Source organism: Anopheles marshallii, chromosome 2 (assembly GCF_943734725.1).
Source record: "Anopheles marshallii chromosome 2, idAnoMarsDA_429_01, whole genome shotgun sequence".
In the NCBI taxonomy this organism is placed as follows: domain Eukaryota; kingdom Metazoa; phylum Arthropoda; class Insecta; order Diptera; family Culicidae; genus Anopheles; species Anopheles marshallii.
In genome coordinates, this window is record NC_071326.1 from 65,713,191 (window position 1) to 65,850,984 (window position 137,794).

At 43.2% G+C, this 137,794-nt stretch overlaps 8 protein-coding genes across 8 annotated transcripts; 4 read left to right on the forward strand and 4 right to left on the reverse strand.

Moving 5' to 3' along the window:
- Positions 1–27,356: 27,356 nt before the first annotated feature.
- On the reverse strand, positions 27,357–33,017 carry LOC128707764 (signal recognition particle receptor FtsY). Its single transcript, XM_053802722.1, has 5 exons — positions 32,999–33,017; positions 32,108–32,119; positions 27,841–28,082; positions 27,529–27,738; positions 27,357–27,443 (listed from the first exon to the last, which is right to left on the reverse strand). The coding sequence occupies exons 1-5, from the start codon at positions 33,015–33,017 to the stop codon at positions 27,357–27,359; spliced, it is 570 nt and encodes a 189-aa protein (XP_053658697.1).
- Positions 33,018–36,868: 3,851 nt separating this feature from the next.
- On the forward strand, positions 36,869–41,309 carry LOC128707036 (centrosomal protein of 131 kDa). Its single transcript, XM_053801982.1, has 6 exons — positions 36,869–36,895; positions 37,010–39,260; positions 39,319–39,595; positions 39,662–40,738; positions 40,810–41,103; positions 41,177–41,309. Exons 1-6 carry the CDS (start codon positions 36,869–36,871, stop codon positions 41,307–41,309), a joined length of 4,059 nt encoding a protein of 1,352 aa, XP_053657957.1.
- Positions 41,310–41,525: 216 nt separating this feature from the next.
- Positions 41,526–47,410, reverse strand: LOC128708948 (mucin-12-like). Its single transcript, XM_053803928.1, has 2 exons — positions 47,171–47,410; positions 41,526–43,433 (listed from the first exon to the last, which is right to left on the reverse strand). The coding sequence occupies exons 1-2, from the start codon at positions 47,408–47,410 to the stop codon at positions 41,526–41,528; spliced, it is 2,148 nt and encodes a 715-aa protein (XP_053659903.1).
- A 7,940-nt stretch (positions 47,411–55,350) lies between these two features.
- Positions 55,351–59,668, forward strand: LOC128719029 (sister chromatid cohesion protein PDS5 homolog B). Its single transcript, XM_053812649.1, has 7 exons — positions 55,351–55,820; positions 55,901–58,217; positions 58,296–58,432; positions 58,629–58,705; positions 58,773–59,035; positions 59,109–59,447; positions 59,528–59,668. Exons 1-7 carry the CDS (start codon positions 55,351–55,353, stop codon positions 59,666–59,668), a joined length of 3,744 nt encoding a protein of 1,247 aa, XP_053668624.1.
- A 1,447-nt stretch (positions 59,669–61,115) lies between these two features.
- Positions 61,116–62,371, forward strand: LOC128719031 (39S ribosomal protein L39, mitochondrial). Its single transcript, XM_053812651.1, has 5 exons — positions 61,116–61,176; positions 61,247–61,429; positions 61,497–61,739; positions 61,806–62,251; positions 62,312–62,371. The coding sequence occupies exons 1-5, from the start codon at positions 61,116–61,118 to the stop codon at positions 62,369–62,371; spliced, it is 993 nt and encodes a 330-aa protein (XP_053668626.1).
- Positions 62,372–63,193: 822 nt separating this feature from the next.
- Positions 63,194–65,429, forward strand: LOC128719030 (digestive cysteine proteinase 1). The gene is made up of 4 exons (XM_053812650.1): positions 63,194–63,236; positions 63,661–63,981; positions 64,077–64,334; positions 64,408–65,429. Exons 1-4 carry the CDS (start codon positions 63,194–63,196, stop codon positions 65,427–65,429), a joined length of 1,644 nt encoding a protein of 547 aa, XP_053668625.1.
- Positions 65,430–66,433: 1,004 nt separating this feature from the next.
- Positions 66,434–103,694, reverse strand: LOC128710194 (reversion-inducing cysteine-rich protein with Kazal motifs). Its single transcript, XM_053805238.1, has 6 exons — positions 103,487–103,694; positions 81,449–81,504; positions 71,269–71,749; positions 70,776–71,192; positions 67,312–68,421; positions 66,434–67,230 (listed from the first exon to the last, which is right to left on the reverse strand). Exons 1-6 carry the CDS (start codon positions 103,692–103,694, stop codon positions 66,434–66,436), a joined length of 3,069 nt encoding a protein of 1,022 aa, XP_053661213.1.
- An 8,779-nt stretch (positions 103,695–112,473) lies between these two features.
- On the reverse strand, positions 112,474–116,310 carry LOC128707382 (synaptotagmin-12). The gene is made up of 6 exons (XM_053802334.1): positions 115,870–116,310; positions 115,669–115,752; positions 115,039–115,432; positions 114,752–114,942; positions 112,833–113,069; positions 112,474–112,758 (listed from the first exon to the last, which is right to left on the reverse strand). Exons 1-6 carry the CDS (start codon positions 116,308–116,310, stop codon positions 112,474–112,476), a joined length of 1,632 nt encoding a protein of 543 aa, XP_053658309.1.
- Positions 116,311–137,794: the final 21,484 nt, after the last annotated feature.

A 137,794-nucleotide genomic window follows, 5' to 3' on the forward strand; every position in this document is an offset into this window, starting at 1 on the left:
AATGTGTCAGGTTCCACCAATGCTATATTTATTCCAACACCGATTATCCCAAACAACGTCATCGCCCCCCGCCGAACCGAACTTCACCAGCAATTGGAAAAAAAGCGAGGTGGAAAGCATTATTATATAATTTTGCAATCGCGATGTTATTTTTCCATCCCTTTGCTCCAAATGGATCCTCGGCTCGCTCAATAATGGAAATCCTTCTGATCGACCAACAGGGTCGTTTGACGCACAAAAGGGATCGGTAGCGGGTGAAGGCATTATGGTATCGTTTTCAACCGTTTGTTGCTACATTAATACGTCTTTGCTTTTACATCGCCGATTCACTGTACACGAAGAAAGTTAAGCTCAAGTGTGGCTGGTGCAGGCTGTAATTTGAGACGGGAATAAATCGTTAAGCACCATTAATGGATCGCGAATTCGCATGCCCACCCTACGGCAAGGGGGGTTTTGCATTGAGATTCATTGACCTCGGTTGAGCTGAAAGCGAGTTTTCACATACCACGTTGGTGGTTTTATGATAACCATGCAGCACAAGTTGCTTAACTTGCTTATTTGTTAAAGCAATACCCATGAACTCTTCTCATCAGCATGTTACACTTCCAGTGCTGAGAGTACCGTGTGACTCATGCCGTGATTTGTTTGCAAACATGGACCGAAGGCGCAAGTGTGGTTGCAGTGCCCTGATAACGACGAACCTGGGAACTGGGTCCATATGACGGTGAATGTGTACATCATTACCGTCACAGCAGCAATGGGAACTCTTCGTGACGTATTGTCCGGGCAGGGGTTTTGCAATCCTCATGACCTCAATGGCAGTTTTGTGCGGTGATGGGTGCAAATTAATTGATGACGTTCATCCGAGGCTCAGTAACACCGTATCGTTAAGTAGAGCAGTCACCACCACCCTAACATTGCGAATGACGTCACAACTTCTTCGCCCTAGCCGCTTACTTGGAAGAGCACACTTTCGACACGAGTCATCGACATATGCTGAGGGGCCAGTCATGCGCGACTGACAGTCGTAGTTAGGCACCGGACCGGAAGCAGTTCTCTGTTTCGCTACTCCCAGTGCTACTGCTTAGTTCTTTTTGTTTCTGGTGCCGACAGTGTTCCTAGTCATCCCCATGCTCCCCACGCGCGGCACAAACGCTTTTAGCCGTCTTTGCTAAATGGGCGATAAACGATCAAGCAAGCATTGTTCAACGCAGTCGCAAGTTATCGATGTTTCGCACCAAGATCGGTGCGTCAGTAGACGATTGGTATTACGTCTGCGAGCATGGACAACACTTGGCGTGGCAAAGAAGTTGATAATTAGTTATCAAGTCTGATACTTTCATCCGGGAGGAGAATGCCTTCAACCGTGTACGACCCGGGGAAGGGGCGGGTACGAAATGTTTACAATCCATTTTTTCTTGAAAGCAAACACAATTTTTGAAAATCGTACCAACTACGACCGTACGTACCCGACGTCACGTTCGGCAGGAATGTGTGACAATAAAAAGCGTTAAGGTGGATTTTAGCAGCATGTTAATTGACACAACAAACACGAGATTTGAATGAGACAGGGCAAAGATTATGTTGATGGTTTTTTTTACCTTTGTTTAGTCTGTTTAGTGTTTAGTCTGAAGACACTGGGGCTTCAATCACACCACTTATCATATAAATCATTAAAAATAATTAAAACCTTTAGTAAAAACTAAAAAACATACAAAACTCTCCAAATATTGCTGGATTTATCAAGAACTTTTCGAAATTAGATGAAACACTACTGATTTATAGTTTATACAAAGCCGACGAATAAACAATAGTGCGGTTCAAATCAATGAATGGTTGGTTTTGTAACAAATACAAATACATTATTTTAATTATTTAGACTTAGTTTATCAATGTAACAAAACTTTAAACAACATTCCCATGAATTCTAATCAGCAGATATATTAACCCATTACATTCACCCTTATGAAATTTCATACATAAAAAATATTCTTTTTTAAAAAGCTGCTCTTTATTAAACTAAATTTAAGAGTGCTTTTAGTGCCACGAACACTTTTTGGGATAATTTTGGCCATTTATCTATTTTTTTCTATTAAGATTTCGTACCCTCATGATGTAATTGGTTAACGTTCTGAGGTCATCGTTTTCTAATTTTCCTAACTCTTACTGTATTTTTTTTTCGATTGTCCACCATCACGGAATGAACTGGTAGCAAAAAGGTAAAGCGTAACCCAAATAATGCAAAACTACAAACACCCTTAGCGTGACAAAGCACACTAATCAAAAACGTTGACCACAGAATAGAAGCAAAAGCGTCGTGTTTCGTGCGTTTATGTTTGTTTGGTTTTTTGGACGAAACGTCCAGAAATAGGACTCATTTCTCAACACCTGCCCCGTTGGCTCTTAGAAATGTAACAGTAGCACCTTTTTCTGTATTCTTACACGTGAAAGCTATCCGAACAGTTTTGCCTCGGACGGTCACGCTTGGGGAATTGTGGAAATTTGGGACCACATAGTACCGGCTAAAAACATTCCGCACAGAAAACGTAATTAGAATGTCTAGAAAGCGAATTAACTCTACACACACAACCAACTCGTAGAGATGAAAGACTTTCGATTGGAAAAAATTTGATTAGTTATCTATGAAAAATTCAGAACAATTTTGTAAAGCGAATGTCATAGAACAATTTAGATTTTAGTCTTTTCATCTCAGCTTCACAAAAATCAAAATATTAAAAGGGATTCAATAAGATTCATGTTTTAATTTAAAAAAAAACACACACACTATGCTATTCTTACGTTAGAAGTAGTTATGTGCATAATGATTCAGAAATAATGAATGATTGAAATCTCTCTACCGAGAGAGTTACCTCAACACCTCAAATCTCCAAGAAGAATATTTATAATTCTTTTGCTATTTAACTCATTCACAGAGAATTAAATAATTCAACAATTTTGAATTAATTCTTCGCGGTGACCTGTAACTCATGATTTAAATCACGAATAAAAGGTCACCTTCAGGAGTTAATGGGTTAAATTATTGTTGACATTTTCAATTCACTGTGAATGAGTTGCTTGCCTAGAAAAGTGGAATGGAAAGCTTTGTATTTGTTCCCTTGCTCCTTCCTCCTCCCCATTCTACCCTCCGCTTGTTTGCTTAATATTGTTTATACATTCAGGAGTGCGTTAAATAGTTAAATTTTTATTCCTATTCTTTGAATTAGATTTCAATCCTTCAAATGATTTAGATTTCCCATCCCTAGTTGGAAGAAGTTTTTTTTTTCTTACTAAAACTCATTTTACTTTAGCAGCAAGGTTTTCTGGCGTTCCATGAAGTCGTCATGTGCTTTTTCGTTTTAAAAATAGCCCAATAATTAGCTCCATGCACAAGGGTTAGGCAAACCACGGCATCAAATTGCTTCTCGTCTATAAGTCCAATTAAAATACGCTACATAGGAAATTTCTGAAAATATGTTGCGTATAATGTTAAACTAATTCCTTTGCTCAAATCGAGCCAAAACAAATGGATACCCCTTTGCTTTAGACGTAATGAAATCGCTACCGTGTAGCGCTATTTCGCTACGATCAATAAAACAAACCGTTATCGATCCATGTCATGGCCACGTTCATGCTATCTGGAAACTATTACGTCAACCCCGCGAGCACCGAGCGTGGTTTATTCTGCGACATTTCCAAACACATGCCACATGGTCGTGCGGAAACATGTGCTCAGATCAAACCAGCACAAGCATAAACAAAGAATATAAACAACTGCATTGTGCGATATGTTTCAACTCTCCTACTCTCTCTCTCTCTCTCTCTCTCTCTCTCTCTCCGTTGCTTCACACTCAGCCACATACATCACTGAAAAGACACATTTTTGTTGCCCCCCAAAACCGATATAAGCGTAACACGATCGGGCCCAGATGTTTTCCAACCAACACACACCACAAGTGTATCTCTCACACATGCACGTGCTAAAAGATGCATCCATGCGGAAATCCGTTTCATCTCTCGATCATCGAACGTCCGGTGAATTTGATTTTGAAGTGGGAAAACCATGACGAGTAACAAAACACGTTTAGCGAAATTCGACTAAAGCGAATGGAACGTTCCATTTGTAAAGGTGTAACGCATTGCACCTTTAAAATGGCGGTGAAATCTGATAGTCAACTGCGCTAAACCCTCCCAAGTGAAAGTCCTTACCCTTCGCAGGAAGATAACACACTTGTGGCACACTTATTACGCACGGTTAATGCGCTAGAATCTAGCGAACTAGACGCAATAATTAGCCTTTAGATAGAAACGACGAGCTAAAATCATTTGAAGGTTAATGGCGTTTTAAGTAATGATTGTTAAATTGCAATCTTTCAAACCATTATCAATGGTCGCCTTTTATTAAAGGACGATTTTTGTCATTACCAGCTTGATTAATGGTTAAACCAGACGCTAATCTGTTTTCCATTGGCAAAAGTAAGAACATATTATAGTGTGACTTGAAAAATGTTACATGAGTATGAAAAATAAGAGTCAATATATTTGTGACTCCATTTATGACTAAATCTCTACCAGGTGAGAGTGACACAAGTGGAACATCTCTACCAGTGCGAGTGGAATTGTTATATGAGGCTAGTGTTGTCCCTAATGAATCCTTTGAGAAGAGTCATTCATATAAATCATTAGCTAGGAATCATTCAAATCAGAAATCTCTCAAAAGATTCATGAATCCTCAGAGCTGTTGCGAATCACGCCCTGTGGAGGGCCTAAGCGAAATGGTAGTGGGACATTAGTGGACAAGCTGCTAGAATGGTATTAATGTTGGATGGAATAGAGCTACAGATTAATTCATTCAGATTCATGAATCTGAAACAGATTTTCCCAACGCTAAACGTGGCCATTTCGTTCAACCGATTTTTACGACTAAGCCAGGGGTCGACCCCACGGGTCAAATCCGGCCCGATAGAAAATTTTGAAAGACCTTTTCAAACAACACAAGACAACGACACTAAACAATGTATATATGTGATTTATTAACGTCATCAACCGTGTCATATTTGTCTACCTTTTTCAATAAAATTTCCTTGCTGAGCTTTTCCCAAGCCAATTAATTATTGGAAAAAAATCCGTCTGAAAGCCTATTAAAATTGCTTCTACGTGAAGTCCAGAACTCATGTTATGAAGGCAATTGTGCTTAAGAGTTTTTGGAAGCACAAATCGATACCTGATGTCCATCATATAACGATTTTCGCTAGCATGTGACAGGACTCGAAAATGGCAGAATTTACAATCATATCTTGCTCAATTGTTTTTCCGTGAAAGGTGTGCCGATCCCTGATCTAAACAATCGATCGATATCAGATTTAAGTAACAAATTGATTAATATTGCCTCGTATATCGATGTAAAGCAATTGAATTAAATCGTGGTTGGTGCTTTAATTTAAATGTGTTTTCTAAAAAGGTATATTATCGTTGGAAGTGTTCTATTTATATTTCAACTAAGGCTTATTATCTGCGTTCGTATGCCATAGATATGAAATTGATATTTATAAACTTGCAATTAGCAATAGTAACAACAACAAAAAATCTAAATTGTCTACAGGATAAATAAAAGTAATTCTTAACTTAAACAATAAGATAAAGACTAAAAAAGATAAAAAAGGAACAAACAGGTCGAAAAAGTATAAAATAAACAAAAGAAATTAAATCATTGAAAAAAATACTATTTATATGATCAAACACACCAACAATATACTCAAAAAAGTAATAAAAAACGTAAGAGCGATTAAAAAAAAAACCTGTAAGTGTATGGACACATGTTCACATACGGTCAACAAATGAAAAAAACCATGCAAAGAAAAGTTGACCATTTGGCTCATCACATTTTGTGTCGCACAATGTCAAAGCATTGGTGGAAATGAGTCAACCAAATTATAATTTATGACTCTCTGGTGATTCCTGCACAAATTCAACTCGTTCGCAACGGAGTTAATTTCCAACCATTGGCACATTTTGACACCTCGCGGTAGAAATCTCTGTCGTGCTGTATTGTACGGGAGTTCGGCTCACCCAGAGTGTTTAGCGTACCTCACCCACACAACATTGTTACTCATTTTTTCCACCAGCTCACCACGCATAAGCCGTGGGAAGCAGCGTATACCGGCTTTCGGCGAAAAGCGACACAAAGAGGCAGGGCCATCAAAATGCCTCGAACGCGAACTGTGGCCCATATGTCAAACGAGGAGGCAGCGACAAAGCGTGTTGTACCTTAGCAGAAGTAGAGACCGCGCAAACACATCGAGAGCGTTGCTGCGGGGACAACAAGACACGAACTAATGTTGAATTATAAATAATGATGAGCAAGCAAATGAGCCGCCCGCGTTTGTGTTTTCGCGGCGGTTTTTTCTGCTTCTAACTTCCCATCCGTCCGATCCGGTCTGCCCACCCACCCACTCACGACTGCACGCAAATCGTGCAAAAAGGGCACTCTGATGACAAGAACTGAACGCGCGCTCGGTTTCTAGCGATAAAATGTAACTAACTTACTAACACTACCATGGGGTTCCCTATATTTTGTCGTTTTCAGCTCTTTCCCTGGCTTCTGTCTTTAAATCATTGACGTTTGTTTCATTTCCACCGGCAGCCACAGCCCATCATCACGCAGTGTAGCTTCGCTGCTTAATCCTGTTTGTTCTACAGATGTACGAGGAGCTTCCTCTTTGGCAATCCCTGCCGGTCACACCGATCGATTCGATGTCGTTTACGAGCTTCCTAAAGAGCCGCCGAGCACACATCGTGCTGAATCTTGCGGTCATAAAACCAACTTTTTCCCCGGGGCAGCAAACGATGGGCAATGGAAACAATGCTGACATTTGCTTCGATAAGGACGACAAACACACGCACGCCTTCACGCCCTGAGACTCATAATCCTTTCGAAACAATCCATTCGCTAATGGAGGAATACACTCTCCTTCAGAATCGTTTGCCCTGCTTTTATACTTTCTAGCAGCATAGATCAAGAGAAATTCCGCTCCCCGTCGTTGTGTATCTAGGACGTTTGGAGAACGCGCTTTGGGGAGAAGTTGGAAAAAAGTCATCTGCCTCCCTTGGAGATTTGGGATACATACACACAGCGAGGAGGAGGCGGGTTGGCACGCGCAACGGAAGGTGCGACGAAATCTCATCATCTCATCTCATGACGTCATTCGATCCCCTTGACCGAAAAACTGTCATTCGCCAAGAGTTCGTGCTCAAAGTGCTCCATCAACAGAGCTCACCCTCGCATGTGTGCGTTGGGCAACGTTCCAAACAGCTCGCTTATCAAACGTGCGAGCGTACACAATCTAGGACGAACAAGAATTCTCTCATGCAAGATGAAGGAGAAAATATAGTATCGTAGAGAAAAGCGGCGAGACGAGAAACATCGGTGAGAATATGTTGAGAACGACCGTATTTGCTCACCTCACTGCGATGAGTTCTAGCGACAGAGCGGCATCTGTTCAGCATCCATCTCAAGTGGAAAACTCGGTGAGCGCAGATAAGATTGAACAGCGGGTGAGAAGATCGATTTGATATCTGCTGGCTACAGTTTTTTTTTTCTTTTCTCGAAACATTCACCGTGATACTGAGTGAGCTGATTCACTCACTGCACTATGAGCCGCTGACTAGCATCGTGCTGGTGAGAACATCAACAAACGAACAAACACGGGGAGCAAAGAAATGTGTGACAGACATTTCCTCATCGCTCTCTGGAATGCTTATTTTTGGGGAGGCTCAGGGGGCCAATTATGAGACTAACGCTATCTGAAAAGACCACCCAAAACTAGGGCAATTTTTATCTTTTTTTTTATTTTTGAAATTGCATTGCAACGCAAACGAGCTACAGAATGTCTCATACTTCGAAGATAAATGTTCTATATTTTAAAGCTTTTTAGTCAGAATTTTAATATATTTTTATTAGTAAATCTACAAAAAAAAAACAGCGACAAGCATGATGTTACTAACACTCTTAAAAAATGGCGCAATATTGCTAGAAACAATCAAAAAACAAGACAATATAGACACCGCAAAAATGCCTACGCACAATTACCGTGCGGCACGGTCAATGTGGATGTGAATGACGGTTACTGGCCATATTTGGACCCGTTCAACCCTCTTCATCATTATTCCATTTTGGCAGTTTCAATGTCAACTGCTTTTGCGTGTGCAGAACTGTGCCTGCCATCCACTTTGATCGATTGAAACGCGTACACCGCACACGCACACTGTGCTGACTCCACAAGCGCTACTAGTAATGTAATTACGTTGCATAAGGTGAAACAAAACAAATATATGATAAGAAAGGTTACCACAACACATTAACAGCGTCATCAAAACGATGTTCCAAGTAACAAAACATTACAGGGTTTTACATTGTTCAAGCTAATGTAACATTTGGGTTATGGAAATGGACACTTTATCGTTAACGGGCAAACTTGAGTTCAAATGTAATAATATATAATAATGTAATAATATAGATAATATTCAAGCACATATCTTTAGACCAAGTTATTTAGTATTGTTTTGATAACATTTGCGACAGTTGTGATATCATTTGCTTCAGTGGTGTGAAATGGAGCAGATCATACCATAAGTTAGAAAGCTTAAACTTTCAGCCTAAATCTTTCGAATAATTCATGTATCGGGATGTATCATTCTGAACCGATTCTTAAAGGACATTGCTTTTTGACATAAATAATCACATACGGTATCAATTTTAAGGACCTACAATTTGAAAAAAAAATCGATTATAGTTTATAAATTTAACATTAAATTCAATTCATTTGAAAAAATAAAAAAGTCTGTTTAATAAAATAAACCTTTTCAGTAGTTTTCGTAAAAAAATGTTTACATTTTTAGTGTTCAGACCTGCTAGCAAAATTCTTTGTTTTGACATTTGTCGAGCAGCTGACCGAAGCATTCATTAGGAACAAACTAATCCTTTTTTCCTAGGCTTAACTTGGCTTGCCACTTGTATCAGAAGGTAAAAGCGGATAAGCCTGGTAACGTCAAAATGCATACAAAAAAACTGCCTTAGAGTGTGATTCCGGCCAATAACATGCATTACCTAGTATGCGTACGTCAAGAAGAGAGAAGAGTCAATAAAAATCTTCAATAATTACCGATAATTTTAAGATAAATTTTTACAAATTCATTAAAAATAATCAACCATTCATTTTACGAAGTAAACCTATCATCACTATATAACCATGTGGTATAATAGTTGTGAAGCTGCCATATAGCGTTACTGCTAGTATAACCACACAAGATCAGGAGCATTATAGTAGCAGCTAAAGTTATCGACGTAATCAACGAAGGCTTAATACCTTTTCCTCAATTCATACGTCGTTAAGATGTGACACGTAGGTTTTTCTCTTGAAAATAATTATTAAATTAGGTTAGTTAGGTTAGTTCATATAAGTTGTTAGATTTATAAGAAAATATTATAGCAAATAACATAATTATATGTTATGATGTCAACCGAGCATGCCCGGGATAAGGCACTAGACAAGCAGGACATGTCTTGAGGAATTTGTACCCTCTGCAGTCATTATAGGACTGATAATACGGCTAACAGCCGTTATAATTATAATAAATATTTAATACATAATATATGTTATGATTATATATGTGATTCACGCGGTCTTTTATATTTTAATTCTTAGAAGTACCCACCACTTCTTGGAAAACTGATAGCGCAGTAAATTAAAATTAATTAGTTATTGTACTACGCTCACAAAAAGTCTTCCCACTTGTTAGGCCTATCTGCAAAACCAGCTGATCAATTTCGACCAAAACATTGCCTAACTTTGTTGTGACTTAATGAATAGTTTAATAGAACTGTGTATATTGTATTACCTAAGTGATAGCTAACGTTTGTGTGTATGAGTATTAGCGACTTTTAACTGTTGAAAAAAATATATTCGAGCGAAAATCAAAATTGTTCTAGAGTGGCACAAATGTTGATAGTGGCACAAACAATACTAAATCCCAAAGACCACCATTCCACCAGAATGACGGTAGAAAGAGTGTTTCTAATGTGTTACAAACGCATCCATCACCGCTTTCGCTAATCGCAATCAGTCGGCTAATTAAAAATTAATCTCAATTAGCTACGGACTCACCTTCTTGCAGTAGCATGCGATTTTTTGCCCACCTCCCAGCACTCTCTTCCATATCGAACACTTTTCCACAAGCACAGCAAAATTGTGGTTGCACCTCACTGTTCCCTCACTTGCCCACAAACATTCACAACAAACAGCACGAACCGCAGGGTTTTTACAACTCACATCTAATTAATCCATTTTCAGGTCAACGATGAAATGGTCCAACGGTCGGGAACGCAAGCTGTTGGAAAAACTACAGACACACCCTGTACCATGCGATCTCGCACACCCGCTAGTGCGTCCAGTGAATCTTTGACCATCGCTCGCCTGTCGTACAACCCTTTCTTCCGTGCGCAGTAGAAGAAGCGGCACACGGCAGGCGTGACCGCCGAGTCCTCTTGCGTCAGTCCCGGGATTGGAGGGGCTTTTACTGCCGGAACATGCCCGTGGAGCTAGTGCGCTTTTGTACGGGCAACGGCAGAGACTTACGAGTTAATTTTATGATCCACTTGCAGCGTGTGCAGCTGATACTGGGCACTGCCGCATTCGAGCCGCACTACCCGGTCCGGTCGGTGCCACTGGCGGCATTAAAACCCAAGAGTACGCTGCTTGAAAAGCACATGCTGTTGTAGAGATTAAAACGGTTACACTAATGCTACTGACTGCTCCATTTTACTGCTACAAAAATAGTATCAAGGCAAGAACGCTATCGATCGGCGCGGATTGGACGCGACGGCACGTATTGGCGAGTAATGCGCTTTCAACCAACTTTTATCCTCGGGAATAAATTCAACAAAATCATGAAGAATGTTTATCATTCAGCTGCAAGAATATTTGTTCCCTTCTTATTACAGCAATATTGCACATAAGTAGAGATTCGATTGTACAAAAATAGGAACGAAATAGAGCGTATACTATTGCGCTCAATGCAAGTGAGCAATGTAAGTATACTCTACGTTTGGTTGGCATGCCCAAAAAAGAACAAGATAAATACTTAACAAGATTATTTTTCTTCCCGGTCCGACCAAAAAAGCCAAACCAAACCTTTACATTTTGGTGAATAAGAAAACAGCACAACCCTTTGGGTTGGTCGAAATTGAGCTAAATGGATTGCAACAGAGGAACATTCAACACTCATATACTGGGATGCCGGATGGAATGTTGCCGCCTCCGCATGCGAGATGTTAAAAAAAAATACAGCAGCACACCCATGGCTAATGCGGCACACAGACACAGGAAAACCCCCATTTTGAAGCGAGGCTATAATGGTCACATCTGCGCTGCGCTACAGTGCGGTGAGAAAAAACATGTAAAACCTCAAAAACAAAAAGCAAAAAAATAAGAAAGGTCTCTCACTCTTCCCCCGGAAAAAAACCCACAAAATGGTCATCTATCCTTAGCCGCGCAACTGCCACTGCCTTCCCGTCCGCACTCGAAACACAGCACGGCTTTATCTGTTACCACCTGCTGCTACTGTTAGTGCTGCTACAACTAACACCGTTACTCTCGCTCTACCCACACGCATACTAGCCAGCCGTCCATTATCTTGAACACTAACCGACAGGCAGCATCAGTGACAGCGTGTCTTTCGGCTATGCCACAATAGCCAAGGATGGAACCGAGAAACAATCGATTCGTCACCATTTTCCCTAACTCGCCTGATCGAAAGGAGGCAGCTAAAAAAAAAAAAGAAATGCCACCAACGGAGTCCCTGCTGCTGGTCATTTCAGTAAAGAAATACTTCTTCGCTTCCCTGCTGGGTGGATGCAAAAATCGTACACGTGCAAAAAAAAGAAGCTAAAGTTTGCTTCTGCTGTGAACCTTTACGCATTTCTCCGCTTTGCGCGTAGGAGCAACAAAAAAAAAACACACACGATGAAGTAAACAAAATTTCAAACCAGGTCCTCCAGGACCATCATCGGTTCCGTCCCATTCGACAACCATCGTTACTGTCTCTTTCTCTCTCTTCTCTCTATTTTTGCAACATCAGTACAGTGTCTTGTCTTTGTGAGAATAGGATGAGACATTTCTCTAAAAGCAGTACATTAAAGAAAGGCAAACATACCTACAACCGTACACTTACGACACGCACTGTAGCATTCTACCAGTAGCAGCGGGTCTGCAAAACGCCAATCCAATTGCGAAGAGTCTGGCAAAAAATCAATTTTTCAATCCCCAGCAGCACCTGTCAAACCGTGGCGTTGAGAGACAAGTGAAAATCTAAACAACGTAATCGAAACATCATTTCGCACAGAAGCTAGACGCTAACCAGCACCTTTGACCAGGGCGGGAATGTTGTTTCCACGGCTACATCTTCCCACGGCCACATCGCCCAAACAATATGGTTCCCCCCCTGATACGAGCGACCCTGATGGACATGATTATGGTTAAGCTTCGTTTCCTAGACGCCATTCCTTCACCCTTTCCCTACTTAAATCGTCAATCAAATGTGTTATTGTAGCGGCGTGCAATTAAGCGGTCCGAAGCATTAAGAATTTGATTTGGTTCATGACCTCATCGCATCTATAACGATCGACCTCGATCGATTGAGAACAAATGGCTTCATTTTGGAATCTTCTTTCAAAGCACAAGATCTTTCTGGAGCAACAATGTCCCACGAACCTGTCCAATCTACTATCAATTCTCTGACAATAGCCATCAGATATAGCTGGTTTTGCTGCTTATCTAACTTACCTATCCAAGAACCGAGTACGTTTGATCAGCTCGTAATTTCTTCATCCTGCGGATGCGATGTGTGTTCGACGAGGAAATGGCAAAAAGATGCTTGAACTCGGATGGAATCTTCCCCAGAGGAAAGAAGGTCATCAACTCATTGGATGGGTCGCTAGTGGCATTCACTTAACGGGTGACTGCCACTCTCTTGTATGTTATCAGCCGTATTTTCCGAACCCTTAGTTCCCCATTCACCCCAGTCTCCCCGCCCCCCACCAAAACCACCCTTTTCATATCGCGTTCTCGCTTATCTGTACCGCTTTCTCTCCTCCGTTCGATTCCCCCCAATGACCGAGAGAACTCCAACAACGGCCTGTTTCAATAGCCGAACTTATCAAGCGAACCATTCACTTTGAATATGTGCCGTACCGCTTATCTTCCTAGCTACAAACTGTGACACAAGTGTGCAATAACCATGAAGAGTGGCAAAAGTTTTGTTGAGACAAGAGAACAACAATGAAATAGGGTTTGCAGCATAACACAACAGAATCCGCTCGAACAATATCGTAGCTATCGTTGTAATGCACTACCGGGGAACAATGGAAACCAAACCTTTCCCATGAAGATGGTAATGCTCATGTTTCGTTAGACAATCGAAACACGCAACGCTAAAGCAGAGAGGGAATTGAGTACTTGTAAGAGAAGAACGTCCAATGCAAAGCACTGCCAAGGTAAAACATCGTAAGTAATATATGAGTTAAATCACTCATATCAATATCACTACACACAAACCTAATTCGTTCCCTATCCTTGCTCGTATGTCAAATTGCTCTTATCTTAAGCAATTTTACCCATTGAAATTCATTGAAATGACATTAATCGGTTAAGGCTTCGAAAAAAAAACCTTACAGGGTTTTACAATCGATATGGCGAGCCTAACTTACTGGATCGCGTAAGCTAATAATATAAACGGGGAGATTGATGGTGAAACAAAAAAAACCTTACTGATTCACAAAAAAACTGGATATGGATTCTAGTGCACAATCTAGAGAATGCCCAAAATTCGGACTGGCTTTTTCCGTATAGGTGGATTCAAGAGTTGAGATATAAAATACAAAATATTACGAAAGTTTAAACAGATGATGTACAGATTAGGAAATAAAAAATTATGTTGAATTTTGTTAATAAATATTTTAATTTAGTTTCTAACTCATTTCATTCTATAAAATTTCATTTCATATCTTAACTCTTGAATCCGCCTGAACGTAAACAGGCGGATCGATTTTGACATTCACTAAATTGTGCACGCGATTCCATATCCAGTTTTGGAGATTCAATGAAGTTTATTTTTCACTATCAATCTCCCCATTTGTCTAATTCGTAAAACCCGTAAAACATAATAATAAAGTGTTCTTAATTAAAAATGACGCGCTTATTTGAAAAGAAGAGCTATACGGATTTTTTGAGCCGAAAAGTGAATTAAATTCAATTAAATTAAATAATTGTAAAGCTTACGCGTTAACACGTACGATTTGGAGCTCGGATTACCCGTATCACAAAGCAAAACAGCTCTCGTATCTCGAGGTACTACTGTACTATAAAGTTCAACCTGGATGATGTTAGAACTGGACTATTTCTATTTAGACACGATTTTCCGCCTATCAGGGTAATTCTATGCTATGTAGGGTGTTTATATATACACTGTAGTAAATAATAATCAAAGTGGTTCTACGAAAGGTCCTCTTTATCTCTTTATGCCACTACGTACTAGGTAGTCTTGGGTTTTGTAGGCTTTTATAAACTTTTTTTTACCCCTTACTGGGGATCAGTTCTGCGTCTACCAGGTGCTCGCCATGCTCGCTTTGCAGATACAGACGAGGCCCATCTTCTGGACAAAAATCCTAAGCAGTTTTTTCCGCTCCCAACTATTTATAGACCACGAATGACAGCTGACAAACCTTTCTTTTTTAAGACTTTCAATTAGAGAAATTAATTAAAATGCTGCCCACATTGCCATCGAGCAACTTTTTTTTGCACACTACCATCCCTCAGAACTGTGTCGCCTTAGTTCAATTGCATCTGCTGTATTGTGAAAGAACACTTCTACCCATCCCTAGACCAAGCTCCAGCTGCTGAATCAACGAATAATCGTGAAGCCCTGATGGACGTGGACGATATTCTGCTACTCGACCCTAAAATCGATACTCACTGGCACACTTCTGGCTCGTGGAACAATTATGAAAGTGTGCTCTCGTAACAGAGAATAGCTCTTTGGGGCAAACCCTTAAACCACCGGACAACTTTTGCATGTAGTGGTATAAAAGCGATCCGAGATGATAGTTAACATGCCAGTTATTCTATTCTGTCACTATACTAAATCTGTACTATACTTAGAATAGATTATTAGAAAAAACTATATTAATACTTCAGGTAATGGCACGTTCAAAATGGTTGTCTAAATACACAATTCGCACTAGCTGCATTTAAAATTAGCTAGGAATAATAAAACTCGCCCAAAACCGCGGCCACACAAAAGTGAAACTTTCACCCCGGTGAGAAAATGAGTTACTCGCATGCAAACACCTCAAAATTGAAGTGGTACAAGCTTTTTCACTGCGTGAGTTGCGTCAGCTCACGGTTGAGCTCTCGCGAGAGTCTCCCACATGCCCACAGCACGGGAAATGGTAGTGAGCAACGGACGAGATCTTCGTGAAGCTCACCCACCAATGCGCTGCTGGGCGCTGCTGCTCATCATTCCCTCCAAGTGACGTTTGATTTCGCGTTCCGCTCACTGTCGGAAAATCGATTTTTCACATATAATTATGTAAAACGAGCCGTATTTTTTTTGTTCAATAAATCGTACGTAAGATGTATAAGTTTTGTGGGGAAATGCCCCGTCAGATATTAGAGACAACTTAGATAACGAAGGGAGTGTTTAGAGCTTAGTAAAAGCTGTTGCCTTCCTACTGCTACTTGATATATTTCCCACACACATACACAAACTTACCTCGATTTTTCTTTCGACGTTTACGAAATAAATTCCCGCAGTGCACAGCCGCTTCTTCGCTGGGTTTCACACCCGCCACCAGCACACTTAACAATTCTGCTTCCACACAACGCGCTTGAACACGGCACACACCGGTACACAAACACACGGGCAATCTGCCGCCGCCTAGTGGTCACTTTTGCTGGTATGAGATATTTCTGCCACCACCACTTTTCCTTTTTTTTTTTTTGGATGGTATATTTTATATAATTTATATACTATCTATGTTTGGCTACCCGCGTACGTTGTTCGTAAGCGGAACACGAATGGCCGCACACCATCCAGTCGGAAAATCAATCGGCGGAAGCGCTTCACGGGCGAAACACAACACAATCTAGACACATAGACACACACGCACACACGCACACACTACACAGACACACGAGGCACGTGCACGCACACCATTCCCCTTGCGTGGCGGTGAACCGCTTGGCAGGCCGCACCAAGTACCACGCGTGTGCGCGAACGGATGTTGTGTGCTCCAGCTGTGCACGGCGCCCGTACGTCCTCCAGGTGCTCGGTTCGGCACAAATTCAACACGAGATGGTGTTTCTGCGGCTGGCTGAAATAGAGATAGAACAAACCAAATGGAATTTTTTACACAACGCGATCGGACGCACAATAAGGATGCTCCCCATTAAAACACACGAACACCGTGGCCTACTGCAATGTACATCATGCATCATCAGCAGCAAACATCTCACCACGAAGGTATTTTTGGTTCCCTTTGCTAGAGGAGAGATCGAATTATCCGAGTACACTTTTGCTTGTTTTTTCCAGGGTTTTTCCTCCCATCGCGACAGCTTTCAGCTGAGTTATTCAAATAACCATCGTTTTCGTAAGCCCTTCCGTCCAACCTGTCATATAATCCGTGCAGAAGTTACATTGAAGGTTACGAAACAATTTTGAATTGCACTTGGTCCTGGACAGGGGTCTGCTGCTCCCATTTGGGGGGGGGGGACCAAAACAGAGGACAACAGTTTCACGCATAAAGCCACTGCAATTTTCCCCCCTTGTCGTGTTTTCCACAACACCACCCACTACTCCATTTGCTTCCCACACATTTCCACACACAGCATTCAAATCTTCTCTATCGACCTCACTTCCAGCACTTTTTTCCACCACCCCCCCACCCCCCCTCCTCTTTCCAGTGGGTAGTGCATTTTCCATGCAAAATCTTCAAACTGTTTTGCGAACACTATCGGGCACGATACAGAATCACCATCATTGAGCACGAAGTATTCCGATGCCTTGCGGTAATGGATTGTGTAATGCATGGGGAGGGATCAATGGACGGAAGTTGACGGGCGCACAGAAATCACCAACAAAAAAAAAAGCCCAACAGCCACCTGCTCCAGAAAGGGATAAAGAAGACAACAGCAGCCACAACAACAAAACTGTTCACCTTCACATCGAACGAACGAACGACTCCGGCCGCCCCAACGTCGTGAGGAAAACTGTGAGCAAGTGTCCCCCAATATAGCTCGCCAACCCGTCTGTACGGTGCGCTGTCACTTTACTCGTTGGGAAAATTCTTGCTCCGCACACACACACGCGCACGCACACCTTCACTCCGGCACTCCGGTGAGAGGTTTCTCTCCCTCGCCGGTGGTGAATGTCGATTTTTGGCTTCGAAGAATTGTTGTCTGATTTTTCCATGCCGAGCTGAGATGTCACAGTCTCAGCTCCGGGTATGGAAGGATGTTCCGATGCGTGTCTCACCTCCGAGGTATCGCTCTCAAGGGGACGAGATTTTCCCATTTTACAACACCGCTCACTTGCTCATTTTGCTCCCCGGCCGGATGCGGGGAGAGGGCCCAACAGCAAAAAAAAAACCAATCTCGCTTTCGGGGCCGACTTTTCTTCTCTGGCAGATTTTCACCTCACTCACACATACCTGAACAAACCGTTCATTCCGCTCACGTTGTAGAACTATTGCGGAGCTTGTTTAGCCGCACAAATGGGAGAGTGTTTTTCGCGCATCCACACAAATTTTCCCACTTTTCCACACGGACCACCCTCCACTCCCTCACCCCCCCTCAGGAAAGGACAAGTTTTTCTCTCCTCAGTGGTGGACAGTGAAAAACTCGAGCTACCCCAACCGCACAAATCTCATCTCACTGGATGGGTGAGAAAAATCGACCCGCGCACTCGGTGTTCGGTGTTTGGCGAGTTTCCTGTGCTCACCACCAACCACAGTGCGATGAGGGAAATTGTAATGAGCGAGAGTTGGAAAATGCTACACACGACACACACACATACACACAAACTTATTACATAATTTCTTCCTATGGTGATGGTCTTTTGGGGGTGCAAATCCAACGGAACCCCAAAAATTGGAAACCCACATACAAATGGATTTTCCACCGCACGGGTATCATACGCGGATTCGTTTGCACGTACGCATCAAACACACACACATACAGACACGCACACATTCTCGCGCGTATACATTTTTCCTTCTTGCTTAACTAGAACTATTTGTGTCTAAATTTTGAGACCTGCTTAATCTTGTTTCTTCTAAAGCTAGACGAACTTTAGATTAATAAAGCTTGATTCCCTGTAAGGGAAAAGCACCACCAAATAGGTTCTCGCAAACAAAAAGAAAATTCTCTATCTACCCTACCAAACCCCAAATCCCCCATCCCTCCTTTCCTCTCCCCTTCCCCCTCCCTTTCTCCTCCCTCTACACACACATAAACACTAAAAAGTGATTCTAAATTAAAATTCACAACATGGTTTTTGTGTTCATGGCGGGCCGAGTGACCGAGTGAAAAACAAAATGGGAAAAAATGTTCCACTTTCCACACACGACGAACGGCTGCCGCTCTCACGGGGTGTCGCGGTGTCTAATGCGAACCAGGCATATATAGAAATCTATATGTGTGTGCGCTTAATATAGTGCCCTAATCATCGCTGTCCGCCTGCACTCCGCCGCGATCTCGGCCCACTGGGTGGTAGGGGGCGGCCAAACACACACACACACGGGGCGACTATTTGTTCGCTTTTCTTGCACGATGGCGAACGCGATGTGCCCACATATATCCGTATCTCCACACACCTTGACATGAAATGCGCACACACACGCACACACCACCACCACCAAGCACTAGCCACTAACCACCGCGATAGGCGATCGATATGATCGATTATAGTCGAAAATGTTCCAACCACTGCCAACACATCATCATCATCATCCATCTATTAGCAACTATTGGGTTTTCCACCATTCTTTTTCCCACCTGTCAGCCCTGTGTTCACTCTTCTCACACACGGTCGTGCTGTGTGCCGCTCGTACATTTCAGGGTCACAGAAATTATAGGATATCGAGCGGATTTGTTTCCTTTTTTTTCCACTACTACTCGCCCCTTTCGTAAGGGGGACGGGTCATCGAATCGATTGCTGGCAAAAACGATCAACCGCTGGGGCAACACCTGTGCTTCAACTGCACACGAATATGCTTGCAGGTGTATGTGTGCGATCCTTTCTTTTTTTTTTTTGGTTTTTCCAACACCCATTTTCCCTCATTCACAAACGGTATGCATTTCGCTTTCTGTCAATTAAGCACTGCAAACGGGTTTAGGATAACCACTCTACGCTATATTATCACCTCAGAACAAAATTCCACAAGCAGACAGCACAGCACCACGACTAGCGACTAGCGCGCGACCACTTGCGGCGAACTTGCAGCGTGTGTGCTCTCGCACTGAAAATGTGCTCCCAGCGTTCGCTCCCATCGAGGGGCATCCCCCAATTTCAGACGGGGTCCTATACACACCACCTCCCACTCGCGCTCAAGCCGTTTGGGTACGGCGTGGAGAGAACCACCGAAAGAGCGGCAAACAACAACTCTTATCTCCTGTTTCTCATGCGAGCCACAGGGAAACAGTGAGAAAAATCGTGCCTAAGAGCTGGAAAATGGTGAAGTTTCTTTTTCCTTCCCTACCCCCGTTTAGCTTTTCCGAGCGGCGAGAGAAACGGCACAGCTCACCCGCTCAAGTTGACGAGCGGATGATGGTGAGAAATGAGGGAAAATCTTTGAGTCCGTGTGTTTATCGCATAGCTCACTGTGCGACGGCACGCACGCACGCAATTAAGTTGTGAACATCGAACAGTACACGTTAGAAATGTTGTATAATTATAGGCTATTTAATAGGCTATTTAAAATAGCATTCAACAATTACTGCTATTATTTTCTAGTATAGTATAGTATTATCAGTAGAATTCCTTTCTAGAATTTCCTCTCTGAACACTGATCTTTACACTAGCCCGTAACGCTGAACGCTGAACACGCTGAACGTTTTGAAACGTTTTAAAAACATGATTTATGGTGCCTACACTATCGTAAACCTAGCCCAATGTTCGCGAAACACTTCGTTGCAGACCAAAAAGTGAAACCTTGTCGGAAGCGCCCCGAGCTGGGAACTCAAAACTTCTAACGCGATTTTCTCGAAACAACTGTTTTCTAAGCGGGTGGACAACATTACTTAAAAAGCGTAGCTACATTATAAATAGCTATTCGTTGCACGTTTTTATAGCCATTTCTACGCCCGTAAATATGTGTTTTTTGTTAGCCAACGCAATGAAGAAATCCGTACGCATGATGGCAAGAAGTTTAGTGGATATTAAAGTAAAAGATCGATTGTATTCTAGCACCAACGTTGCGTTCTATGTGATCTCCGACGATATCACAGGTTGGAGGTGCAACGATGCCCCTGGCCAAAACAAAAATTGATTTCACACGATTTTTGTCACATATTTTCAAATACATTTAAACAATAATAAAATACAGAGTTTACACGATCGTTTTACTTTTCTCATAATATATAATTAAGTCGAAGGCGAGGGAGAGCCGGTGGTGTATTGACAGCGATGCAGGTCTTCACACGACAGGACCGGTACGAAATCCCATCCGGAGCAATCCCCCGTACGCAGGACTGACTATACAGCTATGGGTAAATAAAGATTAAGAATAGCTGGAATCATACTCTAAGTCAGTTTTTTTTTTGTATGCGTTTTGACGATTCCAGGCTTATCCGCTTACAGCTCGCGATATAAATAACAAGTCGAGTTAAGCCTAGGAAACAAGGATTGGATTGGTTTCCTAATGAAAGTTATTACCAAGGGTTACCAAGCTAGGCAAATGCCAAAACAAAGAATTTTGATTGCTGGTGTGAGCCAGGTTAGGCCATGCTTCCCGTGTGCAAAATCTGGAAACAATTTTTTTTTAAGGAAAACAACTGCAAAAGGATTATTTTTATAATCAGACTTATATATTGTTTCATATGAATTGAATTTAAAATCATATTTCAAAACTTTCATCGATTTTTCTCAAATTGTAATTCCGCATAAATGATCCCTTGTGTCATTCTTTATGTCAAAATGCGATGTCCTTTACGTCCTTCATTATGCTAAATAGTGCCTACCAACCAACTATGCTAAATAGTGCTGTACTTATTGTACACTTTAATTTATTGTATTGTACACTTTTAAGAAAAGTCATTTGAAATGAATCTTTTGCGAGGAGTCATTTAAATCAAGAATCAACTCTTAATTTCACGACTCACGAATCCTGAGAGCAGTGGAGGACTAAGCTCTTTGGAGCAAAGCCAAAATAGGATTTAACAGGGGGAGGAGGGGATCCATAGCGGACAAGCTATTAGAAAGGTCATTAATCTTGCACGATTCTTAAATCTTAAAGCAAAATAGAGGACAAAGAGGAAATAGTGATTCATATTCATTCGCTCAGTTCAAAGATTCATTCAGATTCTTAAATCTCAATCAGATTCACCCAACACTAACGCGAGATAACATTCGAAAAAAGAATATTGTTAATAAAAAACTTGAGTGAGCTCCATTTCAAGAGATATCGATAAGCGTAACGCTGATTACCACACATCGAGTGAAATACGTATTATCAAACATTTCAGTACTGTATAGTACTTAATATATAACACAGATAAGATACCACGTTTGTGAATCCTTATCATATAACGCCGGAATTTAATTTTTTCACATAATTACATAAAACAATTGCCGATTACAATATCTGGTAAAGTCTGATATCGATAATAGGTCTATTGTTTTTCATAATACATCATAAATACTATTCTTCCTTCTTTTATCGGCACAACAACCTCAATAAATCTATTCGAATCTAAATCAAATCTAATTCAAATCTAAAATCGAGCCATTTCTGGCGTTCTTTGACTTGAATTTCCCGTAGTCGGATAGTCAGCCCTTCGTACGAAAATGCGTTTCTATCATTTTTCTTTTCTACTATTTATTATAGCGGACCGTTAAAATGAAGAACAAAATCCACGGATCCCAAATATTCGCGTTGCGCGTATCCTGGTGCAATATCGTTTATGCTTCAAAGTTACAGAGTTGATTTCCTTTTTGCCCATTTTTTATTTAGCTATTTTTTCACACAATCATTTTACTATTTCATTATTTGCTTCAAATTTTGTCAAAAAATATATTTTAAAGCTTTTATCACAAATTTAATCAATTTAGAATACTCTAAATAATATTTTAAAACAAATTTAGATCATCATTTTTTCGACTAAAGTTGTCCTTACACACTATCAAACCTTACACACTATCTTACCTTACGACACTACAAAACACTACATAAAAAATCAAAATTGCCACGAAGTGTACATGTCACTAACGGCACCCTTAAATTATCATCGGATACCATTAAAAACAAGCTGAGCCATTAAGTTCAATAAACAAACCCTTCATAAAAGAGTATTTATGCGTACGAAATTCCAAAAGCTGGAACACATTTGGTAAAGAAAAATTGAAAAACAAAATTTTTATATGACAAAGGAACGCATTTTCAATAAATTTTTCACCTTATTGCCTAGACTGTGTGCTATAAACTAACTCCGCTGTCGAGTTTCCAAAAACTGAATTTCTTCGAATCCGCATATAAGAGGAACCGTGTATCTCGTGGACTGCCCGTACTCGAATAATTTATATCGGTGTGTGCGAACCATTGATAGTATCATCTACGGATAAACAACATAAAATAGTGCAAAACCCCCGTAGGAATATTCGATTGATTAATATTGCAAACCGTTTTAAAAAAAAAACATCACAGAAACCATCATCATAAGGTTTGGGCCGGTTTTCTCCCTATGCCCAAAAGACGGCCGATTGTTCCAAGCGTTCCACACACGCACGCGAAACAGCGCAAGTCGTGACCGCTCGGAAACATTCTTATCCTACCCGTAAACGCATCGGTGAGATGTGTTTTTTTTGGCGAAAAAACCACTGCTCAACGTTTGACCACGCTCACATATGCCCGAATCCCAAAGGAGAACCGGCAATTTCAAGCACGCAGCAGTTCGATGTTTATATTTAGAAACGTTCACACACAGCATGCCAGGCAAACCACAGTACCAGCCCGAGACGCCAGATGCATCAGAACATTGGTGCGCAAGGTGTAGAATGGAAACTGTACGGCCAGGTTGTTCACCAGCGGAATATGGCGCGGTGTGCAGAGAGACAACACACGACTCTGCTTGAACGTGCCGGTGTGTGATCCACATCCCACCACCAGTCGATTTATGCTGATGTGTCGAGAAAACGAGAACTAAGCGTACCACACCATTCGATCGATCGATTTTCATGTCTCGAAAAGGTGGAAAATTCAATTCCGAACCAGGCTGTTATGCAATGTGTGGAGTGGCCGTTTTTGCATGATGTTTCGGAACATACACTGTGCCGGCATGTGCCGACGCAGACCAGAGTGGTCTCCCAACGTATAAAAATGAAAATGGAAATTGATTTTTGCTGTTTTTTTTGCAAATCAAACCAACGCTTTCCTTATTGGACATTGTCCCCGGTGAAATTGCTAATCAATTTTCATAATTTATCACGCGAGAAGAAGGACCAGTTTTTGTTCTATTTCTCCATTCGCTAAAAATAACCAGTACTAGAAAAGGGAAACTCATCAGCTTATTTCCTTGCGCCAACCCTATCTTCCATGGCACGCGTTCTTTGCAAATGTTCAATCAATGCTGGTGAAGGCAGGCAGTTGCTTAATTAGCACTGGTTTCGTATTCTTTTGCAGTTTGTTTCGTTCGTTTGAATGTTCGAGTGACTGTTTTTAAGTAAAAACACTGTGACACAGTACAACAAACGTGATTCATTGCGTGACGTGATTGGAATCGTTTTCAAGAGCGAGGAAAGCTTCCTGTTTCAACTTTTCAATAATGTTATGCTACCTAGCGGACGACCTTCGGGACAAACATGTTACCGGTGGGTAGACCAGCATAGTCAAAGCACAGGAACCAGCACCATCAGTTACCACTTCAAAGTGGATATTTCTCTAAAAGAAAAACAAAATAAAAACATGTCGCTCATTCACTCCGGTAAGAGATGGTCACATTACCCGGCACACATGCGTTAGTCATTCCGCTTCAGGGCACACGACATTTTTCCCTTCACTAATTGAGGCTACCCACCCGGATGTCGATAGGCAAGAATGAGCCCCGACGGCCATCCTCGAATGCCTGGTGTGCAAAAGCGGCAAAGCCGTTGGTCGAGGACAAAACGCGACGATGTATAGCAGCTCACTTATGTTTACCTGTCATACCTGGGACGATTTGTTTCGTTCGCTCTTTCTCGCTCTCGCTCACCTTTACGGTTCTATCTCACTGCGTTCTTATCACGCAGATGCATTTAGGTCGCTGATGCACCATAAATCAACGACGGCTTGCCAACGTCCCGATGCACTACAGCGACAACACGGATGAGGATGTTAAAGCCTTCAACCTTGCGGATGTAAACAAACCAGCGCTTCCCGCCCTGGGTAATCGCCTTCGCCTCCAGCGGCCGACGCGAAACAAGATCTTGCGATCCCGCAGAAAACGAGCACAGTAGGCCGCGGGTAGGTGGATTCTCTGTGTGTACGCATAGCAAACAAAACCAATCGCATCACTTTTCCCGTTTCGTGCCACCTTGCTTCAAAGCGCAACCTTTCGCATCGCATTAAGGCTCATCGTTAGAAGTAGTTTAATGGCCACCTGGACGATTAAAATCGATCGATAGCGCCGTGCTTTCACACGTAGTCCCGGTCGCGAGTGTGCGTTTTTTTCACCACGTTCGCTACACACACTTCCATCTACAAACGCGAAAAAGAAGAACACCCGGTGCACAGACACACGCGTATACACCACGTATGAACACAGCTTTCACCTTTGATGAAACGATCGTCCCTATTGGGATCTATGCACCTGAATGTTTGACTTCGCAGTTTGTCGAAACTTTTTAGCGTTGGGCACCATTTGAAGACAGTCCACTTCAGTTATGCTTTTACGCACGTTTTGGTAAGCTTATAAAATACGCTTCTAGTTCCACACTACACCTACAACCGGAAAAAATCAATGATCACACGCGAAACGGGGTGTAGGAGGGTTTGAAACGTGTACATCAAACACAAACTGCCCATAGGAAGCATGTTTAACTTACCGATTTTGGCCAATTTCTGTTCCGAGACGCTCCGTTAACTCGTGGGCAGCTGTTTACAGCCCGATAATGACGAACCCATTAATGACTCACTAAGTATGGAACTCTTTGAATCCAAAATGGTCCGAAAACCGGACGGCGCTTTGCGGCACGACTGTATTTTCATCGAATATTGTCATTGAATATTTAGCCCGTCAAGCTACGGCCTCATGTAGTTTAATGTTTGACAGCTTGCACACTGGGCAAATAAAGTTTTTTGATATCGTCAAACTAAAGGGAAAAAAATAACTACTGTAAATGAATCATACGAACGTTGGTATTCGTATGAGTAAATTTGAAACCGACGTTCATTTTTATGAACAAACGTTTACAAAATCCGTCAATACGATGCAAGGTAGTAGCGTAAATTTAAAGTAACATGGTATTGAAATATCCACCATCAAATTGTTCTAGCTGCTGAAACATTCAAAACGAACGAACTTTGCTTATTGTTTTAAGTCAGAAACAACGATCGATTCGTAAAAAAACGTTTGGAGCTCGTTTGGACGAAATTAGCTCCTCGCACGTAAAATTGTTTTTTACAACAAAAATGGTTTTGACGTTCACCCAATTGAATTGTTTTCCTGATTGAATTTATTGCATTAATTCTCTACTGCACATGGCTGAGGCGGCCCAGTGGTGTATTGGTAGCGTTGACGGTCTTCACACAACAGGACCGGTCCAAAATCCTATCCGAACCAACTCTTCGCACGCAGGTCTTACTATTCAGTTACGAGTAAATAAAGTCAAAAAAACCAGGCTTAGACCTGTGGAGGTTGATGTACGGATAAAAAATTAAATAAAAAAATATTACTAATGGTGAAAGCCCACTGTTCCTATTCAAATCTGCTGAGGTGCGTGAAACAAGCCCATTTTCTTTCAGATTATTTCAAAACAAACGTTCATCTTCGTATTATTGAGTACAACAGAAAAATCTCAAAGCAGAAAACATAAATTAAATAAATCACATAATAAGCAATTTAAAGTTTCAATTTCCAATACTGTTTGCCATTGTACCGCAATCAATTCCAGTTTAAAGCCATCGAAGTAGGTTTTACAACACGCTTCGCTAAAAGTTCGTTTGGTTTGGTTTGTATATCATCTATTTATTTGCCATTACAGTATAAAAGCATTATTCATCGATCTTTGGAGGTTAAACGAAATATAAAAAGTTTTGAACCAAGTGTAAACCGTCGAAATTTTTGCACACGGAAAGTTTGTTTGCTAGCCCGAGCGAGCTTGCACATTATTCGTGTAAATGAATTTAGTTATCGTAAAACATTATGATCAGCCGTTATGTTAAAACAACTCTCGAACCTACAAAACGAATGCATCAATGCTTGGACGCAATTATGCTGTGTAATAAGGTGCTTTTCTGACTACGCCACTATATTTATCTTGTAAATGAACTGTTGGACATTACGATGTCTTGTACGGATTAAACGACATTCAAAACTACGCGGTTGTGATAAGGCTGGTAACGATTAGGTAGCTGTGTGTTGTGCTATTTTGCTCATTAGGCAAATATTAGGCAGGTAGTCTGTTTCTATTGTTTTCCATCACCCTAATGGGAAGCACACCATTTCCGGATCTCCGGATAATAATTCCCTCCGGTCGGTGTAAGGCAATATTTTCATCGTTTGGTTGTTTTTTTCTGTATGCGGCAGCAATATTAACCACCAGCCACAGCTTAGCCGATCAGTGTATGAGTGTTTTGTGTAACTATTCCTCGAGTTCTGTGCTAAACATGCTAATAGTACATTAATTATAGTTGTATTAGAAAATTCATCCAAAAAGCTTAATATCATCACGTTGAACGAGCACATCTCGAATGTGCGCGGATTTGCGAAACGAAGCGCATGGTGAACACCGACGACAGCAACGATATCTGGTTCTCAGATCTGTGCAGCAGCAGCTAGCATCTTCATTGGTGCTGAATGCGAGATTCTTCTCAACGCCTCCCCCGTTTAAGCTATTTACTTTCCGAGGTTCAGCTTGCCCAGCAATCCAGTCGCACTGGCCGTGGCCGACTCTTGTGCCTTCGCTGCGACATCGTTTACTTTCTGCAAATATAAAGCAAAATGAATCGGTTCCAATCTTTTCCCTCTTCTGTTGGTTGCGGAACTGGTCGCACAGCACCGATCTTACCTGCTCCAGCTCACCACGCTTCTCATCGGCCACCCGGTTCGCTTCCTGCAGTTTCCGATCCACCTCTTCGCTTGCCCGTTTCATACCCTCATCCACCTTCTGTTCCGCCACCTTCATTTGCTCTTCGACCGCTTGCTCCACCACGACCGCACTCTGCTGTATGGCATTTTCGGCTGCCTGCTTGGCATGGTCCATCAGCGTACCAGCGGCCTGTATAAAGGAGCACAAGACGACGAATTAACGAAAATACATTAATATAAATTCTAATTCCAATCTCCCGCAGGTAATCTCCAGATAGATAAGAAACTTCACCTGCGACGTTGTTTCAGCGACCGCTGACGCTTGCTCCTTTGTGGCATTAACTTCACCGGCGGCCGACGATGCCAAAGCTTCCGCGTCGGATTTGGTTTTGCTGAAGGATTCCTGCGTTTTCTTCGCCTGCTCCTCGGCCAGGCTGGACGCTGCCTGGACCTTCTCGTTGGCCAGATCCTGCGCTTCCTTCTTCTTCTTATCGAACAGCCCTTCCGCTTTGCTGCCGATGTTCTTCAGTGAGGCTGGTTAGGTTCGTCCATTTAATGAGAAAAGATTTCAACGATTAGACTGTTTTCACAACACTGCGGCCAACTAAATAGCCCTAGCGTTCACGTCGGAATGCAACTGTTTTTGTTTACAAATTGATCACTTATTTCCTATTCGAACGGTGATCGGGTAAGTCAGGGATCAGCACACCTTACACTAACGGGGCCAACTAGTAGAAACAATTCGGTTCTGTTTATACACGTATTTTTGTCAAAATTATGATTGCAAATTGTCCGCATTGCTTTTTTTATACTACAGACATTGGGGACTTCGTCAATCAGTCAGTCTCTGCACTTTTCAACAACTCAAACTATATTTATTAAAAATAATTTTGTTTTTTTTTTAATTACAACATTAACAAAACGTAGAAAATGAATGTTTTACATCGCAAAGTAAGGCACTTGCAACCAAATCTTCACCTTTTTGCCTACATTTTAGGGTATAAGCTAACCCAGCCGCGTAAAACTAGAATCCGACACAAATATGACACATTTGACTAGCTGATGATCATTCACATCTAGACATTGTTAGTGCCGTGGTGAAGAGATCTTGTGTTGTTTGAAAAGGTCTTTCCTTTTTAATCTTTTTCCTTTTCAAAATTTACTATCCGACCGAATAAAATCTATTGGCGATCCTTACTTTGCCAACCCCTGGTTTACATGATCGAGATTCCGAGTGCTGTGCTTTTGAATGTGCCGTTTTTTTTTTCAAACAACGATTTATTTCGAACCACGTCTGTAACGTTAACCTGATGCCAAGCACGCACACACGGTTAGTGCTACTCTCCCCTGCCCAGGCCCATATGATGTCATCTCAGTGAGAGACTGCCGAGCAGCCAAGGTCAGAGCTGCCGCGAATGTTCAACACGCTGCTGCTGCTTTGGCCACAGGCGAGATCACTCAAACGTATCATAATGCTCGAGAGTGTGTTATTTTTTTTTCGTGCAGATGGGATGGGTTTGTTGTGGGAGGTCTAAACATGTTCCCTCACCCCGACTCTAGACGAACTGCTGGGAAATCAACAGCAAAATTCACAGCCGGGAGTTCTTTGGAGCTATAAAATTTTAACATATCGAACGAAACACGTCCCTAGCGCGTGTCATCTTGCCAACTGAAGAGAAGTGAGGGCGATACTTGTAAACCATCACGCTAGGGTGAGAGACCACAAACATTGAAGAAGAAACGGGATTCTTCTTTCTTACTGATCTTTGGCGTATTTTGATTTGCACCATGTACTCTCCACTATCTAATACATTTTTTCACCAAAAAGTACAATAAATCTTTTATACCATTCAAACGTTACAAAGTGTGCCTTGAATAAGGCACTGGAACTAATGCTCCAAAGTGCCATTATCAAAATTATCGATCGTCTGCACTTCCCGCAAGCAGAGAACAATTTCCGTTTTTAGACGACACCGGTCTGACACGACCCATGATGGTGTTGATGATGATGTCATCCGTAAGGCCAACCAGCGGCCATTGCTACATTGTGGTTAAGGCGTCAGGTTTGATACTCACTGCACGTTTTATTGTAGCTTTTTGAAGGCGTACCCACTCGTACTGTACCATTTTCTATGACAAAAACACCGGCCGAGAGTGAGAGGTTTAGCGCTTCGATCCGATCGATTTTCTCCAACGTCGTCCTTGCTTGATGTCCTTGCGGTTTGGAGCGTCGGTAAATGTTTAATGTAGTTCCATGTCTTCTAAATGTTTTATCATATTTTTATGAATCACGCACAAGGTTCGAACAACCGTACTGGCGAAGTTAGTTCGGAAGTGATTTTACTCGATTCCGCAACCAGATCATGCCAGATGAGCTATTTTTAAACGTCTTATTTGCCCAACCGTTCCGTTCCACACTTGCACTCGCGTGTATATATCGGATGAACGATTCTGCAACTAAATAAGCGCAGAATATACGTAAGCACACGTTGCGGCTGCTTATATTTGCTTTAAAAGTGCATACCACTGGCCTATCACATCCCGCCACACGATCACGATAACGGGGGAGGGGGTGTGCATCATCATCACCAGGCTATTGCTATATCAACCGCAAACTAGAGCAACGCCCTGCGGATTAAATGCCAGCCGGTGAAACATTGTACACGTACTGCAACGGATTGTTTCAACGCCAAAGAGTGTAAGTTTTCAACAGCCAAAGAGTCACTTTTAATCATACAATCGTCAACACCGGTGTCCTTTATCGGTCGAACGAGACGTCCGGCTGCTAAGGAATGTCGCGATGTCTCACACTGCTTCCGTTTTTTTTTTTGACACAGACGATTTAATTAGTAATGGGCGACCTCCATCAACAGCTCCATCACACACGACACAATTATAATGATGTGTGACACGAGCAGTGATTGTTTTCAATTCAATTCTACTCTGTTCTGTAGCTTAATTTGTGAAACGTGCTAGAGATTTCTGATGCAGTTTATTGTTTGTGGGATGTGTTTTCCACCGACATTTAAGAATAACTCATAATATATTATTGCGATTGGGTCCCACCGAGTCCCACCATGTTGTTTATGGTACGGTTATTGTCTTATAAAGGGTGTTCCGCAGCAAATTTGCATTACGGTTGAAACGCTGTAGAAAATTAACTATAATAGACCAATCCTTTTCAAACTTTTAGGAAATAAAATATAACCCTTAAGTAAGCTTATGGCAAAACTATTTCATTTATTTTCTATGCCATGACGACACGATCGCCACGATGTCAACCTTGCGTTTAACATCAATTGTCAGATTCTGTACGACATCTGGCTGCAGATTATTTTGTACTTTAACTCACTTTTTCCTCATGTCTGCTGAAGATTAGGATGCTTCCGTTACCTTCTTCGTGTTCTTTTTGTTTACAACAATCTCAAGAGGCGAAAGCCTACCATTTCTGGCTTACTAGACCTACTAGAGTCAGTCCCTGCGTACGGGGGATTGGTCCGGATGGGATTTTGTACCGGTACTGTCGAGTGATGATTGGCAACGCTACCAATACACTGACCGGACCAGAATTGAAGTCTACCCTTCATAATAGTGTAGTTTTTTATTCGTTAGGTCTTAGTTCCGGTGCGGGTTGAGGGGTTCATATCCTTAAGTAAGAAAGTAAGCAACCTGGCATCCTATCAGGAAAAAATGGAATAATGGCATGGAAATGGATCGTGTCAGAGGATCGTTGATTCTACAGCGGGAACAGACGGAACTGTAGACATTCCTTGCAGTAGATCTTCCCGTTTACAGCTCCGGTAGCAAATCATACTACTTGCCAAATCTTGTACTTCTTGGCAAACTTTGGAGAATAGCTGTTATCTTAAATCCTGCGGACATTAAATTTGTCTTTGACGGTGAAAAACAGTAGCTCCGGATCCATTATAAGACAATGAGGCATCGTAAGCATCTGGTGCTGAACGCGCTTTTCCATGCTCAAAATCTTATCGCAACGTTATTTTTAATGGAAACGACATTTTTACAATTTTCTACCAATTCGACATCGGTCAGAAAACATTGTAAACAACACTCTAAACTATTTCCACTCAAAATTTCAAGAGAAAACATTCAATAGGTAATATTCTAGAGTATTACAGCCGTGATGCAATTTGTTGTGGGACACCCTTTACTAGCTTGTAATATTTCAGAACCGAACAAAGATTAAATCATGTATATTACATGAAGTCATTCAGGTTACAGCAGCTTCGACACAGACGCAATGTCTGCAACCTTTTACCATTCCACCAACACATTATCATTAGTCATCGCATACCGCCACATTCCGATGCAGACATTCCTTTATCGATCAGACTGCACACGTTCTCCTTCAAGCCCCAGTTAGGTCAAACATCAGCTGGAACGATTTCGACGAGTCTGACCGTGGCAACGCAGTAGATTGCCAGCTCCGATTGCTCATTGCAACGTAATTAAATTGTCCTTTAGATTTGCTTCCCGATTGTGTTACCCAGTGTTTCACGCTCTAACAACAAACAACATTATCAAAATTTAAAACTTACATTTGGCTCCTCCTGCAAGCGTCCAAGTGTTAGGGAGAAGGGAAAATTTAAATATTCTATTAAAATTCAGCTTATTTCTAAAATGTTAGCGCTTAGCATCTCAAATCTCGCACCGCGTTGATAATGCGTTACCAGCAAATCGAAACAAATTACGGTAAGATTCAATCGAATTACGACCGAAAGACCTTCACCAATTACTTCATTACCGGTGGCAACCAAAGGCCAAAACCAGCTGGTACCGTTGCGGCCGGCCATCACCATAGCAAAGGGCCACGGTACTAGTTGACCCTTTTGGACGGAGGAGGAGAGAGGGGAGGGACCAACATCTTTTCCTCCCAACCCACCCCGACCGACCGCGCATGATTGGAATTCCGATCGGACGCCACCCTGGCGCATCGTCATGAACAAATAAAAACAACAACGCACAAAACCCACCATGGGAGTCATAAAAAAACGAGACAAATGAGGGAAGCACACACACACACAAAAAATGTATAATCAAAACCGATTAAAATTCAAATGGTACGGGGGGTTTTTGGAAGTTTTCGATAATGAAACAGGCTGGTGCGGATCGAACATGCAAATTTAAAGTTTTCGGAAGAACGTAGCTAACGAAGTCTTTCGATACGTTCTGCTTCCACCCAACAGCACGAAGGTGTGGACCAACAACATTTGCTGCGCGCTGCAGTAGCACGTGTATGGGGCGCATGAAAATTGATGCGTAATAGTCTGCTGAACCGGAGAGGTGGCTTCCCTCGTACGCTTGCACTGCAAAGCGTTTCACGCTGCGGCGTGCAGTACGATTTTCCACTGGAAAATTCTTTGTGTAGAATACTTTCACTGTTAATCTCATCTTGTACCGGAATACCACTTTCACTTGCCAACACTTACCAGTAATTCCGCTAAACATCTTGGCTGTGTGGCTGTGTTGTTCGGGAAGGAAAATCAGATGGAAAACCGTTGGCCTTGAACTGGACGGACGCACTGCACAGTTACAGCTGCTGGTGCTCACTCACTCTCGCGTGCAATGCACTGGCAGAATACGTGCTGCAGTCGTATCAGTATTCTACCGTAACTGGTTTTACTTTCCGAGCGTGGCGATCGGATCGGAGTGGTACACAGGGTGCGGGCACGAATGCGGGACCAACACGGGAACTTGGCTCACTGACGCGGGACGACTGACGAACGGACGACTGCACGTCTTCACTACGCGAGCTATGTCAACGAAATAATATGCGTACAGTGTTGTTTCCTCTCGGCGTTTTGTGAGCGAAACGGCGCACACGCGCTCCGCAACATGTCCGTCCCATGCTCGACCGGGTTGAGAAGCTGCGGGAGAGAAGATGGTTGGCGACGTTGGTTTGAAAACTGTTTGTGTACGGTTTAATACTTCACTTTTTTTGTATTTTAAAAATACCTCCCGATTTAAAATCAAATTGATTAGACCTTCAAAATGGGGTCTCTAATGTGGTGTGATGTGATTTTTGTTGTTTGTATTTGAATATTAGATGCAATTTTCCGATTCCCGACTTTTTATTGTTCACATTTGCTAATTTACACAAATTTGGAACGAAATAAAACAGGAAGAATATAAAATTTCCTTCCAAAACTGATTTTTTTAATTTCGCTATTTCTCAATAGATGGCGCTGCTCCGTTCCTGCTTTTTTTCTTTGCAATAAATCGTATTGAAATTTGTGTTGTTCGTTATCGCATTGCAACTGATTTTCATTCGATTTTGATTGCTTATAAATGGAGCGTTTTTTTTAAAGAAAACTTCTGTAAACTGTTTAGCTATTACGCATTTACTTTGAAGCAACAGGAAGCATGCTAGCGGCTGTATTTTTCCATCAAGATGAAGCTACTCTCTCAGTGTTGATTATAGAGAGGAGAAAAACATTCTCTCTCGCGCTCATTCGCTCTGTTTATAATTCTCGCGTACGCTTAGCTAGCGCTCTTATAACCTCCATTCAAAGCAACACCAAATACATGACGATGTTATGTGGGACACAGTGCTTGATGGTATACAACATTTTAAAATGTTTCATACTAACGCATTGAAGTGAAAACGGGCTTTGACAAACTGTGTCGGCCATCTAGTGCAACTATTATGTGCATGTTTGATATCCTATCCGTAAATTTATACCGCTAACTTTACTTAAAAAGATCTATAACACCCGCCTGTAGTCTTGGCCTGTTGCAGGAATCCTATAAACTGCTCACGGTCGAGCGCCTTCGTCTGCCAATCCATTATCCCGGCCTTTACGGCGGACGCATCAACAACATCACTCCATCTCAATTTTGGCCTAACACGACTCTTCTGTCCATGACGACCTAAAAGGACTTTACAGGCTGGGTTGTCCGGAGTCATTCCCATAACGTGATCAACCCACCGGAACCTGGCGAGTCTAATCCGCTGTACAGTCAGTTCACCGTACACCTCATAGAGCTTGTCATTGTAGCGACTCCTCCATTGTCGTTGCACACATTCGGGGCCAAAAATCCTTCCAACCATTTTCCTCTTGAACGCGGCTAAGAGAGTTTCCTCAGTTTTGGACAAAGTCCATGTTTTATAGGCGTATGTAAATACTAAGTTCTATATAGTCCCAGCTTCGTTCGTCGCGACAGGTGTTTTGAGTAGAGAAGTTTCTTCAGACTGTAGAAAGACCGGTTGGCAGCCAACACCCTATCGCGTATCTCAACATCAACGTTATTATCGGTGCTGACTTTTGACCACCAGATAGGTGAAATTTTGGACTATTTCGAAAGTGCGATCATTTATCTGTACGTCACTCCTTCATAAGTTAGGACTAGTTACTAGCGCAACTGGTGGTGCCACCATCAACTTGGTTTTTACCTCGTTAATCACCAACCCGAGCTTTTCTACCGCCTGCTCAATCCTTTGGTAAGCATCCGCTACGTACGAGAGCCGTTAACCAATGATGTCTATGTCATCAGCGTATACCAGGATCTGGATTGACTTGTAGAAGATGGTCCCCGAAGTTTCCACCTCCAAATCGCGGAAGGCCTTCTCTAGCTCATCTCCTTGGCGCAGGCTCTTGGTGGTAGCGAAAGATCCTGAGAGTTTTCTATCCTCCATCACCTGGCATGTGACGTTGGTCATTGTCATTCGTACTTGTCTGGTAAATTTGGTCGGAATTCCAAAAGATCTCATTACGTTGTACAATTTTACCCTGGCTATGCTATCTTGCGATCTTAAAGTCAATGAACAGATGGAAACAGTGGAGCTGTTGCTTCGCCATTTTCTTCAATATCTGCCCGAATGGTGGAGATCAGATCAGTGGTTGATTTTCCATTTCACAATCCCCGCTGATGGTATCCTATTCTCTCTTCTAGGAATGGGACAAGACGATCTTATAGTATAAGGGAGAATATCTTGTAGGAGATCTTCAACACCTACGCAATCAATTTTGATAACTTAGTCCAGAGAAACAGATGCAACTGGAATCAAAATGAGGTTGACATTACTGGACTTCAGACATTCTCAAGAAAATATTGAACTTGAACAATGTATTATTTAAGTATTGTTGGGAACACTACAACAGCGGGAGAAATGTCCCAACGACCTGTCAGGTAGCTAGGAAAAAAGAATAATCTGCAACATATCATGTGCAGGATTGCGCCCTACACTGTTTTGTTTATAGAATTCCTGATGAATTCTCTAGGGGCCAAAAATAACAGCCTTGATTTTAACACACTGGAGAGCGCTGCCAGGTGTCTATTGTTTGCTACCCGGTTCCAGGACTCGCAATAGATGTGACAGCTGGGTGGTTAAAGGATCAACTCCGATATCTTGCTGTTGACTGACTGGTTTATTGAACACTATGGATAGTCATCATCCATGGTGTTGCTGCATTAGCGATGCTTAGATTTTGCATGGTGGAATCTCCTGTGTTACTTAGATTCCAAAACCTCCATTTCCTTTTTCTCCTAACGCGTAGTACTTATTTTCATGCCTAGATGGCGCTAGCTATCTCGGTTTTGTTGCCTACCCTCTAGGCGTTCTATCTATCCTAAACACATCAAACAGAAAGAAGAAAAATTATAAAACCGATCGCAGGATGTGCCTGCGACCTCTTGGAAAAACGACACGTGAAGAATAAAGACCAATATTTTTTGCACACGTTATATCCGTGTTCGGCAGAAAAAGTCTTATTCTCGGCAAATCAGTTTGAAAAGCAGCAGTTTTCCAACAAGTATTTTAAATGCTCATTTAAAGACACAGCAAACCACCCCTCCCAACGCATCTTCTACGACGCCATTCTCAACAAACACGTCACCAATAAAATTGTGCTAACCAATTCGTTTATTTGGGTGTCACAAAAATCTTCCGACACTGTAAATAGCTGAACTCGTGCAAATTCCACTGGATAGTGTCTTTACCCTACAAACGGTGTTGATCCACAATACCATCACAGAGCGCCTCCATCACTCTGGTGCACTTCGAGCACGTGGTTTAGTTGCAACCGGTTTTGTTTGTTTTGCTGCTGCTAGGAGGCTCCATAGCAACGCGTTCTTTGTGGCTTCGTGCTCGTTGCTATGGGTGACATTTTTTTGGTTGTAGCTACCGGTTGCCATATTTACAGTCATTCAACAACAAACGATTTGAAGTTTTTACCAGTCCGTCAGTAAATTGTGTGTTCTGCATTAATGTCCTTCCATTGTTACTTTTATCAGTGAAAACTTCGCTAAAAACCATGCTTTTTTCTGCGAAAGTGTAGTGAAGGTTTCGCTGCAGCAGTATGGAATTGAGTTTGTATGGTTCACAGGTGAGAAATGAGTTGTTGCAAATTCGCGTTTTTTCCGTTCACGCCCCAACCACAAGGTAGGTCATGGCATGGGTTTCGAAAGTGACATTTGACGCGCCTTTCTCTGACTGACAGATTAGCCTGGCAACGCGCGAGAAAACCACCACAAACCAATACCGGGAGCGGCCAGGTTCGGCACTGCAGCACCCGACCCGTCCGTGCTCTGCAGCCGGAGCGCACATCAGGCGTCCCCTGTCGGCGGACAGTACGCAATATCGCTACCGGAAGCGGCCATCTTCTAGCGGAAGTGCGGTGGACGTACCACGCCAAACTACTTCACCATTCCACCAACGGAGTACATCTTCGTCCAGCTTACTGCTGAAAAGTCTTCTAGCGGAACCGATACCACGCTACTGGGAATCGAAGTCGCTGTCACGATCAACTCAGATTGCTTCAACGCGCGGGTCTTCCTGTAGCAGCGCGGAACGCATTCGGCAACATAGACGATATCAAACGCTAGTTACGGAGAGCACTGTACGGCCCGTAGTGAAGACGAAAACTCGAAAGCGATCCGGCTGTGGTTGTGCATCGAAGAGAAGTAAACAGAAATCCAACACCGATCGACGAAGAAGGCGTGACAGTACCGAAGAGGAAGATCCTGATCGAGACGAGGCTGAGAGCACGATGGACGAAATGGACGACACGCAGGAATCCAACAACGAGGCAGAACTGGAAGGTATTTGGAGAGGCAAACCCAACGCGGGTAGTAATCGGGAGGAGAAAAAACGCTCACCTCCACTACCGATGGTTGCGTTGCCGCTCAACAGGAAAGCAATCGAAATCGGTTCCTGCGGTGCTTTGAAAAAGAATAATACATCCCCGGAAAAGCAATCGCGCAAGATGGACCTTCCTGGGAGGGTTTCCTTCAGCTCGAACGAACCGTACGAGATTGATTATAGTGATTTCGAGGAGAATGAGTACGGTTGCTCAAAGGATGCTCAATCGAAGCAGGCGCGGAAAACTAAAGATCCAAGCAACAAGAAACCATCGTTTTCTAGCGCGCTGTACGACGAACGAATGTTCCAAGAGGGTTCCGTATTGGAAGAAGTTTCGGTGCGGTTCGGGAACGTGAAATTTGAAGAAGACGTTACAACGAGCTCGGGTTACGAGACAAAATGTGATGAAAATGCGAAAGCTACCTTGAGAAAGAGGGCGGCAACCGTAACGGTAGCGTCTCCATCGCCGGTTAGTGATGTGCGCGAGTCGAACAAAATCATAGAAGAGTACAAAAAGGAGATCGAGGATCTTAACCGGCGGCACGATATGGAGCTGCGAATGGCCGTGCGAGATGTGAACGACGTACCGATGCCATCCAAACCTTACGATCCCAAATGTTTCACACCCTCCGATACACCAGAAGATCTGTTTGCCAACTCGGTATCGACAAAGGCGATCGAGAGTACCACGGAAGATACGGATGTGGAGCCGGACCGGCCGGCTTGTCGTACGACAAGCCTGCTGGAGAAAAACGTCATTAATGAGTACTACGAGTGTATCAATGAGATAATAACAGAACAGTCCCCAACCAGACGGCCACAGAACCGGCACACACTGCCAGCTTTGGGGGGAGGTTCGGACGAAAAGGAAGACACGATCCAGCATAATTTGAATAATGAATGTACCAAGAGCGCTCCCAAGGAGAAACAATTTGCATCGGGTGTAGTGTCGTCTGGCAAGGGAAAATCCACCAATACGGACAAAAACCGGCTGGACGCTAGCTCCAATCCAGTGATCAAGAATTACTTCAAAGTGAAGGAACAGAACATTGTGAGCGCTAGTGCGAGCAGTTTGGCGAGTGGTAGTGGTAGCAGCACTACCGGCAGTAAGTCAGGACACTCCAAGAACTCATTGGCTTCCAAGAGAAATGGTAAGGAGAAGCCAAAGTCAGCCGATACACACAAGTCTATACTGCGCAACTCCAAGAAACAGAACAACAACGTCAGCACGGTTGGGATGGGTTCGAATGCTAGTGCTGGATCGGGGAAATTTTCGTCCGGTTTGTGTCGAGAAGATAGCAACATATCCGAATTTCACATGGATAAGGTTGTGAGCTGGATGTCTTGCAACGAGGATACGTTTCCGGCAATACCCGATGTACCCGTGCTCGATGATGTGGGTACTGCCGAACAGCAGCGCAAGTGCCCTGTGGGTGAGAATAGTTCTACATTGTCCAGGCAAGACTCGGCAGATAGATCTCCAAGTTACGGTGTCAGCTTCGATAGCGTACCCAGACAAAGAACTGACCAACCTGAAGAGTTGGTTAGTAGCGCACAGTCGAACTACGATGATGAGTCTGTCGTAAGCGGAAGTGCCAAACAAAAGACGGGTAAGCAGTATAAGCATAACTTGTAGACTCCCTGTTATCTTGTTATCCTTCCTTTCAGATTTTCAAGCACTAAAGAATGAGGTCGAATACAGATTGAGCAACATATTGGACTGCACCGATTCGCAGGTCAGCTCAGGTTGCGAAGGTGAACCATCCGACCAACCCGCCAAAGGCAAGGTGAAAGACCTATTCTCGTATCTCGATCAAGTCGAGCTGAAGTGTGAGAAGAGTGCTTTCAAAGGAGCCGCAGGATCCACGGTAGTGTTACCCTCAGAATCTGATCGTTCCGAGCTGGATTTCGCTGCCGAACCGGATTATATTGAAGCTGTACCGAAGTGAGCGTACCATTGTAGAGTTCCGAACAAATAAGCTTATTCGTGTATCTCCTTGTTTCTTCACAGAATGAACGATCTGTTGGAGCTTCCTCCTCATCAGCTTGCCCGGAGAGTGATCAAGCTGTCACTTCGTGCCAACGAGTTGAGCAACGCCATGCAACTGTCCAAAAATCACATCGCCACAGTGAGAGCGGACAAGGCGAAAGCGATCCGCACGGAAAAGTGTGCCCTGCTGGGTAAGCTGAAGGAGCAAAAGAAGCACTATGAAGACATCATTGGACGACATCAAGAATTTATCGACCAATTGATCAAAGATAAGTCGGGTCTGTGCGATAAGGTAACGCAGCTAACACGCCGGCTGGACTCGCAAAACCAAAGCTGGGAGCACCGATTAAAGACGGAACTCGAACGCGCCCGTGATACGGCCCTTGCCGCTGAGAAAATTCGCCGGGAGAAGTGGGTGCGGGAAAATACGAAGAAAATCAAGGAGCTTACCGTGAAGGGGTTGGAGCTGGAGATTAACAAAATGACTGCAACCCATCAGAAAGAAATTGGTGAGTTGAAGCGGCAGCACAAGGATGAGCTGATGTGCGCTCTCGAGGAGCTTAAACTGCAGTACGAGCAGAAGGAAGCGGACGTTCGGCAAGGGTTAACGAAAGAACGGGAGACTACGATCGAACGGGAACGACAAGCGTTGCTGGAACGGTTCGATCGGCAAGTCACGGAGGAGCGGAACATCTTCGAGCAACAGCGCCAGCACCTGTTGAGTGAGTTCGATCTCGAGAAGGAACGCCTTCAAAAGGATGCGGCTCGCAAGGCACAGTACGCCGAGTCTCAGCTGGAAGATCTCAAGCGCGAGAACATCAAAAATCTTGACTTTGCGCAGAAAGAGTACGTACAGATGTTAAAGCAGCGGGAGGGTAAGCATCAGGATGAGCTGGAAAAGCTGCAGAAACAGTTCGAGTCGGATTTTGCCATCTGGAAGCGAGAGCACGAGCGAAAGTCAAAGGTGGAGCTGGAGCAGCGTGAAAATGAGATTCGTGCCCAATGTCGCACGGAGCGTGATCAACAAATCGATCGTATCGTGGCAAAGGTGGACGCCGAAACGCAAAAGTATCAGCAAGAATTCGATGCCAAAATGAGGTAAGAAGTAGATTGTAATTGTACGTGTGCACTGTATTGGTTCTCATGCCTTATTATATCCTCGGTAATAGTCGTTTAAAAGAGAAACATGAAGCCGAACAGAAAGAAGCGGAAGCGTCGGAGGCGTTGATGAAACAAAAGTATCAAGACTCGCGAGTAAAGCTGGCTGAGGCGGAAGCTACGATACAGAACATGAAGGCGACGGCAAAGCAGACCGAAATACAGCTTAACCACGCGAAGAAGCTCTGTGATGATCTGCTACAGGAGAAGGAAACGATGCGGGACGAGGCACGGCGGGAGGTGCAGAAGGATATGACCAATATGCAGCGGGAACGAGAACGTGAAATAGAACGAATTTATTTCAGGTAAAATCGGATATTATCAAGGATTTCATATATTTAAAGTATTTTAATTTACTTCTTGCCTTATTCCCCCCAGAGTGCAACAAGCCATCGAAAAGAAGGATGCGTCTATAGCGACTTTGCAAAAAGAAATTGCAGGGCTAAAGGAACGTTGCTTGAAGCAGGACGCCATCATTCGTCAGCAGCGCATGGATTATTGTACAAAATAGAAATCTATAAATTAGAAAAACCATCGAATGACTGAACACAAACCCATCGGTAGTAGGGCTAAGTGTAGCTTTACATTTGTAATATTTATTTATAAAGATAACATTAGACAAAACATAGTACATTTTACATTAACAACTATCTGATACATGGTGTGTTTCTATGCTACAAGCTCTTGCTTCAGCCGATAATGTAAAGCGAACGTGCTGGTCCTCCACCTATGCATTCTTCGCGTTAACTATCTTCATCTCGCTAATGTCAATCTTAATGTCCTTCAGGTTTGCTAGGAATGGATCCGATGGAACATTGGAGCTGGTGCTCGGTTTAGTCACAGCGACCAAATCTGGATGATTGTTCGGTGCGTTGGAGAGATCTTTCGCAAAGGAAACGTACGTTTGTTGTGGTTGACTTGCCACAACCTGACTTGCCTGCTGCTGCTGCTGCTGACGGCGACTATTGTCATCCTGCTGTTCCATCTTCTCCAAATCAGTTAGAATGCGAAACACGGGTTTAACGTATTCACCCTTCATGTCCGGTTCGTCCACATCGAAACCCTGCCGTGAGTTCGAACGCTTAATCGTGAAGTTCGGTCGACCGTGTGTGAGCAGCAGTTTGCGTGCAGTTCCACCGGAAATTGAACCACTTTCTGCCCATCGGTTCATTGGGCTCTTCGGTGCATCTTTGTTTGCCTTTTCGAAGAGTGGTGTACGCTCTTTAGCGGGCGGCGTTGGAAGTGGTGCAGTATTGACAGATGCCTTCGGAGGTGGTGACACGGCAGCGGCGGCGGTAAGTACTGGTGCAGGTTCAACCAACGTAACCGGTAACTTTGTGACTGGTTTCGATGTTTCCAGGATATCTGTGTGGCTAACAACACTACCCGACTTTGTTAGCGTTCGAATCTGGGAGGGTCGTATGGATGCTGCCCCACTTCTTACTTGGGGTGAGAGCAATTCCTTGGGAGTTGTCGGTGACGAGGTGCCGTTAGTGGAACCTCCATTGGAAGATGTGTCGATTGTAAGCGGTTCGAATTTGGTGTGGGTACCGTTCCGTGATACAGGACTGGCTGCTGTGTTGGAAGTAGAACGCACACTATCTCCAAAACTGCCAATCGTCACTTTCACGGAGCTAGTGTACGTGGCTGGAATAGCTCCTGTCGACGTATTGGATAGGGCCTTGGTGGAAGATATCCCATTTGCCCTAGGGAGGGTGTTCGAATAAGAAATTCCTCCTTTAGTTTTGTTTGAGTCGTTTGCCGGACTTGTTGGAGGTAACTTCGATTGGAAGCTATTATTTTTGAATGCGGTCCCGTTCGCATTGGAAACAACACCACCTGAAGGAAGGCTTCCATTCGCCACTTTAACAGTACTAGCTGATACCGTGTTAGTACGTTCAGGCATTGCCTTTGCCGAAGAAACCGTTTGACTAGCATTAACTTTGGAAGGTACACTCGATGCTAGGGTAGAACCTTTTGGAATAGTCGAAGATCCGTTTGAGATCACTTTGCCCACTTGGACAGACGTTGGACTTTTAAGCCCTACAGCACCATTGGTTGCTTTCGTGGTGTTAGTACCAAGCACCGGCGAGGCATTCAACGGCACGCTAGTTTTCGTGATCGCTGTCGGGACTACTGGCGTTGTATTGTTGCGCGTTGAAGGATTAATTTGAATGACTGTGGTAGTTCCATTTTGATTAGGGTATTGGCCTGCCGATACCTTACGGAGTGTGGAGGTACCATTAAAAATTGGTTGGACTGTTGGAGTTGATGGTACCGAAGCAGGTTTTTTCTGTGTCATCACAGGACTGGCCTGTTTGGTAGCAGCGACCACTACACCCCGCTCCTTATCGACAATATCAACAATGGTTTTCAGTGGATTTTCAACCTTGGGCGTATTGGGCGTTGGTGATGATCCGTTTAGTTTAAGCTGTACCTCATTGCGCGTATGTTCAATGGAACGCTCGATTTCTTCATTCTTCCTACCGTCGCCTTCCTCCAGGTCTTGTTTCTTGATCTTTCGCTTGAGCGTATTGCGCAGCTCGGCCTGTAGCGCATCCTTCATCTCATCTATGGAGGTAGATTTGTCGTAGCTAACCGACGACGTAGTATCATCATTATCATCGAGTACACCCTAAAATGAAGCAAACAAAGTGTATTTTTAATATATTGGCCCAAATGAATGGTCATGACATTTATAAAGCTAGGATTAGGTATGTAGCAACATCTGTAAGGATGAAAAACATCAATGCTAACCTAAATTCAAATAAATCAAGCGCAGTGAATACCTGAAAAATCGACAAGCCAATCGATAAGATTGACATCGGACGACCTGTCTAACCTATCCGATCGATCCTTAATCAACATAATTATTACTTTCTCCTACAGCGCTGTTGTGTTTAGTGAATTGGAAACAACTTTCTCTTAAGTTCTGATAATATGGTTTCCTTTCGAAACTTTGGACCAATGTCAAGCTTTTAATACATTAGATGTGTGTCTCTATAATGCCCTTTAATTTTCTTCAAATGCTTTCAAATGTTGAATTTCTGTAACAGACCATCACAGAAGAACGTTTAAAGGTAGAATATCTTAAACACGTTTAAATCGGCATGTGTCCTCAAACGACCTTTCATTGCGACACATCACCTAGCGCCAATGGACATAATGAGTAATGTTGGCTCCCCACATTCCACGGTGGTCCCTTCTTCCTGTCCTCATTTCTAGAACACTGAATATAACTTACTTCACTGAAAAAAGCATGACTACATGTCGCGTCATTCAGTCTGCTTGAGTTCTTTTGCAGTTAAGGAAAAAAACTCATACCAAAATATCACGTTCCAATAGTCATCGTATAGAACGCGTCGTTTGTCGTTAATAGCTATCGATAGAAACCCGACCAACCCGTGTGTGTACTAAAAATTACTCAAGCTGTGCAAATAATTGCACTGCTATCCGGACGGCACTGCATTCATATCCGGAGACAAGTTGAACCAGTAACTCATTTACACGGCGTTTGAAGAAGCGTCAGCTCTGCTGTACCATAGAATGATTCACTTCTGACTGCCTTCAGTCGTCCAAAACACTCTCCGCCATTATCGGATGAGACAGAATAGCAAAAGCTTCAAGTAACGCAAACGAAACCCGCACTTTGGACGAGTAGACTAGAAAGTTTTCCCATTTTTAAGCTCCCACAACATTCCTGTGTCGCATTTTATCAGTTCCGATGCGGTTTTATCTGGAAGGTGACAACGGTGACAACGTTCGATTCTAAACCTTTACGAATGGATGATGATTGGTCGCCTACCTCAACAGCACACACCTGTGCTGTGAATTCGTGCGTCATTGCGGTGTCGCACCTAGCGGCAAGATTTGTAGGCGAGCGATATGCACAGCAGATTGTGTCCAACTCCTGCGATTAATCGATTACAATCGAAGATGCACAACAAAAAATACTCGTGCAAAGGAAGCATATCATTCGGACAGAAGAGTCACGGTGAGTGGAGGGAAAATGCTCATTCCATACTATCTGTAAACCATGCTAAATTGTTCAAAACGTAATCGCTTGACAACGAACGTTGCAAAACAACATTATCACTTTCATATTGGTGGTACACCGTCCGAGATCTTCCGCATTTCTCATTGCGAGATAATTCTCAAACGCGGTTGGACATTGTGCTCTCCGAACACAGCATCACCACACGGACAAGGTAACGCCTTTGTTAAAGAAACCATCCGCCAACCATCGATTGTTGAAGACAGATTAGAAACCTTCCACAGATGGCCACTGCCACAGACAAAAGCCAACGCAATTACAGAAGATGCCTCCTGTATGAAGATGCAATCGAGCGGCTGGCCTTCAGGTTCGCCGCTGTCGCCATTCTTCCGGTAAACCGCTTCAAATCGAAGCTTTCTTTGTTTTGCACGTGCAAATCCGGACGCCGGGTTGCGTGCCCACAACGTTACATTATGCATGTGAATGCAATGGAGATTCCCACCGTGTTCCGCCCACCGTGCAATTCCCACGGTGCCTCAATGTTGTGCTTTTTTTCTGTTTTGTTTTCGTATTGTTTCGGGATGATGGACCGGATGGGAACAGGTTCAGTGGTTGAAGTGGGAAACTTTCGTTTTTGCTTCCAATTGGATCCACTTCAACACCTGTACCACAGTACTAAGCAGACTAATCCACCTACCCCACTAACAAGCGGGTACTACTAAGTGGCTTTGATCACGACAACGTTGGGATTCATTGAAACTGTAGCTAATTGAGTGTTATGTTTCAAAACGGACGTCGACACAGATCGATCGAAGGGTAGCAGTCAAGTGGGGTACCGCAACCTTTGCAAACGCCCAAAGCGAACAGAACCTTCAATTTGCTCAATGCGCAACTCGCTTATCAGTGGTACTTTTGACACTGAGCCGCCGTCGATAATAATGCTCGATAAGCCGCAAAAATTCCACACACAAAAAAAAATGGCAGCATTTTACATCGGGAACGGAATTTGACCATCGTAAATTCCAAACATTTACAGTTACAACCTTGACGGTAGAGTTGGGTCACACGAACTAAACCTGCACAGTTCGTTCAGCTCTTTTTAGCGAACGAACGAACTTCGTTCGAAATTATGTTGCTGCAGTTCACCTTGAGACGAACTGTGCGTCAAATGTAAAACTAATTAAACGAACTATCAGGCAGGTTAAATGACGCACGATGAACGGCTTGTAACGCAAGTTGAACGATACATAACGCAGGTTGAACGGAATGTAACGTAGGGGAAGTGACGAACGAACCCGTCGAATGTAGCGACCATTGGGTGAGCGACCTGAAACGGCATGTTAAGCAAACTATATGAACGAGATAAAGTAGGAGAGACAAAAGAACGAACCCTTTCTTCAACGATTCAGTTCAGTTCTTCACAAACAACAAGACAGTTCACTCTGATTTTACCCAACCCTACTTGACGGGGTGATTGTCGAAGAGGCCTCGCGCACGTTTGAACAACACGTCAAACAGTAACAAACCGAATTGAATGCACTCCGACGACAACAGTTGCGCTCTTTTTCGAAAACGCTCATCCGTATCCACATTAAAGTCGTTTAAAAAACAACAAAACGCTCCACCCATTTGATCAGCGCTTACGCTAAAGCTAGTCCGGTTTGGCTTAACTCCGGACAAACAGCTTCCCAGCGAGTTGACGTCAGCCTACCGAAAGATAGCCCCCCCCCCTTCGGTAGGATCGCTTCAGGTCCCGGTCCGGAACATATTAGCATTTTATCACGCAAGCGCATCGTTGCGTACGTGTGCTTGGAACCTTGGCTTGGTGTATTTGGTCAAGCGATTATTTTGCAAAGTGAAACAAATCATTAACAAAAACCCCCACCCCGGAAAGTGTTTTCCAAATACGGAGAAAAAGCAAACTAGCCGAAAACTTTAAATTCCACCATCAGGGTTTAACATAAAGAAAACAGAAAACAGACACAACCACCCTGGTGCATAGCGAAAAAATTTACACTTCAAACAATATCTATATTTATTGTGGTGTTTTATCTCTTCCTTCTCTTGAAACACTCTCTTTTTCTCTCGTTCCTACTGGTGCGGTTATTAAAAAAAAAACCTCGAAACGGTGCACTTACTTCCCCGTGGACGGAAGCGCACGTGCACGGTGGACGGTGGGATGAAAAAATAACTTAATTAAAAGCGATCAAACACAGCGAATCCTCCAAGTGAAGGGATCCGATTGAGCAACGAGATGATAATCGTTACCGTTCGAGTGTCACGTACCTGGTGCCTGGTTTCAATGATTGCCAGGTAGGAAATGTAATTACAAACGATCCGAAGGGTTTCCCTCGTACCGGTGGTGCACTAAAACTTACGTTTGCTTGTTTGATGAACGCCGGCGTACTACGGTCGTTAGTTTTGGCCGGTTTCAAGCTGATCCCATTACGAATGGCAGCCATCAGCTGATCGTTATGGTCGGCGATCGCTGGAGCTCCACCGTTGCTGATGACTTTCGGCGCTCCCGCCGCGGCAGCTGCTGGACCGTTGGGTGATGTTGGAGCAATAGAAGCTGTGGCTCCGGGTCCGGGCGGAGGCGGTGGCGGTGGTGGAGTCATTGTCACTGATCGCTCAAATCTCGTTACACCAATTCGATTAAGATGACACTTGACCACTAGGAGTGTCCACAAAGCACACAAAATCCTTCCAAGCAGGTCTCGGATAATGTCCACGTCACTGCACGTCGCAAGCCCCACCAAGGGCGACTGGTTCGTACCGATCGCACGGCAAATACTTAGTAGACGCCGTATAACGTACGTCGGCACTGGTCTACACTAACGCGACGACTAACCGCTCGCTCGCTGTCAGATACTACAGCGCTATGTTCGTCGAGGTGTGTGCGTACCTTTCCACCGCAAATCGATGACAGCCACAGCCACCACCATCACCCCCGATCGCAGATCGGATTCGCATTAAGATAAGGCGCTATCTTATCAGTACGCTCGGGTCGATTTTCGATTTCATTGCGGATGATGTTGGGGTAAATGGGAGGGCGGGCGGGTTGGAAGTTCGGTTTATAGCTGCACGTTTACCACTCTGTTTATCTTGCTGCTTGTAACAGTTCGCCACACTAGTTCGCAGCTTTTTGGTGTTGGCCGTTGTGGACAAGTTGTTGTGGTTTTCTTTATCTACACACTATTGGAGCAAATTTCTACGGCAACCGGAGGGGCCAGTGCGAATGGGAAGCATGCTTAACATGCCTTGTTGTTTTTTACCTCCCGGCCAGTCTTGCAGATCGGTTTGATAAGATGCTCCACCTTCGCAATACGCTAGGTGCGAGAAAATGCGCTCTGGCCCGCGAAGGAGAAACGAAATTCCCACCCGGCACCATTTGTTACACAAATCAGCGAAAGCATCAGGCCAGCCCTCGATGGCGGTTGAAGAAAACAAACGTCTCGACGATCGTCCACCAAAGACACAGTTTACAACAGCAACAAAAGAAAAAAGCACAGACGTTCACAAAAGCTGCGATCGTTAAATTGGATTAAAAACAAACAAAAAAAAAACCCGGCTGATAGCCACACTGCGGTGAAACTTTCTTCGGACACTGCACTACCTTGCCGTCGTTACACGTGCGCTCCGTTTGTTCGCAAACCCGCGACCTGACACGCTGACTGCTGAATCGTATCTATCCGGTGGATTCCGCAGCGCAACCTGCTACGTTCGCGGGTCGGCACAACATCTCAATGTATGCACGGGGTTAAGTCTCCTTGCCTCCGGCAACGGGGGACCAACAGCGAACGACGCAATGGAGACCCCGGACAGGGTTGGTTGTCGACTCATATTTCCTCCCCACTTCAACGTTGGTTTGGCTGTGGGGTGAATCATCATGTGTTTTGAATTTAACATAAACCTTCCCCCCTCGCCCCGGACAAGTGGAGTTGACCGTGAAACATGGGTGAACGGATGAAAAAGACTTCTCCAAAAAAACTAAAAGAAAGGGATGAGTAATGGGAACTAGGTAGCTACTACAATACACGATTTGTTTAACTCTTCTTGAGATGATTATCGTAACAGTAGAGCCGTAATTTAAGGCTCCACGTTAAATGCTGACACAATCAATGCATGATGTATCGACCGTTTTTCGATAAAGCAATGCTTCAAAATACATCAACTAATTTATTTTCAATTTAGTTTTAACTTGCACGACACATACAGCCAGCGGGGAACAGCTTCATCCGTCATTTTGCATCGGCCTAAGTGGCTGACATTGATAGGGACGATGGTGTTCGTGCGATATGGACCACCGCGGTTTTTGCGCAAAGCGCAAGTCCGACCGCAGCTTCGTGCATGTGACGACGGCTGTTGCTCCATACATTATACAGGAAGCGTCGATGTATGGCTGTGAGCAAACAGCAAACAAAAAAACAATCCCATGGCGCTGACTTCATATGAGTCAAAGGCCATTATTCATCAAAGCGATCGTGATCACGGATCGGCACCATTACTGCAACGGTTTGTTGGAATTCTTGTACGATTTTTTTACGTGCTACGCTGCTGATGAGTCCCTTAGATGCCTTAAAATGTGTGTGAGTGGAAATGGATGAGAATGGAATGTTTGTAGAGTAAGCTGTCACTAAAGTTAATGTTGTTTTTGACCATGTTTTTGAATATATTAATTAAAATAGCAACACTTAAAAGATAATTTTCATCCAAGGTATTACTCCAAAACCTACACGGCCATGAATAGATAATGTTGTGTTTTTAGTAGCCATTTTGATGCAGCTAAACATGGCTACTTATGATGATGATGATACGTCCTACCTCATACCCCAGCAAGGTTTGAGAAAGACGAAACTATCTTTAAAATATTTAGACTCTAATCATAATATCCATGTTAAAACAAACCGTTCGATAAGTGATAGCATCAAGGAACTCTTTGGGTCAACCGTAGATTTCCTTACACTTCCAACAATTAAACTCCCATTTCCTACCATCTATCATTGTTTGAGTAATGGTCAGTTTTCGCGACTGTTCCATGCGTATGGCCCGGTCCACAGACACCAACATGGTGAGAGACAAGAGAACGTTTGTAAGGACCTGACTATTGACAATGCCAGACTGCACGAAATGAGGATAGAACCCTAAGGTATCCTTACATCGAATGTCTATTTTGCGCGCGTGATTCAAATTTTGTTGTCTGTATATTTTTTTTGTACTGCTTGCTAATAGGTCAATTACTTACCGGGTGTTACAACTGCTCAGGAGTTCAGCAATTCTGCAGGAGTTCTCTTCAACCGTTCTATCAGATACATTAACGTCGTGATATCAACACAAATTTGATTTACCACGCCTTCGCTATCAATATCACAGACCTAAAAATATAAAATTCCGGCGTTTGACCGGCGTCAATCTAATGATATTTCCAATCCTAAGCCAGCTTCAGTCCATAGCTAAACTGGTCTAATTCACAGCATAACTGTACTGCGATTTTTTTACAATTCTGTCACTCTTATTCCACACGTATCAGAATAATTTTTGTTCCAATAATCTTCTCGATCGTCGGTTTTATCGTACGGCTTTTCGACAAGTTTGGCCAGTTCTCAATCATGTTAATGAGAGTACTGAAAACAAGAAGTATTTTGCTATGGCTAAACCTTCATCTTTGAACGCATTTGATGCCCAGCTTAAAGTCCCTATAAAATAATAAACAATAACAACGCATTTGATGGTTTTTTTTTCAGAGAAATGTGTCTTGTACGTTAGATGCGCCGGAGTTTTCTTCAAATCTTCATCCTCCTAAGGAAAGGATTCTACAAGCAGAGAGCTGTAAATCTACGCCAGCACTGATGAAATGTTGACTGGCTTTTGAATATGGTAATCGGAATTTTCACTATCGATCCTTAAAATTAAAGAGAAACAAGCGAATTAATCAACATTAGAACAAAACGAAGAAGCAGAAGATCTTCTCCGATTGTTTGAGCACAAATTAACTTCAAACATACAATTAGAGGTACACAGGTTCATAAAATCTTCGATGTCACTATCAAGGTGCGACGGTTAAAGTGAATGTTTCAAGCACTTAAACAACTGTGCGAAACACATTTGCCATTGCGTGAAGTATCAAGGTAAGCCATACGCAACGGTACCAGTAAACTGCTTCCTGTCTGTACTTCCTCTCAGCCGCACAAAGCAAAGGTCACAACAATCCGTACCGCAGAACGATTAAGCTTCGTTTCGTTTGTCATAGTTGATGCGGGAAGGAGCACATTTGCCTACCTGTAAGTGAACGAGAATATGGTAAGAAACAATTAATACTCTTGATGTAAAAGCACCTTATTCCAATCCGCAAGCTTGAAAATAATGATAAGAATGCATTCACCCACTAATGTGCTTATCAAGCACCTCTCGCAAAGTCCTCGGCACAGGCGATTAGCACATTGATCGATCGAACTTAACGAAGAAGGTTCGGTCGCCTTTGAATTGTTTTAAGTGCTTTTATTACTGTTGCACACTTGCATTGATATTGTTGCGAAAAGATTATTTTGTGTGAGGGTGAAACAAATCAAAACCTCCACAATACGTGATGCGAATGAGGATTGGTGGTTAAGGGGTTTATCCGCCAGAGCCAAATTCGGATTTTCCAATCGTGGTTGATAATGTTTCACGAGACATTTTTTGTGTGGTGTTCTTCTTCTACTTCTTTATCGGTACAACAACCTCAAGAGGCCTAAGGCCTGCCATTTCTGATTTTCTTTGACTTACTGGATAGTTAGTGCTGCGTACGGGGGGATTGTATTGGATCGGATGGGATTTTGTACCGGTCCTGTCGTGTGAAGACTGGAGCCGACGCCACCGCCACCAGCCGACCCAGTGTTCATAGAGGAGATATTTATCCCCTCATTAAGCACAAAACTGGTGTTTAACAATGAATTTTAATAAAGTTATTCCACTGGTCAGCTTGAATGACTCACAGCGCCTGAAAGACACAATCGGGGACAATGATTGAATTTCTTGTCTCGTACTCACCTGTTTGATGCCGATGCCTTTTATCAACTTAAAGGTGGACGTGCCAACACACCCACCAAACCGCACACACAAAAACAAATGGAACCGGACCACATAGCGTGTATTTCGAAGGTTTTGACTGGGATTGATGATTCATGATGCTGGAGGAGATACCAAACCACCAATAACTATGGTTGAAATACTTTCCTCTACACACCACTCGGTAAGGTAGATCGGTATCTTTCTAGGCCTGGGGACCGGAAAAAGATTGAATGGAGCGGTGGAAATAACAAACAAACCATCAACAACAAAGAGCAACATTAAACGAACCAGCGGGAGGAACCATAAGTGACCTTCCATACGGTGGAGGTATGCGTGATTTGCTTACCCTTATACCGGTACCGGCAGCATGTGTTGTTGCTCCTCAGCATCGGTAATTACTTTGCGCGAGCAATCAATCCACCAAAAAAAGGGGTGCGCACAAGTAAACGTGCAAGTACCGGTACCGATATGCGTTGCGTGTCTGCGTGTGATCATCAAAATTTTCGGCAAACAATTGGGAGAAGAAAAAAAACTGCGAGATAATTCTTCTCCAGCTGGAGCAGTGAAACTTGCATCCACCGGAGCGGAGTCATTCGGGAACCGATACGATAGGAGGAAGTTGCATTTTTGGTACGCTAGTACGTGAATCATATTACAAGTTGTAATACCCGGCCGTGTTTGGCACGATAAGATAAGCTGCACTCGATATCTTTCCGTTCGATAGCCTCGCTTCCGAGTGTGATTCAGCAAAACGGTTCGATTTTTGGCTATCAGAAACTTCGCAAACGTCCTGTTTGCATGTGCTGGAGTCACTCTCGCTGATCAGTTGTGTTACCGTAAGCGCAAAGCGACATGGCATCCACCGAACAACAGGTATCCGCACCACCGCCCCCACCACCTTCCGGTTTAGCTCCACCGCCACCGCCACCGCTAGGAATGGCCGGAACACAGCAGCTTTCTAGCGCAAAAGGAACCGTCTGGAAGAAACCATCCACCGACAGTGTACCGGGGGAAGATGTGAACGATCGTCTGCTAGCGGATATACGGGCTGGTGTGAATTTGAAACCGACCAAAACTCGAGACCGCAGCTCGGCCGTGCTACGCCGGAAAGGAAATTTTAAGTGATCGCTCCATCGCGTTCACCGATTGTGTCGCGGTGCTACAGTGCCGGTAATGAATAGTGCGTGTGAAGTTGAATGGATTTTATAAATCATTCTTTGAAATAGCTTAGCTTGTGCACAACCGTTTGTGCGCAGTTTGTGAAAGAAACTGAACTGAATTGCGATATGAAAAGTACGATAAGAAATTTGTAATTGCATTGGATGGGTTTACCTTGAGCAAAAGTTGGTTAATTAAGAAAGTAAATAAAAAGCTGATAAGCGAGAAAAAAAACAATTAAATTCAGCATGATTGTTTCGTTACAATTTGTTCTTTTTTTTGTCAATCAAGAATCGTCAAGCAAATCATAGAAAGGACCAGATATGAGAACCCTCCTATCCTATACTCGAGCTTATTATCTTTTTGAGAAAATTTTATACGATGCACAACACTTTGTCCATCATCAATACATCAATAAGACTTGACCGTTCTTCTCGATTAGAAATAATATCTTGATTACTTTTTTATCAGCAAGGGCTTAAGGATTACATTGTTAAATCGCGTTTATTAATTGTCTATCCGGCGCCATAACCGCTCGTGATGTTAGCCTACTGCAGGAATTCTCTAAACCCTAAGCGTCAAGCGCCGTCCTATGCCAATCCATAATCACGGCCTTTCTGGCGGACGCATCAACGCGACCATTCCTTCTCAGCTTGGCTTACCATGCGACTTTTGTCCATTTGTCTGTTCTGACCTAAAAGGACTTTACGGACTTGGTCGTCCGGTGTCATTCTCATGATGTGACCAGCCTAAAGGAGCCTGGCGAGTCTAATTCGCTCTACGATAATGAGTTTATCGTACAGCTCGTCATTATAGCAGCTCCTTCAATGTCCTTCCACACATACGGGGCCAAAAATCTTTCTGAGCACCCTTCTTCTCGAACGCTGGTAAGAGGGTTTTGAAAGTTTTGGCTATGCAAGTACTGGAACTAAGTTTTATATAGTGCCAGCTTCGTTAGTCGCTACAGGAGTTTTGAGTAGAGCAATTTTTCATACTGTAGAAAGAGCACTTGGCAGCCAGCACCAGTTTGCCTTTAGTTATCATTATCCCGTCATTTTGCTGTGGAGATTTACTAAGGATAGCAAATCCGGTACAATTTCTAGATGAACTGTTTCTGGCCGCTACTAGTACAGTTGTTAGAAGTGCACTTGTTAATTAGGTAAGAAAACGTGTCGTTGGTAGTGTCGTTAATTGGTCTGCTATAATTCAAATGATCTTTGCACATCCGTCTAGGAACTGTTGCAATTTTCATTAAAATATGCTCGCTGTCAATGATTTGCCGACCACTGATCTTCGAGAATTTCTGAAGATGTAAACATATAAAACTTGCTAAAATATTTTACTAGATAAATAGAAAGTGGTAATTATAAAATTAACAATAGCAGTAGTAATAGAAAATTGGTATTTGATAGCATTTTCACTTACATACAAAATCGTTGAAGACAAAACCGAATGATGTACTCTTCCCGAATCCCTCCACTAATCGGTATCCACATTTGCGGCTTAAAAATAAACATAAACACCTTCCGGAAGTTTATCGCAGCTATGTACCTCACAATACTTATTTATTTTGCGTTCTTGTGCGTTAAATGAACAATAACCGCATTTGCAAACTCGCGGTCGCGATTGTTTGAGCGTTTTCAGACTGATGTTCGTAGAAAGCTGACAACAGGATTGACATCATGTACCAACCTGATTCGTATGTGGAATGTCAGACGTAAGACGCTTCACGCGAAAGAGACGCACCGATAGAAAGAAACTAAACCAAACGTCCGCCGACCGAAACGTCTGACGGTTCTGAAAGGTTTTTTCTCCGAAAGCAAGCTGCGTACAATTGTGTTCTGATTTCTGAACCATTTTATCCACAATCAGCAAAGTAACAATATTTTACCTAACTATCTTGACGCAACTGGACGCCGTGGTCGTTTGAGGTGTGCGATAGTTCTCGATCTCTACGAACGTACGTGAAAAGCGCAATCATAGGAATTAAAACAAGGGACGCAAGAAGCGCGTCAATTTTGTGCCGAAGGACTATTCGTTGCGTTGTGCTGTGCAGTTGCAAAATTTCGGGTGTGCATTTTCTAATACCAAAGGAACGCGGTGGAAAGTAGGATTACACTTTTGCTCAGTTAAAAATGGCTCTCGGTGTGGAAGCGAATCGAATGTAGTCGGTATCGAAGTGGATTGCTTCGTCTTGGAAAGCAACCGTGCAGAGGGTTCCGTTTTGGGCCGAGAGAGAGAGAGAAAGAGAGCATCGTGCAGAGTAAAACAAAGAGTTTGACAACATCCGGTAGCGCGGTTCGTAGCACTGTCCGGTAAACATCCCGAACGTTCTTTCGGGGTAGGCGCTATGGGCGACATAACATACCCGGCGGGATGCCGGCCGATTAATGAAGACCTCGGACAGGATGAGCTTATCCGCCGGCTGAAGACGCTTACCCACACACTGCAAGCGATGGGTCAGGATGAGGACGGTATGTACACGCAGTACATCCCGCTGGCTGTCCATCTGGCGGACGATTTCTTCCTGCAACACCCGTCCCGGGATGTTCAACTATTGATTGCCTGCTGCATCGCGGATGTGTTGCGTGTGTACGCACCGGAAGCACCGTACAAGGATCAGGATCAAATCAAAGGGATATTCATGTTCCTGATTCGCCAGCTAAATGGTTTGCGCGATCCAAAAGACCCAGCGTTCAAGCGTTACTTCTATCTGCTCGAGAATCTGGCGTACGTGAAATCGTTCAACATGTGCTTCGAGCTGGAGGACTGCCAGGAGGTGTTCTGTACGCTGTTTAGCTTAATGTTCAAAATTGTCAAGTAATGTATTTCCGTGAATTCAATTCGCGCAATGTGTTTTGTAAAGCGTTTTTTTTTTCGATTGTTTTATTCTCTTCTAGTGACGAACACAGCCCGAAGGTAAAATCATTCATGCTGGATGTGCTGGCACCGCTCATTACCGAATCCGATTCGGTTTCCTACGATCTCCTCGATCTGATCTACATCAACATTGTCGAACCGCTGCGAACGCAGAAACGAAATGCCTACGAGCTGGCCAAGGAGCTCATCATCAAGACATCCAACTGGCTCGAAGCGTACACGCAGGCCTTCTTTAATCAGATTCTGATACTGGACAAGAATGAAAAGCAGTACCAGATTGTGCCGAAAATTTATGACGTGATCTACGAGCTGAACGTAATCACACCGAGCATTCTGCTATCCGTACTGCCACAGCTGGAGTGTAAGCTCAAATCGACCCACGAAGCGGAAAGGCTGAAAGCCGTCTCGACATTGGCGCGCATGTTCTCCGAACCCGGTTCCACACTCGCGCGACAGTATGGACCACTTTGGAAGCAATTTCTCGGTCGGTTTTACGACATCGCAGTACCGATCCGCATCAAGTGCGTGCAGAGCACGATGCATTTCCTAATCAATCATCCCAGCCTGCGGAAGGACATCATCGATACGCTTCGCATCAGGCAGCACGATTCGGATGAAACTGTGCGCTACGAGGTGGTAATGGCGATCGTCGAAACGGCAAAGCGCGATCTGCAGATCGTGTCCGAATCGGAGGATTTGCTAGAATTCGTCAAGGAGCGTACGCTCGACAAGAAGTACAAGATACGTAAGGAGGCGATGAATGGACTGGCCATGATCTACAAGAAGTACCTCAGTGATACGAATGTACCGTTGGCGACGAAGAAGGCCGTTATCTGGATTAAGGACAAAATTTTGCACGGCTACTACATGACGGGGGTCGAAGATCGCCTGCTGGTGGAGCGTTTGCTGATAACGTGTCTCGTGCCGTACCAGCTACCGGCGGAGGAGCGTATGAAGAAGCTTTACCAGCTGCTCGGTACGATCGACGATAATGCGACGAAAGCGTTCATAGAGCTGCAGAAGAATCAGCTCAAGGTGCGTCGAAGTGTCGCCGATTGGATCAAGCTGCACCGGTTGAAGGATCTCACACCGAGCGTGATGAAAGAGATGAACGTGAAGTGTTCAAACATTGCTAAACAGTTGCCCGATCCGGTGAAAGCACAGGAGTTCCTGCTCAAGTTCTCTGCCCAGATGCGCAAAGACCCGAAGCTGATCGTGGAGATGGAGACGATCCTGAAGCGTGATGTGTCGTGCAAGGAATGCGCTGACACAATGGCGATCGTGCTGAAGAAGCTCGGCCAACCGATTATGACTAATACGTATTACAATACGGTTAAAATGCTGCTCGAACGGATTGCCTCGGTGATGGTGGACAAACAATCGATCGGTGTGCTGATCGAGCTGATCCAAGAGTGCATGAATGGTGGGAAGGAAGTGATCGAAGAGGTGAGCCTTCCGACGGATTCGGCTGGCGAGCGTGGGCTCAAGCTGCTAACCGTGCTGGCATACGTATTTTCGGCGCATTTCCAACACGATGAAATCCTTCGGCACATGATCGGACTGCTATCGTTCGATGAACCATACGTAGCACCGTATGTGTTGAAGGCGTTCACGTACCTAGGCCGGTACAAGGCACTGATTGAATCCCATCCGGCCATTCTCAAGGAGCTGGCACCGCTGTGCAAGGAGTTTGCAATTGCAGGTACACCGAAGCAAGCGAAACACGCTATCCGGTGTATGTTCGTTAATACTCAATCGGGTAGCGGTGTCGGCGTGGGTGATCCATTAACAATGGGCGCATCCACTTCGGATCATGCCGGCATCGACATCTTCCCGGACATTGTCGAAGGGATGAAGCAAACGTTGCACCCACAGAGCGAACACTACCGCACGGCGATTGTCACACTAGGTCACATCGCTTACAATCTGCCGGAAAAGTTTCACGTGCAGATCAAGAACATTATCTCGCGCAAGATCGTAAAGGAGCTGCTGGTGAAGGAAACGTCGGACGGGCGCTCGAACGTACCGAGCAAGGACTGGTGCGACGAGCAGGATCTGCCGGAAGAGACTCGCTGCAAGGTGGAGGGTCTGAAAACGATGGCACGCTGGTTGCTGGGGCTGAAGAAGGATGTGGTATCGGCACAGAAAACGTTCCGCATGCTGAACGCGTTCATCAGCAAGAAGGGCGATCTCCTCGAGCAGGGTGGTGCGCTATCGGCGGCGGAAAAGTCGTGGCTGCGTCTCAGTGCCGGTAAGGCAATGTTGAAGATCTGTGAGCAGAAGGGTGTTGGCGATCAGTTCATAGCCGAACAATTCTACAATCTATCGCAATTGATGGTAAGCACTCACGATTTCATAGATGGCTCAGAGCAGTGAAGAGATATTAGTCACATCTTAATTATGTCTTTTTTCAAGACCGATCCAGTACCGGAGGTACGCGATACGTTCGTCAAGAAGCTACACAAAGGTCTGAGCAAAGGTATCCCGCACAAGTGCCTTCCGCTTGATTTTATGGGCTATTATGCGCTCGGCGGAAGAGAATCGGATCAAAAGTACGTACAGAAGAAATACGCATAAATCTGGATACGACGTCTCTATTTAGTTTCTTGCTTTTTTGCACCAAACCAGAAACAGACGTTCGTACTTAAACTGTTGTAAACTGCAATTTGTTGTAGAACTTTATTCTTGAAGAAGTTGTAGGCGTTTCGTTACAATTAAAAAACATGATTTTTCTTTCTTTTCTTTTAGTTTGTTCAATCAAATCAAATCTAACATAGAGACAGACGTGAACAGACGACGGGAATATGTTAAAAACTTTACTACCGGTAAGTTTCACCCACTCGTTGTACGTTCATTGCGTTTGCCATTGATTTAATTCGTATGCATTTCCAGTTGAGCGTGGCATGAGCCAATTGCCGCACATCCTACCAGACTATATGCTTGTGTTTGCCGTGACGGTTTTGACACACGATCCGCAGTTTACACGTCCATCGGACCCAGCGCAACTGAGGCAAATCGAAAGATGTCTCTGGCTAGTGCTGGAACCCTTGGTCATGAACAAGGAGTTCTTCTGTTTCAGCTTCTACAAAAATCTACTCGAGCGTATCAAACACCACAAGGACGCTCTTGTACCGGACGACGAGGAAATAAATCATGTAAGCTTGTAAATATGGGTAAAACTGCGACAAATTGAACCTAACCTGCATTTATTTTATCGCTTTTACACAGAAACTGTGGGCTATATGTGATGTCGCCATGGGGCTTATACTGACCAGGTTAACGTTCTACGATTTGCGCGAGGCTCCTGCCGAGGCACGCATACCCTCGATGTACTTCCAGGCACAGCCGGAAGATTTCCATAACACGCGCTACTACATTCCCGACGACATGTACAACCTAACGGACAGGGGTGGCCGCAGCGGTGCTCACCCGTCCGGCTCAAAGGCTGGCGCAACCGGACCCAAAACCAAACCAGCGGCTTCCTCTTCCACTGCAACATCCTGCCCACCGTCGTCCTCATCGGCGGTGACCTTACCGGTTACTTCAGGTTCTGCCTCATCAGCAGCGGTAAGATGATGGTGCATGGATGTTAGTATTTATTGGAAATTTTGTAATATGTTGTCTTCTTTTCGTGATTTCTTTCAAAGGAACGGAACAAACTTAAGACAAAAAATAATCGTCAACCAGCGCACGATGACGACGAACAAAATGGCGAGGACGAGAATGAAGATACCGGACCACCACCTTCCAAGCGAACTCACAAAGGAGTTGATGATGCCAGCGTGTAATCGTCGATGATGCATCGGGCGCTATCTTCATTCGATTTTCTTTTTTTCGCTACTGCTGTTCGGCGTCTGTTGTAAGGGAGATTCATTTCTGTTTAAGTTATTTATGTACAGTACTATACAGTAATTAGCGATAAACTTGAAGATGCGCAAGAAGCTGATATGCTTCGATCGATATCTTGTAGTGCCGTGAGCTCTGACAACATTTAGCCTTGATCGAAAATGGAGGATAGCATTGGCTTGCATAAGAAAAAAACTCTAAGGAAAGCCTATATAGGGCAGGCATGCATGTAGGCCTTTTCGATTGTTATACCTATGACGTTGCGTATTGCCAATACTTTCTTGACGAAAACTACAAACGCCGGTAGATGCAGTATTGGAGCTAGCAGGATGCAAAGCAAGACCGTAGTCGAGGATACCTACTCTCTGCAGATACTCAATACCCCGGCCTTCCTTTATTTTTACTTTTACTTGAGGTTGCATGCTACAAACGGAAGAGAGTTTACATATTGAACACTGCATAGGAGTAAAGCAGACGATGATCAGAGTTTACCGATGTAAAACGTAACTTAATGTTAACGTGCGCGAGTATATGAATAAAAACCACACGTAGCTGTAATGACGCTGAACTAGGACTGATGCGGATATGAAGTACGATGGAATGAAGGTAATTTTAGTACTGGAAATATAATTTTATTAATTTTGAAGTATGTAAAGGTATGGTACATCGTTTAAGTTTTTGCACACTGCGCTGCAGAAAAAGTGTACAAGCATGGACAAATTGTGTCACTCTCCATCCTTATGTTGGTCTCGCTACGGATGTAGTATCGGAAACTGATGAGAATAAAACATTCCGATTGATGAGTCGTGAGCAAATGTAATCTCACGCATCTTTCTCACTATGGATCACTTGTGCAAGCGTCAAAGTCGAAGGAATTCCATCATTACAAGGGGATTTAGTTTATACAGATAATACTGCTTGTGAAATAATTTGTAGAATACACTAGGGTACTACATAGAAAATACATAAAAACATGAATTACAGAGAGGGCACATAATTTACAAAGAAGTCTAGCCCGCAATGCAACATCAAACATTGGATTGAGAACATCACGAGCTTCGATGATTTTTGTTCTGTTTTGGAATTGTGGTTTATTTTTGTTAGTCATAAAGAATTGGAGACCGTAATGAGAAGGAATGGTTTTATTTTGCTATCAGTATTTCATATTTTTAAAACCCATTCCAGTCGCCCGTTATTTCACCAAAGTTATACGTCTTATTTTGAATCTGTTATACACGCACGTTGTTTAACAGTATTACTTTCAGTTGCACTGAAACCCCTGTCCTCGCTGCTTGACGTTTCTTCCCAAAACAAATGTGACATAAGCGGGGACCCGGTAATTTACAAAAACACATTTTTGTGATTTATTGCTAAAAAAACGTGCAGAAAATGGTTCTCAACGTTCACAAAATAAGGTCTCCAGTATTTCAAATTCATCATGCATTGAAGAGTGAGTTAAAACAATGCTTAAAATTATGTAGTTGGAAGAATTATTAATCGTTTGTTTTGTCCCTTCCTAGAACATTACTCGGTCGTACCGAAAGGTACAGCAAAGGCGAGCGATCTGTTTGCCGATGAGCAGCGAAGACAGCGTGATAATGTTGGGCGAATCGAGAAGATTGAAGTACGATATCTTGGTTTACCGCAAGATACGACGCTTGTGATGAACCGCGAACTTTCCACACCGTATGATTGCGCACGCCGTAAGTTACATGATTGAAGCATCTCCTAGTACTGGTTGCAATTGCATTGCTTCCGTTTTGCTTTCAGATATTGGTGAAAAGTACTGCCAACAGTCAGCTTTGGCTCTGCTGGACAACAAAACACCGTGGGATATGCGTCGACCATTGCGTGATTCGTGTACGCTTCAGCTGCTTAATTTTACCTCGCCCGAACCACATATCGCTAACAAAGCGTTCTGGCGATCCTGTTCCTTTCTGCTCGGTGCCGTACTACAAGCCAGCTTCAAACCGGAAGCGGGACTCTTCTTACACAGCTTCCCCAAGCCAAATAGTGAGTGGAATGGATGTACCATTCATTAGGACGCTTTTGGTAACATTTGCTTTGTTCTAATTGCAGTAAAATCAGGTAGCTTCGTGCATGATATCGTGTTGTCCGAAGAGCACTGGTCTCCAACCGTGTCCGAGCTTCGCGCACTTTCTATCGAAATGGTAAAAATATCACAGAAAGATCTACCGATCGAGCGGCTAGACGTGAGCAGCGAACTGGCGCTGGAAATGTTTCACGATAATCCGTACAAGCGTGAACAGATACCGAGCGTGGCTGCACAGAACAATGGACAGGTGACGGTGTACAGAGTGGGAGAACATGTCGACATCAGCAAAGGTCCAATGATGGGTTCCACCGGGTTGCTCGGCCGGTGTACAATCTCGGTAGCACATCCAATCAAGGAAGGCAGTGAAAGAGGGAAGCATTTTTACCGCATGCAAGGTATCGCTCTTCCAGCGATACTGCGGATTGGTCACTTTGCGTACAACATACTGGAGAATCGTTCGAGGAAGTTGGTAAGTGGGATTCTTTATTTTCAGTTATGAACACATTTTTAAACGATTCGCTTGTTTCAGAATCCTGCCAAGTTGCCGAACGAACCGTTCGAGGATGCCGTTGCAGAACTAGTAGCGTAAAAGGTGTGCAGTAAGTTAGAATGAATGAATAATAAAATCTACATAATAATTGTCCCTATATGAATAGCGTCATATAAAGATTTTTAAATGATTTTTTTACAACACTGCTATAATAACGTTTTGTAATGCTTCCCTTTATCAATTCAAAGACAACATCACGTAACGCTAAAGTTGAGTTGAATAGGGTTTGCGTAACAATGCTGGTAGAACTCAGTTATCCACCAGCCACCATCGTCGAACACGTGAGGAACGAAAAACGGAAAGAAAGGAATTGTGCAACAAAAGGTATCGAAACGCTTAAAACCTTGCAACGAAAGGGATCAAGCGAAGAAAGATGAATAACAACAACGAAAAAAGGTACAACGCAATTAAATGCGATGCTGGTCGATGGTGCGTCAGCTTTTGTTATCTCGGGCTCTCCTTTCTTTCGGAGAGCGGCTCACGCAGTGGGAAAACATTCTCGGCTAGAATGGATGAAAAGAGCATACACGTATAATCAACGCCGTTTTACCGCATCCAACGGTGATAATGGTCGTTTATTTAAATCAATCCATCCTTCTCACACACCATCCGTGGTGAGCTGGCCCTAGTCCGATTTACACATTGTACACTAATAATTCCACCATCTTATTCCGATGGAATGCCATAACAACCGACCGCTTGGTTAAAGACGACCAAACCGCGGCGTACGGTCGGCAATTGCTATCGGACGGCCAACTCGTAAGGACGTCCATGTGCTGAGCGAGATTTCGATTTTTTGTTAAATAGGATTAGTTTTGTGTGTGTTGTGTTTCGTAAGTGTGTTCACCTTGTGTTCTTGTGATGAAGTTCGTGCTGTTAGTTATAAGTTGCCTGCTGGCAGGTGGTGAGTATGCAAGCTTTTTTTTGATTTATGAAGCGAAGAAAATGTTTCCCAGTGCGGTTCCTATCAGACAATGAACATGACCTGATGTGACCCATTCGTAGGCAACATCATAATAACGCTCGAGCTGTAGTGGGTAATATTGCTTCGCAGAACACATTGTGAATTGGGTTAATTGGTGTTTTGTAGAAGCAAAGCCCTCCTATTCGAAATCATAATTAAGCAATGTTAAATGTGTTATGTAAAAGCCTTCTCATAGTCGGTAGGCAACTTCAAATGCCACGCCATGAAGAAATAGAATATCTTCAATGGCGTATTCCTGAAATGGGAAATGGTCAATAGAGAACAAAATGGAGAGAGAAACACCTTGCTGCTTGCTGCTGCTTTTAAATGTAGCATCTTTTAACGTTTCTTTTAACACCATTAGTTTTAGCCACCAATCCACCGAAATGGCCCGATGTGTATTCGGTCAGCGGTATGCTGACCATCCCGTACGCCGAGATCAATGAACCGTTCTACGCCTGGTACGACAAAACAAATGGACGCTCCCGGATCGACTATTACGGCGGTATGGTGAAAACGTATCAACTCACCAGACAGGGCGACTTTGGCGTAAGTCTAAAGTTGGCCCCGGTTACGACGCAAAATCAGATGAACAAAGAAACCTGCCTGCAGGTTAATGGGTCACTAGCGAACAAGATCGATGTGCAGAGCATCCTGCCGTATGTGAAGGACTTCCAGCTGATGGGTAAGTGGAGTGCGAATGACTCAACGCAGTAAACACAAGTTCAAAGGCCAACACGCAAACAATTATCACCAATCCGGTCATGATCGTTTTTGCAGGGACGGAAGAATGTTCCGGTTATCAGTGTGATAAGTTCGGACTGACCGAGTACGTCGGGCAGAAGCGCAACGTTTACTTGCTGTGGGTGCGGTACGTGAAATCACCCAAGTATCCTGCCGCCCGTATGCCCATCCCGGTGCGGTATGAGATGAAGGGCTACAATACGCTGCTCGGTTCGCACTACGATCATTACTATCTCGATTACGCATCGTACGATCATCAGGACATCCCCGAGGACGTGTTTGAGGTGAAGCTGAGTAAGTGTTCCCGTGGTGTGGTCGTCGCACAAAGGATTGGGTTGGGTATTAACAGTTGACAACCCATTTCTAGGTGACCCTTGCGTAGGATTCCCCGGACCGGGTAATGGACACTATGCCACCTTTAATCCGATGCAAGAATTCATTCATCCCCGGTCGGAGGAACATCTGCACAATGAGTTCGATCGGTTTAAGAATAAGCATGGCAAATCGTACGGCAGCGAGGAGGAGCACGAGCGGCGTCTGAGTGTGTTCCGCCAGAACCTACGCTTCATCCATTCGCACAACCGAGCCAACCGGGGTTTTACCGTGTCCGTGAACCATCTGGCAGATCGCACGGAGGAAGAGATGAGAGCGTTGCGTGGATTCCGCTCGTCCGGTATTTACAACGGTGGTCACCCATTCCCGTACAATCCTAGCGATCATCTGGACGATCTGCCGGACAGCTGGGATTGGCGCATCAGTGGGGCCGTTACACCGGTCAAGGATCAGTCCGTGTGTGGATCGTGCTGGTCGTTCGGTACGATCGGTCACATCGAGGGTGCGTACTTCCGCAAAACCCAAAAGCTGGTCCGCTTCTCCCAGCAGGCACTGATCGATTGTTCCTGGGGCTACGGCAACAATGGGTGTGACGGGGGCGAAGATTTCCGCGCGTACCAATGGATGATGGAGGTTGGCGGTGTGCCGATGGAAGATGAGTATGGCGGTTATTTGGGACAGGATGGATACTGCCACGTGCAGAACATGATACTGTACGCACCGATTACCGGCTGGGTGAATGTAACCTCGGGCGATTCGGATGCGTTTAAGGTGGCGCTGTTCAAGCACGGACCGCTGTCGATCGCGATCGATGCCGGGCACAAATCGTTCAGCTTCTACTCGAACGGTGTGTACTACGAGCCGGAATGCAAGAACAAGCTGGACGAGCTGGATCATGCCGTGCTGGCAGTCGGGTACGGACAGCTGAACGGCGAAGACTACTGGCTGATCAAGAACTCGTGGTCCAATTACTGGGGCAACGATGGGTATGCGCTGATGGCGGTGAAGGACAACAATTGTGGTCTTACGACAGACGCTACCTATGTGCTGATGTGAGACGCACACGTTTAACCGATCGTTCCCTATCGGTCTTTAGTTACTTTCATGAATTTTTCAATAAAAAATGCCACTGGTAATCAACATATGTTCCTAAGGGTCATCGATCTTTTACGCAAACACGGTCATCTCTTGCCAGCATGTGCAAATACGCGGTTCCACCGTGTTGGAGACAGTTGCGTTCTTCTGTTTGTTTTTCTCATATACGTCAGGACGGGTTTTCTGTGTAAAGTTGCGCCCATTCCCTCTTTTGCCGTGTGTTCTTTCCTGTTTGTCGTTCAACTTATTGCATAAATTGCATGGAATAGCAAAGTACACACGGGTTGTTACATTAAAATGTAAAGTTTACTTACCAAAAACAGCGACACATAACCGATCATCTACATTAGGCGCTTTTCTGCTGCATCTGCACAGTGCAACAGTGGGGAAACAGTATGGACCGAAATGAGTTTTTGAAATATTAAATTATAATTTAAACGGAGCTAAAAGTTAACCAAATTTCAATTATTAGTAAAGACCAATTTCACAACGGTTTCCCCTACCCACATTGATTACATTCTATCATAGGATTTTGTCAATATTGTAGCATAAACATCGAGATAACGCATGACCAACAACCGTCATGATCCATTCCCACTGTGCAACAGATTTCAAAATCAAAGCGCGTCAAACCACCGAAGAGCGTCTAATGTAGACGATTGGTTACCAATACCAGAACTGTTCTATTCGGATTGTAGGTGAAAACACACTCGTTTTTTGGAAATAGGCACCACCTTTTCTTATCATTACGTCTGCCGTGTACGTTACATCGCTCCGATACACTTTCTGCTAAGATTAGACTAGACAATTATTGCGGTAGTTTCTTGCTTTGGCCACAAATCAATCGGGAAGGGATCTACCTTACATACTAGCTAGAATCACAGTCAGGCCATTTGTGCCCGTTTGGATGATGCCATCCGTGTTGCGCACACTACACACTAGTTTGGCACGAGCGAATTCACTTGTCACAGTCGTAAATGCCATCCGGCACTGACCAGACAGTTTACTACCGTTACTCCCACCACTACTATTACGCTACTGTACACTGCGAACGTACCGCTCGAACCGGTAACCAGTGTCGCCACTGTCAATGCGCTCAGATTAAGCTCGCTCGTGATCCGGTGGCTTTGCGTGCGGACGAGCGTAACGAGCCGTTCCGCCTCCCGGGCACAGATCTGTGTCTGCAGGCGGGACGGTGCCCGGCTCAGCGTTTCCAGCACCACGTACAGATCGTTCTCGAACGTAAGTTGGCCGCTTAGCCGACACTCCACAGTTTGCAGCAATGCTTCCAGCGAACGGAGGATGGACTTTAGTGTGAGATACTCCGTCGATTGGCCCTTGAGCGCGTACAGTCCCCGGTCGATCTGCTTGCGCGAGTACACGACGCGGAGTGCGGTTCCACACACCGGACAGCAGGCACCGGGCGGCAGGACGGGATTACAGTTGGCCATCTTCCGGCGGGGACATTTGATGGACGAGCAGCGCGCATCGAGCGTGGGACTTATGAGGCCCACCTCCTGGCACGGCCCATTATAGTCGACGGTGGAGTAATCACTCCACGCCTCACATTCGCTCCGATACGTCACACCGTTCACGCCACAGACCTGATTCCGACGGCGTGATGTTTCGCAGATTTTGCGATACTTTTCCCGATAGGCGAAACTGGCCCGTTCGAACGCCATGTTGCAGAGGTTCGCATGGTAGCCCAGGTTTGTGTCGCGGATGTCTGTGATCGTGGAGCAGTTCGAGGATGTGAGATTTACTGTAGACGAAGTAGGGAGATAGAAAGAAGAATCGATTAGTTGGGAGAATGGCTTGGCTGAGCGTCACGCTGTGACCCTACCGCATCGATACTGTGGACAGGGTTTATGCATCCCGGACAAGCAGACGTTCCATTCGGGGATACAAACCGACAGCGCACCACAGTCGATCCGTTCGCACGGATTCCGCGCCCGGCACGGACCGAACTCAATGTCGCCCTCCTGAATCCCGGCACACTTCGCCACACAGGCCGAAGGGTAGGTGTTACCATTGCGTCCACACACGGGCACGTAGTGTGGCGGGCAGTTACACGGCAAACTCGTGAACGACCTATCCACCGTAAGGCCCGGCACGTGGCACTGTCTCTTGGTGCAGGTGATTTCCTCGGCGAAGCAGCTGCACACGTTACACTCGACGTAGAAGTGGCTCAGATGGGCAAAGCGCTTCCCGGCCAACGTACACGAATCGTAGCTGATGCACGGCAACGGTTGACACTTTTCGATCCGTCCCGACTCACCACAGCGGCACACCTTCAGGCAGCCCTTCTGCGTCACCGACACTGGAATGCGCACGAACGCACCGACCGGCACCAGGTACGAGGACGCTTCGCCCAGCGGACAGCCGTTGATGCACTGGTAACCGAACGTACCGTCCCGATTGGCGACACATATCTGCGTTGCATTGCAGGGATTACCCTTGCAGGGTGACACTAGGCCCACGTCCGTTACTATCCGCTGCTCGCCATCCACCATACCGGTCGGCCCAATGCCGTGCGCCTGGAACCGTCCCATCGAGATGCAGGGCAGGGAGTTGTTTTGTGGTGCCAACTGCTGACAAAGCGCGGATACCGTGTGTCCACCCGGCATACGCTCCCAGTCGACGCAGTTCTTCAGCACCTCGTGACAGTCCTGCCGGCAGATGTGGTTCGTGTGGTAGCCCTTGGTGCAGGGTTTGATCTGCAGCGTGCAGGCGATCGACTTCCAGATCTCGTACGAACATTCGGTCTCGTTGCGTATCGGCAGATGCACGTCGCCGGGAAAGGGGATGAAGCCCTGCTGGCGCCACTGCTGCACATCACCCCGGGCGGCCATGTCCGACTGGTGCCGGCAGCTGCGGAACAGTTCCGTCGGACGGTTGTTGAAGTTGCTGCAGAACGACAGCCCGTCACAGCCCAGCTCGCACGGTTCGTCCACTGCAACGGGAGAGAGTCGGAGCAAGGACACGGGTTTTTGGGTGTAAGGTTGGATGATAACCGGTAGCATGCCACGCCACTGGCCGCACTCTTGCGCATGCGAGTGTTCAGATCAACCAGCGTGTCCACATTCTATTTTCCAAATGATAGCGCTTCTGACAGTTACTGCTCTTTAAGCGAAACGTCACGATCTAGTAGCTGCTGAAAGTTCTTTGAAAAGAAGAGCTTTTTCTCCACTTCTCTTTAACATTGAGCTTCCGGTTGTTATGACACTTGTAATGATGCTTATTGGTGGTGGTCTAAGCCTTGCTAATAGCGCATGCATTAAAAATTGGACTGATTTCAATGATTTATCATACAAATAATAACTGCCAGCACACGAGGAATTCTTATTTTGTAGCTATCTTATTAGCTGTCTTGTGGGTAGAAACAAATGATAACATTATCAATAAACTGTAACAACCACTACGGATATAGTTAAGCAACTGTGTTCGGTGGTTTGTTCGTACAGAAGACACCTAACCGAAGAGAATGCGTTTTACAACGTGAGTGCACTAAGTGTACTTCGGAAATTGCCTTTTATTATAGTTTTATACAACCAGACCAGAGCGTGGAACAGACTCCTAGCTCCAGTCACACAACATCATACGTGAGCGTGATAAAAAATCGCTCCCCTGGAGGGTCTGAGCAACTGGCCAAACGGTGAAGAACTATTTGGACATGATAGTCATTACTATGCCACTATGTTATGTGGATCAGGTCAGATACGTTTGAACTGCCTGTAGTCACCCAGAACTATAGCTGATAAAAGTCAGTTCGAAGAAGTTAGTCGTCGGATTTTTAATGTAAAACGAGGTTTATTTCACTTGCACTTGAGCGAACCGGTTCGTTCTTGGTGAAGAACTGAACGAACGGTACAGATTTTTCGTTAAAATTTTCAGATTTCATTAAAAAAGTGTCTCTCATACGTTATCTCGTTTTTGTAGTTTGCTCAACCTGCCGTTCCAGGACGGTCATTAAATGCTCCAACATTCGACGTGTAGTTCGCTCAATCTGCCGTTCCTGGTCGCTCACCAAACCTTTCTACATCCGACGGGTAGTTCGCTCTAGGTCGTTCCACCCACGTTACATTCCGTTCAACCTGCGTTATATGTCGCTCAACCTGCATTACGCGCAGTTCAATCTGCGTTACAAACCGTGCAACGTGCGTGAAACAGGTTGAATGCTGTTTCACAACTCGTTTAATTACTCTAGCGCAGAATTCACCTAATATCGATAGTTAAACGAGGGGATTATTTGCGAACTTCATCAACATAATTAGACGAACGTTCGTTCGTTCGTTCATTTAAAAGAACTGATCGAATTCTACAAGTTAAATTCTTGTGACCCAGCTTTAGTAACGAATGGCTTAGGGGTTGTACAATTTAAGTTATGCATCAACAAAAGTGGCATAGAAGTCTTCCATATCATTTTCTTGATAAATATCCTTCAGTTGTTGACGATCAGCAGAGAGGAATCGTATTTTGCTTCTTGCCTAGCAGTGATTTGAAATATGACCAATCATCAGTAAATAGCTCGCGGAACAATACATGATCTTCTGTACTGATTTGGCTTCGCCCATGATGCCAAGAAATCTCTGGAGGATGGTCTGGTTAAAAAACCCGTTAAAAAAACGTTTCACCAAGGATTATCTACTCCTCCTGACTATCTTCATCTGTCTAAGGGATTGACAGTCGACCAGGCCAGGGTCTTGAAAAAGTTTAACCAAATGCTGACATTTTGGGTGCTCTTTGCCGATTGTTGATCGTAGGACCATAGCTTTATTAAATGTAGAGTTTGTAGCAAAGTTTGTTTTTTAGAGCTTTTAGAAATCAGGTCATTTTTAAATGCATACGTTATTCTTGAGGTGTGACTTATTTGGTTGACACTTCTTCATGCCTTTCATATTCTAATGCATTTTTAAAAATTATTTTCAAGATACGACGCGACTCCATGTAATGCGATCAAACATCAAAACTACCAAAACAGCATGCAGTTAACTTGGCTAAACAAATAAAACACACATTTCATTCCCGTGTCTTGCTTTCATGCATTATGGTATATTATTTTCCTTTGATGAAACAAACAAAAAAAAACAAATAAAACAGAACAAAAAACAGACAACCAACACACTTGAACAGGCATCCCATGCGTGGTGGCGTGCGTCGTCGTCGGGCATGAGTTGCAATGCGAAAGGTTTTTCGCACGCATCAGGGGAAGTGGGGCTCACACCACACCGAACTGGATCGGGGCGGGTCAGTGTACGACGGCGCAACGAGGCCGCACCGTATCGGGTGACCACTCACACACCTTACCTTCGTCGATGCACTGCCGAAGGGCGTGTTCATCCGGTGCCGCCAAGCATTCCTGCTCAAAGTCAACCAAATTCGTCGTCCACTCGTTCGCGTAGGTCGTGGAGCAGAGGCGCCGGCACCGTACGGATTCGGCCTTCAGGCAGCAGTGCTGTTTCGCCGAGTCCATACCGATCTGGTTGATACGTGACACCTCGTTCGAGTTGGCCTGCTGACCGGCGGTCCGTTGTTTGTCCGCCTCCAGGAAACACTTCCACAGCGGTTGCGTCGGCATCAGGGCACCGCATCCGCCCCGGTGCTGCAGCAGATCAATCATCTCCTCCACCGTGTACGGGTCCGTGTCTGACCCGCCGGCGGTAAGCGTCTCGTGACAGACTCGACGACATTTCGGTTCCGGTGAGGCATCACAGCACGGGACATCTGCAGAATAAAGAGCAAGGTAAAGAGAAGGTAATGCGACTGGTGACAACTCGCATGGCGCAGGTTCATAACTCACATCGCTTCAGGTTCCGGTTGAAGGTCACATCGATGAATCCCTTGATGCACTGCATCACGTTACTGTTGTTGGTACGGCACGCCGTCAGCACCTGTTCGCGCAACGCTTTCGACGGTGTCTGGTAGCGCTGGAACACTTCGCCACACGCGTCGAGACATTCGGCGGTACGGGCACTGCTGCAGCACCGGTGACCATCCTCCTGACGTTTCAAGCATCCGAAGAGTTGCTGCTCATCGCTCGCCCGACACCCCGTCCGGAGATCGTCCCGCGTTGACCCCGTGGCACACGCGTGCTGACATCTGACGGACATCGCCAACGGGCAGCAGATTCGGCCCGGCCAGCCCGCACCCCGCTGGACGGCCACCATCGTCTCGTTCATGCACCGCCAGAAGGGGACCTGCTGGCGGGGACAGTACTTGCGCACGTCCACCAGTTTGGCCTCCCGTGAGCCTGGTTCGGACGCGATGCGTGCCAGCGACAGCTGCGAAGATAGAGAAGGAACACAGCGCGTCAAATCGGTGGCTATAAATGCATCGCAATTAGTATCCCACGCACTAGTTCCACTTGCGAATTGGCAGTTAAACGCGACAATGTACGGTGCCATGCGTGGGTTTATACTGGTAGCTATCTTTTGGACAGCTTCGACGGAACGGTTGACATTCAAGCAAGGCTTCGGCGTGGGATCTCTGAACAAACGCGATCGCCATGTTTGCAATGCAGTGCAGATTGAAAGCGATTTTTTCATTACACCCGCAGCGTGCCTGAGTGGACCAGTTGATGCAGTGGAACTTCAACTAATCGGCACAGAAGACTCCCCAAAAGTGACACCAAAGGCGCAGTGTAAAGTGAGGAAGTATCAATCACACCCGAAGTATATCTTTCTCAGTCACAACATAGCCCTGATGCAGGTTCAATGTGGACAGAGTTTGCTCGAAGCACAGCCTACCTCGTTTCGGGATAGTAAAAAAGGTGACCGTCTAATACTCGCAGGTGTTAACAAGTCGCTGCGCAAAGTGTACACACTGCTAGAGGTCCAGCGGTGTTTCGTTTGTCAAAAGGAGTACGCAGCGTTTGATTGCGGTCGACAGATCTGTCTTAAACCGGGCGGAAAGATCATCCGGAAGATGTCCCCGGTTGAGGTACGTACGGAAGCGCTCCTGGCAACACAGAATGCCACACGATAATACGGCTTGCATGTCTCGTCTGCAGGGTCTCGTTGGGGCCGGAATATTCACGCCGAATGCAACGCTTGTCGGTGTACTGTCGTACGGGTTTGCCAATGGGAGTCTTGTCGCGGAAAGGGTGATTTATTACAAACAGTTTCTTCAAACAACGATGCAGGAATTCGCAAGTGGTCAAGAATAATAGCCCCGGTGTGCCGAGTAGATTCAGTTTTATGTCTAATCGCCCAAGAACATGGCTGATTAGCGCTAGCGTACCAGCAGTTGTCCAATAAAACATCATCCCCATTATCGTGTGTATTTATTTTTAACTGTCCACTGGCGTGCGTTGTAGCACCGGAACCACCTGCTCTGTCTCTCCCGGGCACGTCCTCCAGCTGGGATGCACCTGAACACGGGCAGGCGGTCTTTTTTTTTTATTACCACAGGTACTGCAACATTTTACGCGACCGGTTCAGCGTCTTGCTGTGGCGATAAAGTTGAGCATGTCCCGCCGTGCCCTGCTCTGCCGTTCCAGGTCCGCGTACAGTGTTGCTTTGAGCTTTCGTCGGAACTGCCACACCCAAGTGTCCCGCCGTTCCCTGCTCTTCACAGCAAGTGCGGTTTCGATGGCGTCCATCTAGTGTGAGACAAGGAGGCAAAGATTGAAGTGCGTGCGGCAACGGAATCCTGCACTAGAATTCATACGACACCTGCTTAAGACAGTTGCTGTACAGTACGACCGTGCCGGGTACGGCCGGACAGGGAATACTTCGGCGTACTGCCAACACGCGGCACTCCCGGCAGGTCTTCGTCCGTGCGGTGAACGACATGGCGTAGGAAGCGATAAAGTTTCGTACCGTGCGATCAAGCACGGATCGGTTGCTGCCGTCTGAAGCACTGACCAGCGCAAGCAGGGGCACACGATGGCGGCAGGCCGGGTGCTGCCGCAAGCTAGCCACCTTTCGACCCAAACGCTCCCGGACGGTCGTTGCCGGTTGAATGTCACCATAAATCATCACAATTTGGTGCTTTCGATACGACCGGACACAGTCCGCATCGGTGACGTACGCCGTCGGGGACAGTTTTATGGCCCAGCAGAGTAACGTACGGTTGCTGGTGGATGCGTCGCGCAGTGCAACAAACTCGCCGCGCACGGGAGGCAGTGTTGCCAGCAAAAGCACGGTAACAGGCAAGAGCACGGTAAGGACGTTCATAGTATCTAGAACGATCGGTTAACTGGCACACTCTGCGATAACGGTGCGAGCTGGTAGTGTACGGCACCGACATCACCCTAGACGCATTCTGATCAGCCTGAAGGACGTGTGGCCGGAGGAGAGCGGAGGTTGATTTATCGATTTGCCGAAGGCAAACAGTAATTGCACCGCCAGCGTGGACACTTTTTGCCATTTTCACCTTCGATGCGTCGAGCGGGCGAGCTTGGCACATAAACAAGCAAGACGGGGGAACGGCAAGTGAACAAAGAAACACACGCGTATCAACAGATACGTCGTTTGCACAGGTTGTGTCGCGGGCAAGGTTGAGGAAATGTGGTTGCATGTGGAATATGCGTTTGATTGCTGATCGGTCAGTCATACTGCGCCCAGTGATGTTCGTGGAAGTGTAAGCGGAAGAGGAGACAGGCGAGGATGGCGAACGAGATGGAGTTTATTACCGTTTGGGAAGAGTTTTGGAAAGTTGGTGTTTTGAGAAGCGAGCCTTAGTTTGGTTTTGGTAGACACTCTTAACATGCGCTATTATGAGCATTTTTCAAACTTGCATAACCTTCGATGAAGAAATTCAAGAACAGTATTAGGATTTAAGGAATTTGTAGTTTTTATATCTTAATTTTATTGTTTTACTTTGCTGTTTAATTAGTTGCATTATTTTGCAAACGGCGAGGGGCAAATTCTGGCAACTGGTCATACTACAGTCTGAGGAAACTTCTCCACTCAAAACACCTGTCGCGTCGAACTAAGCTGGGACTATGTAGAACCTATATAGTTCCAGTACTCACATACGCCTCTGAAACATGGACTTTGTCCAAAACTGACGAAACCCTCTTAGCCGCGTTCGAGAAGAAGATGCTCAGAAGGACTTTTGGCCCCGTATGTGTGCAAGGACAATGGAAGAGCCCCTAAAATGACGAGCTTCATGAGTTGTACGACGAGCTTACTGTCGTACAGCGGATTAGATTTGCCAGACTCCGTTGGGCTGGTCATGTCATGAGAATGACACCAGACGACCCAGTTCGTAAAATCTTTTTAGGACGCGCAGATGGACAGCGGTGACGTGGTAGGCTCAGATTGAGATGAAGTTATGCGTCCGCCAGAAAGGCCGGGATGATGGATTGGTAGACGAAGACGAAGACGAAGTTGTACATAATGCTGAATACTAACTCCGTTTGCTCATAGAAAATTATATCAGTTTTCATCGAAACACAACAATCAGTGAAGACATAAATTGCTCACTTCAGTTGTTTCCCAGAAATGAATTGTTTGAAACAACCAACATTATTGTAATTTGGATTGTTTATTTGTCCTCTTTTAGCCTTCATTACCTGTTCCAAACAATCGAGCATGCTCTCCACCAGGTTCCTCATTATACTTTGAGCCAACTTCTTCCCAGTCGTTCTCCAGATACGCAAACAGTTATTTTTATGTGTAAAATCAATGTTGTCCAGCATAGTGGATACCTCCCAGTTGTGAGATCCAATATCATAAAAAAAATATTTGATATTCTGGAAAGTATACTTGGGATCGTTGTTCTGTTGAAATACGAACTTATCTTCATGGTCTCCAGGGTACACGATCGTAAATAGCTTCGGGGGTTCCTTTGAGGATGTTAATGAAGGATTTTTATGAGCCTTAAACTCCTTTTTATATAAAGGGCGCTCTGACAAAAAGTGTTCCATCTTTATGCTTCACCCTGCCTTGCATATGATGCTGTTGAAGCTCATCGTTCGATATATTCTACAACTCGAATTTTGATTCATACGTCCAGAGAAATCGTTTTGCAACACCTTAAAGGGTATACCAGCAAGTTCCCCAGTAAGCTTCAGCCGTTGGAACTTGTTTACGTCACTGAATATTGCTACTTTAGGCCTTTGATACGAGGTGACGACCAACAGTTCCATCTGGTACTGTTAACTGAAGGGTTTTAGGATATCTTCTGGATCTTTGGAAAAAATTGAGCCAGGCACTAAACCTTGCCTACCACTGCCCTGATTACCCAGAATACCAACGAGTATATTTCCCTTATTGTGCACTAATCATTTAACAGGTCGGCTGATAATTGTTTAGCCTGTCATATAGATGGCGCTAGTAGATTTAAATCCATATCAGTTTTAGATTGTACGAACCTTGAAACCAGTTCTGTCAAAATTTGATAGCAGACAATAACCTAGTGAGCTAGAGCATTTTGTGTGACGCAACTTTTGTGTTTTAAGTAATAATGGAAAAGAAGGAATTTCGCGTGATGATAAAGTATTAGTATTTGAAGGGGAAAATACAGTTGAAATCAAAACTTCGCTTGATGAAGAGTGTTTGGACACTGCTCCACCAAAATCAACCGTAAAATATTGGTATGCTAAATTTAAACGTCGTGAAATGAGCACTGAGGACGGTGAGCACAGTAGACGCCCAAAAGAGGTGGTTACAGACGAAAACATTTAAAAAATCCACAAAATTATTACAAGCAACCGTAATGTGAAGTTGATCGAGATAGCTGACACCCTAAAGATATCTAAGGAACGTATTGGACATATCGTTCACGAATATTTAGATATAAGAAAGATCTGTGCAAAATGGGTGCCGCGCGAGCTCTCATTTCACCAAAACCAACTACGAGTTGATGATTCAAAGCAGTGTTTGGAGCTATTTGACGGATCTAGCGGTGAGCGGAGTAGGCGGTCGCCATTGGCGGGCCTCGCCATTTGGGGAGCCACAAAAAAGCCGTTTAGTAGGAAGAACTGCATGAATTATACCCGAAATGGGCCCAAAAAGCGTCGTTTTAAATCTCTCCGTATGCAAGAGGGGCCTCGATATACTTCGAGGGGGTATATACAAGGGGCCTCTGGAGAAAGTGAAGGGCCTCGCCGAATGAAGAGGTAATCATCGAAACTGAGGCTTTTTTACTTCTACAAAAATGGTCTCAAAAAATTGGAATACCGCTATAATCGGTTTATCACCCTTCAAGGGATGTATGTTAAATAATAAAAAAATAATTCTGCAAAAATATTGTGTTTTACTATCACAGACCAAACAACTATCAGCCCACCCCACTTTGAATGAAATTTATTATATCATTTATTTCTTGCAAGGTCGCATGGTTCCATGCTGTCCTTCCCCATATGCTGGGCGGCTCACATGGCGTGCGCTTCTATGAAACATGTTACAAAAATTATCCCCGAAAACATTACCATAAATTTTAAGTAATAATATCACAACCGACCCCCTAATAATGTTCCCACCGAAATAGCTCGCACCAAGGACGAACGAACTGGTTTTCGTCTTCTTGGTTGTGTGCGTTTTGGCACGGTGTCTGTTCCCCTATTCCCGCCAGCTAATTGCATTCCGTTCATTGGAACGAACCGGACACCATCTTACCATGCGTGTTAATTAATTGGTAGCTGCACCATTAAACCGTCATCGGGAGCGTTTTCACTTCACTTTCCCTTTGTACGAGAGCCTACGCAACAGTGTTTACGGGCGGGCGGGACATGTACCGCACGCCGCCCGAACGCGTACAAGAAGCTGCACGGTCAATTTACGGCAGTCTTCGTCCTGCACAGCCACTCGGACGGTGACAAATGTGGCAGTTTGTGTTTTTCGATTAGGAAACGGATCATGATTCCGCTAATGAATCAATCTACACAACCCGGCGTGATACCGTGCGCTACAGTTAATGTATCGTCCAACACGCACCGCGACGGAAAGTTCTAAATAGAACGTGCCCGAACGGTGGTTCACAGACCGAACCGGGCAGGATCATTTACTGTGGCAAATGTATTAATTACCGTCCTGTTCGTGTGGCCCTACAGTCGAAAAAAGCGGACGACACAAAGTTTATTCGAAAATCAAGCAAGGAACCTGTTGACCTAAAATTAAATTTCAACCTGCGGTTGTGCTATCAAGTTACTCGGCCCGCTTTCACGGTCTTCGTCCGGCAGGTTAACTAATTGTGCAAACCGTGCCCAACCTTTAACTGATCTCTTTCCTCTCCATTCGACACCGATACCGACGGCCAAACCGATGGCAGTTAATTAAAAATTCAAAATTATTCAAAATACAAATCGAGCTGCCCACTGGAAACCGGGCGGCGAAAACGGCGCGCACATTCGTTTCTTCCCCAAACACCATCTCGTTGAAAGTCATGGGAAAAAACGGATCTTAATCTCGACAGGATGTCAACCCGCGGTGCTTCACCGAATGGCAAGACGACGGTGCATCGAAGCATTGAAGGTATTCCTTTTGTTTTCCGTTTTTTTTTTTGGACAGAGTTCGTCCAAGAAATAGAAGGTCGAAATTATGCTTCATAATTTATTGCTGATGGCGTGACGGTAATTCGTTCTTTGGATCTATCGGTATTCCTTGTGACAGAGGAACCGAGAGAGAGAGAGAAAAAAAACGGACTGAAAACAAACTAGCAACAAATCGTAACCGCAGAGCTTTTGGATGGCATGTAGGAGAACCTTTCGAAATTCGATAATATGGCCGATAGATGGTGAATTTATACATCCTCACGGTTCGCTGAGGGTGGACGTTTGTGGTCAAAACTGAAACGATACGCCATCTTCGATAAGGGACACATTTTTAACCCAATAAATGCTAACCGTTCTTCGATCGGTAGCGGATCGAATCTATAAGTCATCATCTACCTGCGCAGTAAAATTTATTATACAATGAGACAACGATAACTTAGGACGGTTTAAAAAATGAGGAATTTTAAGCAGTTTTGATGATTTATTAGGAAGGAAAACGATTCCAGCATGATGAGAATGCTAAACATTGTAGCAACACAATAGTGTTTAACACAATAAACTTCCAGACAACAAGTATGCTCTCAGACTAAAAAGGGGACTTATTAAAAATTTCACACTTCTTTTCAATGTTCTTCATTTTTTAACTATAGCGGTGTCGATCTACACGCGACAGGATCGGTCCAATCCCCCGTAGCAAGGACTGACTATCCGGCTACGTGGTCTATTAAGTCTACTAAGCCAGAAGGGGCAGGCTTGATCTAGAAGGTCGTTACGTCAAGACGAGGGAGATAGAATGGGAATTTGTTAAGTTTGACATCCGTGTCTATTCAAGAATCAAGGGCAGGTTCTTCTACAAGAGCACTATTAATGTTAACAGTGCGCACTTTGAAGACCCCGTGGTCTTTACTAAATCTGTAACTCAATTGATGTAGGTAAAGTTAGTTGGGGTGGTCTTCACACGGCAGAAAGGGGACAAAATCTCATCCAGATAAATACCCCGTACGTAACATTGCTTACTTAGCCACAGGTAAATTAAAAAAGAGAGCCAGAATAGGCAGGCCTTAGCTTGAGGTTGTTGTGTCGGTAAAGTAAAGGGTAAAGTTATGTTAGATATCTGTGAGGAAGTCTTTTTTGTTTTGACTTTGAACTTTGAAGAATGACAGCGATGTTCAACGAATGAACGAGAATTATTGGTGCAGCAACTCAGATAGCTCATAGAATGTTGTGAAATAGTCACGAAACGGTTATTCTCACGAATATGGCTTTTCTCTTGAAGCAAGCGTCTAGACTAGTCATATAATCGTCTTTCGGTTTGCTCATTTGCCAAGTTCATTTACATTTCAATTTAGAAGTCAATTTTGTTTAGCCAGAGGAATTCTATATTCTACTCTAGATGAATTATCAAGAATTCTTCAGAGATGTCAAACACAAGGTTGAAAGTACCTGTAACATTTTAATTGCAATGCTCCATGTAACCGGTTTCTAGTACCTTTCAGTATTTCTCACAAATATGTTAATAATGAGTGGAGATGGGAACAAACATCTCTTAGAAAAGAAGACCGAATAGCTATAAAGAGCATAAAGAAGTAATTAGAAAGTTCTTTGAAGCGGAATACCTGATAAGCCGAGCATCTCAACTAGTTTGTGTTTCATACTGCTTCTTTGCAGGCTCTGGTCATAAAGCAAACGAGAAAGATATTCTTTAATACCTGTAAATTTCAAGGATATATTAAAACGCAGGATCTGATCTCGTAAAAGACGTCTTAGCATCGTAAAAGTGAGATTTTGTGGAGCTCCCATGATATGCTCTTCAACGTAGTACGTCCGGTGCGACGATGTTAAGACAACAGAGGTACTCTAGCTCGAGATTCCACACCATTTACTGATATTATAATTTAACGACATGCTCTATAGCGGTCAGAGCCCCTTAATCTCAAAGCCCAGAATTCAGAGTCGCATCCATGTCTAATAATGTACAATATCATCGATACAATGACTCAAACCCCTTTATTTGGTAGCTAATTCTGGTAAATCGATCTAAATGATCAAGTTCAGGATTGTAGCCATTAGCCGGCTGTATATTAAAACACTCACAAGAACATTCCCATTCGAAAGAATCATCAAGCTATTTTATTTGCTCGCCAATGCCATGCCTCAAAACCTGCCAAACGTAAGCGACTCTTCTTTGCTCCACGTTTGACTGGATTTGGCAGTTCATTGCAATTTTGCGTGGCTATAATCTTTCTTTATGGCATATTGATTAACCGATCCACGGTGCTTAGGTTGGTGCCGTAAATATGCAAAGAACGATTCCAATAAAGCTGTCAACTGTATTCATGTGCGGCGGCAAACGAGTATTTCAATGTCATGCATTGGTTTTATAAAGCAAACAATGCAACGGTAACCGAATAATCGGCCTATCGTAAATACCATCGTATAAAACATTAGCAGTGATGACTGGCTATTGCCACTGATGCCACCACCGCCGTATATTCAAATGAGTGAATCTAACCACCAAACTTTTGCATTCAATTATCTTGCCTTTTTCGTACTGTTGCCTTCATCTGCGTCAAATCTTGTACACCTCGTTGGAAAGCAACACGTCGGATTTACCAGGACGCTACAGGAAGGGCACGAAGATCAAGATAATCGAACACGGTCGACACCCGTGGTTAGGACAAAAATGAAGAGAAAAAAAACCACTGTGATTGTTTCGGCAGAGAAAAACAAAAAAAAAACATTCCTGAAGTGCTCCGACACTATGGGGGAAGGATTGAAATACCGAGAAGTTTAAACGCTCCCAAAAACAACATGGCAACACACAATCCAAATCCACAGCACAAAACAAACAGCATAGAAATGAAACTCCTTCGAAATAAATCATACGTCAGTACATAGGATTCCGATTCCGGGAAGCACTGGCTGGCGTTCTCCCGGCGGTGGGCTACGGTTTATGAATAAAAATTTCGTTTATTAACCGGCCAACTCTTCCTGCTTATTCAATTTGCCGAAGTGTTCCGCTACCAGTAACAACAGCATGGCGCGGCACACACATTAATTTGCATTCCATAAACAACCCAGGAAAAAAAATCGGAGTACCGTGGGTGTGTGGGAACCATGGGATGGGATTTGAATTCGGAAAATTAATAAAGTGACAGATGGTTATACGGCGATAATGACTCCCCAAAACTGACACCGGTTGCAAGGGAGCGGATGGAACGTACCGAAACCATCGTACATGGTTCCTATCCGCCAGCCAACCAAACACGCCCCGAACGGATGCTAAGTGAGACATTTATCGAAAGGTGCTCGTACGGGCGATATCTTGATCCAACTGCGACTCGATCCATCATTTTTCCCTGTTACGGCCTGCTTTTCGTGTTGGTTTGATATTGCCTCGCAATGATCTTGTCCGATCATACGTGCGCTCATGGTGCGATCCCTCCTTCGGACGATGCTTGCCGACAACTTGACAGGAAATGGGGCGGGCATATGGGTGTGTGTGCTGAGGAGGGTGGAGTTTTTGATTGATACTTACATTCTCGCAGGCCGCCTTGCAAGATCCCTGAACCTCGGCGCAGCATCGGAAGATATCTGCGGAGCGCATAAAGAGAGAAGCGGAAAGATTAGATGCGATACGTTCGTATGAGGGTATCGGAAAGCGCTTCAACCATGTTCAGAAACGATAAAGCAACATGACAGGCGCAGATGAACGGATAATGAATTAAACGCGGCAGGCGACAGCGCACAATCTACCGGTGCCCTTTGGAACATGGATGCATTCCGCACAGAATCGGTGGTGCAATTCCTCCAGAGACGCAGTTCTCTTGTTTTTTCAGCGTGGGCCGCAGCATGTTAAATCGAGCAGACAGAAGTACCGTGCGGAGAGATGGAAGGTGAGTGAAATTTATTATGCAAATGTTATGCCCTACCCGTGCGGGTATCACGCTGTGCCGGCCCAGAATCAATTATAACACTGCAAAAGCTCTGCGAACGGCACCGCTTGAATGCAAGAGCCTAGCGAGGCGGAACAGCTTTTGTGGACTTTTCTCACCTGATTGTAATTTAGATTAGCCCCGTGACTGGAGTGCCCTAGGAGTATTTTGGGGAAGGATTTTGGGAGATTTTCTGTGATTTGTAAAGGTGTACAGCAACTTCATACCAGCACCCAGGAGTTTAGGAAAATTGGTTAACACCGAGTTATGTGAAGCGAATTCAAATATTCAAACGAGATACAACGAGAACTTGACTTGCTGGATATTTTATTTGGGAATGCAAAACTTTGTTTAAGGACAGCAAAGCATCAAACTTGGTTCTTGGTCCCAATTTTTGGATAAAACACTGAGTTATCTCTCTGGTTTCATGAGGTTAGGTGGCAGAAATAAACGAGCTGACCCATTGTGGAGCAAAATATTCTTTTGAAGTTTGAAGTCTCCTATTACCAAGCATACAGATGTTATGGCAACGTGTACGATGTAAGTAATTTTCCCAACGGCACGTAGTCATTTCATTCATGTTGTGATCACATTAATACGCGATGAGTATCACATGACATGGAATAAATTTCGCCAGTGAGAGATAAACGATCCTATACGGTTCGGTTCTAACCGTGCGCTTCTGAGTGGTGAATGATAGCGAATTGTAATTAAAATTAACACGTACTGTAAATAACCTTCAGGTGTGCGAAAGCTCTTGTTATGGAATGCCAAATTCGATAAGCAGCTACTTTGTGGTTAGACTAAGTTAAAAGCTAGACTTGTATACTGCAGTAGAGAGACTTTATGATGAGACAAAATTGGAGTATCTCCTGCTACAAAGTTAAACAAATAGGCGGCACTGATTATTTCCAACGGAGTATTACTAGGAAAATAAAGTAAATAGAGCTTAAACTACTGGAATGTTTGAGTGTCACGGAAGTTACTGACCACAGTGCCGCTCCGAAACGGTTTCTTTAGTGGTTTATACTTGCTACAGAAGTTATCTAAATCTGGTGCTACCAATAATTAATTTCGATGTTTGTAACAGAATCTCTATTAGAGACGACGTTTTTCTGGCACTGTGGGTGGTCAAATAAAATGAAGGCTTATTGGAGAACTATATAAAGAACTATATAAAAATCCTCTATACAATCTTATTTATATACACATTTAGTGCAAATATTTGGAGTATCGAAACTACGATATTACCAGCCATCTTTCCTGCCTGCTTGATACTTTCGAAAACATCTGCTACATAGGAGAACTAAATTTCCATAGAAGGTTCTCTCCGGTATGTTTTGCCTCTGTGTCTCGGATTATTCACTCTGGCGTGAAGTTGGGGAGCAGATAGGAACGAATTTCTCTCTAACAATGCCATTTGGTAGTAGTCAAGAGCAAGACTGATTCACCTTCACCGAGACCGAGCTTGCCTACTCATCAACCTGGCACTAGAGAGGGTCCATCCAACTCTTGGAAGTGGAAACTTCAGGGACCATCTCCTATAAATCAATCCAGACCCTGTTATACGTTGATGACAAGGACATCATTGGTTTACGGTTCTCCTGCGTCGCGATGGAAAACCTTGGATTGGAGATTTAAAAAAAACTAAATTGATGGTGGCACAACCAGCAGCTTGATAATACTTCTCTACTATATAGCATTCATATAATTCCAGTAGTCCCATACGCCTCTGTCACATGGATCTGTCCAAAACTGACGATACCTTCTTAGACGCGTTCGAGAGGAAGATGCTCAGAAGGACTCATTGCCGTACAGTGGATTAGACTAACCACTTAAATCTGGCTCCGGTGCGCTGGGCACGTTATGAGAATGACACCAGACCTTCAGCTCGTAAAGCCCTTTTAGGCCTTCAGAACAAAGACTAGGACTAGGAAGGACTAGATCCTTGCACATGGACAGCGGAGGCGTGGCAGACCCGGATTGAGATGGAGTGAATGGCGTTGATGTGTCCGCCAGTTATGCCGGGATAATGGTTCGGCTGGCGATCGAGCTCGAGCGGTTAAGAGAATTCCTACAGCAGGTGAATAACGCGAAGTGTTTGTAGCGTGCAATAAGTAAGTAAGTAATTAAGTTTGTTCAAAAGAAGGCTCAAAATGAGAACATCCCAATGCAAAAGGAGCATTCGATGTTTAAAAACCGAGCTAAATGATTGTCAGACAAAGGCTATGTCGGTTTTAATACATCACAAGTAAGCATCATCTTGTAGCATAATAAGAAAATATTGTGAAACCCATTTTTCAAAGAACAGACCAACTAGCAAGTGCATAAATTATTGCGCTCTTGGGAGTACGCTTCCAGATGGTTTGTTTGATGTCTGTCTCGAGCAAATTATAACACTAAATCATATTTTCACAGCTTCAACAACCGTCGGGCTCTTTTGCACCCGTGTGTTGTCGCTGGTGTTGCGTTTGTTTTGCACGCATCTGCATCCAAACCCAAAAAAACAAAGCGAGATGAAAAGAGAGCATTCCAAAGATCACATCCAATGTCTCGGCTTCCGTCTCAAGCAAATCCGTCCGGCAGCGAAGCGGGAAAGCGTCAAACGGGCACTCTAAATTTAGTTTGTCCTCCGTCAGTTCGCATCACCGTTCATCATCTATCGTGACAAAATCTTCGCACCACGCAGACAAGTACTTGGCCTACTTCGGGGGCAACGTTCTTCAGGTTTTTTTTTTTTTGCATCCCACGTACGGAGGGGATCGCACGCATCGACGATGTGTACGTAGGCCTTGTGTGTGTATGTTTGAATGCAAAATGTGTTCCCATTCTAAGGCAACACTTGCTTTGCGTGAACCGGCAGCGGATACCTAGCTGCTAGAAAGTGTGAAAATAATACCAACAAAGATGGTTTCTTTTGCTAGAATTTCACACTTACACAGACGTTGACCTCCGGACACACTTTGATTTTGACATTCATGGAGAGCATGGCGAAGGAGACACGGGAGGAGTAGCTGTGGCAGATGGAAAGCCATACTTCATCAAAAGACCCGAGAACTAAATGACGCTGCAATAGGTTGTTGAAAAGCAGTGATCGACGGATGAGGTTAATTTTAGACCACAGGTAGAGTGTAGGACTGAGCTGATCGCTTATGTCGCACTTGTTTTACATCTGGCACCAAAACAAACCAAAATGTCTAGACGATTTCGTTTTTGCCATCTTTAGTGTTCCTAGTGCTTACGATCAACTCGATCCTCTCTTCTTGTAATGTTTCGTTCAACAGTGGAAGTGACGAGTCTATGGACATCTCTTACGCCTTCATTCTAAGCATGACCAGCTTTCTTGTCCCACGTTAAACGAAAAAGGAAAGAGCACTCACGTGCTTTTGGAGGTGTAGCGCTGTGTACATTACATCAGCGCAGGTGCATGCTTTCTTCACTTTCTCGCGCGATGATAAGAAATCGAGCGTGGACAAAAACGTTTGCGGGCATGCAAAACGTGCCATTTTTCGGGACCTGTGTACCACCGACAGCCGGGTGCGTATAAAAGCCCTTGCAGGCTTGTGACAGAGCATCATAACACCTCTCCAGTGCACGGGTGCAAAACGAGTGCAACAATGAAGCAGCTGGTGTGTGTCGTAGTGTTGGCTTTGGTGGCACCGAACCTGATTGCCGGTGACTGTGACACCAAGGGGGTGATCGTCGAGAAGAGCTTCCCGCAGTCGGTGCACGACTGTACCGAGTATCTGCAGATCCCGAAGGAACGGTTAATGCAGTACATGGCCAACGAGTTCCCGCCCGATGATGAGACGAAGTGTTTGCTGTTCTGCGTCGGAGTCGACTTGGGCTGGTGGAACAATACGTGCGGTTTGCAGGTACCGTCCATCGTGAGCTACTTCCAGCCCGTGCAGGGCGACAAGCAGTACGAAAAGCGCACCAAGGAATGTTTGGAACGGCGTGTGGGAGCGATCGAGTCGCCGAACAGCTGCTGCCAGGCGTACGAAACCTTCCAGTGTTACTTCCAGGAGTTTGGAAACCTCGTCACCTGCCCACAGTACGTCCGTTCGACGAAGCTGCAAGCTACGCAGGCCGCACTCGACTGTCTGGTGATGTTGCGCTATCCCGAGGATCTGCTGAAGGTGTACGCAAGTGGAAAGGTCGAGGATTCCCCCGAAACTCGCTGTCTGTATCACTGTATCGATCTCCGTACGGGTCTGTACACACAGCACGGAATTTCTCTGTCGCGGTTCTTCATCCGTGACTCAGCGTACAACGATTACCGGTATCTGAGCAAAGAGACAAAGGCCTGTCGCGATCGCATCCGCCATTCTGGGTGCGACAAGTGCACGGAGGTGTACAAAACGCACCAGGAGTGTCTGACCGGACTGGGAGAGAATGGTTACACGTCCGGTATCATTACTGCTGCGGCTAGGATTGCACTGACCAACCTTGGTGTAGGGTGCGCCCTGGAACCTAAGCCCTGTGTGACCTATCCGCCCTACCACCCCACCTATCCACCGACGAAGCCTCCGTGCACAGCGAAAGTCTATCCGACGACCAAGCAACCGTGCTCGGTGTGTAACAATCGGTACGAAACGTCCAAGCCCTATCCTTCTCCAGCGGCTAGCGTTGAGCCGGCCGTGGCATTGTCGTACAGCAATCGTAAACCGTCACCAACCTGCAACAAGTGTTTAGTGGGACAGGTTTACAATCTACCGTTTGTGGCATACAAGGGATCCATCTGCTCGTGCAACCGTTGTGCGGCTCGTCACTAATCGACAGTATTATTGATATTACATTCAGACATGAAGAAACGCAAAGGACCATAAGGAATTGCACCCACGAATCGCTTGATTCAATGCTGCAAATGATAATTTATTTTTAAAAACAATTTTTTTTACAAAAAACCGCAAAATAATAAAATAAAACATAACGAACATGTAATACACTCGTTTTCAATTGTGACTCATCCTTTGAACAGAAAATTTAAAGCAAATGGGTTCGTACATTGCAATAGATGAGGTGTTGTGCTTAATGAAATCTTTTGAGAAGATTCATTCATATGAATCTTTTGAGAAGAGTCATTCATTTGAATCTTTAGTGAGGATTCATTTAAATCACCATTTGACTCTAATTGACTCTCTATACGTGGAGGTCTTAAATCTTGGATGATTCATGAATCTGAGAGGATTAATGAATCTCTGCAATAGACATTCAGATTAATTCATTCAATTTAAAGATTCATTCCGATTCATGAATCTGATTCAAATTCAGACCTACCAGAAATAGATGTGAAAGTCAAGAAGCAACCTTCGTTAGGATTATTTAATCCCTAAAAATAATGAGATAAAAAAGAAGCGTCCCCAAATGACTCTTACTTTTTAACAAATGAATGATGTACTTAACGATGGCACGATTATCATTCCCTCTAATTCATCCAACAATTACGTTGTAAAATTGTACTGTAAAATTTATACATAGTTTTTAGTTTTATTAATCATTGTTTAGCCAATCAATTGTAGAAGGCAATCTTTTGAATAAATGTTAAATGTTAAATATCACATTTGTAGTAGTTCCGCTGTATTAAAGAAATGGAGCTAATGTGGATAATTTATATTAACTGCTTTAATTTTGTTTGACTTCTTATTCTTATTTTATTTATTTATTACATGATGACGGCGTTTGCCGTATTATGAACAAAGTGTTGAGTTTATACAATCTTTCAAATTTTACAAGGCATTTCCTCCTTGCGAATTGCACTTCTTATTCTTATTATTATTTTTTCTTCTTCTGTTTCCATCTTCCTGGGGCAACTACTTACTAAGTCATACCTGATATAACTCGCTAGCTATCTAGGCCACTGTGCCTCCTAATAATCTTGACTTTAAGAGATCATGGGAGACAATTATTACCTTATTAAGTTGTATAATTTTTCATTCAATACAAGGTGACTTATTAATGTAAAATAAACAATTAAAAAGTGAAATAAACTAGTGAATTACAAAGAAATTAGTTTTATTTCTTCAGGAATATTTCAAATCATATGTAGCGTGTATTAACCTTTAACAAAATTTTCCCAAAATGCATCATCGTTTACCCTTGAAAACGGTTTCATATTTCTTGTGAGTCTCCATTCCCCTCTTTATCATAAGCAACCAGCATGCTTTATCCAAACACCTCCAGGATCGTGATACAACGCATAGGATCGCCGTAAACAACGCGATAAAACGACGATACTATCAAACGAACCCTTACCTCTGAAGCCCTTGACTTCGCTGTGGAAAGTTTGGAAGAAAACATTGGTTCGCCTCATCTCCTCGCGACGGGTTGGTGGTTGTTATTTTTTTCATCTTAATAATAGGGATGTGCAGTGTGTACACCGCGCTAATACATTACGTGCCACGGCAGCAGCTACAAGCGTGACAGTTCGCATTGTGACCATATAAAACGCGTTTATCGTACCGACGGTTACCGCATACGTTGGGTGCCATTCGCAACAAGTGCATTACGTTACGTAGGGGAAAATTAAGGCGCCACCATGAAGCTGTTGGTGTTCGGTATTATGCTCGCTCTGGTGCCCTCCAACGCCCGCGCTAACGACACGACGGGACTTACGATCGAGAAGAGTTTCCTGCAGTCAGTGCACGACTGTGCAGAGTATCTGCAGGTGTCGAAGCAACGGTTGGTGCAGTATCTGGCGTATGAGTTTCCACCCGACGAGGAAACCAAATGTTTGATCTACTGTGTCGGCACGGATCTGCGCTGGTGGAACAACACGTGCGGTTTGCAAGTTCCGGCCATCGTGAACTTTTTCCAACCCGTGCTGGGCGACCGGCAGTACGAGAAGCGCACGAACGAGTGTCTCGAGCGGAATGTGCACACCAGGAACACACCCAGCAACTGCTGCAAAGCGTACGAAGCGTTCCAGTGTTACTTCCGAGAGTTTGGCAATCTGGTAACCTACCCGCAGTATGTGCCGGCGACCCAACTGCAGGCAACGCAGGCCGCACTCGACTGTCTAAACATGCTGCGAGTACCAGTCGATCTGTTACAGTGCTACAGCAAAGGAAACCTCCCAGATGTACCGGAGACGCGCTGTCTGTATCACTGCATTGACCACCGGACAGGGCTCTACACAACGGAAAGTGGGCTGCACCTGTCTCGGTTTTATGTGCGTGATCATCCGGTGAATGATCTTCGATATCTGAGCAAAGAAACGAAAGCCTGCCGCGATCGTATTCGACACTCGGGCTGTGACGTTTGTTCGGAGGTGTACAACACGCACCGCGACTGTCTGACCGGTATTGGCGTGGAGGGGTATACGAGCGGCATCATTACCGAGGCAGCCCGCATCGCTCTCACGAACCTTGGCGTGTGCTGTGAAGACAAGCAACACTACACCTCAGTGGAGTCGGTCGAAGAAGTCGGATACAGTTACGCCTCCTATCAACCGGCAGTGGTCAGTCCGTGCAAAACTTGCGGCGTCTCGAAGGTGCCACTTGTTCCGGTACTACCGGAGCCAATCCCCACGCCCGTGGTCACATTCTCGTCTCCAGTTTATGCGCCCCGTCCACCATGTGCGTCGTGTGGGGCAGTACCGAAGGTGCTTCCACTGAGCGAACCGTACCCCGCGGTGGAGAGTTGTAGCTATGGCGGGCATAGACCTGCCCCATACGTGAAGCATGTAGCACATCCGGGATCTGGAAGACCCCAGTTGATGTACTATCAGCCCTCACCGCTACCACCTCCGCCACCACCAGCAGTTGTAGTGGAGCCATGTTCGTGCACTGCATCACATGCCGTCAGTAAGCCGGTGTTCTCCTCCTTCTCGCCAAGATCGTACGCGGAACGATCGCATGGTCCGTACCCATCGTACCGCACTTGTAAGGCGGAACACTTCGGATTAACTCCGAACTAAGTACTATACATTTGCTTGTAATATTTACAGTTGGCCAATAAACTTTTGTACGTTATTATTAGTTAAACTAATGAAATAATGCTTAAGTGTACATCATTAACTCGATTGTTTTACTTGGCAAAGAAAAAACAAATCACATCAGCTTTGCCGCTTTCATCGCATTACGTGCCAAACCTCACCTCGCATAACGTTAAACAAAAGCAGGCGAGTTGTTTTGGTGGCTAGATGTAAATAAAGCTAGCTACCAGCTATCGTCACCAGTGTTCGCACTTTGGATAGCAGTTTATCAACATGAGATAAACAACGCTATTACGTGGACGGCTCAGTGTGAAAACAAAGCGCAAACAGTGCGTGTGCGATGATTATGTAAAAAAGTATGACTAAACGCAACCGATCTACCGTTTAATTCCATACGTGTAACAACAGCGTAACGCCCTTTATTAACTGATAAAACAAATAAATAATAAACCGAATTTTACGCCTAAGTGGTGCTAGCCCCCTTTCTAGAAGAAGAACTTCGAGAACGGTGAAGAATTCTTCATACACTTGGGGCAGGATAGTCGACCCGTGGGTGATAGGAACAGTTGGCCACACTTTTGACAGTTCAACTCCTTGTAGTTAAAGTCGGATATTTCCGGACAGAGCGTGGTGGTTGCTGGAGGCACCGGGTGTGCCTCGCCGAGCGCTAGCCGTGCGGCTGCCTGCAGTACGTCGTGTTCAAAGTACGGTCTGCCCAGCTCCCCCAGCACATCCCGATAGGCGAGATACACCTCCGTACACTGGTCACCAGCGGCTCCTCGCAGCTCGTGCAGCTTGGTTTGAGTTTCCGGTGCCAGGTAGCGCTCATCTGGCTGTTCGTGGTCTCGCGTGTACAACCGATCGACATCGAACCCGGTGTCGGGGTGGAACATGCCGGTGCGCAGGAAGAAACACCGAAGAAGGCACCGAGTCTCGGGCGCATCGGGGAAACTTCCCGCACTGTAGCTCTTCAGCAGCTTCTCTGGTATCTGAAGGAACTCGATACAGTCCAGCGCCGCCCGTACGTATCGCGAGTCATCCTCCGGGTAGAATAGCGCGCACGGTATCAAATTCCCGAAGTACTGCAAATAGCACCGGAAGCTTTCGTACGCCAAACAGCAACAGTCGGACAGGTCAGTGCCGTTCGTGTGTTCCTGCTCCAAACATTGGACCGTGCGGTTTGCGTACTCTGCGTCCGCTTCATCCGGATGGAAGAAGCGTTCCATGACGGTCGTCTGCACACCGCTCGTATCGTTCCACCAGCGCAGATTGAGACCAACGCACCGCAGCAGACACTTCGTTTCGGGATCATCTGGATAGTTGTTCGATGCGTACTCCGCGTACCGATAGCCCGGCACCTGCAGGTACTCCATGCAGTCTTGGAGCGCTCGCGTGAAGCTTTTCGTTAGCGTTAGGTGTGGCACATCCAGTGAACTGTCACATCCGGCCATGGACAGTGCGACCGCCGCCAGCAGCACGGCACCGGCTCCTGGACGCATGTCGTGTGCAAGAAATTATGAGAAATTACCAATAATTGTACGGCAATTACTACGGCACAAGTTTAGTGCTCTTCGGACAGGTTTTGCGCGGGGGTAAGTGTGCGGTGTTGTGTGTGCGTGTATATGAAGTGCTTTCCTGGTCCCGAGCTGAAACCGCACTGATACGACCGGCATGAATATGGATGAGCTTTTATAGGGACCCCTCGCGTCGCCATGCGCACACTCTCCCTGCCCGTACGGATCTACCCTCACGGCCGAACGCATCCGTGCCAATCTATCTCTATTTTCCAACGTAGCTACAGTGTCCCCAAACGTCCCGGACGGCCATCAGTTCGTGGCCGGTCGGGGTATGTTGATTTCCAGCTGCACGTGCAGTGTACGGTGTGACGCAATCGGTGCATTTGCCTGGCCGGGGGCCCGAGGTCAGCTTAACCGTGCCGTGGAAATGTACTATCAGACGTTTCGGTGTCTTATTTCTTCTCTCGCGCGGGCCATTACCTTTATCGAACCAGGGTTGCCAGTTACTAGGCCACTGGGTAGTGATAGTTTATATTTTTATTTGCAATCAACATTTGTTTGGTGAAATGGTAAACAACACGAAACAGCAGACAGGCCGTAAAAAGTACGTAAAACAACGGCCAGGTTTTAGTGGGTTAAGCGGAAAGGCAGATTAGTCGTGGGGTATCGTGGTGTCCTACACCCAACTGTTTGCTATAATTTATTTCAAACACGCAAAACTGTTTAATCTAGCTTTTTGCCTGATCAACGTAAGGGTAAGATTAAAAATAGTGTGTTTTTTGTTTTCAATACTTTAAATATGCACTACATTTATCTTGTTCAACATCCCAAAGCCTACTTAAACAAGCAGCCCTTTCCGTGCAGGTACAAGCAATTTCGACAAAAAGTGATCATGCGTAAAGAAATGGAAAGCAATGCTGTTTAATAAACGAAATAAAAAATTACACACATCAAATTACTCAAACGCCTTCACGTTTGCAAGAGGTTGTTTTATGTTTCTTCCTATACACACACACACCCAAAAAAACGAAAAGATCCTCCATTCATTCATACTTTTATGACTGGTTCGTTTTGTTCGTTCGTTTTTTCCTAAAAAAAATGGTAACTATTGTAACAACTTTATCACAGCCGTTTGCTGATTGCTAATGAAACCCTCCGGTATGGTATGCCGGTTTCTCGCGTATCGCATGTAAAGCGGTTATAATTTTCATTAAAAAATATGAAACCCAATACGGAGTAAATTTTACTGCCCGTTCGGTAACATCGTTGTGCATTGCGGTGCAGAAGATCATAAACGCGTTGAAGAGGTTGTGGATTGCAGTTAATTAAATTCTCATCATAAACCAATGTCATTGGAATTATGGCTGGAGCGCAGGAGTATAAAATCACTCAAAGTAATCCGCACCGTCGGGCCCGTCGTTGCACGGTGGGAAAGCTTGGAATACTAAGACGGACATGTAAGTTAGACAAACCATTTAGGACGTTTAGGTTGATCGTTTTGTAAAGCACTCAGCACACCACTGCCATCGTCGTCTGCTTTTGCCCTTGGTTTCTTCTGGCTTTCCATTAGAAATATGAAATACAGTCTTTTCCCGAGTTACGCAACGAATGCGTAGCAGAAAAATTCGCGTAACTCGAATTTCCTTTATAATATCGTTTATAATTAGCATTCCGTGATCGATTTCTTCTTTTCACGTTACGAAGCACATTAATAATTGTTATTTTTCGTTTATTTCGACAAGTGGAGTAAATGATTATCATCATTATTGTTTATAATATTCAAATATAACATATTTTTGGAAAAAAATTAAATTTGACTAACAAAAAAATCGATTCCACGTACAAAATTACACGAATTGTCAAAATTTTGAGATTCGCGAATAAAATATGTCGAACACCTTGCATATATTTTAATATGTTATGGATTTCGCACTCTAGAAAACTAAAAGTAAAAGACATGCAACAACTATGATAAAATTGTTCAATCCGAAAAATTTCAGAAAAAAACCAGTCAAAATGACTGGTCCGGGCGGCCTATTGTGAACAGTAGAACTACAAAGCGTTTTAAACGTTTTTTATAGTTGTTACTTGATAAATAATTTTTGATGCTGGATTATGGAATACGTGTTGAAGTTAGAATAGAATAACCATGTAAAAGACATGGATGAACTACGGTAGAATTATTGAACTCAACAGTAGTATTATTGGTTTGAGATTCGTTTAGGAAGAAGTTATGGGTAGTGATCTATACAGCAGATTCTATCAGATCTGTCATATCATAATTATCATCATTATCACATATTAATTATTAGTCTTTCGTTAATATATTTTCTGCTATCAATTTTTGAGAAATATCCGCACCTAGTCTCAGTGTGCGTTGCAACAGTTGAACGATCCATTTTCGAAAGGTGTACAAACATGAATGGGAGATAAAAAAAAAATATCCTGCTGCTCAACATTGCAGTGCAACTGCACCCTGCCCTAGGGAACGTGCATAAGAAACCGGAGAAGACATAAGAAGCAACACGCACTCCCTATAATTTGCATCTCCGCCCATGAAATCAAGGGACGATCCCGTGTCGCGCCAGTACAAGCGAACTCGCCGACCATCGTCTCCCTCCCCAACACCCGAAACCCGCCCAGCACGATCACGCCAACGGATCACGCACTTAATGAAGCGCTTTATTTTATTACCGCCTGATTGAAATCGAGCGTTAAAATCGCTGGCCACTCGTGTGTGTGTGGACCCGTGTGCGCACCGCCCGATTCACCCTAATGAACCGTCATTAGCTTCAGGAAAATAAATAACCCCATAACCTTACTAACAACAAAAAAAAAGTCTCCGCCCGGACAACGCGGTTGAAGCACACGCGCGCAGACTGGCGCTACCTGTGGTTGAGGCTTAGAAATTGGGCCAAAGGCAAGGAATTAAATGCGTCATGTGGACATCACATTTACCGATGAGTGCGTACGCCACAAGCTGAAAGTAATGATATTTTAAACAAGTTAACTGAACTGTGCATTACGACAAACTAAGAATCCACTCGAGGGCATCGCTGTTTATTGTTTTAGTTCCAAGAGAACGATCGCTTGCCGTATTCCCACGTAAGCAGCATCATTAATCCAGTACGCACAACTGGGCGGGCATAAAAAAATGGCCCACTACCGCACGAAGCTGTCACATTTGTCACGTTGACATCCCGTCGTCCGGAGGACAAACATAACGCGCGAATGGTGATCGTGCGCGATCGTATATGCTTCAAACCGCTCAACAAAAAAAACAAAAAAAAAACAGAGATGATATTAATTTATTACACATGTTTTTAACCATTCGTGGGCTGCACACTGCAGTGTTTGTTTTGGTCTCCCGATTCGGTGGATTAAACTCAAAGCTGGTACCAAACAGTGGTACGATTAAATCACACAAACCAGAATGTGTTGATCGAAGGGACAAAAAACCGCAAACCGAAAAAACATGGGCAGCCTGCTCACGCATCTGATTCTGATGTGTTCTGGTCGTTATTTTCGCACCGTTTCGTTAAAACCGCACTAAGGAGAGAGAAGTGTCGCCGAGAAAATTAAGCAAACAAAGCGTAAGCGATGCGAAAAAAACAGGGACACAAATGCGCGAGAACCTTCACCCTCGGTATAGGTCTCCAATGTGTCTTCACCCATCGAAAGTCCCTGCCAAATCCCTTAACCAAAAGGAACAACATGCAGGCAAAGCAGCAGAAAACCTTTCTCTCCGGCAAGCGACGTTGCGGTTTGGGATTTATTTTTGTGTGAGGCACACAAAAATAATTTATGACCCTTTGCGTACGGTTTGTGGTTTATCGACGCAAAAGGTGGCGCAAACTACCCCTTTACCCTCGCGTGTTGCAGTTGACGGGGTTTTGCGGGCAGTTTTTATTTTCTTACTGCCACGGAAAATCTGCCCGTACGACGCGAAAAATCGAAAATAAATCGTCTGTCAAAGTGCCTAGCTGGGGAGCGCTTGGGGGAGACACTGCCGCTCACACATACATCGGCTGGCAAGATTAAACCGAACGCAAATGCAAACTGAGGTGCAATACGTTTGCTGTGTTTCCTCACGGTGGTGCGTATGGTTGGGCTGATTCAACAACTCTCTTGGGTCGCGGGATTTGCCAGCTTAGCCACAATGTTCTACAATGCACCGAACGCTGTACTTGCCCCGGAAGAGCCAAACCGGCGATCCTCCTGCCCCGGATGGCCGACGGGGCAATGCAATTGCCGTTTGCATGATCGAATCGGACAGCTTGATGGGCGGGATCCGGGGCCGCGAGGTACGTGTGTGTCGGAATTCAACGTGACAGCTATAAATGGGCGATTGGATAAGATCGTTTGAACCGTTTGCTGTGTGTGGTTGTCATATACATATTTTTTGTTGGCTTAAGCTTAGGTAAAGCAGCATTAATTTTAATGGAAGGTGACAACGGTGGAACTGGTTTTGATTATTTGCACTCCTTTGCATATTATGCTACATTTTTCTTTAATATTTAGTCGTTTTATTCGACTGATGTTAAACGATTTTAAACATCGTACCGTTTGCAATCATCTAGTGGGGCGGGATTTTTTTCTAAAGGACACATTTATTGTATTTCAAATACATACATTTATTTTTTTATACTGTCAGACAAATAATTTATACTGTCAGCAAATAAAGTGACAATATATGCGGAATATGTTCGTTAAAACGGCAGCAATGCTTGGTGTATTGCATAAATTTAGGGTTATAAAATTTAAATTTGTCTTGAGTTGATCAAAAATACTCGTTCATGGTATTTGTTAGGGGCGTCGGTCCCACACGACAAGAATCAAGTCAAAACCTCGTCCGGACCTTTCCACCATAACAAGGATTGACTTTCCAGTCAAAAACAAATATGGTAAATGAAAGCCAGAAATGACCGACATAAACCTCTTGAAGCTGTAGAGACGAACGAAGAAAAAGAAAGAACCGTCTCGAGATGTGCTGATACCCCGGTGAATATATATTCATTTTATTTCGAAAGTCGATCATTTAGCAAAGAAAATTAATCTTGCAACGTGAGAATTCGTTCGTCACCTTTGGTAATTTCGACGTTCATTCTTGACGATGCTTTGTTTGTAAAGAAAAGCCAAAATCCATGAACAACCACTTAAGACTCACTAAAATTTTAAAAGAGTAAATGAACATTCGTCTTAGTTCACAAGCCGTAACAGTTTTAGTGCCGGGTATCGCTTCAGTTCTAACGAGAAATCACAAATAATGGTGTTGATAGTACTAAAAAAGTCTATTCTTGCTATAAGATCATTACTATTAGTCTCTAACACCTCGAACTCTCGACAAAACTGTGACGGAAACTTCAAAATTTGGCTCATAATTTTCAATATTTCAGTATTCTAAACACAATCTTAAGTTAAGTTGGAGTCCGATGCGTCGCATCTCATGTCAAAAACAATGAGCAATTATCTTTTAGTAATCACTTCACCAAAAACATCATGGCTTACATTAGTATAATATTGAGAATCATGATTACAATTATATAATACGAGGGATTTGGGATGAAGAATGGAAAATATTCAATTATTAGCAAAATTGTCCACAGTCTCACAAGTACTATCCTAATTGTCAGACGATCGTGTATTCGCAATAGTGCCGCTAGAGGGCGACAGTATCACCTAAGTATCTAATCACCTAAGCACGAACGCTCTTGAAGCGTCTACACAGCCAATGTCCAATGAGGGTAGTATCCTAAAAATGAAGGTAAATGATAAAGAATTATACATTTCAAGGCTTTTTGGAAGAAAGTAGTTTGAAATGATTTCGCCTAATCCGTACCCATTATGGTCACCGTGCATTTTGCAATCACCGTATTAAAACTCGTGACCTATTCTTCCATCAAACATGTCTGGTTTTTTATTTTTGATTTCATTCATGTTGGCGGTCAAACTTTAAATAGCCATGGCGAGCACATTGCATAAAGGGGGAAGCTGCCTTCCGTCTGTTCAAAATAATAAAACGTTGCATTCGGCATTACTCGATTCTCGTTTTCCTGTGACAACTTAATTAAAGCTTCAGCAGGACGTAGCTTTTATCCGTTTCTGACAGCTGGCCAAAGTTTAGCCATAAGGAAGAGAGCCAACGGAAAGAAGAACCGCGACCAGGTACCGTTTTATATCACTTCAATCAATTAACGAACCGACACTTGCGCGCATGTATGCGAGTGTGATGCATCTGCACTCCCCGAACGACGGGGGTCCCACGGATAAAAGGGTAAATTACATTTTATGAGCCAACAATTTAACCTGGCAGACGCTTTAAAATACCAAACCGGAGGGGCTTAACAGTCTCCGCCGCCTACGGTCGCGCGAGCAGTGTTTAAGCCGACATTCAATCGGCATCGGACTCGAATGCGGTAAGCAATCGTATCGAACGAAATCCCACACATCTGCGGGGCGGAAATAAACTTGTTCGGCGCGGGACAACATTTAAGCGATTTGATGGAGTTCGATTGGTGTGGCGTAAATGTGAACCACTGCCGGGCAAAAAAAAAAATAAGCAAAACACAACAACCCCAGTAATACTTTAAGAAACATTACAGAATTCCAGTAGCAAACGGCTGGCCTTAAAGGTAGGCACTGTTCTTGTGGGGGTTTCTTTTACTGTTTCTTTACTCCCATTTAGTCAACTCAAACAGCATGTTGTCCTGTCAGAGCGCCTTTTTACGCTGGCGATCGTGTTGAAAGCCAGATTTTCCTGTTTGACAAATAGGTTGGTTGTTACCATTCGGTGTACACTGGGTCCTGGTTGGACTCCGGGTTTTAAGGCTCCTTGAACGTTTGGACATACGGGAGCACTTGTCAGCTGGAGTCGTTTTGCCTGGAACGGGTTTTTTGTTGTTGTGTTCGTTACGTTACGATGCCGTGCTGCAGACGCATAAATTAATCCAACCCACCGGGAAGTATCGAACACGGATGACGGGGCGAAATAAATGCTATGGTTTAATGGTGCATGCGAATTGCAAACTGTCCATGCCGACATTCATGTCGTTTGTTTGTCGTGCGCAATGAAGATTCTTTCGAGTGTTTGTTTGCATTTTAGTACCCCGACACCCGACGAAGATTCTAAACAAAAGTGATACAAAACACAAACTGTCACTTTGCGCTCCGATGATCTCCATTAAGTTGCTGCAAAGTTGATATGAAGTGTGTTAAATTACAGCTGCTTTTGTGCTCCTGCCTCAGCAGAAAAGAAATAAATTGATAGTAAATGTTTAAGAGGTTCGATTTCGTTCTCCATACGAAATAATTGAAAATATAAAATGTTATCTTAAATAGAAGATATGAGTTCACAGTAGATATTAATATGCTACAATAGCAAATGTTAAGCACAGATAACTATACTATGTACTGCAAATTGCCTAACTTGAGGCGTACAGACGCACAAACCCCTTCTAATCACAAGTTGTATATAATGAGCATCATAAGCAGCATTAAATTCTAGTCCAATTCATTTGAGCAAAAATGTTCAAAGTTTTAACTTAACTTCACTGTTTATCGCTAAATTATAAAGTGCTTTCTTGCAACAAACTCGAACAAAAACGCTGTCTTTAGCATGTGATGCTGCCCGACCGATGCTGGACGTTTCCTCCGGCAGTGCTGATAACCTTTTCCCCCCGAACCGTTTTGCATCAGCGACAAGAAAACTTCCACTAACAAATGGCCATTACTACGCCGGCGACTGATGTGCATTCCTAGTGCGATGCCGCGTCGTCGGCAGGAATATGAATGGCTTATTAATGTAAAATCTTAACCGTCCACAACGCACGTGGAGGGGGAGGAAAACACGAAGGGAAGGGTGAAGTGATGGAACCGGTCGGTCGTAAAGTAAAACAAAAGAAATGCTCAATCTCAAACGGGGCCATTAATATGCTACGATCGGGGTAAACAGTGAACGGGGGTGCCGATGGTTCCGATCCCAAAGGCAAACGGGTCTCGGTGGATGAAACCGATCGCGTGACTGACTGTAACTCGATTGGATTATGGTGCAGTTAACGCTGGTGAACGATGGTAAATTCTTGTTTTATTACAATGGGCGATATTTTATTGCTTTATTGTCCAACCGCACGTGTCATGCGGATGGCATCGTTGCAGGCGTTAAGGTGCTTAGAAGGCAAGAATAATTTCAGAACCACTCCCATCTTAGAACGAGTGAGTTGTACCCACTTTCGCAGCAGTATCAGTAATTGAGCTCAACAAGAAAAGTGGATTATGCATTCTAAATGAAGCAAATCTTCGCCGTACGGAAAATATCATTAAGCCTTTAAGCTCATAATTAAGCTCACACATTCATCATGTTCGATCCGGTTCTGACATTAAACGTGGTCCCGCTGCAAGCGACAACCTAATCACAGTGTCCAACGGACGGATCGGCCACCGTCCACTTCCACCTCCGGCACGAACTGTACGTTCATTTGTCAACGAGCTGATAAGTACATTAGTGCCGGGAGGTTCCCATTAAAGCATCGCGTTAGGTTTGCCCCCGCGGGGGCCGTCTGTCGATCGGCTGTCATCTTAGTATTTGCATAACGCGAGATGTGCGTGAATCGGCAATCCCGTATCGACCGGTGTTTAAGATAAATGATAACTTAATGTAACCTGTTCGGATTGGAAATTGAGGTTTGTAGTTGCCCTGCACTGCGAACCTGCAATTCATGGCTGATCGTTGGTTTAATCGATGATGCATACTTAGAGTGCATGTTTCTCCGTGGCGGACGTTGTCTTCCAATCACCAAGACGATTGGCCAAGGTTTAGATTTCATTAAAGCGGTTCATAAAGAAATAAGTTCAAGCTAATATGACGATTGTTCATCGTTATAGAGATCTCCTTTGATTATTAACAATGAACTACAAATTTCTGAAAAAATGCAAACAAAGAATTTTACGCTTCTTGCAAGATAATATTCATCGATATTCATTATTAGCATTATGGCTCAGCATATTAAAAAATACGTTCCTCATTCAAACATAGATTCCGCAAAACGTTGAGCTCATTAAAAATGTCACTATGAATTTACGATCATCCGCTTTTCAGCTATAAAACTATCGTTCGACCGATCTGTCTTGGTGTTGCCGTGTAAACCTTTAAAGAATAGATGCAAACTATTTTCGGTTCGGTATTTTTCGCTTGAAACAGGCACCCCAACTATGACAGTATGTAAATTCCGTTCGTTCCAAAGCATGCTTTTATTGTTATTTCGATTCGATCGAGGGAAGCTTTTTCTGTATTCAAATATGTGTGACGTTCAGCGATTAAGGGTTGAACAGCATATTGAACCATTCATCTTCGAAATCGGCACACATAATCTGCCATTACACGTGACATAAGTTTTCAATTTATATCATCTAATTGTACGATTAGAATGCGATCACAGTAAAGCAACGGATTAGATGAATGGGATGTGTTCACCGCGGGAGATTATTACAGCGAAGATTGGTACTATTTAGAATGTATCTCTCAGACCTTTGATATCGTTCCGATGTAGGAGTAATATGGTTTATTATGTATATGGGGATGCTCTTTGAATTATGTTTTATATTCTGTTTGGATTGGCTTTTCTTGTTCAGTTGTAGTTCTGTGTTTTATCTTATTGTTTGTTGATTCATAAAAATTCATAACAACTTTTTCTATACACTGTTGTGTTTAGAGTTCCAATATTTGTGTTGAATGTCGGTTTCAACACATTTTTATCCTTTTAATTTATGAAACTAATTCTCAGTATTGTTGGGCAAGTTTCAAGGCAAACTCTCTTCTCTAAACACATACATATTCCAAAGATTTTCAAACAAAAAAAACCCTTACCGAAAACCAACCATGAAAGTTTCCCTGTAGATCTAATTATAGTACGATAGCAAAATTACCATTGGCGGGCGATAAAAATGGTCAAAACATTAATTAACCTGCCGAGTTTCTAGACCGACACTAATTAGCGCCTCCATCTATGCAATCCGGCACACATTTTGGGGGCTAGTAAGGCACCGGATAATGAAATACAAAATCGCATGATTCGACTGTCACGCATTGTTATCCAATTTTCGTTATCTTGTGCTTTGCTAGTTTCCCGCATTAAGTTAAGCAACGATCTCATAATTTAGGCATGTTAGGGCTTTTCATGAATATTTAAACACACACTATGCGAGCATACAAATCTCTCTATTCATCATTTAATTTTCATTTCATCCAACGAAAAATAAAACCAATCACACGCGTTTCAATTTCTTCAATGACTGATAAAGGAAATTACATGCCCGTCACGGTTCTGGACAAAAGAACAAACCCGTCTTTTGCGGTAAACATCAAACGGTTGGTTGCCGCCAAGAAATCGTACAGTTTCGGGTTCGCAAAAGACAATTCACCACCGCCACCTACCGCCACGTCGATCCACCGAAACTGGCCACCGTAAGAAATAAAATATTGTACAGGAAAATAAATAAACGACGTTCGATCACTCAAGCGAACAGCGCACGGGCAAAACGCATAGATACATCATAGATACATTATCCAATTAAACTTGCCTCAAAAGTCACCCTAGGCTCCATTTTCTTACCCAGCATAATATTGATGTTAATTTGAATAATACATCATCGATGCATAAAACATTGGCGTGGATCACCACACCGTGCGGATGCGATATTTTAATGCCAATCAATTTGCATGCGTGTGTGGGTTTAATTGTGGCTCATAACAACACAAAAGACGACAGCGAATAAACGACACTATTTGTTGGATTGGGGCGTTTCATAAATGAACTGCATGAAGGAAGTGGATTTTTTATTGTGAAAGTTTTACAACGCTGTTGAGTGGCAATATTGACAAGAAACAACCCAACTGATTGCTTCTTTAATACGATAATATGGTGGTTGTACAATATCGTTCGATATAAATTCTGTTTAGAGCTATGAGTACATTTTTGTTATGACATAGCAATTGTAATTACGCAGATACATCATGAATGTTCATCATCATCATGATATATCAGATTAAAGCCATCATTAAAAGGAATAAATGATTAGTGACATAACATTTATGATATTTCCACTTCACGGGCATTAAAGACCCGGTAAAATCGCAAGAATTATCTTTTCAAATTACCAAAGGTATTGGAACGAACTACGAGAACATGACTAGCTTACTACGCTTATTATACCACGTAGTTATTGTACAATGTAGAAAAAAAAGAAATGTAGAAATATCATTCCGGTACGGCTCAAAATTGATGATTTTGCTTTCACGTTACATTTTTATAAATCTCATAATATTCCCAAAATATGTCTTGCATGTCCGAGCTGCAGATGTTCAGAGTATTCTAGAATAATCTTACAATACGAATAGTTACATTCTTAGCTTTAAAATTACAGAGCATGAAATGGTTTATTCTAATGCTGTTGATTTCGTGATCAGGAAATCAAGAATCAAGGATCAAGAAACAAGATTTCTAAAAGATTCAAGAATCCTCATGACAGTGACAAGTCAGCAGATCAAACCCTTCGAGCTCTAAATGAATCTTGGAGGACTCTTGATCTTTGAAGTAGAGATTCAGATTCGCTAATCCAGTTCAAAGATTCACTCTGATTTATAAATCTGACTCAGATTCACCCAACACTATAATCATTACATCAATACAAAATAAATTGTTGTTGACTGGACTTAGGGTTAAGTAGAATTAAATTTACGAAGCATGAAATATCCTGAATTTACGAAGCATGAAATATCTCTTAACAATTTGAATTCTGTGCATATTATGTTATTTTTTGTTAAATAATTACAACGACTGCAAACGAGTAAAACGATTCAGCCAAAAATCGTTCCTTTACTGTGTATTCCATAAGAGATAACCCTAACTTTGTTCGGTACCTCTAATGATTGCAAATGTCTATATTCGCTACGGGGCTTAAACAAAATACTTGTGTGCAAAAATGTTAATACCTCTTCTCCTTCCCGCATTTCAAGCAATACTTTAGCGAATGTAGTATGGAAAAAAAGAACAAAATCCACATCAAAAACCCCGCAAGTAATATTTGCGCCGATCGTTGTTAACACAATTTCGAAACCGCAAAGGAAAGGTGAAAAAGTCAAGAACACAAAGTCAAATAAAATATACACACAATAAAAAACAAAACATCCTTACCACTCGCTTCGAAGCCACCCGTTTCGGCACCGTTTCCGGTGGTGGTGATTGGAACGCCATCGTCGTCACCGTGCTGCAAATGTGCCGCCGGCGATGATAGTGGTGGATGTTGATTAGCATAAGCCTGCAGCGGCTCGCACCAGAACAGCAATAATCCGCAAACAACGGTCAACCGATAACGCCAGCATATTAACACGGATCGCGCCATCACGCCTCCGAAGAGAATGGTGTGTGGAGAGGGAGCTTTTGGGGTATGAGATCACCTCGACATATACGCTTCACACGCCAAACCGCACACACATGCGTACGATGCACAATGCACTACAACCAGGACGTTTAACGCAAAACCACGCACTAAACAGAAAAGCGCATCAAATTGGAAAAGGATGTTGGAACCCGATTGAAACGCGCGTGCGTTTGCAAACGTTTATCGATGATGACTTAAAGAATCAAAGCACAAACACACCGATGGACAATGCACCATCCCACCGTTCCACCACTTGCACACCGTACATGTTTGAATATTTATTCGCGTAAAATCACGTTTCGCCTACTACGGTTTCAGCAAACGATAAAAAACCCCATTTCCATAGCCACAACACAATCGATCGTAGCAACCAACCGAGCAGCAACAACTCTACTGCCCAGGATACTTTCACAGCACTTTTGTCTTCTTGGGGGTTTTGCTCACTTCTTGCGCTCGCTGCGGGATTGGATGCGACACTCCGTTTCCCCCGGTTTTAGCACATTTTAAATACGGCTCATTTATTCACGCACCGCACAACACAACCATGGCCGACATGCACTTCGTGGGGTGGTGCATGCGTGCGTTTATAATTACCGCGCATGTTGAGTTGGCGACACCTCCCAGCTGCTTCGATGGTCCCTTTTTTCCCCGAAATTCGAGTCGAAGAAGGTTGTTTTTATCGGAGCCGGGACATATTTGGTTCTTGGAGTTTTTTTTTCTTTTCGTTGTTGTTGCTCTATATAAGCGGTATTCAGCTAGTTACGTCAGGCTTTCCTGTTTTTATGCTATTGAGAAGAAAGAATGAAGGTGACTGAGTTATTTTTTTATGTTTATCATTAATTAATATTAAATATTCTTTAGCTCATCATCTGAAGAAAATAACAACATAATTGTAATTGAATAGACGCACCGGGAGAGGGGCTTTAGGTTGTTTTGACATTCATCAAAATATTCACTTTGGTTAGTGATTATGATCGAAAATGATTTATTCAATAACTTATGGTCACATTGGAAGGTAAGTAGTACGATCAGGGATATCTTATTTAATTAAAAACTGTAAAGTACTCCCTATCGGACTCTTGACAATCAGAGCTCCATTATTACGGATATTATTTGTAAGGAAATTGGAAAAAATTTAAACATAAGTATAAAAAAATTGTCTCAAACAATAGGGGTATAGCTCCAATTTCACGAGATTTTCGGTTTCAATGTGATTCTATTGCTAGAGCAGTGATTTATTTTATCAGTTCCAAGATTCATTTGCTCGTTCCGAAAGCAAAACACTGAAGAAAACTCGAAAATAAAAGAAGGTTTTCACTTTTAAATAGAACAACACTGTGAGTAGAAATGTAAAACCCGAAACAAATATTATTCGTCAATTTTACCGCCTTTTTTGTTAGCCACAAAACGAATGACTCGCCGGAAACGCAACACCCATTAATATTCGCACACAAAGTTGAAAAACGATCACCGAAACTGGATCACATTTGCAAGTGTCAAAACTGAAACCATACTTGTTTATTTGTTTATTTCCGGAACTTACGTTACTCGCTTCGTCTGTGCGTCTTGCCGACGATACAAATGCGTCCCACCAACACACGATCGGCACTTATAACGAAACAAACTGAGACATTCGTCACGGGTCCAGCGAACCTGCAGACTGGTCGTTCGTTCAATTGATTAATTAATCAAGAGTGTTATTTCATGCTGCCATTCCCAATTCTCGCCACTACGTACCATTACTGTACGTTTAAATGATTATTGTCGCATCACATGTATGATGATGGTACGACTTTTTAACTATCGCATACACACAAACACACACAGTAATGGCGGCGGCTTGTGTTTATTTGTCCAACACTTGTGCCGGGTTGGCCACTCCTCAACTGACCGTGCGCAATAAAAACAATCGTTATCGTTTGCACCGCACTAATGGCGTACCGGCAACTGATTGTTGTGTTTCACAAAATGTGCAAACCGCTGTTTGTCACTAAGGATTATGTGATCATATTTTCGAAGTTGGTGCGCGGACACCATTGTTTTCTTGGGCGGTTTCTTGCTTTGTGATGCAATTTCAGCAAACGTACGTGCGTGAAATTGTCAAGTCGAAAGCGAAATCCTTCCCGTCGTATTTCACTCACCCGTGATTGATATTCAAATTTGATAGTTTCAGTCGTGTTTGATGTTCCGGTTCGTGTGTCGTGCTTGTTGTAAGTAAGCAAACAATCCGACCGCACTTATGTACAGTATCACTGTAAGCGATTGATTTGACAGTTGGCGGTGCCACGCGTTTCCACTATAAATCCGACGCACGCTACGCACTGAAAGTCCTTCCGTTGTACGATCGTGTACCGCGAGGTCATAACTAACGATGTGTTGGAGCACCACGATCAGCTCGATCCTCCAAAATGCGGAGTTGGCTCGGAAAACTTCGGAAGAGAAATACAAAAACCGGAGCGAGAGAACGAAATGCATGAGAATGAGAGAAATGCGTCACGCAGCATCTCCCGCGATACAATCAGATGGTGGTTTTTATTTCATTTCAAACATTATTAAATCTCAAAATTATGTTTCTTTTCGTTGAAACTGATATGTTTATGTACTAGTGATATCATTAAAGTAGGGTAAGACCCAAGTAGGCACTAATAAGGGATGAATTATGCTTGTGAAGATCACGACTGATGATCAGTTGTTGATTTCCTTTTATGGCTTTACTAGTACGTGTTAAATTACGGATTTGTACTATAAATTGTAATAGTTAATTTTAATTTTTATTTTTCCGAGAAAATATTTATACACTGTACACATATGCTTTCAGTTTTAACGTAATTGTTACATTAAACACATAAAAGATTCCTATTCAAACATAGTATTAGCACAGTTAACCATTACTAGGGATTCACAATTCGTTTCATCAGTTGTTGATGGTAATTAACGGCCATTTGCAAATCTTACAAACATGTTTCCTTATCAATCTTGTTTACCTTCTACATTTTTTACCGACGGATTTTCGTCGAATTAACGCCATTGCTCTCTGTTTAGATGCTTTCTAATCTCACTGCCAACGATTCTGTTGCTCTCTCGTGGTTTGCTCTTTCCTTTCGTTCGTTTGGTTCGCTCGCATAATAATGCTCTCATCTGAACGAATCGGTTGCTAAGCGACAAAAACATCACCGTCTGCTGCAACTATTTACAGTCACGGACAAGAAAATATTGCAGATAAATCTTATTGAATAAAAATTACATAGTCAGGATAAGATACTCAGTATAGGTTGATGCATATGGAGTAAAATGTCAAGCAGCCAAGGGTATATTTTTGATATGAGATGAAAAATTGTTTACGTTTACTAGGTTTATCATCCATGCAAGAGTATTGCTATGCAGAGACGATAAGCGATCATTTGTAGTACCAAACTTTAAGGGACTCTGAGCGTTAAAGTTACCAACAACCACTGGCGGATCCTACGCCCTTCGATGTACGGCCGCTCAGGGCTCTGTCAACAATCCGACAACCCCCATCCCCAAGAAATTTATAGTGTAAAAGTTTCGTTGTGTAAAGTTTGTATTCACCTCTGCTCGTGCGAGGTAAAAGAGAAAAGGGACCCCTTACAAATGTCCTGTTTTGGTGGTCCCCAACTACTATTCCGCTTAGGGCCTTCAAGTTTTTAATTTCGTAAATTTTTTTGCATCTAATCGTCAAAATCAGGTTTAAAATGGCGCTGCATACGATACAGACATTGAAAAATCGCTATTTAAAAGTCTGGTAAACATGCACATAATTTCACTCACATGGTGGTATAAATGTTTGATGAATATGTAAAGGAGTATTAGTAATAATATTTGCCATTTTCAAAGTTCTTGTCTTTCTTCACTTGAGGTACACTTACCCGCGATCTAAAGTCATTGAACATATGGTAAAATTCAACTTTCGCTTGCTTTTAACGAACTAGTTTAGTTCTATCTCATTTTTGTATGGAAAATTTAATATACAGTTCTCAGCAATTTTTGGACAGTCATATTCTTTTAACCTTTTAAAAAAGAACCATTCACTCTTTTTTTACGAACCTAAAAGTTCGCTTGTTCTTTTCAAAGAATCAAAAGAAGCTCACGGTTCTGATTCATTTGGTACATCTCTAGTTCCAACGCTTACCCCAACAATGGCTTGAGAGGAACGAATGTATCTCTAGAACATTTAAAGTACTTAAAATACATATCAGGAAATTAAAGAGTTGTCTATAATTTCAGAACTTTAACCATAACCGTGGCTACCTGTAATATAGTTGACCACTGTAGGCTTTTGGTTACATAAAATTCTACATATAATTTATGAAAAAAACGGATTGAATAAAAAATAGTAAATAAGTGACAAGTAAGTGACGAGTGTAAGTGACGTGGTATGTGAGTGAGAGAGGGTAATAGTGGTATAAATAGTGAGCATTCAATAATTTAAACTATTTTGGAGCAGGTTCAAAGCAGCACATTTAGATATTTTAACGAAATATGATAGAAAATACGTTTCTCTCTTGAAGAATAACGATAGCCAGCATTAAACATAGCGAATTCCATGATTTTTTTCATAAATGTTCTGTTGTAGAGCCATAATGGTGATATGGTTTCTATTGTGGTGGAATCGTGTAGCAATGGTAGCAATGGTTCCCCAAAATATATATAGGATGCAAGTCGAAACATAGCCCAGATCTAGTTCGCCATTTTGAGCTTGATTTGGACGTATAGATGAAAAAACGTTTACAGAGACTAAGTAACGAAATACGCATTATAGCGTAGCAAATGTGGCGGATTCAACTGATTGAACGTCATGAGTGGCTTGGTAGTTGGGGCCTACTAGTAGAGGGAGACTCGCCATCTTTCAAAGGTCCCCTTTTCTCACTTACCGTACACGAACAGTGGCGAATGCAAACACCCCTTGACGACGGGGCCTTAAACGGCCCTACGTCGAATGCCGTAGGATCCGCCAATGGTTGTTGGTAACTTTGTCTCTCGAAGTTCGGGACCCTAAATGACCGCTTACTACGCTCTTCGGAACATCAGCCTCTGCGTAGTTCCCATGACAATTTGTCATTTTACTCTCTATGCATCGACCTTTATCCTTTATTGACTTTGTTGACAACGTCCACTATAGAACATGCCTGTTTTTGGATTCTATAGTGATACTATGATCATACTCAACAATAAAATATGATGAAATTGCACTCAAAGACTTCAAATTTACCAAAAATCAACAATTATTTAGCATATTCATAAAGAATTCAAATGATTTTGATGATTTTCCAGTCGTTTAAAAAGTTTAAAAAGTCGTTTTAAGTAAAAAACGATTTTCCTTACGAAATTTTCCTTGAAAAACTTGAATATCTAAGCCAATTATACTCAGAATGAGGCCGTTTGTGTGTTATTCCATCGCTGATGGTACTAGCATCGCTTTCGGTACACTCACCCTAAATGAATAAATAAAAATGTTACCATGCAGTCATCAACATGCAAAAGCTTGCTCAACGTAACTACAATGTTCCTTTGTATAACGATTACCTTCACCATTCAGATTTACATCCGGACATTCCATAATTAGGTTAATACATTGCACATGCAATCACACGCCACAGCCGGTAACAGGCACCCTTTGCCCCGTCCCTTCCCTTGCACAGGGGAAACAAAATTTGCCACACTTAATTACGTTGACACGCGCGTAATTAGCACGCACGGGGCGAAACCACCCTTAACGGGGGCTACTGAAAATAACACAATAGTTCTGCTGATGGTAGGCGTCAGGATAATAACAAAAACGTCGAACAATAAGATTAGCACACACATTGTTGGCATCCCACAGCGCTATGTTGCCGTGGTAATGTTGTAAGCTTAAAGTGAATAGGAAGTTTTAAAAATGCATTTCAACAGTAACACTCACCTTCACTGCGCATTGCATTGCAGCAATCGCTTGATGTACCACCACTCCGGTTGTTGGACAAATGGAAATGTCAAAAGTTCAATGTCAAACGGCGGCTCATCAGGATGCAGGATATATCTGCCCGTACTGAACCCGTGACGATGCCCGCGCGTTCGCTTTCTCACATCATTCGGAATTTGAAACACGGTTGCGTGGTTGTTTGTGTGTGTTTCTTCGATTTTTTTTATTGAAAATCCAATATTCTTCACACAGCTCAGCTGCTTTTGCTCAGAATAATCTTGCCTTGTAAGTTTGCTGCTCCGGTGTTGTTCAGACACGACAGTTTTGTTACGATAGTTTTGTGGTGCATTTAAAAGGAAGGTGCTTAGAAGAAAGAGTGTGTGAGACAGAGAGACAGAGAGAGTAAAAGAGTTGGATTTAAGGGAAACTTAAACGTATCCAGTACCGTTACGGTATGGGCAAGCAGGTGGCTTAAAGTGTTTTTTCAGGATCAAGCTGCAACGATCCACACTTCAAGGCAGTGTATTAACACCAAGAGGATTAAGACAAATGTGTACGGTGCCGAGGGGTTTATACTGCAAGGAGTCGTTCACACTTTGCATTGGATTAAGAGTAATCAGGTAGTAAATAGACGTCGAATAATAATTATATTCAGGGGTCTTTTTTTTCTATGCTTCTCCTCCTGTTTTTAGGCGTTTGCAAAATTGGGTCGCTAGGAAATGTTACTGATATGATGGAATGAGACGAAACAACCAACCCGGTGCGGTCGGTCTTTTACTAATTGATTTGTTAATTACAGCAGCACCATACCCTTGCCCTTGCTAGGGGTGTTTATGAGCATTTTAAAGTCCGCTGGGCCACATTTTTGATGTTTCGTTTCGGTGCGCATTGTAGTTGGTGAGGTGATTTGCGTACTAATCATTCGATTTCCGTTGGAAGCTACGGCCAGTGGTGAACAAAAGGTACCATTTATAATTGGGTTAATTATAGCTAATACACTGCATGCGCTTTTATGTGGTGGTTTGCCTCTACAGATAGGGGTTAGGGACGTAACAGTGCGGGGTTCGAACAAAATGTTATCTCTAGGCTCCATCTAGCCGGTGTACACCGATGGCCCCCGGTTCCATATTTGATACAGCTACCGAGGACAGCTTTGTTCTGCTTCATTGTTTGTTTTACATATGATCATATCATACCATTAGATGTGTGTAAATGTTACCAATACGCGTATAAATAGTGCCACTTTTGTTTGTATAATCATACGAATACGTACAAAGTTACGGTACTACAGTAGAATACAGCTTAGGACACATTTAGTTTTCATGCTTTTTTGTGTAGTCTCCTCCTGTTTGTAATATTTGTTTTCTTCTCCCATCAGTCGCCAAACCGGTACGCTTTAGTTTTCCTTTTACTTTGTCTTCTTTTCAAGTCTAACGCATTTCAGTACGCCATATAAAACATTTATATTCTTGTGTTTGAAGCGTTTGTGTTCTGTGGGTAGGTTTTTTTGGTTGTTGTTTTACATGTCACAAGTTTTTTTTGTTCCTTTTCCTTCCTTTTTGAATATTTGTTTAAAACGTTGTACATAAATATATGCTCATGCTGTCACAATACTTATTTTCATAGTTAGTAGTAAGCTTTTACTTAACTGCCCCTTTTAAGCTCCATTTTCGTTAGATAGGTCTTGTTTTTTGTACCGCACCGTAGGCAAAGCGATATTTTTTTTTCTTATGTTCACTCAATATCGTGAGCTTGAGAGTATATGTTAATTAAATTCCTTTTTTTTTGGTTTTATTTTAATTTTTTCTTGTTGTTTTGGTATCATGTTGTTCACTCTAGTTATATGGTTTGTAATATTACACTTGAGCTGAATAAAATATGTTTCTCTGCTTTATCTTTGTAATCGTTCCGTTACATTACAATAAAGTTATACTTTTCATCAGTCTACAATTTACAACGGTGTTTTCTTTTCATGCGGTTTAATGCAACCTTTTCATCGTCTCATGGTACAATTTAGAAAGTGGAATCAAACTAAAGAACAACAATTTGCGCTTTCTGTAGCAAACAACTAACATGTCAACAATTATCCTGCTGTGCTGTTGATACTTGAAACCTTTGCTTTGATGTATGATAACGGATTTAAACACGTCAAAACTTAACTATTCTTTCGTTCGCTTACAATTACATGTTGGAAATATTGGAAAAGAGTTTAACATTAGGCTGTTATTTGTTTTGAGTATGTAAATCTGTCATCTTTGGCTGGAAAGATTCAGATTATAATCCATATTAAATCTTGTGCTGCTCTTTGAATAAAACCTATCCGTACTCAAAACAAAGAAAGAGAGTTACAAAGGAAGTCTTCTTTAAGGACATTTCTGCTTTTTTACGACATAATGGTTTAGTTTGTCGTTGTTGGTAACGGTCCCAGTAGCAAGAGCAATCTTAATAAGATAGTTTCGTTGTGCAGATTGCATACTTTTTGGCGAATCACTATTTGTGTCGCTTGCATTTATCCAAGCACAGTATGTGATCTGTAGTGCAAAACTATCTTTACAGTACGCTGTTACCAAAATCACTTTGTCAACTGGGTTTTGTCCTTCGCCGGTTAGTTACCTCTTTGGTTTTATGGGATGGTTTGTTTTATATTCTCGTCTCGTATATGTGCGCCACATCTTTGTGTCCTGTCTATTTTTTTGTGTTGCCTTTATGCTTCAACATCGCATTCGTTGTTTTGGCAATTCCCAGATGGATCGTTCCTTTTATACCTTCCAGTGACTCCGTTTTATACGATGGTGCGACACATCATTTACCACCGGCACCTTATCGCAGAACGTGCCACATGGCGATGGGTTTACGATTGTTCTGCATCAGATCCTGCCAGTGTTGCGTGCCGCTACCACCTTCGCGTAAACCCACCCCACAACCCAGATCCTGCCCTTCGCCTTCGTTTGACGTTACAAACAGCTCGACACCGGCATCCTGCAGCTGCGACGACGGCAACTCAAATGTGAACGCTTCGTTCCAGATCGGGTTGGTTCGATCCAGTGCACGAATGGCACTGGTTTTGCGCTTTTTCGTACGCTTATCATTAACCAGCAGATAGAGCTATTGATGGTGGAGAGTCACATCGTTCAAGGGTTCGTGTCCGAAATCGTTGGATTCGCGATGAAGATACTCACCTTAACGAACGGTTCGTGTGAGATGAATAGATTCTTTGCCTTCATCACAACCACCGTAAGCCGCTCGGCTTGGGGAAGATAGCTTAGCGAGATTAGTAGTTCGGCTGTCGAATCGGAAGGTTTACGGACGGCGATCAAATCACCCCACAGCTCGCAACCGGACAGGTCCAGTGTGTTCAGCAGGAAGCGAATCTCACCGATGACTTCGTCGTGCGAAAACCGATCGTAATCCAACAGCTGGAAGAAGGGAATACAGACGGGAGACAACAGAAAGAATGAAGTAAAATGTCAGCCAATGAAAATGGGAAAAACATATTCTACGAACTGGAAAGAAATTCGTTACAAATTCCCGTTAGCTGTTTTGACATTTTTCCACGAACATAAATCGACCAGGAAAACAAATTCTCCAAACTATTCAGAGGCATCAAAAACAGCTTTTCCGCTTTTCCTCCTTACTTGGTGACAGTTTGTGCTTTGTAGTTGAATGACATTTACATTTGTAGATTAGTGGAAATTTATTGTTTTTTACAGCCGTTGCCTAGGTTGTGTGCGTAATTCGGTAAATTCAATGAAGAACTGTTCAGTGGAAGTGGTAAACTCAATTCGGAAAAGGAAAACCAATATAAAGAGTGTAGAATAATAAAATAAACGAAAGTATAGTTTCAAATTTAACGAATATGACACAAATAATCAAAACGAAGCTTAAATTAATAAATTTGCAAGACATTTTCACGGGTGGTTTACATGCTTAGTAGTAGTAGATTTTTACGGAATTTCTTAGTACAAGAAATTCCCAAATAAATTGCATACTTTTAGGCGCGCACTTTCAGCACTTACCTATCTATTTGGACTGTTTAGGAAAATGGTTTGGTTTGGTAATAAGATGTAAATTTTAATTGTAAAGTAAATTTTCAGTCAAACATTCTATATTAACTATTGTGTATAAAGTGAATGTGTTATAAAAGCCCACACATAACAAATGCGTAGATAAATGTTTTTTTATCATCATACTTTGTGGTTTTATTTCAAGGAAAATCAAAACCAATCCATCAATACAGTATTTCAGTACAGGACACATAATCATTTTCTGCGACAATATTCAACGCGAAATAAAAGCTATAATACGTAGAAGGAATTCTTTTGTCGGTCGTATCTGAATAAGTTTCGTTTTTTCTTCGTCAGCCAAATTCCATAATTTCCTGTCATATGAACATTTGCACAAAGGACGCAAACGGTTCCATTTTTTTTTTCTGCTTTTTGCCAAAACCATTCGTGTTCTTGTGTCGCACAATAATAAAAATGGAATATAAATTGCACTAAAATCGACGAACCGAGCAGTCTATTCGTTCCCAACGCGTACAATGCAGTGCCACAAACATAAAAGGACGGATCAGGAAAGGTTTCTATCGGTTTGGCACCGGTACGTCGGAATCACATTTACACCCCGGGGTTCAATAGATGGGATTACATACACAGACGACCCTTTACGCTTGCTGAACTAAGCCGTCTAAGGTGTTAACATCCATTCAAAATCCAGCACAACGTTCGAAGGTTCACACCACAGACACCTTGGATAAAAAACATGAATGAATAGGGTTTATGATTGATGGGAAGTTCGTTTGAAGGTTGTACATTTAGCAAATATAAAATATATTTGCACATTGTAAGCATTATCATTGCTGGTTAAAGGCGATGCAAAATTCCCGGTCGACTTAAATGTCAGAACTACCGGAGAGCAATATTTATCAAGAAAGGATTCATTTCACCAAGAGTTTGTCTGTTTGTTTGGGGTTATCATTACAATTACTATACAACTCAACTTTCGCACTAACTGCAAACCCCAACAAGTGCACTAACGAGTTCTGCCAGAATAGTTTAAATTACATACAAACATTACCATGGCCCCGGACCCCATGTACCTGCAGCACAAAGTTGCTCTTGACGAGGTTGCGAGGTTTCAGTGGGAACGAGAGTTGCTGATCGAAGTACGGATGCGTTTCGGTTCGATGTACCGCCGTCTGTTGCGTCCGTTGCTCATCGTCCGGCTCGAGGAACATCTTTACGTACGGATCGCGAAATCCGGCATCACCAGCAGGCGTTAGATCTTGTGCTGTGTCGATATACGTTGAGAGAGAGAGAGAGAGAGAGAGAGTTAGTACGTTACAACAGTATGTGGTAGAAGGAAAGAGATGGAACCATTTCCTACCCTCAACCAAATGCACCAACAGTTCTTCCTTGCCACCGTCGTACTTCAGCCGCAGATGAAAGCGTCCCAGCACCGAGTGGATGTCATTCGCTGCCAAAATCACCGGAACACGTCTACGGGGCGAACGGCTGCTATCAGAACGGATGGAACCGATAGGGCTGTCTGGGGCATTCGCGTCACCCGCCAGTGATACCACTCCCGAGAATGTGCTGTTACGTTTCTTGGGTGAGCTGAACTCGCGCGGACCGCCGCTACTAACGACCGATGCAAGACTGGCTTTGCTGCCCCGTTCCGTACCGTCGGCTGGTCCTACGGCACCAGAATTACTGCCGGCCCCGATGGGAAAGCGTCCCTCCAGGCTGAATGTACGCATCGGACTAGGTGAACGAGATTTCTGCGAAAAGACGAACAATGCTCAGCAAACGTTAAGACATTTTCGCTTGAAGCTTTTACCCAACAATCTAATACCGTGCTTTTGTGATGTAAATTAAATAAAAATTCGAATCTGTTTTTAAATTTGCCTACAGTTATGCAATTTGCATTACAAAATGTTTGATAGAAAAAAACACTGTTCAAGTTACTGCTTTGATGCAGCCTACTTTGGTAGCTGAGTCAAACACCGGTACTTACCCTCAGGATTAGATTATCCGAAGTAGTTGAGCGTGTGTCACTGTTCGCGTGTGTCATAAATTTCGGCACACTCTCCCGGTAGCTCTACGCAGAAGTAAGAGAAGAGGAACAAAAAAACGCACATTCCCCATCAATCCTTTTCACGGTAACACATGTAACGCTCTAGGACATATCCAATTGGTTTGAGGGAAAAAAACCTACCGAACTTCTCGAATGAACACTCTCCATGCTGTTGTTGCGTGAGGCAGACGAGGCCGCTGCATGGGACGGTCGATAACCGGGACCTCCTCCACGTGTATCACCCGTACCGTACGATTTTTTCGACGAACCCACGGTGGAATGCGGTGGTTGCAGCGGGCTGGGTGTCACTTCCACCGGACCAGTGCCTAGCGTTTCCGAGCTAATCGAATGATGAACGACGCTGCTGGCGGGCTGTACCGGCACCGAGCCGCTAGACACGTTGCAGTCCTGCAGGTTGATCTTCCGGGCTGCTTTTTTCTCTTCCAGCCGGTCCAGCTCAGCCCATTCTTTACCCTTCCGGCGTACGACGTAGTACCGGTACATGACGATCGTGACGGCTACCAGCAGGGCTAAGCCGGTACCGGCGGCTGCACCGAGCACGGCCGAGCTTACAAACACCATACCGGCTGCGATTGCGATGGACTCGAACGAATTTCCCAAAGGAATGCAGACACTATCACTCTAGTCTGATGAGTGGAATACTTCGCTAATGGATAAGAGCAGAGGGAAATACAAAAACAAAATAAAGATACACCAACAAGACGATGTAACAGTTTATGTGGACACGGCACGAGAAATGTGCGAAAAGAAACTTCAACCAATCCATCATCGTTGCCTAGAGCCGTACGCATTCATGTGGATATATGTGACACAAATTGAGTTCAGCAGCACCAAGAGTAATTTATTTTGAGGTTATGTATTGTAGTGCTAATATTTTGAAAGGAAGTTTTGTTTACTTTCCTAGTATAATTATTAGTATAATAATTACTGTAGTTTAATTAGGCCATTTTTTGCACTGATCTCGAAAAACGCCTAAAACGCCTTTTTCTTAACCGGGCTGAGGAATGTTTTAGTGTTTTTAACTGATATTTATAACATCAAATGACTGAATAATAATAAACTTGATATCTTTTAGGCACTGCATAACTCTACCTATACGTTAAATAATTTAAAATAAAATATTAATTAAGAAATACAAACAAGTTTAATTATTTTAATTATCAATAAAATGTTATATAAATTATGTTTCATAATCACTATTTTTCATAGGAAACAATGGATAGGTATGTACTGTAATCAGGTCAGCAGTTGTGCCTGTTTGCCTGCCCTTGTCCTTATAGGATTCGTAATAATTAATGTATTCAAGTCATCAATTTTACCCTTTGCTGCTGCCTCGGAAAATTAGTTCCTGCCCCAATAAGATTCTGATATCAACCCGAAGCTGAGGACGTTGTTTGTCTGTACCGTGCAGGTAGAATATTAATAATTCAGATTCCGAAAAACATATCTTCGATTTGTTCCACATTTCCTCCACACCATAATGTGCTTTGGTCGCTTAACGCCAGGAAACCATTCATCAGGTTATGCATTTTTTATTGCCACCTCTAGTTCGTGGGAATCCTTTGCGACCAACGAAAATGAAACACTCAGCTCGAAAGCACTCCCTTCGTCAGAAATCCTTGCGCTTCGGTACTAATTACCGTGAACTAATTTGCCGTAATCATTGCGAGGTAAGATACAACCAGTGTGGTACGGTCAAGAGGAACCACCATTATAGCGAGCTGTACACGTACTGCAAGTAATGGTTGAAGGAGGTTGATTAAATTATCGTTTTGCTGTGAAAGACCAGTGAAAGAGGTTTTGGCACATTCATTCGTGATACGGTACCCTGTCGCCCGCGCTCTCTTTCGTTGCGTTGTAGCTAATTATCGGCTAACTACCGTGAGCAGTAAATGGTGATTGTTCCGTGGAAGCTATTGCGATATAAGCTTTTGTAATTCCAATTCGATTGAACGCGACCGCGGAAAGGATTTGGGTCCTTCAACGCTACACCACTACTTTGTTGGTTCGTTAATTCGCTCGACATCTAGAACAGTGCCGCAGACGATTGGCATGAAAAATTTGTATCCTGTTCCAATAGCAAACCGGCTTCGGTTTTCCGCGTCATCGAATCACCGTTGATGGACTTCTGGTTGTCTTCAGAAATCGTATCCGCCGGAAGATAGTGATGGAAAAGACGCACCGGACGGAAATCAAACCGACGGGGATGAGGAAATTGAAACGGAAAATGAATACCTGGAACAGTGGAAAAACATTTCCAACGTTTCTTACATTCAATGGGATGTCTTCTATTGCTTTTCTTTCGCTCGCCGTTCGGTGCAGCTTATCTGGCAGCGTTAAATTAACTTCGTTTAGAAAAAAAGCTCACGTTACGCTTATTGCCTGAGGTTATTTTTCTTCACACTTTTGCTAACTTTTTGTTAGGGAAGTGATCGATTGGGGTGAACAAATTTATTTATGTTAAATAAAACTCAAACTTCGTCTGACCGCAAAATTTCTCCTTTATCTCTTCATTATTATGACCAAACAACCCTTGCAGGAAATGTCCATTTGCTTGAAAGAAATCCGGCAAAGTTTTAATGTTGTGTTTGTGTGTGTTGATCCTATATTTCATTAAAACAGCACAAGAACTGCAAAAAATATGAGTACCTGTTTTGAACATATGAAAACCAAAAGTCAAAGTTTGAGTTGAACGTTTAAAAACCCTCTATGTTGTCGACAATAGGGGCGATTTAATTAAAACCGAAGCCACTTTTACTAGTTCAATGACAATCGATTACTTTCAAACCGTGCGGATTGTATTCGAACGGAGGCCATGTTTGTTCCTCGCGATAACAATACCGTCCAAATGCTTTTGATTAATTAAATCAATCGCATTAAAGCGAAGCGATCCATCGACACTGGGGAAGAAGAACAATTTAACTTTAAACAAGTAATTCGACTTATCTTAGTATTATGTTGTTCGTCGAATAAACTTATTAACAATGGTCCACCAGTTTTCGTTTGGAGTTTTAGAATTTCTACCGATGAACACGCCAATCAAACAACAACAAAAAGGACAAAAATCATCAAACAAATTACCGACGAAGCCGACACATCTAACGAAATTCTTTCCTTATTTATGTTCAAGGCTGATCAATAATCATCTGGTGATGCTGGAAGAAAACCAGTGCCTTTTTTGAACCATGGAAGATAAGACTTACGCGATTGGGAGGGGTGTCATTTTACGCCGATCAATTTCAATCAGCTCTCATTCGGGTTTGGGTCTCATTCGGGGCCCCATCTACTGTGCCTTGTAGAAAGCAATGGAACAAATACAACCTTATTCGTGTGTGCCGGGCAGCACAGATTGGGTGGACGTGATTTAAAACAAACAACAGCATTAAAGTGATTGATTGTATAATCCATCCGGTTGATCCGGGGCTTCCTTTCGATTCACTTTCCCCCTAGGGTGTGCTCCGCATTGATTAAGTTGCAAAAATTCAACCACTGTAATGGCATAACCCGTTCGACTTTATGGTAACCCCCCATTTTTTTTTACTTTACGGAAGGTCCAAATAGAAGTTCATCGAATGTTTTTTGGCGGTTTTGTTTTTAAAAAGGAATACATCTGAGTCTATTGAAGCCCGAAAAGCCCGCCGGTGGGTCAAGAACAACAAAGCATCACGTACGGATGGAATTGCGGTCAAACTGATTAAAAATGGATGATACTTGTACAAATGTTTCATGAAATATTATTCTATTAATAGTGATTAGAATCAGGGAATCGCATATATAAGATTTATAGGTTTTTTATAAGCCAGAGCGCAGTAGCTGCAAGATCATTATGGGTTTGAATATCCGCCGACTTTGGATGAAACGTTCCTTCCGTAGCACAAATAATTGAGTACCCAAGAATAAAATAAAACATGATAAAACTTTATGACACAATGAGCACTTTTGGAATCCCGCCAAAGCTTACCAGACAAGAACGAATAACGTTGACCAACGTCACAACCCAGGTGATGGAGGATGGAACTTTCTTAGGACTCCTTGCTACCTCCGAGGGTCTGCTCAAAGGAGATGGGAGCTAGAGAGGGCTAGCCGCGACTCGGAAGTGGAAACTTCGGGGACCGTGTTCTATAATTCAATCCAGATCCTGGCATTAGCTGAAGATATAGACATGATCGGTTTTGCGGCTCTTCTACGCAGCTTACACATGCTTACCAACAGCAGCATTCATTCATGTTGAACGGACAACAACATTCATGCTGAGATAGCTGAGAACCTTCCTGCGTTCGAGAGGATGAGCATCTTTCTCTGAGGAAGGATGTTTAGCCCCTTATGTGTGGAAGGGCAATGGAAGAGCCGCTACAATGCTCTACGAGTTCTATGATCTGTACGGTGAACTTAATGTCATTCAGCGGATTAAACTCGCCAAGGCTCCAGTGGACTGGTCACATCATAAAAATGACACCGTACGACCCTGCCTGCAAAGTCTTACTAGGTCGTCCACATGACCAGATGAGGTGTGGTTACTCCCAAATTGAGTAGCGCTAGAGAACAAGATGCTCAGAATGAATTTTTGGTATTGTATGTGTGGAAAGTCACTAGATGACAAGCTCTACGAGTTTGGAGCCGTAAAGACATGATCAGGGGAAGCCCAAAAACCCCAAATTAAGATGGTGAGATAAGAATGGCAATAAATTGGCTAACGACAATATTTAACCGTGGCCGATATAGAGAACTCCTGCAACCGACTTAAAGTGCGATGCGATTTTAACGCCTTTTTTAAGTACTTGCTTACGAGACCTAAAAATAATGATAATAATAGTGAATGATAATTGACGCTGGTGTCATACGTATGACATATAAAAGTGTCATAATAATTTTCATTTAATCAAGTCAATCAGTAATCAGTCAAGTGCCGGCAATCGAAAGATCTGAAGTGCTGATTTTGTTGTTAAAAACGAAGAGCACCACTGGCCACTAAAATGGTGTAGGTTTTAAAAATTCGACGAAACTGTTGACGGTGTACACTACCAACAACAGCTAGGGCCGGGTTAAACCGGGAAATATGCCAGGATAAGTACGTGGAGTCATACTTAATTGTCAGACTTGGCACCTTCAGACTACAACTTATATGGAACAATGGGTCATGCACTTGCCGAGCAGGGGGAACATCAACGTTCATACAGGAACGTTTGTCAAAAACAGGTTCAATGAATGGTTTGCGATCATAGCCGAAAATTTTATTGTTGTTGCATGGTGGTTTTAAATTGCCAGAAAGATGCCTAAAATGTGTTTCTATCAACGGTTATTAGTTCGGACAATAAATGTTTAGCAATTTTCAAAAATTCAAAACAACAGTGATTTCATATTTTTAAATACTAAGGTTTGTGAATTTTAAATAGAGCAACTAATTAACTATGGCCCACAAGTTTATGTTTTAATTATTATTATTTTATAGGTTCAAGTTGGTATGAAGGATCAACTAGCGCCTAAATCTAGACAATTTATACAGTACGATGTACTAGGCTGATGAATGCAATCTCATATCTTTTCTACGTGAGATAATATTCATTTTGGATAGAACTACTACCGACGTCTACAACCTATTTGGGCTTTATTTGTAGAGCCAAGAAGTGACCCGTTCTAAGAGATTCATGGAGGAGCAACAATAAGGTCATTTTCCAGCTATCCAAAGCATCCTATCCACTGGACTTCGAATACTTACTGTGACCTCCTGGAAACTGTTTTGATTCAATATTTGCAGGATTACCCGTATGATTCGTATGTTTTCTAGCTGTATAATGCCTTGCTTCATACATTACGCCAGTCAAAGGCATGGCTGGATTCAAAAGAAATCACCGTTCATGAGTGGGTAGTTTGCAATTTGGATTGTAACCCTATCGAGCATCTTTGGGAAATATCATGAAGCTTTGTAATTGACATCACCTGTATTGTTCATTATTATTATTATCTTTCCTGTACTATTGTTCATTAAAATGACTGATTAATGAAACGTTAAATTATTACAAAATTCGTTTCATCATAAAATAAACACTTGTTTACAAAATTTCCGGTCATGTTTGTGACAAGGACCATTTGCTTACAACAAGCCAAAAACTTGAACTACACAAACTTTTGTAGCAAAAATCATTTGAATTGAACTTTCCCCCTTCTCACCATTTTCATTGATGCCAAACAGCGAGACAGCACCCCCCGTACCGTCCGAATTGATAGCGTGCAGCCAAAAATAAACTTCCATCAATGGCGCTATCGGAAAGTCGTTATCGCCGTATGATTCCCCCTATCAAACACTTATCGCACAGCACAACCTCCAAAGGGTGCAACATTCGATCTGAAGCTCCTACGTCTCCTTGCTATGGCCCTTTTCCTGACCGATTTTCCCCATTGTGTCGGTCCATTGGCAAAACGACCAATCAACCGGTCGATTGAAGCGTGTATCGAAAATCGATTTCGAAAACGGGTTCGCATCTTCCCGGGGCAACTGTTGTGTATCTTGTACACTGCTTACCCCCGTTTGCACAACTAATACCAACACTGTCTGACTGTACTTCGCAACGGCTTTTAAGGTTTTTGGCCTGCTGCTGCGTACCGCTGCGGCAACAACAGCATTCACACACAAAGCCTCCAATGAGTTACTCCCTTGCGGGCTCTGCTCCGGAAATGACAATTATACCTAAATGTGTCAATTACACTGCTAGGTGACCTTTCAGCGGGTGACAGCGAAACGATAGCTTGTATCCCGTGTCTCTGGTGCTGCTCCCGCCGGGGATTAATCAAATTTGTACGGCCAGTGGACGGGCGATGGAGACGCATGGTGCCGCACGCAACCAACTAATGGAGACGCCTGGTGGCGCACAGCACGTCGATCTCCACAAGCGGGTGTAGTGACGAAACCCGTGGCAGAGTAGTGGCCGCCGGGAGACTGGAAATTAGCCTGCCCTTTCTAGTGCTGTTGTGCGAGTAATGGGTTAGACATTTCATTCGACAACGCTGGGCAGAAACACTTTCCGCGAGTAAAAACAAAATTACAAACATTCGGTTCATATATTTATAAGCTTTTTTGTCTAATTTGAACAATAAAACATATTTACCGCTTGAAATAAACCCAAATACTTAAATAGAAAGATATTTACACCACTTCATACAAGCACACTCCACCAACTATATGATTTAGTAACCGCAAACGTATCGTTGCAGACGAATAAAGCAAAACACAAAATTACACTCCATCAATCACATGGGCACGAAACCCACCAAAAACACACTCGTCACGGATGGTTTGCTGCCGCACGGGCTTCACTGCCATTTATCTGATTTGTCGTTTCCGTGGTAAAACTAATTTGCTGCATTAGCCCGCAGTGGTACGAACGAGCGAAGAATGATAGTGGCTTAAGCAGTGATAGCAGTGCCTGTTCTTCGCGGCTGAATGCTTCGGCCGCGGGGAAATGCGATTGCTCATACAGTGCCAATTACCGATACAGATTTGCTGGCAGCTAAGCTTAATTTGTTCACCCAGCTGTTTGTAATAACGTTTTGCCGCGGGGAATACAAGCTCATTTTTTCCAGAAGAATCATCCTGTCGCCCCATGATGGGTGCTTTTAATAAAGCTTTGTTCAACCTGGGGTCCGTTCCTGGGAAGTTTGTTCTGAATGCGAGGTATTAACGAACAATGAATTAATGTATTTTCTTAAGGGTTGCGTCTTACTGGAAAAATTGCAATAATAAAAACATAAAGCGGCAATTCAACGTGCTGTCAATCATACTAAATGGAAAGTGCATTAGCAAAGCACTCACCAAAGGATATGTCCTTCGTATCTTTAATGAACAGACATTCGATGTGGTCCAAGCACCCAGAGGACGACACACAGCCTGTCCTCAATGAGCTTCCTGAGGATAATTTTCCCATCAAAAGGTCAGTCCGATGCAGGACGTCTTCCTTTAAAAGTGTACGACTCACATGGATATTAAAAATGGCCGAGCGAGAGAGAGGGAGAAAAAAGATGTCCTGATGAGCCTTTTTGCATCCACACGCACACAGTTACGGTGAGCAGCCATGTTAATGAACTGGAAAATTGCTTTACGAGCGAATGATTTTGCCTTGGTGCAATCGCCACACTCGAGTTATGGAGCGAGCGAAAAACGTATTACCCCCGTCAGTGGGATAAACGAAATCCTTTTTCACACCCCCACTGATCCGCTTGTCTTGGGCAACACAGGGTGTGGCAGTAAAAAAAAAGCGAAAATGGTTTGCTTTAAGTATTAGGAACATTAAGGGTCAATAATATCTTCTTTTGACTAAATTTGTTTATGTTCAGTTAGAATTACTGCTTACTGTTCAGGAGATCCTTCAGTCAACTTCTTCATCTGGGGCACAACAGATATCATGAAAGCACATGATGTCACAATCGCAGCACAGCTTACCACAAAGCTCATACGACGGTGTCAACCAACTACGATCCGACCAGTATAAACGCGCTTTATGAAGGATTTTGACAACCCAACGATGTTTGTTTTGATCCGAAGAAATATTACTGCATTTATCGAATTAAATATGCGAGGTAGCTTTCTTCATGAAAGCATTTTTTTCGTATTTAATGAAAAATACGGTAAATGTTACCAACAATCTTCGTCTGGCTGCGAAAATCCATCCTAGGACACGTTTGTACTCCTTGGATCGTACCTCACTTCTACCGTCGTACTGGTGTTGTGGTAAGCTGTGCTGCGATTGTGATATCGTGTGGTTGCATTGAAGTATGCTTGCTGCGGTTGTGGTGTCTAGTAAAGCCGTTGAAATGTCATGTGCTGCGTTTGTGGTGATCATCTCAAAAACCCTGTATGTATGGGATGGTGACGGGAAAGCTGCCAGTATTATTCAAAACTGGTGCATGAAGAAGTGTTTGTTGGTATTATAAAAGCCCTGTTCTTCCCTGGATGCAGAACAACTTGATCGAGATTCAAAACACAGTGCCACATCAGGATGGAGCTCCATTTAACACGACTTATCACACCGAAACAATAGCCTCCAAACTTGTCAGTCTATTGGGAGTACCCTGAGGCGCCGACATTGGAGGTCACATTTAGAAAACCGTAGTCTAGCTCCTGGCGTTGTCGAATAAAGTTCTATCAAATGACCCAAAAGCGATGAAATTGTTAGTCGTTAGCGATGGGATTTCTTGGAACCTTAAATTTATGTACTTTATTCGGTCGCACCCTGTAATTCATTTCCTCCGTTGTGAGATAGATTTATGAACAGAGCAAGTAAATGATCCAAATGAGTGGCAGTTTCATACGCAGAAGGACAATAGGAGCAAAACTATCGGTTAGTAAAGGCGTTTGCTAGTAAGTTAGAATGATGTGATTTAATAACCAACCCAATGCTACGAGCAGATGTACTGAGTACTTAAGTACAATGCTACGAGCCGACTGTACTGGGTTCAGTGAACTGAATTATGTTAGAACCTGTAGCTGAGTATACAAAACCTATTGATGTTTGCATGTAAACGATTGGTTTGCGAGGTTCAGCAAGTTCTCGTCCACCTGAGTGTCAGTACAATAAGGACAAGGCAAATAATGAGGGACATAAACAGTACGGACAAGTTGATCCGCATGCCTCATGCATGCCTAGAGATAGTCTAGTTTCTTATGCCCACAGAAACTCATCGGAAGCAGGAACAAATGGTTTGTATTACTTCTTGGAAGCAGATCTGTTCCGATTATTGAACTACTTCTAAATGATTCTGTCTATATTTTTTCTCATCACTTGCTTCAGTACTTGAACCAGGGCATTCCTTTTCATGGTTGATTGAATAAATTCTGCAACGGTTCGTTAGGCCTGAGTTAAATGAACATACTAACGGCATATTTTCACTTGAACAAAAATATTTTTTGCGGAGAAATTCAACGTCCCATAAAGCAGAAAATGACTCGAAAAGCTTGATGCGTTCCGGAAAATGAATAGAAAATTGTTAATAAACATTAAAGAAAAAGCTAAAAACCTACTTCCATCAAGCAAACTCCACTTACCTACGTAATACAAACGAACTCTATTCCTACTTAAGTATGGAAAATATTTACAAATAGCTTTCATGATCACATCAAATTATTACTCTTCACTGATTTTGTTGTGTTTTTGGCGAGCGAACAAAAACAAAAGCATGCAGAAAATATTTCCCTATTAATATTGTTGCGTTCCTGAGGCGTCCGTCCTTCGTCAAAAACAAAAACCAAAAGCTCATCCAAAGCATCCGACAGCAAAAACAAACCATCCCTTTTGGTCCGTCCCAGCGCCGGGGAACATTACTTTTTCCGCCATTAAACATCATTTTACGTGCGTTACTGTGCAGCTAGGTTTCACATATTTTTTTACACGGTTTTATTATTTTTTACGGTCGTTAATATTATTTCCACACGGACATGGTTCGCTTCCTTTTCATCCGCGTTCGACAACAGCGGAATGTCAACAGAACACTTAAGGATTTTATGATTCCCTTCCCCGTGCCTTTTCCTGTTTGCATTGCCACACGTTTTTTTCCCGCCTCACAACTGGGCAACGCTGATGGTCTTGTATCTCATCAATCCGGAAAAGCTTTTAATATTGTTTTATTTCTTGCGACCCAGTCCCGGTGTACCCAAAATGGCGACCGGACCGGTTCGGTCGAATCAAAATTTGTTTAAGCGACGCGAAATACGTCGTTGTTTACGGTGAATCTGTGGAGCGGTAAAATCAATCAATTATTATCAATGTCCAATAGCGTGGCCCAGCTTGATGCATTAGATTATCGTCCGTAGTTCACACAAACAGATTAAATTTTAGTACTTGATAAATATGGTTTTGCCATTGTGACATGCTGACCATTATGACAGCCATCGAACACTACCGGACCGCTTTTTTCCCTTTTCCTAAACCCTACTATCAACAGCTCACGAACCGTACTGCAATGCTAATAATGTATCGTGATTGCGAGAAACAAACCTACAAAGCAAACCATGGGAACGGTCACATATGTCCGAGGGGTGGTTACTTTGGGATCGACCATTCGAACGATAAATTGACCACATGTCACACGAAACTCATTTCGGATTCATACAGTGTTTGTGTGAGCAGGGTTGAACCATCGAATAACAATTAGTTTTGGTTACAATCGCAGCCAACATTTCGTAGCATTACCGATAAATAGCTTTTGCATACATTTAGGCGCCAAGCCATACTCAAAGTGCAATCACTGAAGCGTTTTGTCATACGGATTGCATAACCTTACGGGGCAAATGAAACAACCGCCGAAAATTATACAAATCGCGACGAATAAAGTTGTCAAACAATTCTTGTAACACTGTTGAGCCATTTTCAAACAGAAATGTATTCATTTTTCCCCACATTTTGCGTTACATTACTTGGCAACAACTTTAGCCGCAAACGACCATAAAGCTAGTCGATGAATCTTACTGATCAAGTGGTACCACCGCACTTGATGATAATGACTGTAATCAACGTTTTGTCTTGATGTAACACACATAGACACACACATTTTGCTACATACATCCACGTGTACATGCTTTGATGAGACTTCTTTGAGCAGGAACCGTGGCGAACGAAAATTACTACCATCAATTCCAATCATTTTCATCGTCGTTTGTGTAATGCCGACGAACCCGGCGTCGATTTGATCGGCAAAGTGGAAGTTTTGCAAGTTGGCAAACTCATTCGAGGGGCGAGCAGCAACCCTCGTCTCGAAATTATGTCCCTACACTCAGACGTGCAAATCGGGACGTGATTATTTGAGCCCCGTCGCGGGCACCTTATAGCAGAAATGTTCATTATAATGCGTACATTTCCCAGCGAATGTTCCGCTCGTGTGAATAACCTATTTCCCCTTATCTTGCTCTCTTATCGTTTATCTGTAAAATGCGTTCATTACAACTTTAATGTTTGGTGGACACAAAACTGTTTTTTACACAGCTTTCTTTTCCAGGCCGTTGACTTTAGCGACAAAATAAGCTCATTTTGCTGGAGCAGTTTGCAAAAGTAACGACTCAAATTTATCACGCGTGAAGTGTTTCATCGCGAACGAAAGGTTTCAAAGAACTTTGCACCGCGCACCATCGATGAATGTATTTTTTTAACGGCAAGATGCACGGAAGCAGGTTGCCCGTAAAGAGTTGTAAAAGTTATGCTTGTCACAGGTAAAATGTAAATCATTTCTGCGTCAACACAATTTTCTTTTCGACCTCATACTCCACCGCTTAACTGACTGCTTTATGGCTTGTCAAATCACGACCATGACATATAATCCGCCTACTCCGTAACTGCTGTTTTCAGCACCACCAGCCTCGATTGACTTGTTGATTAGTTTATGAAAGTTTAGCATTTCCAACAAAACACCTTTCGCGGTAAGGCAGATCTTGAAGGTATCAATCCTACGCTTGTTACCCTTTGCAACTGACTGACTGACGGTAGTCCCTATCCCATCGCCAAGCGTGCTTTGTTGCGCATAACTTCATACTGCTGCTGGAAGCACATTGTTCATGTACACCTTCCCCATATCACAATTCGGCCGAAACTACCTACCATATCTCCGGATATGACCGGAGAAGGTTATAAATTTTCACAAAATAAAGCAGAATGAAACCACCCCGACAGCATCATAAAATTGGTTTATCGGTTACTTTCCGTTTCGGCGTGGTAAATGGTTCCACGCGCGATAATCTATCGCCGACCCCCGGCTGTTCCACCTTCTCGCGTCCAACCGCTAAGCCGCCATTCCATAACCGCTCGATGGTACTCCATAATTCAGTCAATCAACCATGCAAAGAAGCGTGCTTTTAACAGTGGACACGTTAGTTCAATCACAGTGCAAACCAACGGTATCGTTTACACGAGAAACCATAATTTACACACGCCAATCATCATGAAATGTAGTGAAGTGCTTTGTTTTTTTTATTTCGAGTGCATATTTTGATAGATTATTGGCATGATTTATGGACTTCGAATCTAGTTTGTGGTATTAATGATGGTTACATTACATTGATGCTTGTACGCTCTCGGTGAAATGGTTGTTGTGGGACAGTAATAGCGAAACTGAGTTTAAAAGTGCTACTTTGTTGCGCGGGTTGCATACTTTACGGATACGTTCATTCAATTAGTTTTAGTAGGATAGCTATTTATTTTAATTTTATCGACCGGATAAAATTGGATTGCATAATCAAATTTTTCAGTTTAGTACGATTTCTACACATTTGGTGCACAGTGCGAATGAGTTAAGTTTTTTGCGAGTCCAAAATATTGATATTGCTAATTGCGACTAAAAACTGCACCAAAGAGAAAAATATATTTATGAATCGACAATTTAGCATTTATTGCTTTGGATGACTAAATTTACTAGTAATGGTCTAAAAAACTACAAAGTTAAAAATGAAAACCCGCCATAAAATGATTACCAGATATGGATTATCGCAATAACGAATCTCCGGCACAACACAATAGCAATAGATATCTGGGAAGATAAACCTGTTTAATTTCTCGCTTTTGATATTGGCAAAAAATGGCAAACAGAAAACATTGTTGAACTGAAGCAAAACAATTCGTACTTCATAAAACCTTTTTGAATTGTACAAAACCACGACAAATGTAAACAAATTGTTGTAACATCGCGCGGTAAAAAAAAAACTACGCAACACAATATTTATATAAAGAAGCTTTAAATTACAGTTTGGTTGTGCATTTCTAATTTACACTAAGCGGTTTGTTCTATTGTTTCCCAATCAAAAATACTAACGAAAATTTTATGCTAAGAGCAGAAGTGTGTCACCCATATTTGAGTGACGCGGGCCGTTGGAAACATTAATCGTCACCCATATTTTGGGTGACGTGGTATAGAACGTGTTAAGCAGTACCTCTACGTATTCCCTTGTCTGACACATTACCAAACAAATATAAATTTTCACCGCATACTCCCAACTGAACTGCTGCCCCCAAGCGTTCTCCTTATATTCGTTTTACCATCATAAATTTTTCACGATGCAAACGATAAAGAAAATGTCACTCATGCTGTTATACTTTTTTTTGAAGGAGTTTCTTCTTTTTTTTTTGGTGCGCGAAGTGGGTCCAAACCCATCCTGTTAGGTTAAAGATGTGATTTATCAATATTTTACACTCTGCCATTCTTCAACCGGAGCAAGAACAACAGAAAAATGTCGACGATCGAGAACGTTGTGCTTTTAACGCCATCGCCAAAAAACTTTTGCCCCTTCCGGTCTCAATTCCGTTGGGAAATTGGCAAGCCATCGCCAATTGGTAAGAGCAACCTCGGGATCCTGGAGGGTTTTATTTTATTTCCCATAAAACAGAACAAATCAAACTGAAGAAAATGTTCAAGGTGAACGAAAAATCATCCCCTAGAAACATCCAATAAAGGAAGCATTTCTCGTGCGGTTGAATCTATGGGAAGTAAAAGAAAATGGAACGGGATCGAAATTTCATAACGATAGCGAGATGCAGTCCTTGTTCATTTCGTTTAAGAAAGTATGTGTACGTTTTATGCCAAAATCCTTCTTAAAGCAACTTTTTTCACCCGATCGTGCCATGTTGCCTTTCTGATTAAGTGCACACCTTTCAACTGTCGGTTTGCATTGAACTAACTTTTTTCCCTCGACGTATCAGTAAATCCCCTAGTAACACTCACCTACACGTATCGTGCGGAAACACCCAACCCAACCCAAGTTGGTGGACTAAATCAACCAACTAAACATTAAAAAAAGCACCGGAAGACGGCTGGTAGCTGCGGTAAACGATAACATTACAGGTGGAACCCTTCAGCCTGCATTAGTAACAAGCCAGTGCACTGCAATATGTTGACGGTGCATGGCTTCCGCACGGATGGTAACAGCGACGGAACAGCTGTCGGAAAGCCAACCACCGAACGGGCCACCCAGAAAGCCAACCGACAGCAATACCACACGAAAGTTCGCACCAAGGGCGGTAATTTAAAATACAGGGTGTGGAAATGGTTGCCAACGAAACGTATCACTTCCGTGTTCGAACCGGGCCGGAGGAAAGCGAATCGAAAGTCTGGAACATGAACCGTTTTGCGTGGTTAGGCCAGTCATGTCAAGGGAGTAACAGCAAGTGCAACGTCAAAGCTAATCATTACTCACCGTAGCAACCGATCCAGCTGAGCCTTGCTTCGAGGGAGTCGCTTCCGGTTTGGTCGTTTCACACTTTCTCGTCCTGACGGCGTATTTTGTTAGCCGAACGTCCAATTAACGTCCCCGGAGGATGAACTTTGGCCCGAACAGCTGTTTCCTTGGTGCGGTTGGGCGTGGAAGTGGACCCAGGCTGGCAGCTGAGTTTAAGCTAATTTCACTTGTGCTTGTTTGTTTAGTGCTGGTTCGTGTTGGTTACATTTCGTTTCACTCCACTTATCGTTGCTCTTCCCATGCACATGGTTCTTGTTACATCATCACTTACTGCGACTAGCGGCAGGATTCCACTTGAAGACGGTATACACAATAGCACACATAAACGTAGATCGAATAGGTAGATTATTCAAGCCCGATCTCGCAATCGAGTATCGTCTGCACGAGACACACTTAATGTGGATACTCGTGCCGTTAAAGTGAGGGAAGGTAAATATTTACCATGCAATACACTACCAGTGCTGCCAGCTGTACGCTGCCACATTCACCTAACGATGACTGCTTCCTCCAACCGGACCCAAAAGGGGATGCACGAGTTATCGTTCCTCGAACGACTACTTGCGAGACGTCTTTTAATCCTGACCGGTACTACACACAGACTAGCTGTGTTAATATGCCACAGAACAACAGCACACACACACACACACACAAATACCACTCACACACTGTTTCACGGCAGGGATTTGGATGGAGGCTGCAAGCAGTTGCTAACCACGTTCACTTCCGTACAGCGCAAGCAACCGAATTGCACTGATTCCACACGTTTACCGCAGGCAGTGTAACTGCGGCGAAGGCTAGACAAACCATCTCCACCGGACTCTGCTTCGATAATCGCACGAACGCAGCTTTCGGGAAAAGTTCGTCGAAAGCGAAAGCTTTTGCCCGAATATCCTGTTTACACGAAGTCTGTGCTGCCTTCTCTTTTCAAACTAAGGCCCACTCGTTCACACCACACGGCAAGCCTCGTACTTTGTTGATGACAGGTTTGTTGTTTGGTTGGTGCTATAAACGTGAACGTGCGTTGAAACGTTCGTTCATACCAAGCGACAGCTGGTAAATGATCGTGGAGTATTGCGCTGTACAGCTCTCGAGGGTTACAGCAATGCACCGATGGTACAGTGAGGTACAAAATTTCCATTCCATAAAGCTAAAATAATATATTTTACTTTATAAAATATAATTACAACATGCTAAACGTTATCATAGTATAAATTACAAACAACGAAACGAACCGCTTAGCATTTGGGAGCTGTTAAATTGGAAAGCTAATGCTGTCTGGACGATAGACAAAACGATATGTTACACATTATCTCAAATCTCTTATACATTAGGTGATTAACCCATTGCATGCGAGCATATGAAATTTAAAACCCAAGAACACTCTCTTTTAAAAAGCTGTATTTAGTAAACTAAAACCTCCAATTTACTTTAAGTGATATCAGATAAAAGTAAAAGAGTGCCTTTAGTTGTGATGATAGATATAGATAGATAGATAGATAGATTAAGATTGCGAAAACACTGCCAAATTTGGGCGTGATTTTGATTTGTTGTATGAGTAGCACCTAACATTGATTCGGTTGATGTTATAATGTTGATTAAAAGCTTATAGTATATGGTATATAATTTCGATAAAAAATATTGTTTTTAAAATTATATTATACCGCTAACTTCGACCCTCTTGATTCAATCATAGGAAAGGGTAGGATTATCAACATAGTGATTAATATTTAATTGCCAAAGTGCGGAAGATGGCCAAATTAAAATAAATTCCTAGAACAGCCTATTTTGGGAGTTTTCTAGATAGTGCTTCTACCAAGCTTCATGCCATTTTGATTACTAAGATTTCGTACCCTTGGGTTGTAGTTTTTCTCGTAATGCTCAACTCAAACGCATCGGAAGTCGTCGATAGAGCTCAGATTTTTTCGTTTGCTCATTGCAGCTCATAATATACAACCCCCTGCTGGTCCCACCAAAAACTTATTTATTGGGACAACAACCTCAAAAGGTCTGAAGCTCACCACTTCTGTCACTGTTTGGCTTTACTTATCCGTAACTGGATAGTCAGTCCTGCATGTGCGAGATCGGTACGGATGGGACTTTAGACCGGTTCTGCCGTATGTAGAACGGGACCGCTACCTTCAACTAGCCGCCCCAATCAAGCTACTATAATCCAAACACACATAGGACGAGTTTAAACTTAGAGACAAGGACAACAAGGAATCATTAGAGCTGATTTTGTTTTTACATTAGTTACTAATACACAGCATTTGATATCTATCGGCTTCAGTTCATATAACAATTGCAATTTCCAATTGCTTTTAAGCAATATAAAATAAGAAACCTCATGAGCTACAATTGATTGTTGAATTGAAATTAAAATCTCCATAGTGATATAATAAACCAAAACGGAATGCGAAAACACTTCAATAAAACTATAGTGAGTGGAAAACAAAGCCTAATTACACTATAAAGAATATTAATTAGTTTATTAGTTGCTTAAGTAAACGTATATTAGCGACATCTGTTGTCAAAACGTCCAACCATGAACTTATTTGTACTGGCTATGGAATACGTTGAACATGTGTTTAGTAGAAATCGTGACTCACTGTAATGTAATACTCTTGCCTGAAATGGAAATTCCACCGCTATGCACGGCGTGTTGTGCAGTTTTCGCTTCCGTACTCCATCTGGCATCGATTGACCCAAACCTTTGCCCCACCATCATATCACGGGCATCACAAAACACACACCGTGGCTCCGATTTCCCACACAGCCATACCGGCAATACTTACACACCGACACACACGCCCACGAGACCTACGACGGGTTCGGGTTTTGGCTCGTTCTCGCACCGCGCACAAGCCGCCAGCCCGGCACGAAGTGTCAAAAACAACACAGCGCGACACGGCCGCCGGATGTTGTCTGGCTCTCCGGTGGCGGTTCGTACCGGCTTCGGCTGTTTTACTTCACTGACCTTCCGGATGCTAGTAATGAATGAAAATTCCACCACTTGTTCCTTTTATCGGTGTACGCTTGCCCTTGTGGCACCCGTGTCTCGCGTCTCGTCTGATGGTGGCACCGTGCGCTTGCGTTGCAAAAATCCGCGAATTGAACCCAACGCCTCCAACACGATGGCAACACCGATTGGAAGTTGGTCCGGTTTAGTGGCCATCGAGAGCCCCGTTGTTTGTGTTGGGTGTATACTGCTCGAGGGTATTAGTCCATGTATGCGCTTTGCCCAGCGGTGTACCACTGTAAACATCGTTGGAGCAATGTTTTCACACACTTTTCTTTTCTTTTCCCCCCATGCCCCCTTTCTTTTCGGATGCCTCCAAGCCGTGTCCCCTCTGTTTCGATGCTTTTGATTGGCTTTATCATTGCGTTTAAGCTTCTTCGGCATTCACTATACAGCGCGCACTCAACGGTTGTGATGTGCGTCATTTGAAGATCCTGTTGCAGATATGGACACCTCTCTCAGCTCACCAAAACCAACATGTCGACCGTGTCGTGTTACTGCGTGTGTGGGTAGGACAACGGGGAAAGGAAAAGACGGTTTTGTAAAATCCTCTCCTTTTTTTGGAGCTCGTTTGCCCGGGCTTTGCTACCATTCAGTAATGCCGCTTTTGCACCATAAAAAAGCGAAACAGCTGTTAGCCTATTCAGCCGCTTTGTTGTGATGCTTACACCACTAATAGGATTCGGGGGCCAGAGCATCTAAGTACTGACCGTTACAACAATTTAATCTCTTTTGTGCAAGCATGCACACTTATACAAACAATGTTAGCATGTCCTTTGAAATGGAGTTTCCTAATGCTCGTTAACAGTGTAAAGATAACTTGAGAATAAGTAATGAAAATGAATTACTGATTTGAATAACATGGATTTTTATGTCTAAATGTATGCAATGTTTAAAACATTTCGTTGGAACTTGTAATTGGGGAGATTTGGACGGATCATCAGTTTTGTAATCTGTAATACCACTGATTACAGTAAATGTTACGCAGTAAATTGCGATTGCATACATTTAGGCGCAGTATGTCTTTATGCGCCATAAGGCTATTTTCAGCGCAAGAAATAATGTATAATGTTGGTCTTTGCCATAAAGGTACAGTAGTACAGCTTTCGTTCTACATCCAGTTTTGCAGACAACACATTATTACTACATCAATTCCAAATATTTGTAGCACAACAGCATGGCAACCATGTATCCTTACAAAACGACGATTCCAAACAGGATGAGCTCAGCACGCGGTTTGCTGCCAAACCACAACCACAAAGCTCACCGGATGCACACCACACTCCCGTTGGGGTTTATGGTTGTGTTCAGCGGGTCTGTGAAACTGTTGAATACCAACCCACACAAGTCATATGAGGTGGGGCTCACAAGACAACAACGGCTCATGTGTACGACCTGTTCATTGCAGGTGGCATATACTAGACGACGGGAGCTTAAAAATCAGGAATGTGGACAATAAACCATTCTTTGGACAAGCTTGTTTTTTTTTCGACGGCACAGAGAAATATTGCATACTCAAAGCGCTATGGCTACATAGCAAAACTTTGCAATACCTGAATTGAAATACCGAGCTAAAACAATTTCAACAAAAATCAACTCCAAGCCTACACCTCTGGGCCAAAACTTGTACACAAAGCCATTCGCCGTACAGTGCGAGACAGTGCGAGAGTTGTGTTTCAGACAAAACCACAACACATCTGCCGGAGATAGAACGGCAGCCACCTGGGGCTGGGATTCGTATAGGGAGAGCTCATGTCCCGGTTTGTTCATTTGCACATATGGATTCATAAAAGGGGGGTTTTCAAATAAACACACCAACAGGAACTCCTACGCAGAACACGCTCACAATTGACCACTGTACTGTACGGTCATTGCAGGCGAATCCTCTACCCTGCACAAATCCCATCCTGATTTGATTGCACGTTGGGCATTTGCCAGAAAAAAAAGTCCAAAAGTCAACAAACCCATTATGGGTTTTGCGAGCGAAATGTTTAAATTACGAAAATGGCATTGTAAGAATGTAAATGTTTGAATAGCATAATTTATAGAAAACGGGTCTAGATAATAATGTGTTTTTTTAAATTGTTTAAAAATATTCGAATAATAAAAAAAAATGTTTAAACATTCAACAAGAGTTTAAATGTTAAAGAGAACGAAAATAACTAAATTATTTGAAAATGTTAAGCATTTTTACAAGAAACTGGGCGTCTCCATATCCCGGTGTTGTATTTGGTGGCGACACCGGTTTTCACACAACAGGACCTATAAAAAAAACACCAACCGGACCAATCCCCCCCTATGACGAGCACTGACTCTACAGATACCGGTAAATACAGTCAAACAAATCCAGGAATGTCAAGCCTTGACATCTTGTCATCTTGAGGGTGTCGAGCCGATAAAGAAGAGGCGCATCTCCATATCCTTGGACTGTTTTACTAATTTTCGTTTCCGCAGTTATATACCGGTGTATATGTTAGTTTGAAATTTATCTGTTACCAATCTAATTGTTGTTAACTTCCACGTTTAGTAATGGACACTTCAGAGAGCGGGACTGATTGGCGGACATGCTGCTATAATGAGCTCCATTGGTTAGAGTAATACATAAGGCAAGTGATGTAAATGATGCTTGATGAATTACTAAAGTTGAAGCTAAAGCTTAGGCTACCTTAATTTATAGAGAAGGTGTCATACCTTCTCCGGAACCCCGGACTGACTAAATACAGTCAAACCGACCGACACTAGAGCTTGATCTAGCACATCAGGACTTTAAGTATCTTTTGTTATCAACCCTTCTTCAAAAACGATTATAAATTTAAACATTGTTTCGAAATGAATTTGTTCGAAAACTAATCCAAAAAAGCATCCTAATTTGAGAAAAATAACAAATTCGCCCGATATTTGTTGCAATCTGCCCATTGTGTGCTGGTAATACATTTCACCTTTTCCCCATCATATTTGAACATATATGGCCACCAGTCAGTTGTAGTCTTGTATACCGGTTGCTTTTAGCATACAGCCAATTTAAATGATTATGGCCCAACGTTTTACCAAGAATCGGGTCATATTTCCGGAACGAAACTACTAAAATCTGTTGCTGTGGCCACAAAAGCTGTTATGCATACTCACCACCATATGTTCATTCTATTTGCTTCTTCGGACGTTTCACTATCGTTACAATGTAAGACAATAACGTCGAATATCATTTAACATTCTCAGAAATATATTACAATTTGTCTCCTTTAAATTGGTGCACTTGTACCTACCAATGAAGCTAACCTAACTCTACTCTAGAAGTCATGAGAAATATGGAAACGTCTAGTGAATAATAAAGAAAACTTACATACGCCACGAATCATTAAAAAGAAATCGTTTAATAAATAATGTTCCTAGCCCTGCAGCATTCCTCCTTAACTTATGCCGATCTATACGGTGCTGTATGTATGGCTTGTTTGTTGCGACGTTATGATGGCCTTTGGTTAACAGTGCCGCAAATGGCCCGTCTTCGTATAGAGAACAAACAAATTGAATAATGTACTCGCGCAACACGGGATTAAGTGGCCTACAAGTAAAGGATCTCTGCTTGTGCACACATTCGCCAGATTTTTGTTCAAATCAGCTCCGGTAATGATGATGAGGCGTTGAAACGTTGAAAAGTATGGTGTAGGAAAGGTAAAAATGGCAACAGTATGATCGGTTAGAGAGCAAACTGCCCTTGTAAGGCACTGTTTCCGTGTCCATGTATTTCCGGTCTGTGTTTTGTTATCGTATTTCATGTTTACTTTAAAAATTTCTCCAACGACGATCCAATTGTATATCAAAATACT

What these genes read in the sequence shown, in the direction of transcription:
- LOC128707764 (XM_053802722.1), bottom strand. An exon ending in TCGCTGAAACAACGTCGCAG is followed by an intron (nt 27,739 to 27,840) that starts GTGAAGTTTCTT and finishes TCCTTTATACAG; the next exon opens with GCCGCTGGTACGCTGATGGA. An exon ending in AGCGTGGTGAGCTGGAGCAG is followed by an intron (nt 27,444 to 27,528) that starts GTAAGATCGGTG and finishes TTATATTTGCAG; the next exon opens with AAAGTAAACGATGTCGCAGC.
- LOC128707036 (XM_053801982.1), top strand. Translation starts at nt 36,869, where the DNA reads ATGGAATTGAGTTTGTATGGTTCACAG. An exon ending in GAATTCGATGCCAAAATGAG is followed by an intron (nt 40,739 to 40,809) that starts GTAAGAAGTAGA and finishes CCTCGGTAATAG; the next exon opens with TCGTTTAAAAGAGAAACATG. An exon ending in ATAGAACGAATTTATTTCAG is followed by an intron (nt 41,104 to 41,176) that starts GTAAAATCGGAT and finishes TATTCCCCCCAG; the next exon opens with AGTGCAACAAGCCATCGAAA.
- LOC128708948 (XM_053803928.1), bottom strand. Translation starts at nt 47,410, where the DNA reads ATGACTCCACCACCGCCACCGCCTCCGCCCGGACCCGGAGCCACAGCT. An exon ending in CGTTCATCAAACAAGCAAAC is followed by an intron (nt 43,434 to 47,170) that starts GTAAGTTTTAGT and finishes GCTTCATTTTAG; the next exon opens with GGTGTACTCGATGATAATGA.
- LOC128719029 (XM_053812649.1), top strand. Translation starts at nt 55,351, where the DNA reads ATGGGCGACATAACATACCCGGCGGGATGCCGGCCGATTAATGAAGAC. An exon ending in TTAATGTTCAAAATTGTCAA is followed by an intron (nt 55,821 to 55,900) that starts GTAATGTATTTC and finishes ATTCTCTTCTAG; the next exon opens with TGACGAACACAGCCCGAAGG. An exon ending in TGTTAAAAACTTTACTACCG is followed by an intron (nt 58,706 to 58,772) that starts GTAAGTTTCACC and finishes ATGCATTTCCAG; the next exon opens with TTGAGCGTGGCATGAGCCAA.
- LOC128719031 (XM_053812651.1), top strand. Translation starts at nt 61,116, where the DNA reads ATGGTTCTCAACGTTCACAAAATAAGGTCTCCAGTATTTCAAATTCAT. An exon ending in AATTCATCATGCATTGAAGA is followed by an intron (nt 61,177 to 61,246) that starts GTGAGTTAAAAC and finishes GTCCCTTCCTAG; the next exon opens with AACATTACTCGGTCGTACCG. An exon ending in CAGCTTCCCCAAGCCAAATA is followed by an intron (nt 61,740 to 61,805) that starts GTGAGTGGAATG and finishes TTCTAATTGCAG; the next exon opens with TAAAATCAGGTAGCTTCGTG.
- LOC128719030 (XM_053812650.1), top strand. Translation starts at nt 63,194, where the DNA reads ATGAAGTTCGTGCTGTTAGTTATAAGTTGCCTGCTGGCAGGTG. An exon ending in GAAGGACTTCCAGCTGATGG is followed by an intron (nt 63,982 to 64,076) that starts GTAAGTGGAGTG and finishes TCGTTTTTGCAG; the next exon opens with GGACGGAAGAATGTTCCGGT. An exon ending in CGTGTTTGAGGTGAAGCTGA is followed by an intron (nt 64,335 to 64,407) that starts GTAAGTGTTCCC and finishes ACCCATTTCTAG; the next exon opens with GTGACCCTTGCGTAGGATTC.
- LOC128710194 (XM_053805238.1), bottom strand. Translation starts at nt 103,694, where the DNA reads ATGGCGCGATCCGTGTTAATATGCTGGCGTTATCGGTTGACCGTTGTT. An exon ending in CAACCGGAACCTGAAGCGAT is followed by an intron (nt 71,193 to 71,268) that starts GTGAGTTATGAA and finishes TTTATTCTGCAG; the next exon opens with ATGTCCCGTGCTGTGATGCC. An exon ending in CTGTCCACAGTATCGATGCG is followed by an intron (nt 67,231 to 67,311) that starts GTAGGGTCACAG and finishes CTTCGTCTACAG; the next exon opens with TAAATCTCACATCCTCGAAC.
- LOC128707382 (XM_053802334.1), bottom strand. Translation starts at nt 116,310, where the DNA reads ATGGTGTTTGTAAGCTCGGCCGTGCTCGGTGCAGCCGCCGGTACCGGC. An exon ending in CGGATAATCTAATCCTGAGG is followed by an intron (nt 115,433 to 115,668) that starts GTAAGTACCGGT and finishes GTCTTTTCGCAG; the next exon opens with AAATCTCGTTCACCTAGTCC. An exon ending in CACACGAACCGTTCGTTAAG is followed by an intron (nt 112,759 to 112,832) that starts GTGAGTATCTTC and finishes CACCATCAATAG; the next exon opens with CTCTATCTGCTGGTTAATGA.